General features: G+C 47.4%; 4 protein-coding genes across 4 annotated transcripts; 3 read left to right on the forward strand and 1 right to left on the reverse strand.

Moving 5' to 3' along the window:
- The first annotated feature begins 640 nt into the window (after positions 1–640).
- LOC144600957 (fibrinogen alpha chain-like) lies at positions 641–23,647 on the forward strand. Its single transcript, XM_078412864.1, has 6 exons — positions 641–788; positions 2,729–2,839; positions 3,832–4,015; positions 7,366–7,511; positions 11,922–12,936; positions 21,557–23,647. The coding sequence occupies exons 1-6, from the start codon at positions 735–737 to the stop codon at positions 22,261–22,263; spliced, it is 2,217 nt and encodes a 738-aa protein (XP_078268990.1). The 5' UTR covers positions 641–734; the 3' UTR covers positions 22,264–23,647.
- A 7,302-nt stretch (positions 23,648–30,949) lies between these two features.
- Positions 30,950–53,083, reverse strand: fgb (fibrinogen beta chain). The gene is made up of 8 exons (XM_078407418.1): positions 52,900–53,083; positions 48,090–48,278; positions 42,190–42,373; positions 40,877–41,104; positions 39,910–40,023; positions 39,678–39,800; positions 34,249–34,534; positions 30,950–31,280 (listed from the first exon to the last, which is right to left on the reverse strand). Exons 1-8 carry the CDS (start codon positions 53,017–53,019, stop codon positions 31,004–31,006), a joined length of 1,521 nt encoding a protein of 506 aa, XP_078263544.1. The 5' UTR covers positions 53,020–53,083; the 3' UTR covers positions 30,950–31,003.
- A 29,366-nt stretch (positions 53,084–82,449) lies between these two features.
- LOC144597802 (uncharacterized) lies at positions 82,450–92,454 on the forward strand. Its single transcript, XM_078407404.1, has 6 exons — positions 82,450–82,586; positions 83,212–83,322; positions 83,830–84,013; positions 85,276–85,421; positions 88,900–89,903; positions 92,332–92,454. The coding sequence occupies exons 1-5, from the start codon at positions 82,539–82,541 to the stop codon at positions 89,869–89,871; spliced, it is 1,461 nt and encodes a 486-aa protein (XP_078263530.1). The 5' UTR covers positions 82,450–82,538; the 3' UTR covers positions 89,872–89,903; positions 92,332–92,454.
- Positions 92,455–101,300: 8,846 nt separating this feature from the next.
- plrg1 (pleiotropic regulator 1) lies at positions 101,301–138,463 on the forward strand. Its single transcript, XM_078407432.1, has 15 exons — positions 101,301–101,396; positions 102,636–102,742; positions 105,785–105,918; positions 110,211–110,264; positions 116,519–116,612; positions 120,686–120,776; positions 120,887–120,988; positions 122,466–122,558; positions 125,024–125,173; positions 125,300–125,401; positions 125,553–125,655; positions 131,534–131,642; positions 132,623–132,762; positions 133,795–133,988; positions 137,644–138,463. Exons 1-15 carry the CDS (start codon positions 101,388–101,390, stop codon positions 137,701–137,703), a joined length of 1,542 nt encoding a protein of 513 aa, XP_078263558.1. The 5' UTR covers positions 101,301–101,387; the 3' UTR covers positions 137,704–138,463.
- Positions 138,464–144,179: the final 5,716 nt, after the last annotated feature.

Genomic DNA, 144,179 nt, shown 5'->3' on the forward strand with positions numbered 1-144,179 from the left:
AAGTTTGTAGGTTAATTGGCCATCTGTAAACTGATCAGTGTATATAGATACTATACAGGTAGAGATCCTTTACCTCAAAGACTTTCCACCATCTGCAAGGAACAAGTCTGAATTGTGATGGGATACCTTTCTGTCCTTTGGATGAGTGCAACTTCAATAACTGTTGAAGAGATTGTCAGTAAGATATTGAAAAAGGAACAAATAAAGAAAAAAAATGTAATGTTCAGATAATTTGTTATCATTTTTTATCAGCTGAAATACTAATAAAATGATTTCCCCTCTCCAATTAATGCCCTATTATTGTTAACATCCACTTCAGAAGACAGACAGTGCTTCAGTTATTCGACATCTAACGCAGGGATTAAACTAATGACCACGTTTCTCTAAAGTTTAAATCCTACTGCTGATGAAGAGGGATGTAAGATTGTCTTTAACGTGGCCATTTCCATCCATTTGCTTGGTATTACGGTGGGCAGCAGAACAAAAAAAACATATCAGTCGAGTCCCCAGATAAATTCCGTGCTTTATTTGCTCAAAGTGTTTGTTTGACTTTAGAAACTCTTGACCTTTGGAATTCAACAAGGCATCAGAAAAATTCAAGAATCTCGGCAGGAACAGGATGGCAAATGATCAACAGTGCCCCCGAGATAGGGTAAACAGGATTCCCAGTAGCGCCAACAAATACTGATTCTGTAAGGTTTGAAATGAAAGGGAGAGAAAACCTTTGCTGAAAGATGAGAGCTGCAAAGGCCTTTGGTTTGTTTGTATGCTTCATTTTAATTGACTGGGTAAGTTTTCCTTCTGAATAACTCATACACACAGAGGCGCATTACTGAGGAACCATCGGCTGTGATTTCGATCCTGATAGTAGGCTGAAAAATCACCTGAGTAATAAAGTTCCATGTGTATGGCAAACTGCGGCCACTGTCGAATACAAATCGAATCCCATTCATCTTCAGTCGTACTCTTATTTTTATAGCATGTTAATAATTGTCCTGATGGGAATAAGGTGAATTTATTTTAATGGGGCTGTGCTTTGCAGATCGGACGCTGTGGATCTGAGAACACTGCGATTTGGAAATTATTGTACGGTGTGAATGTGGAGCGTTTTGGGTGAATCTGTGAAGAAATAATTAATCTCGTTGTTTGAGTTTTCAAGCATCCTCATGTAAAAAGGCTTCTATCGTATAATTATCAAAGTGAGACAAGCCTGGAAACCTAGCGTTAACTGGTTGAGTCAGGATTTATATTGTTGAGAAACTTCTGCAAAAAAAGGCAGAAAAGTTTGGGATGAATTGTGGTCTGACTGTGTTAACGTGAAAGTCAGATTCCGTTTGTTAGCATATTGGGTGTGATGGCAAACTGCTGAGGTAGATTCTTAAAAGGGCTGGCAGCTGATCGAGGTCGCCATCCCGGTTTGCTGCCAAAATTGTAGATGGAAACTGTGCCAGTCCAATAACAATAGGTTCATTTCTTACCCACTGCGTTGCAATTTGTATTCCAGAGTGAACCTGGTCCTTTTTCATTTCTCAGAGTATAATTGACCAAAACACCCTTCAATTTGTTCTCAAAATGTCTGTGTTTAGTAGATACTCTAATATTTCCATTTCGTTCTATATATTTGAAGTAGAATATTTTCATAATCGAAAACAAATAATATTTATTATTATTTTATAATAAAAATATTATTTTTCTATATTTCCATTATAGAAATATTATAGAATATTTCAGAATATTATAGAATATTATAGAATATTTCTATAATATTTAAATTATAGAATTCTATAATTTAAATATCAACAAATAATATTTATTATTATTTTATAATAAAAATATTATTTTTCTATAATATTTTCATTATAGAAATATTCTATAATATTTCTATAATTGAAATATTATAGAAAAATAATATTTTAATTATAAAATAATAATAAATATTATTTGTTTATATTTAAATGAATAAAATGTATTTATTTTATATGAATAACATATATAAATAAATAAAGAAGCACGTTCCTCTACAACATGCTGCGATCTGATCTGTCAAATTGCCACCTGGCTGCTTAAGATCGAAGGCTATTCCATTTATACAATATCAATATCTCAAGGTATTGACTTCTCCAACTGACACTGCCAGACTTGGTGTGTACCAGAGGAATCATTTATTTTAACTCAAATTTGCTTGTTTCATGATAACAACTATGAAAATGTGAAGGGTCACATATTTCAAGAACGCTGTGTATTTTATTAATGCCTAAATGGATTGATCTATTTAGTATTAGGTATTTATTCACAAAATGCTGGAGTAACTCAGCAGGTCAGGCAGCATCTCAGGAGAGAAGGAATGGGTGACGTTTCGGGTCGAGACCCTTCTTCAGACGGGTCTGAAGAAGGGTCTCGACCCGAAGGGTCTCGACCCGAAACGTCACCCATTCCTTCTCTCCCGAGATGCTGCCTGACCTGCTGAGTTACTCCAGCATTTTGTGAATAAATACCTTCGATTTGTACCAGCATCTGCAGTTATTTTCTTATACTAGTATTAGGTATTGATCTATTAGGTATCTATTTAGTCCTGATGGGCCGGTATCAGTGGGATAAATGGCGAAAGAATGTCCTAGCTGAGTTACTCCGGCATTTTGTGTCTACCTTCAGCTAGGTTAAATGCTTGTGTGCCAACTCTCCACTTGTGAGACGATTGCCCATTTCTTTGATTTCTATTCAATTGAAGATTTGGTCTGAGGCCAGCCTGGCACCCCACGGTCCACAACCTGTGAAGGTGGTTGACCCACGATCGGCATGTATGGAGAAGGAATGGCCAAGTTGCACAGCGGATCATTGGGTAGGTGGTACAGTCATTGACTGGTTTTTGGTGAAGATTTGTTATATTTTAGAGAGGTAAAATAACATACGCTGATCAGCCAAAACATTGTGACCTGATGAGCCAAAACATTCTGACCACCTGCCTAATATGCTGTTGGTCCTCCGTGTGCAGCCCCATACGCAGCAGGGTGCGATGCACTGTGTATTGTGACACATTCCTCCCGTGACCACCATTAACATTTTCTGTGACTTGTGCCACAGTAGACCTTCTGTCGGTTCGGACCAGGCGGGATAGCCTTCGTTGCCCTCGCGCATCGATTAGCCTTGGGCGCCCAACACTCTGTGGTTTGTGGTTTGTCCCTCCTCGGACTACTGTTGGTAGGTACTCACCACTGCTGACCGGGAGCACCCCACAAGCCTTGCCATTTCAGAGATGCTCTGACCCTGTCGTCTGGCCATAACAATTTGGCCCTTGTCAAAGTCGCTCAGGTCTTTACTCCTGCCCATTTCTCCTGCATCCAACACATCAACTTCAAGAACTGGCTGTTCACTTGCAGCCTAATATATCCCACCCCTTGACAGGTGCCATTGTCACAGAATAATCAATGTTGTTCAGTGAATCAGTGGTCATAATGTTTTGGCTGATCGGTGTATTTGTGCATTACTATTATAGAAACATCGATGTTTGGTGGAGCGGGTGCACGTGGCCGCTGGCTGGGTGAGGTCACGTGGGGCGGTGACGTCACCCTTTGTCCCTTATTGTGGAGTGTAGGAAGTTGGCAACCCTGTACTAATATGGGGCAAGGGCGGTCCCGTACGGGACAAACTAATTCAACCGAAAATATGGGATGTCCCGACTAATACGGGACAGTTGTTCAAACCAGCACCACCATTCAATATGATCACGGCTGATCATCCACAATCAGTACCACGTTCCTGCTATTTCCCCCATACCCCTTGATTCGGTTAGCCCTAAGAGCACTATCTAACTCTCTCTTGAATATATCATAGGGCGCTAAGTGTCCATCTGGGTGCAGGATGCAAGGATTAATACAAGCTCAGCATCAGCAAAGCGATGAACGAGTGCAAGTGATCCAACAGATGCTGGAGAACTATTCCAAAATGTCAGGGAATACTCACGTTACTGTCAACGAAGCAGTCAACAGAATCAGACAGTCTCTCAACGGACTTGGAAGTGAGTGCTTATTTTGTTTTTACAGTTTATTAAGTTCAATTTTCGTCAACATACAGGTGCTCCTCGACTTACGATGTTACGTTCCGATAGCAAAGGGGATTACAGAGGCATGAGGCAGGAGCTGGCCAAAATTGACTGGAAGGAGGCCCTAGCAGGGAAGACGGTAGAACAGCAATGGCAGGTACTCCTGGGAATAATGCAGAGGTTGCAGGATCAATTTATCCCAAAGAGGCGGAAAGACTCTAAGGGGAGTAAGAGACACCTGTGGCTGACAAGGGAAGTCAAGGACAGCATAAAAATTAAGGAGAGGAAGTATAACATAGCAAAGAAGAGTGGGAAGACAGAGGATTGGGACTCTTTTAAAGAGCAACAAAAGTTAACTAAAAAGGCAATATGGGGAGAAAAGATGAGGTACGAGGGTAAACTAGCCAATAATATAAAGGAGGATAGCAAAAGTTTTTTTAGGTACGTGAAGAGGAAAAAAATAGTCAAGGCAAATGTTGGTCCCTTGAAGACAGAAGCAGGGGAATTTATTATGGGGAACAAAGAAATGGCAGACGAGTTAAACCGTTACTTTGGATCTGTCTTCACTGAGGAAGATACACACAATCTCCCAAATGTTCTAGGGGCCGGAGAACCTAGGGTGATGGAGGAACTGAAGGAAATCCACATTAGGCAGGAAATGATTTCGGGTAGACTGATGGGACTGAAGGCTGATAAATTCCCAGGGCCTGATGGTCTGCATCCCAGGGTACTTAAGGAGGTGGCTCTAGAAATAGTGGAAGCATTGGAGATCATTTTTCAATGTTCTATAGATTCAGGATCAGTTCCTGTGGATTGGAGGATAGCAAATGTTATCCCACTTTTTAAGAAAGGAGGGAGAGAGAAAACGGGTAATTATAGACCAGTTAGTCTGACATCAGTGGTGGGGAAGATGCTGGAGTCAATTATAAAAGACGAAATTGCTGAGCATTTGGATAGCAGTAACAGGATCATTCCGAGTCAGCATGGATTTACGAAGGGGAAATCATGCTTGACAAATCTACTGGGATTTTTTGAGGATGTAACTAGGAAAATTGACAGGGGAGAGTCAGTGGATGTGGTGTACCTCGACTTTCAGAAAGCCTTCGACAAGGTCCCACATAGGAGATTTGTGGGCAAAATTAGAGCACATGGTATTGGGGGTAGGGTACTGACATGGATAGAAAATTGGTTGACAGACAGAAAGCAAAGAGTGGGGATAAATGGGTCCCTTTCGGAATGGCAGGCAGTGACCAGTGGGGTACCGCAAGGTTCGGTGCTGGGACCCCAGCTATTTACGATATACATTAATGACTTAGATGAAGGGATTAAAAGTACCATTAGCAAATTTGCAGATGATACTAAGCTGGGGGGTAGTGTGAATTGTGAGGAAGATGCAATAAGGCTGCAGGGTGACTTGGACAGGTTGTGTGAGTGGGCGGATACATGGCAGATGCAGTTTAATGTAGATAAGTGTGAGGTTATTCACTTTGGAAGTAAGAATAGAAAGGCAGATTGTTATCTGAATGGTGTCAAGTTAGGAAGAGGGGATGTTCAACGAGATCTGGGTGTCCTAGTGCATCAGTCACTGAAAGGAAGCATGCAGGTACAGCAGGCAGTGAAGAAAGCCAATGGAATGTTGGCCTTCATAACAAGAGGAGTTGAGTAGAGGAGCAAAGAGGTCCTTCTACAGTTGTACCGGGCCCTGGTGAGACCGCACCTGGAGTACTGTGTGCAGTTTTGGTCTCCAAATTTGAGGAAGGATATTCTTGCTATTGAGGGCGTGCAGCATAGGTTCACTAGGTTAATTCCCGGAATGGCGGGACTGTCGTATGTTGAAAGGCTGGAGCAATTAGGCTGGTATACACTGGAATTTAGAAGGATGAGGGGGGATCTTATTGAAACATATAAGATGATTAGGGGATTGGACACATTAGAGGCAGGAAACATGTTCCCAATGTTGGGGGAGTCCAGAACAAGGGGCCACAGTTTAAGAATAAGGGGTAGGCCATTTAGAACGGAGATGAGGAAGAACTTTTTCAGTCAGAGAGTGGTGAAGGTGTGGAATTCTCTGCCTCAGAAGGCAGCGGAGGCCAGTTCGTTGGATGCTTTCAAGAGAGAGCTGGATAGAGCTCTTAAGGATAGCGGAGTGAGGGGGTATGGGGAGAAGGCAGGAACGGGGTACTGATTGAGAGTGATCAGCCATGATCGCATTGAATGGCGGTGCTGGCTTGAAGGGCTGAATGGCCTACTCCTGCACCTATTGTCTATTGTCTATTGATAAACCCATCGTAAATCGAAAATATCGTAAGTCGAAAAAGCATTTAATACACCTAACCTACCCAACACTCCAAAGACGTATAGGTATGTAGGTTAATTGACTGGGTAAAATGTAAAAATTGTCCCTAGTGTGTGTAGGATAGTGTTAATGTGCGGGGATCGCTGGGCGGCGCGGACTCGGTGGGCCGAAGGGCCTGTTTCCGCGCTGTATCTCTAAATCTAAAAAAAAATCTAAACATCATAGCCACCTAACCTACCCAACATCATAGCCACCTAACCTACCCAACATCATAGCCACCTAACCTACCCAACATCATAGCCACCTAACCTACCCAACACCATAGCCACCTAACCTACCAACATCATAGCCACCTAACCTACCCAACATCATAGCCACCTAACCAACCAAACATCATAGCCACCTGAACATCATAGGCACCTAACCTACCCAACATCATAGCCACCTAACCAACCAAACATCATAGCCACCTGAACATCATAGGCACCTAACCTACCCAACATCATAGCCACCTAACCTACCCAACATCACAGCCACCTAACCTACCCAACATCAGAGCCACCTAACCAACCAAACATCATAGCCACCTGAACATCATAGCCACCTAACCTACTGAACATCATAGCCACCTAACCTACCCAACATCGTAGCGGCTCGCTGCCGTTGCCCGGCATCACGAGAGAGTATCGTACCGCATATGGCCAGCCCAGGAAAAGATCAAAATTCACAATTCAAAGTACGGTTTCTACTGAATGTGTATCTCTTTTGCACTATTGTAAAGTCAAAGCATCGTAAGTCAAGGAGCAACTGTATTCACGTAAATTTAGTCTGTTTGGATAGAATCTTTTTGTTACCATCTCACATCATTTTGAAGCATTGTTTGTTGTGACAATTTCATAATATATTCACCAAAGAGTGCAGTACAATGCCTAACATTCAGTTTTTCTTTCAGTTCTTTACCTCTGTATTATGTATCGCTGAGAATTTGCGTTTGCACCAATTTCCACCACGATTTTTATGTCTTTTCCAGAATTTGGAGACACTTACTTTCAGCTGGTGGATCACGTGAATTCCAGATTTACCAACTTGCAAAACAGAATTAATGATCAAATTGTCAAATTAAGGCTCTTACAGAAGAGTATACTCGAGCAATTTAGAAGCATCACAAGACTTGAGGTAAAGACAACTATTTTGAAATTGCAGTTTTTTTCATTAGAGGCATCAGGCATCAAAGATAGAGAACATACAATGATCAGCCAAAACATTATGACTGGATGAGCCAAAACATTATGACCACCTGCCTAATATGCTGTTGGTCCTCCGTGTGCAGCCCCATACGCAGCAGGGTGCGATGCACTGTGTATTGTGACACATTCTTCCCGTGACCACCATTAAAATTTTCTGTGACTTGTGCCACAGTAGACCTTCTGTCAGTTCGGACCAGACGGGATAGCCTTCGTTGCCCTCGCGCATCGATGAGCCTTGGGCGCCCAACACCCTGTCTGTCGCTGGTTTGTGGTTTGTCCCTCCAAGGACCATTGTCGGTAGGTACTCACCACTGCTGACCAGGAGCACCCCACAAGCCTTGCCGTTTCAGAGATGCTCTGACCCAGTCGTCTGGCCATAACAAGTTGGCCCTTGTCAAAGTCGCTCAGGTCTTTACTCCTGCCCATTTCTCCTGCATCCAACACATCAACTTCAAGAACTGACTGTTCACTTGCTGCCTAATATATCCCACCCCTTGACAGGTGCCATTGTAACAAGATCATCAATGTTATTCACTTCGGTCATAATGTTTTGGCTGATCAGTGTAGAGCATAACACAGGAACAAGCCCTTCGGACCACCATGTCTGTGTCAACCACAACGCCAATCTAAACAAACTCTGAAATTTCTGGGCGCCAGCTGGCTTGTCGCCAGGTACGGTAGCTTATTGCGGGCGCTGTCTGTCGCACGCTGTCCCCGGGTTTGCTAGGTTGTCGCAGATGCGTTTAGAAGCACGTAATATTAAATTAAGAAAAGGCATTTGAAGATACCGGAAGATAGTTTTGTTTAACCAATTTATTTACCGTCAGGACATTTGACAGGTAGATTGGAGGCAACAGTTTGACGGTCAGGTAAGCGTGGGAATTTCGTGATGTTTCCGAAGACGGTGTAATCTCTTAGCCAGGTGCTAGTTTCACAAAAAAAGTGACTTGTATCGACCTGACTCGGCATTGTCGTGGTCATTGTCGTGGTCATTGTCGTGGTCATTGTCGTGGTCATTGTCGTGGTCATTGTCGTGGTCATTGTCGTGGTCATTGTCGTGGTCATTGTCGTGGTCATTGTCGTGGTGTAAAAGAAAATGTCGGCGATCTGCTACGACTTTGACAGTCGCCGGCAGTCGCCTTAAAAATCGCGTAACTGGGACAGGCCCTTAAGGGACTGGAGAGATGCCACTAACACGGCCTCCACAGAATCCTCCAAATCCACTGGTTGGATCAATCCTTCATCAATGTAGTCTCCCAGGAGAACATCTCCAGCTTTGGCACCTAACCAAAACAAATAGGCGGGCTACATATTTTGCTTCCATGATACCAGACTCCAAAACAAATATTATGCTTGACAAGAACCATACGATAACTCTATCACAACAAGAGATCTCCTCGAGCAGAGAGGAAACGCATCAAGAATCCTCTCCAATGCCCTTGAACAAAATGTGACATTTTTTGGGCGTCACGGTGGCGCAGAGGTAGAGTTGTCGCCTTACAGCGGGGCCACAGTCTAAGAATAAAGGGGTAGGCCATTTAAAACTGAGATGAAAAAAGGCTTTTTCTCCCAGACAATAGACAATAGACAATAGGTGCTTCGGCCCTTCGAGCCAGCACCACCATTCAATGTGATCATGGCTGATCATTCTCAATCAGTACCCCGTTCCTGCCTTCTCCCCATACCCCCTGACTCCGCTATCCTTAAGAGCTCTATCTAGCTCTCTCTTGAATACAGAGAGTTGTGAATTTGTGGAATTCTCTGCCGCAGAAGGCAGTGAAGGCCAATTTAAAGAGAGTTAGATAGACCTCTAGGGGAATCAAGGGGTACGGGGAGAAGGCAGGCACGGGTTACTGATTGTGGATGATCAGCCATGATCACAATGAATGGCGGTGCTGGCTGGAAGGGCCAAATGGCCTCCTCCTGCACCTATTTTCTATATTTGCACTAATCCCACCTGCCCTTGTTTGGGCCCATATCCTTCTCAACCTTTCCTATCCATGTACCTGCCAAATGACTTTGAACTGTTGTTTCAAATGTGGCTATGTTAGAAGTTTGCACGGCATTGTTTCGATGGGGAATAATCAAAGACAGCCACAGAGTGATGAAACGAGAAAAACAAATTGCTGGAGGAACTCAGCTGGTCAGGCAGAAGCTCTGGGGCATGGAGACGGTGGGCATTTTGGGTCAAGACCCTGCATCAGGACTGACCTGCAGCAATCTGGTTTTTTTCTTGTTCCAGATTCCAACAGCTGTACTCTATTGAATCTCCGCAGTCATGGATAAAAGCCTTTGGGTCCATGCTGATCAGGATATCTTTCTAAGCTACTCCAATTTGCCTGCGTTTAGCCCCTATCCTTCGAAATCTTTCCTATCATGTGCTTAGAGTCATTGTTGGAGTCATAGATACATACAGCATGGAAACAGGCCCTCAGCCCAGCTTGCCAATGTCGACCAGGATGTCCCATCTGCACTAATCCCACCTGCCCGCACTATCGAAACGTATAAGATTATTAAGGGGTTGGACACGTTAGAGGCAGGAAACATGTTCCCAATGTTGGGGGAGTCCAGAACAAGGGGCCACAGTTTAAGAATAAGGGGTAGGCCATTTACAACTGAGATGAGGAAAAACCTTTTCAGTCAGAGAGTTGTGAATCTGTGGAATTCTCTGCCTCAGAAGGCAGTGGAGGCCAATTCTCTGAATGCATTCAAGAGAGAGCTAGATAGAGCTCTTAAGGATAGCGGAGTCAGGGGGTCTGGGGAGAAGGCAGGAACGGGGTACTGATTGAGAATGATCAGCCATGATCACATTGAATGGCGGTGCTGGCTCAAAGGGCCGAATGGCCTCCTCCTGCACCTATTGTCCATTGACCCTAATCACTCCAAACCTTTCCTATCAATGTACCTGCCCGAATGTCCTCAAGTACCTCCTCAGAGAGATCATTCCATGTACCCACCACCCTGTGTGTGAAAAAGTTGCCCCTCAGATTCCAGTTTTGTGCTTCATTCAAATGGCATTGGGGAGGGGGGAGAGTCCCAATGATTTCACCAGAACCCAAGTTGTATAACATAATGGCACGGGGACGCAGCGGTAGAGTTGCTGCCTTACAGCGAATGCAGCGCCGGAGACTCAGGTTCGATCCCGACTACGGGCGCCGTCTGTACGGAGTTTGTACGTTCTCCCCGTGACCTGCGTGGGTTTTCTTTGAGATCTTCGGTTTCCTCCCACACAGAGAGTGGTGAATCTGTGGAATTCTCTGCCACAGAAGGTAGTTGAGGCCAGTTCATTGGCTATATTTAAGAGGGAGTTAGATGTGGCCCTTGTGGCTAAAGGGATCAGGGGGTATGGAGAGAAGGCAGGTACAGGATACTGAGTTGGATGATCAGCCATGATCATATTGAATGGCGGTGCAGGCTCGAAGGGCCGAATGGCCTCCTCCTGCACCTATTTTCTATGTTTCTATGTTTCTACTCCAAAGACGTACAGGTATGTAGGTTAATTGACTGGGTAAATGTAAAACTTGTCCCTAGTGTGTGTGTAGGATAGTGTTAATGTGCGGGGATCGCTGGGCGGCGCGGACTTGGTGGGCCGAAAGGCCTGTTTCCGCGCTGTATCTCTAAATGGAAAGGTAACTTTTGCAATTCCGGTTCATTGCCTACCTCCAAAAAAACAAAACTTGTGCCCACAGTTTCTCTGGGTAAATTTCCCATTGGGAATTTAACGGAAGCTCTGAGCTCCCACTGTGAGTTCCGAGATTTTCCCTCCAGTCCACAAATGGTTCCAAGCACTTCTCTTAAAGGCTTTTAAATGATTTTATTCCAGCAGGAGGTGCAAACGCCATGGACCCATTGAATGTTTAACGTCACAACTTTCCAGTTCGATCGAAGCCACTTCTCACAGTATTCTTGAGAATCATTTGCTTTGAAGATATTCATAATTGTGCAATTTATCACAGCGTATATAAATAAATCATCAGTCTAAAGAAGGTTCTCGACCCAAAACGTCACCCATTCTTTCTCTCCAGAGATGCTGCCTGACCTGCTGAGTTACTCCAGCATTTTGTGATATCTTCGATTTGTACCAGCATCTGCAGTTATTATCCTATAAATAAATGTATATATATGTTTGGAAAAATATAATCGTTTGATAATACCTTCAGTTTAAGGATTATATTCTCAATCTAAAATTCTTTTTGGTGCAAAAATAGGAGGCAGCAAAGTTTTTTTTTTCAAAAAAGGGCTTGGGTTGGCGTATTCGAGTGGATAATTGTCAACATTTATTTTCCCAATTATGATTGGCGTTTATGATCATTGTTGTTATTTCCCCCCCCCCTTTTAGGTTGACATTGGTATCAAGCTCCAGTCTTGCAAAGGATCTTGCGCTGAATCAGTTGTTTACAAAATCAACAATGAGCACAATGCGCAAATGGAGAAATCTCTCAATTCAATGACCCGCTTAAGGCTCGAACAGATCGTTTCTGACAAGCCAGTACGTAAGCTGAGTTTCGTGAAGAAAGCTGATGCGGCAACTGGCTTCAAGTCCACCTCCGACATCGGTCTGAAACATCCAAAATTCTGGGAAGAGATCCACATGGGGTTATTTGGTTTAGATAATAATGATATCCCCGAAGAAGGTTCGTCCAACTTCTTGGCTGCAGAAACTGTATCTACAAGCAAAGGTAACGTGACGGGTGGTGATATATCCAGCGCTCCTGGTGGAAGGAATAGCTCGGGAAGGGAAGACACACTCTTAAGCCATGGAATAAATAGTACAAGAAACCCTGATACGTCCTTGACTCACGTTAAGGCTGAAACCAGCGACGCGGCATTAAATATGACAAAATCCTCAGTCAAAGGAACTTTCTCAGATAGCTCCCGCTACGAAAGAGTATCGCCTTCCACAAGCGGTTCTCAATCAGTTATGAAACCGAACTTCAGCAAAAATGCCAACTTTGAAACAGTTAACACTGTTACGGATCCATTCCTCAGTTTAGAACTAATAGGCCGTAAGGCAATAACATTGCCACGAGCCAGGAAAGGTTTTCCTGATAACTCAACGTCCACAGAGACTGGTAGCTCTGAGGATTTTAGTGACTATTCAAATTTAGGGAACGTTGGCAACTCTAATGTAATCATCCCCTCAACCAAAGAGGCAACAGGATTCAGAGACAATGCATCGTACATAGAATCCCATAACAGTATCCACCAGTACTCAGAAGATTCTAACACCATCCACCCTTCTGTCAATGAAAGCTTATTCTCCAACGACGATATCACAGAGTATGTTCCTGGTGAACATATTCACAATCTTAACATGGAAAAAGTGCATAAGATTAAGAACTACATTGGAAAAGGTAGGTACAATGATCATTTAGGTTAAACAACTATCTTTTTTTTTAAAGATAAGGTATTGAATTGCGTGAATGTGGTATTGTCCATTATTCTTTAAGTATGTGCTTCTTTCGGCTGAATATGGTTCGCAACCTGAAATGGCGGCTATCCAGAAGTAGACACACAATGCTGGAGTAAGTCAGCGGGTCAGGCAGCATCTCTGGAGAACACGGACACAGAGTGCTGGAGTAACTGAGCGGGTCAGGCAGCATCTCTGGAGAACATGGACACAGAGTGCTGGAGTAACTCAGCGGGTCAGGCAGCATCTCTGGAGAACATGGACACAGAGTGCTGGAGTAAGTCAGCGGGTCAGGCAGCATCTCTGGAGAACATGGACACAGAGTGCTGGAGTAACTGAGCGGGTCAGGCAGCATCTCTGGAGAACATGGACACAGAGTGCTGGAGTAACTCAGCGGGTCAGGCAGCATCTCTGGAGAACACGGACACAGAGTGCTGGAGTAACTCAGCGGGTCAGGCAGCATCTCTGGAGAACATGGACACAGAGTGCTGGAGTAACTCAGCGGGACAGGCAGCATCTCTGGAGAACGTGGACACAGAGTGCTGGAGTAACTCAGTGGGTCAGGCAGCATCTCTGGAGAACATGGACACAGAGTGCTGGAGTAACTCAGCGGGACAGGCAGCATCTCTGGAGAACGTGGACACAGAGTGCTGGAGTAACTCAGCGGGTCAGGCAGCATCTCTGGAGAACATGGACACAGAGTGCTGGAGTAACTCAGCGGGACAGGCAGCTTCTCTGGAGAACGTGGACACAGAGTGCTGGAGTAACTCAGCGGGTCAGGCAGCATCTCTGGAGAGAAGGAATGGGTGACTTTTCGGGTCGAGACCCTTCTTCAGACCCGAAATGTCACCCACTCCTTCTCTCCAGAGACGCTGCCTGACCCGCTGGGTTACTCCGGATTTTTGTGTCCAACTTTGGTTTGAACCAGCATCTGCAGTTCCTTCCTGCACATGTCACCTATCCATGTTCTCCAGAAGTGCTGCCTGACCCGCCCAGTTACTGCAGCACTCTGTGTCCTGAGGTATTTAAGATGGAAGCAAAGGTGTAAAAAGAATTGGAAGAGTTAAGTAGTAGTAGAAGTAGAACAAGAAATGAAACGTTTTAGGCAGGACCAGATTATGAAAAAGTACACGAATATCAACAGATAGGTTTATAGCGCATGTATGTAAAAACAAGGTTGTTGTGGCAAGGCACAATAGCCTGGCAATATCAGAGATGCTGAGAAATGTGACTGCAATATTTCGTTAGGAGGGGAAGAAGCATATGAGATGGCATCGTTCTAAATCAAGCAATCTAAACTAGAAGGCAATAATTCTAAATAAAGCAATATTGAGTCATAGAGTAACATTAAAGGATTGGACAGGCTAGATGCAGGGAAAATATTCCCTATGTTGGGGGAGTCCAGAACCAGGGGTCGCAGTTTAAGAATAAAGGGGAGGCCATTTAGGACTGAGATGAGGAAAAACTTCTTCGCCCAGAGAGTTGTGAATGTGTGGAATTCTCTGCCACAGAAGGCAGTGGAGGCCAATTCACTGAATGTTTTCAAGAGAGAGTTAGATTTAGCTCTTCGGGCTAAAGGAATCAAGGGATATGGGGAGAAAGCATGATTTTAGATGATCAGCCATGATCATATTGAATGGCTCGACGGGCCGAATGGCCTACTCCTGCACCTATTTTTCTATGTTTCGATGTTTCTATGACACATACACAGTTTCTTCTGCTCACCATGTCTTGCCAACCACTAGGTCCATCTACGTTAATGTATTCTAGCCTGGCATGCATCTACTTATCCAGATGCTTCAAACACAGTGTGAGAGTACCTGCCTCTATCTATTCTCAGGCAGTGTGTTCCATTTTCAAGATGATCAAATTGGTTCTCTAATCTCCTCTTAATAGTTTAGTTTAGTTTAGTTAAGTTTAGTGATACAGCGTGGAAACAGGCCCCTTCGGCCCACCGGGTCCGCGCCGACCAGCGATCCCCGCACACTAACACTATCCTACACCCACTAGGGACAATTTTTACATTTACCAAGCCAATTAACCTACAAACCTGTACGTCTTTGGAGTGTGGGATGAAACCGAAGATCTCGGAGAAAACCCACGCAGGTCACGGGGAGAACGTACAAACTCCATACAGACGGCGCCCGTAGTTGGGATGGAACCCAGGTCTCCGGCGATGCATTCGCTATAAGGCAGCAACTCTACCGCTGCGCCACCGCGCCGCACAAATCTAATCTAAGTCCTTTCATCTTACACACCATTTCATGGGGAAAATCAACCCTCCCTATTACCTGTCATAATTTTGTACATCTTTATCAAGTTCCCCCCCCCTCAGCTTCGTCTCCTCCAAGGCAATCAAATCAAACCAATTCAAGTCCTTCTTCATAACTGAAGCATAGTATCTCAGGCAAGATCCTGGTGAGTCTCTTCTGCATCCTCTCTCATGCACCTTCCTAAAGTGTGGTGACCAGAACTTTGAATAGCGGAGTTAGGGGGTATGGGGAGAGGGCAGGAATGAGGTACTGATTGTGGATGATCAGCCGTGATCGCATTGAATGGCGGTGCTGGCTCGAAGGGCTGAATGGCCTCCTCCTGCACCTATTGTCTATTGTCTATTGTCTATTCAGACAGTATTCCAGCCAATGTTTAGTAAAGTTCTGCCAAGACCTCCCTGCTCTTACATCCTACGCTCCAGGTATCCTAGGCCAGAATCCTATCTACCTTTGACACCACCCTGTCTACTTATGCTGCTACCTTCAGGGAGTTTTGAAACAAGGTCCCTTCAGTTTTTCAAGGCCCTACAGTTCATGCTATGACTTCCCCTGGTTAAGCCTCCCTAAAATGCACCATCTCAATAGACAATAGACAATAGGTGCAGGAGGAGGCCATTCAGCCCTTCGAGCCAGCACCGCCATTCAATGTGATCATGGCTGATCACTCTCAATCAGTACCCCGTTCCTGCCTTCTCCCCATACCCCCTCACTCCGCTATCCTTAAGAGCTCTATCCAGCTCTCTCTTGAAAGCATCCAACGAACTGGCCTCCACTGCCTTCTGAGGCAGAGAATTCCACACCTTCACCACTCTCTGACTGAAAAAGTTCTCACACTTATTACGATTAAATTGCCTGGCATTGTCCTTCCCAATTTACCAGCTGATCTGTATAATTCTGTAGCCTACTGTATAGTTCTGTAGCCGCGGTGGCTCAGCGGTAGAGTTGCTGCCTTACAGCGAATGCAGCGCCGGAGACCCGGGTTCCATCCCGACTACAGGCGCTGTCTGTACGGAGTTTGTACGTTCTACCACGTGGGTTTTCTCTGAGATCTTCGGTTTCCTCTTCACACTCCAAAGACGTGCAGGTTTGTAGGTTAATTGGCTCGGTGTATGTGTAAATTATCCCCAGTGTGTGTAGGATAGTGTTGGTGTGCGGGGATCGCTGGTCGGCGCGGACTCGGTGGGATGTTTCCACGCTGTACCTCTAAACTAAACTAAACTAAACTAAGCTCTCCCCTATTCACGATTAAAATCACCAACTTTCATGAGTCGGTATTGAGTCTGAAAAGTCCCCAGCTGTAACATCACAATAGACAATAGGTGCAGGAGGAGGCCATTCGGCCCTTCGAGCCAGCACCATCATTTAATGCGATCATGGCTGATCATTCCCAATCAATACTCCGTTCCTGCCTTCTCCCCATACCCCCTGACTCCGCTATCCTTAAGAGCTCTATCTAGCTCTCTCTTGAATGCATTCAGAGATTTGGCTTCCACTGCCTTCTGAGGCAGTGAATTCCACAGATTCACAACTCTCTGAGTGAAAAAGTGTTTCCTCATCTCCGTTCGAAATGGCCTACCCCTTATTCTTAAACTGTGGCCCCTGGTTCTGGACTCCCCCAACTTTGGGAACATGTTTCCTGCCTCTAACGTGTCCAACCCCTTAATAATCTTATATGTTTCGATAAGATCCCCTCTCATCCTTCTAAATTCCAGTGTATACAAGCCTAGTCGCTCCAGTCTTTCAACATATGACAGTTCCGCCATTCCGGGAATTAACCTAGTAAACCTACGCTGCACGCCCTCAATGGCAAGAATATCCTTCCTCAAATTTGGAGACCAAAACTGCACACAGTATTCCAGGTGCGGTCTCACTAGGGCCCTGTACAACTGCAGAAGGACCTCTTTGCTCCTATACTCAACTCCTCTTGTTATGAAGGCCAACATTCCATTGGCTTTCTTCACTGCCTGCTGTACCTGCATGCTTCCTTGCAGTGACTGATGCACTAGGACACCCAGATCTCGTTGTACGTCCCCTTTTCCTAACTTGACACCATTCAGATAATAATCTGCCTTCTTATTCTGACCACCAAAGTGGATAACCTCACACTTATCCGCATTAAACTGCATCTGCCATGCACCCGCCCACTCACACAACCTGTCCAAATCACCCTGCAACCTCATAGCATCTTCCTCACAGTTCACACTACCACCCAGCTTTGTGTCACCTGTCTATGTCCTCCAGAGTTGCTGCCTGACCCGGTTGTTATTCCAGCACTTTGTGTTCTATGCAAGATGCCGACATCAACAGTTCCTTGTGTCACCAACTTGAATGTCATCTGTAGACTTACGAATCATGCTCACATTAGTTCACATTTGGCCCATATCCCTCTAATCCACCTATCCATCCATAACCATATATCTGGTCAGATGTCTTCACATTTAAGATGTTAATATTTCCAACAAACATTGATGGTCCCAGTTCTAATCCGTAAGGAACACCAACGGTTAGAGGATTCCAGTCACAATAACTGCCCTCCATCACGATCCTCTCCCTCCTATCAGCAAAACAATTTTGGGTCTCTTTTGCCAATTTTCCCTTGAATCCAGTAGCTTCTAGGTTTTGGACCAGCCTTCATGTGATTAGTTCATGTGATTAGTACGGGTGTCAGGGGTTACGGGGAGAAGGCTGGAGAATGGGGTCAGGAGGGAGAGATAGATCAGCCGTGTCTGAATGGCAGAGTAGACTTGATGGGCTGAATGGCCCAATTCTGGTCCGATCACGAGAGGATCTTATGATCTTATGATGTGAGACCTTTTGCAAAGTTCTTACTAAAGTCCATTGAAAACACATCAACTGCATGATGCTCGTCAATATATTTAGTCAGCTCACAAAAAGAAATTATGAATTTAGTCGAACAGAATCTCACACAAACAAATCTGACTTTCCAGATGCAGATTCATCCTGTCCCTCAGAATACTTCCCAATAATGTCCTGATTACTGAGACTGATTGGCACATAAATACCTGGGTTAGCCCTGTTGCCAGTCTGAACAAAGGAAAGATTGGAAAGACTGGGCTTGTATTCACTGGAGTTTAGAAGGATGGGAGGGGATCTCATAGAGACGTATAAAATTTATAAAAGGTCTGGACAAGTTAGATGCAGGAAAAATGTTCCCAATGTTGGGCGAGTCCAGAACCAGGGGCCAAAGTCTTAGAATAAAGGGGAGGGCATTTAAAACTGAGGTGAGAAGAAACTCTTTCACCCAGAGAGTTGTGAATTTGTGGAATTCTCTGCCGCAGAGGGCAGTGGAGGCCAAATCACTGGATGGATTTAAGAGAGAGTTAGATAGAGCTCTGGGGGCTAGTGGAATCAAGGGATATGGGGAGAAGGCAGGCACGGGTTATTGATTGGGGACGATCAGCCATGATCACAATGAATGGCGGTGCTGGCTCGAAGGGCCGAATGGCCTCCTCCTTCTATGTTTCTATGTTTCTATGTAAAGGTATCACATCTTAGATCTTCCAGTCAAGGTCTCGATCCGAAACCTCACCCATTCCTTCTCTCCAGAGATGCTGCCTGACCCGCTGAGTTACTCCAGCTTTTTGTGTCTACCTTCGATTTAAACCAGCATCTGCAGGTATTTTTTCATAGACATTGCAGGTGATTGGGCAAAAGAACTAAGGGTGACAGGATAATTTTGGTTAGGGTCAGCAATGCGTAACCAGGGATAACGGTGGAGGCAGATTGAATCATAAAATTCAAAAGGAAGCTGGATAAAAATCCAAAATGAGGAAAGACTACAGTTAATGACGACACCCTCAACTTCATTGATGTACAGGGAGATCATTGGGTCCAAGTTCAAAGCATCCTGAAAGTGGCAACACAAATGGATAGAGTGGTAAAGAAGTGGTATATTATGTAGGAAAAAACTGCAGATGCTGGTTAAAATCGAAGGTAGACACACACACTGCTGGAGTAACTCAGCGGGTCAGGCAGCATCTCGGGAGAGAAGGAATGGTGACGTTTCGGGTCAGAACCCTTCTTCAGACTGTTTTCGGGGGGGGGGGGGGTCAGGACAAAGATAGGATGTAGTCAGAGACAGGAAGACTAGTGGAAGAACTGGGAAGGGGGAGGGGGTGGAGACGGAAAGCGGGGACTATCTGAAGATAGAGAAGTCAATGTTCATGCCGCTGGGGTGTAAACTACCCAAGCGAAATATGAGATGCCTTCATCAGTCAGGGCACTGAGTGTAAGAGTCAGGAATTCATGCTGGCAGTGTTATAGGGCTTAGGTCAGGCTTGCCTTTGGAGTATTGCATGTAGTTCTTGTTGCTCCAGTGCCGACAGTGTCCGGGTCTACAGTGTCCGGGCCTACAGTGTCCGGGCCTACAGTGTCCAGGCCTACAGTGTCCGGGCCTACAGTGTCCGGGCCTACGGTGTCCGGGCCTATAGTGTCCGGGCCTACAGTGTCCGGGCCTACGGTGTCCGGGCCTACAGTGTCCGGGCCTACGGTGTCCGGGCCTATGGTGTCCGGGCCTATAGTGTCCGGGCCAACAGTGTCCAGGCCTATAGTGTCCGGGCCGACAGTGTCCGGACCTACAGTGTCCGGGCCTACAGTGTCCGGGCCTACAGTGTCCGGGCCTACAGTGTCCGGGCCTACGGTGTCCGGGCCTACGGTGTCCGGGCCTACGGTGTCCGGGCCTGCGGTGTCCGGGCCTACGGTGTCCGGGCCTACACTGTCCGGGCCTACGGTGTCCGGGCCTACAGTGTCCGGGCCTACAGTGTCCGGTCCTGCAGTGTCTGGGCCTACAGTGTCCGGGCCTGCAGTGTCTGGGCCTACAGCGCCTCCCCAGGCCTAATACGGGACAAGGGCTGTCCCGTACGGGACAAACCAATTTAGCACAATATACGGGATGTCCTCTGGCTAATACGGGACAGTTGCCAACCATGGCCCTGTCTGATGCCATCTTCTTAACTCTGACACTTGCGTCCTTTTCCTTCCTGACCACGTTTGCAACCTCCTTGGTCATCTACAGTTCCCGTATGTTGCTGTCCTTACCCACCCGCCCCATTCTCACTCCATCCCTATCAACACCCCTTATCCTCTCCCCCTCCCTCCACCACCCTCCCTCCCCTTCCCCTCCCCCTCCCCCTACCCCCACCCCCTCCCTCCATTCCCCTCCCCTCCCCTCCCCTCCTTTCCCTTTCCCCCTCACTCCATCCCCCTCAACACCCCTTATCTTCCCCCCTCCCTCCACCCCCTCTCCTCTCCCTCCCCTCCCCTCCCCCTCCCCATACCCACTCCCTCCATTCCCCTCCCTCCCTCCCTCCCTCCCTCCCTCCCTCCCTCCCTCCCTCCCTCCCTCCCTCCCTCCCTCCCTCCCTCCCTCCCTCCCTCCCTAGGAGATAGATTTAAACTTTAAGATGTGAAAAACTTTAAAAATATAACACTGATTTCAATGAAACTTCTTCCATTAGCACCAAAGGGACGACGGTGAGTAAGGTGGGCCTAAAATTGTCGCGCTATCGTGTACCGTTTGGCTGTAGTCTCCCCTTCCCCCTCGCCTCCCCTCTCCCCCACCCCCTCCCTCCCTCCCCTCCACTCTCCTCTCCCCTCCCTCCCCCTCCATCCCCCTCTCCCCTCCCCTCCCCTCATCCCCTCTCCCCTCCCTCCCCCTCCCCCTCTCCCCCCCTTCCCACTCCCCAACCCCCCTCCCCTTCCCTCCCTTCCCCTTGCCCCTCACCCCATCCCCCTCAACACCCCTTATCCTCCCCTCCCTCTACCTCCCTCTCCCCTCCCTCCCCCTCCCCTCCCCTTCCCCCACCCACTCTCTCCATTCCCCTCCCTCCCCCTCCCCTCCTCTTCCCTCCTCTCTTCCCTCCTCCCTTCCCCTCCCCCGCACTCCATCCCCCTCAACCCCCCTTATCCTCCTCCCTCCCTCCCTCCCTCCCTCCCTCCCTCCCTCCCTCCCTCCCTCCCTCCCTCCCTCCCTCCCTCCCTCCCTCCCTCCCTCCCTCCCTCCCTCCCTCCCTCCCTCCCTCCCTCCTCCCCCCCTCCCTCCCTAGGAGATAGATGTAAACTTTAAAATGTGAATAACTTAAAAAATATAACACCGATTTCAATGAAACCTCTTCCATTAGCACAAAGGGACGACGGTGAGTAAGGTGGGCCTAAAATTGTCGCACTATCGTGTACCGTTTTGGCTGTAGTTCCGGAACAAACGAACAGACAAACGAGAGTTTTAGTGCATAGATTTCTAATTTGAAAAGCATCTGGTATTTCTTCTTGCAGATTGTAATGACATCATGCAGAAGCATGCAGAGGGCGGTGAAGACGGTTTGTTCAAGATAACGCCCGTTGGCAGTGTGGATGTAATAACAGTATACTGCGATCAGACCACTGATGCAGGTGGCTGGATGTTGGTTCAGCAGCGCATGGACGGATCAGTGAACTTCAACCAGTCGTGGGACGCGTACAAGAGGGGATTCGGCAGCCTGGATGATGAGGGCCGCGGGAATATCTGGCTGGGAAATGACGCCCTTCACCTATTCACGGCGAGGGAAACCTCCCTTCGGATTGAGCTGGAGGACTGGTCTGGAAATCGGACGTACGCGGAGTACATCGTCAACGTGGGCTCTGTAGCGGTGAACTACACGCTGAGTGTCACGGGTTACACTGGCAATGCTGGGGACGCCTTAATAACAGGTCTGGTCATGGAGAGGGTGTACACCTCCCATGCAAACATGAAATTCAGTACCTTTGACAGGGACAACGATAACTGGGAGGAGAACTGTGCACAGTTTTACGGTGGGGGTTGGTGGTATAATAACTGCCAGGCCGCTAATCTAAATGGGATTTATTACCAAGGTGGGCCATATGATCCTCGCGATAACGTGCCCTACGAGATAGAAAATGGCGTCATCTGGGATCCTTTCAAGGGCATGGACTACTCCCTTAAAGTGGTAAAGATGAAAATCCGACCAATTACTTCAGTTTAAGCAGAGTTTCTGTCCATATGTCGGTACAAATGTCGTGACAAATATCACGCTTCAACATAAATCTACCTCTTTGGATAATTATTTTTTATTGTAATGCCTCAACCCTCGAAGAAAAAATTTGTCGGAAGATTTCCAAAAATATTGAAGATGGTCATGTTTCATCTAATCGGTATGTAGGTTAATTGACAGGGTAAATGTAAAAAATTGTCCCTAGTGTGTGTAGGATAGTGTTAATGTGCGGGGATCGCTGGGCGGCGCGGACTCGGTGGGCTGAAGGGCCTGTTTCCGCGCTGTATCTGAAATATGAAAAAATATCAGTTGTTTGTCATTTACATTAATGATCTGGATGATGGTGTGGCAAATTGGATTAGTAAATATGCAGATGATACTAAGATAGGTGGAGTAGTTGATAGTGAGGTAGATTTTCAAAGTCTACAGAGAGACTTGGGCCTTTTGGAAGGGTGGGCTGAAAGATGGCAGATGGAGTTTAATGCTGATAAGTGTGAGGTGCTGCATTTTGGTAGGACAAATCAAAATAGGACGTACAGGGTAAATGGTAGGGAATTGAGGAATGCAGTGGAACAGAGGGATCTGGGAATAACTGTGCATTGTTCCCTGAAGGTGGAATCTCATGTGGATAGGGTGGTGAAGAAGGCGTTTGGTATGCTTGCCTTTATAAATCAGAGCATCGAGTATAGAAGTTGGGATGTAATGTTGAAATTGTACAGGGCATTGGTGAGGCCGAATCTGGAGTATGGTGTGCAGTTCTAGTCGCCAAATTATAGGAAGGATGTCGACAAAATGGAGAGGGTACAGAGGAGATTTACTAGAATGTTGCCTGGGTTTCAGCACTTAGGCTACAGAGAGAGGTTGAACAGGTTGGGTCTTTATTCTTTGGAGCGTAGAAGGTTGAGGGGGGACTTGATAGAGGTTTTTAAAATTTTGAGAGGGACGGACAGAGTTGACGTGGGTAGGCTTTTCCCTTTGAGAGTGGGGAAGATTCTAACAAGGGGACATAGCTTCAGAATTGAGGGACAAAGGTTTAGGGGTAACATGAGGGGGAACTTCTTTACTCAGAGGGTTGTGGCTGTATGGAATGGGCTTCCGGTGGAAGTGGTGGAGGCTGGCTCGATTTTATTATTTAAGAGTAAATTGGATAGGTATATGGATAGGAGGGGATTGGAGGGTTATGGTCTGAGTGCAGGTAGATGAGACTAGGTCAGGGAGAATGGTCGGCGTGGACTGGTAGGGCCGGACAGGCCTGTTTCCATGCTGTAGTTGTTATATGTTATATGTTATATGTTATATGAGTGGAAAATCATCCTCGTGTATTCATTTTTCATTCAATTGTATATATATATATATATAACTAAATAAAAAATGAAAGTGAACTTATGCATCGTGTTACATCATGTGTTTTATACCGAACGATTCAGGCTGGTGACATATTTTGAGTTAATCCATGGTTGCTGAATGTGGAACATAGAAGATAGTGCAGCAGTAAGCCTCTTGGTTGGAAGGATGAGTTGGGCTGAAGGTTCTGTATAACTATGACTCTAGAAACAAAGAAAAATAGAAGGTAGGTGCAGGAGGAGGCCATTCGGCCCTTCGAGCCAGCACTGCCATTCACTGTGATCATGGCTGATCGTCCACGATCAGCAACCCGTGCCTGCCTTCTCCCCATATCCCTTGATTCCACTAGCCCCTAGAGCTCTATCTAACTCTCTCTTAAATCCATCCAGTGATTTGGCCTCCACTTCCCTCTGTGGCAGAGAATTCCACAAATGCACAACTCTCTGGGTGAAAAAGTTCAGTTTTAAATGGCCTCCCCTTTATTCTATGACTGGCCCCTGGTTCTGGGAACATTGGGAACATTTTTCCTGCATATAGCTTGTCCAGTCCTTTTATACCATATAACCATATAACCATATAACAATTACTGCACGGAAACAGGCCAGTTTGGCCCTTCTAGTCCATGCCGAACACTTTCTCCGACCTAGTCCCATCTACCTGCTCTCAGACCATAACCCTCCAATCCCTTCCCATCCATATACCTATCTAATTTACTCTTAAATAATAAAATCGAGCCTGCCTCCACCACTTCCACCGGAAGCCCATTCCATACAGCCACCACCCTCTGAGTAAAAAAGTTACCCCTCATGTTACCCCTAAACTTTTGTCCCTTAATTCTGAAGTTATGTCCCCTTGTTGGAATCTTCCCCACTCTCAAAGGGAAAAGCTTACCCACGTCAACTCTGTCCGTCCCCCTTAAAATTAAAAAAACCTCTATCAAGTCCCCCCTTAACCTTCTGCGCTCCAAAGAATAAAGACCCAACCTGTTCAACCTCTCTCTGTAGCTTAAGTGCTGAAACCCAGGCAACATTCTAGTAAATCTCCTCTGTACTCTCTCTATTTTGTTGACATCCTTCCTATAATTTGGCGACCAGAACTGCACACCATACTCCAGATTCGGCCTCACCAATGCCTTGTACAATTTTAACATTACGTCCCAACTTCTATATTCGATGCTCTGATTTATAAAGGCAAGCATACCAAAAGCCTTCTTCACCACCCTATCCACATGAGATTCCACCTTCAGGGAACAATGCACAGTTATTCCCAGATCCCTCTGTTCCACTGCATTCCTCAATTCCCTACCATTTACCCTGTACGTCCTATTTTGATTTGTCCTACCAAAATGCAGCACCTCACACTTATCAGCATTAAACTCCATCTGCCATCTTTCAGCCCACCCTTCCAAAAGGCCCAAATCTCTCTGTAGACTTTGAAAATCTACTTCATTATTAACTACACCACCTATCTTAGTATCATCTGCATACTTACTAATCCAATTTGCCACACCATCATCCAGATTATTGATGTAAATGACAAACAACAGCGGACCCAACACAGATCCTTGGGGCACTCCACTAGACACTGGCCTCCAACCTGACATACAGTTGTCAACCGTTACCCTCTGGTATCTCCCATTCAGCCATTGTTGAATCCATCTTGCAACCTCACTATTAATACCCAACGATTTAACCTTCTTAATCAACCTTCCATGTGGAACTTTGTCAAATGCCTTACTGAAGTCCATATAGACAACATCCACAGCCTTGCCCTCATCAATTTTATATGTTTCTATAAGATCCCCTCTCATCCTTATAAACTCCAGTGAATCCAAGCCTAATACATAATACAGTGTGGCTCGATCTGGAATACAGGGTGCAAGTAAAAATAGGGTTAGGTTCCTTACAAAACTTCAGAAGATTAGTGATGTATTTATTTGTCTTCCACAATAGGTGCAGGAGGAGGCCATTTGGCCCTTCGAGCCAACACCGCCATTCAATGTGATCATGGCTGACCATTCTCAATCAGTATCCCGTTCCTGCCTTCTCCCCATACCCCCTGACTCCGCTATCCTTAGGAGCTCTATCTAGCTCTCTCTTGAATGTATTCAGAGAATTGGCCTCCACTGCCCTCTGAGGCAGAGAATTCCACAGATTCACAACTCTCTGACTGAAAAAGTTTTTCCTCACCTCTGTTCTAAATGGCCTACCCCTTATTCTTAAACTGTGGCCCCTGGTTCTGGACTCCCCCAACATTGGGAACATGTTTCCTGCCTCTAATGTGTCCAACCCCTTAATAATCTTATACGTTTCGATAAGATCCCCTCTCATCCATCTAAACTCCAGTGTATACAAACCTAGTCGCTCCAGTCTTTCAACATATGACAGTCCCGCCATTCCGGGAATTAACCTAGTAAACCTACGCTGTACGCCCTCAATAGCAAGAATATCCTTCCTCAAATTTGGAGACCAAAACTGCACACAGTACTCCAGGTGTGGTCTCACTAGGGCCCTGTACAACTGCAGAAGGACCTCTTTGCTCCTATACTCAACTCCTCTTGTTATGAAGGCCAACATTCCATTGGCTTTCTTCACTGCCTGCTGTACCTGCATGCTTCCTTTCAGTGACTGATGCACTAGGACACCCAGATCTCGTTGTACGTTCCCTCTGGAGATGTACACACTATTAATACGGGAACCACCCCCATCAGGTCCCTAGCCAAGTGGATGTTATCTTGGATGGACTGACCAGGGACTGTATAGGACTGGTCCGGGTGGATCAGTTGGGACAGCACGGAGCCCAGACGATTTGCTATCGCCTGTGCAAAGACTTTGTACTCTGTACAGAGGAGACAGACTGGGCACCAGTTCTTCAACAGGTGGAGTTCGCCCTTCTTCGGCAGCAGGACAACGACTGCCCTGCGCCACGAGAGGGGCATCTCCCCGGTCGCCAGGCTCTCCCCCCAGAACCTTCATGTAGTCGCCCCCCAGGACATCCCAGAAGGCTCTAACAAACTCAACCGTCAGCCCATCCAGCCCAGGGGACTTGGCCCTCCTGAGCTGGTGCAGGGCACCAGTCAACTCCTCGAATGATAAGGGGTCATCAAGCTGTTCAAACACCCCTCTATCTATAGTCGGTAGCCCCTCCCACAGAACCCGCTGAGCCTCCCCGCTGAAACCATCTGCAGAGAACAGCGTTCCAAATCTGACGGAGTGGGGGTAAGCTCAGTCAGAACCACTCTAGGCGCACGCCTCTCCTCGACACCCGCCATGACAGGGTGAGGACCGGCCACATCCACAGCAACAACACCCCCCCCTCCCCTTGTGGAGCAACATGTTGGCAGAAAGCAACCAAATTCCTCACTCTAAGCACGTCACGATAGAAACTAGGCAGACCCCGTAAGGCGGGTCGACTGATGCCCGCGAAACCGGGAGCCACGAAACCCACCGTAGGCAACAACCCTGACGGAAAAAATACGTGGCCAGAGCGTGCCACCTGGGGGGGTTCTCCGTATACATGTACCTCCACAGAGTCCTGAGACGGAGAGCCGCCACCTGGGTACACACGCATTCCAAGGACTGGCCGCCCTCCTCTAACGGGAGACTCAGGACCGCTGTGGAAACCCAATGCTTCCTATTTCCCCAGAAGAAGTCCACCAGCTTCTTCTGTAAAGTAGTTGCAAAGATGGAGGGCGGGGCAAGAGTAGCCAGCCGGTACCACAACATGGAGGCCACCAGCTGGTTTATGACCAGCACCCTCCCCTGAAAAGAAAGGACTCCAAGCAGGCCTGACCAGCGCCCCAGCCGGGCCACGACTTTCATCTCCATCTCCTGCCAGTTCGCCGGCCAAGCATCCTCAGTGGGACTCAGGTACACCCCCAGATAGAGGAGGTGCGTGGTGCTCCACGCATACAACGCCATCTCCTCCGGCGGGGAGTCTACCTGCCACTGACCCACTAATAGTCCAGAGCATTTACTCCAGTTAATCCTGGCGGATGATGCAGCCGAGAAAATCCTCTGGCAGTCACGCATCCTCCGCAGGTCACCAGGGTCAGTGAACGTAAGGAGCACATCATCGGCATAAGCTGAAAGAACCACCTCCACCCCCGGACCTGGTAGAGCCAGGCCTGTCAACCGCCTCCGAAGAAGACACAGGAATGGCTCAACACAGACCGAGTACAACTGCCCAGACATGGGGCACCCCTGGCGAACCCCCCTCCCAAAATGAATGGGAGCCAACAATGCACCATTAATCTTCACGAGACACTCTGCTGCGGAGTACAAAAGCCGGACCCGGGCTACAAAATGCGGTCCAAATCCGAACGCTTGCAGCATTCGAGGTAGTCATGATCCACCCTGTCAAAAGCCTTCTCCTGATCAAGAGACAGAAAGGCAGCTGACTGACCAGTGCCCTGAGATAGATGGATCAGGTCCCTAACCAAGTGGATGTTATCTTGGATGGACCGGCCAGGGACTGTATAGGACTGGTCCGGGTGGATCAGTTGAGACAGCATGGAGCCCAGGCGATTTGCCATCGCCCGTGCAAAGACTTTGTACTCTGTACAGAGGAGAGAGACCGGGCGCCAGTTCTTCAACAGGCGGAGTTCGCCCTTCTTGGGCAGCAGGACAACGACTGTCCTCCGCCACGAGAGGGGCATCTCCCCGGTCGCCAGGCTCTCCCCCAGAACCTTCATGTAATCACCCCCCAGGACATCCCAGAAGGCTCTAACAAATTCTACCATCAACCCATCCAGCCCAGGGGCCTTGCCCCTCCTGAGCTGGTGCAGGACACCAGTTACCTCCTCCAATGATAAGGAGTCATCCAGAAGATCGGACACTTCCCTATCTACAGTCGGTAGACCCTCCCACAGGACCCGCTGAGCCTCCCCGCTGCATCCATCTGTGGAGAACAGGGTCCCATAAAAGGACCGGACTAAAGCACTGATCCTCTCTGGATCTGTGACAGAGGAGCCATCGTCCGCGAGCAGCTCGACGAGCTGTTTGCGGGCTCCTCGCCCTTTCTCCAGAGAGAAAAAGAAAGATGACGCTCGATCCAAATCTTGCAACATCTGGACCCGTGACCTCACGTAAGCACCTCGGGACCGCTCAAGCAGCAGGCTCCTCAAGGCTTCCTTCTTCCCCTGAAACTCTCCCCATTCACAGGAGTCCTCACCAATCCGACCCAGGCCAGACTCCGCCTCTAGTAGCTCCCTCTCGAGCCTCTCAACCGCTGAGTCCCGCCTTCCGGTCGACCCCCACGTATATTCCTTGCAAAAGAGACGGATGTGAGCTTTCCCCACATCCCACCACTGCCTAAGTGAGGAAAAGCTCCCCTGCCTCTCTCTCCACTTCACCCAACCCCATCTGAATGACTCCCGGAAACACCGATCCTCCAGCAGCTTGTTATTGAAATGCCAGTAAGCAGACCCAGCCCGTGTGGGCCTCGGATTAAAGTCCACACGCACCAGACAGTGGTCCGAGCACGGCACCAGCCGCATTGAGGCCGCTGAGACACGGGAGACAAACGCACCGGAGATGTACATACGATCAATGCGGGAACCGCCCCCCTCAGACCTCCGCGAGAATGCGTTTGGGTCAGGGTGAAGGTTCCGCCATGCATCCACTAGCTCAAAGGAATCAATCAAGCCTCTCAGTTTCTTTGCTACAGCAGGGGCACACTGAATACCAGAACGATCTCGCACCTCAAGTGTGCAGTTGAAATCTCCCCCCAGAAAGACACACTCTCCGCTATCAATAGTGCTCAACAGAGCAGTCACCTCCTGAAGTAGGCAGGCCTGCATCGTGCCACTGCTGGGGGCATACACGTTAATAAAATGCAACGGCATGCCATCCAGACTCATGGCCAGATAGAGCAAACGACCTGGCACCACTTCCTGCACCTTCAGGATCTCTGGCTGAAAAGTCGGGGCCAACAGAAAAGCCACCCCACTCGAATTTGTGCTGAGGTGGCTCATGTAAACCCCCCCTTCCCACTCCAGTCGCCAGGTGGGTTCGTCACTGACAACAGTGTGCGTCTCTTGCAGAAAGCACACTGCATATTTCCCGTCTCTAAGGACTGATAAGTGCTGAAATCTACGAAAGCTCGCTCTACTACCATTTAAATTTAATGTGGCTACTGTGAATGTGCAAACACACTAGAATTGTTTCCTCACATTCCTCGTGGACTCAGAAACTTTCCCCCTGAGGAACCTCAAGAAATCCCCAAACTGAAGCCTCTCGGACCCAGGAAGATCACTACCCTTGCTGCCAAGGATACTATCAAGATCCTTAATAAATCCTGGCAGGTCTGCCCACCGCCTCTGTGCCGCATCAATTTTAGTCCTGGGAGTCCTGGTTGTTTTTAGAAAGTCCCGAATCTCACAGATAATGGCTACTCTAGACACAGCCCTGGAGTCTGGGCGCTCCGCCAACCCACTCACACCTGGAGCAGCAGCCTCCTCTGCACATCGCTCAAGGCCAGTGTCAGAGTTCGAGGGACTACAGCTTGCTGAAAGCTCACTCACCCCACTGCACAGGCCGAGCCCATCACTCTCCCCCTCCTCCGGCATGACACCACCCCCAGGATCAATGCCGAGGGAGGGTCCCGATGCCTCTGACAGCAACAAGCTGTCCGGTGAAAGGCCAGGCTCCTGCACTCTCCCATAACCCCCCATGTCTGGGCCTGGGGAAGACAAGACAAGAGGCACCCCCAGGCACCCACAAGATCCAAAGGAGGGTCACCACCCATAACCGCCCCGCCCCCCACAGCACCCAGAGTACCCGCACCACTGGCAGCACCCAGAGAGTCTCCACCCTCCACCACCAGGGGAGCACCTTCACCAACACCCACTGAAAGAGCTGGTGTTTTTGGAGTCACCCCTACTACCTTAACCGGTGAGGCAGCACACCCCACATCACCTCCACTGGCTCTAATAAGGAGCACAGAGTGGAACATTGGACCTCCCGAGCCTCCCCCCTCAGGCTGACTCTGCTCATCCCCCATCCCAGGGGACACATTTCCAGGGGAGCCAGTCCCATCAACTGGCGTGCCAACACCCTCAGAAGGCCTCTGAAACGAGGGGACCTTGCCAAGAGGTGTATCCATGTACTCTTGCCTTAAAGCCCCCCAAAATGTCAGCGCATTTAGATTTCTTAGAATCTCCATCATTTAATCAAAGCGGGTTGTTTCAAAGTGCAGCATATTGACTACATTTTACTCTTTCATTTACACTTTTAATATTTTGGTCAATTCACAAAAATGTCTCTTTGAATCAATTCTCCATTAATGATTCATAAATAAATTAAATCTAAAAAAATAGAAATAAACACCAACGTGAAATACATGCAATATTTATTTTTGCTTCCACATTCTTTAAAAATGTTTGAGTTTACGCTCCATCCAGGAGCGATTGAGGTATTTGTTCGTGTTGCGGGCTTGAGGATGAGAACTGTGGCCGCGTTTTCATGCTCATCTTTTTCAATGAATACCACGATCCTTTCCAGTCCATCCACACTACCCCATCATCGGTGCCATGCTTTGTGATATCTTTGCTGTACTGACCATTCCAATAATATATACCATTGGGGTTTGCAGAATGGCAGCTGTTGTACCACCATCCACCACCATCTTCTCTTGCGCAATGCTTACTGGGGTTTTCAGGTAACCTGCCAATGTCAAAACAATTTAAATGGCCGGCTTTGCTGAAAGACCTTTAAATGTTACTGTTTTCAATCACGTTACAACAAAGATGAGTTTAGTTTGGGGCGGTCACGGTGGCGCAGCGGTAGAGTTGCTGCCTTACAGCGAATGCAGCGCCGGAGACCCGGGTTCGATCCCGACCACGGGCGCTGTCTGTACGGAGTTTGTACGTTCTCCCCTTGACCTGCGTGGGTTTTCTCCGAGATCTTCAGTCTCCAAAGACGTACAGGATTTTAGGTTAATTGGCTTGGTGAATGTAAAAATTGTCCCTAGTGGGTGTAGGATAGTGTTAGTGTGCGGGGATCGCTGGTCGGCGCGGACCCGGTGGGCCGAAGGGGCCTGTTTCCGCGCTGTATCTCTAAACTAAACTAAACTGGAGATGCAATGTTTACTCGATGGACGATGTATACATACAGAAAATATATTATCTTTTGGAAGTAGCTTGAACTTTAGCTTTTATGCTGTAACATAATTTAATTGTCAATAAAATGTAACCTTGAAAATAGATCAAATATTAGACGTAATTCCCCAAGAGATTTTTTGGTTTAGTTTAGTTTAGAGATACAGCGCGGGAACAGGCCCTTCGGCCCACCGGGTCTACACCGACCAGCGATCCCCGCACATTAACACTATCCTACACACTGGGGACAATTTACACTTCCCCCAAGCCAATTAACCTACAAACCTGCACGTCTTTGGAGTGTGGGAGGAAACCGAAGATCTCAGGGAAAACCCACGCAGGTCACGGGGAGAACGTACAAACTCCGTACAGACAGCGCCCGTAGTCGGGATGGAACCTGGGTCTCCGGCGCTGCATTCGCTGTAAGGCAGCAACTCTACCGCTGCGCCACCGTGACCGCCCCAATATATCTTCATCTCCCCTCATCTTCACTCTTCCTTTAAATTTATGTCAAGGCTGTGACAATTCTGCTGTTCTGCTGAGTTACTCCAGCATACTGTGTCCTTTAGTCAGATATAGCCTTTCCTTAACAAATCCTGGTGTCAGCTCTCTGGGTAGCCTGTGATCCTCTAAAGTAAGTTCACTCATGACACGAAGGTCAGTAGAATTATTGATCGCTTGAAAGGTGGTCTTTGGCTGTAGAGAGATATCAAGGGGGTGGTGAAATGAGCTGCAAAGTGGCAGATGGAGTTTAATCCAGACGAAAGTGAGTGATGATTTATTTTGGTGGTATTAATGAGGTTAAGATATCCACCATGAATGGTAGGGGATTATCAGAGTATTGATGAACAGAGCGACTTCAGAGTTTAAATCCACAGGTACTTGCAGGTGGCAATACCGGTAGATAGTGGGCGGTCACGGTGGCGCAGCGGTAGAGTTGCTGCCTTACAGCGAATGCAGCGCCGGAGACCCAGGTTCCATCCCGACTACGGGCGCTGTCTGTATGGGGTTTGTACGTTCTCCCCGTGACCTGCGCGGGTTTTCTCCGAGATCTTCGGTTCCCTCCCAAATTCCAAAGACGTACAGGTTTGTAGGTTAATTGGCTTGGTAAATGTAAAAATTGTCCCTGGTGGGTGTAGGATAGTGTTAATGTGCGGGGATCGCTGGTCGGCGTGGACCCGGTGGCCTGAGGGGATTTTTTTCCGCGCTGTATCTCTAAACTGTATCTCTAAACTCAGAAGATGGGGTTGGCCAGCAATCAAATGATGCCATGAATCATCAATATATGGGCAGCTGTAGCTGGGACAGTGAAAACGGAATCAAAGCCTGGCGACTCTTGCACGTGGACTCAGTGGGCTGTTTCTATACATTCCGTACCCCATCGGGGATTGGATTTATGTATCGCCATAATCTTACTGATCTGTATGCAAAGAAAGAATCCTAATGTGCCTCAGCACACATGATAATAAAGAACCATTGAAGCTTGCAGGCTGGAAATCCAAGTCACCTGAATCCCACTGCGACTTCTGTAGGTGTGTGGTGGAACAGTACACCTGAATTTCATCATTCGCTGGAGTTTCGAAGGATGAGAGGGGATCTTATAGAAACGCATAACATTGAAAAAGCCAGATTGGAAAAGATGGAGAATTTAGATCTCGATCAGAAATTCTAGATTTCTGAAAATCTAGAAACCTAGATTACCAAGCTAGATGCAGGAAAATTAGGTTCCCAATGTCGGGGGAATCCAGAACCAGGGGCCACAGTCTTAGAATAAAGGGGAGGCCATTTAAAAATGAGGTGAGAAAAAACTTTTTCACCCAGAGAGTTGTGAATTTGTGGAATTTTCTGCCACAGAGGGCAGTGGAGGCCGATTCACTGAATGAATTTAAAGGAGAGTTAGATGGAGCTCGAGGGGCTAGTGGAATCAAGGGATATGGGGAGAAGGCAGGCACGGGTTACTGATTGTGGATGATCAGCCATGATCACAATGAATGGCGGTGCTGGCTCGAAGGGCCAAATGGCCTCCTCCTGCACCTATTTTCCATGTTTCTATAAATCCTTCAACTTTGCTTTCTTCATTGAAATGTCAATGGAAGAATCCTGAATTTTAAAACTATTTAAAAACAATTTTTACTTAGTTTAGTTTAGAGATACAGCTCTAAAAGAAACAGGCTCTTTGGCCCACCGAGTCCACACCGAGTCCACACCGACCAGTGATCCCCACACATTAACACTATCCTACACACATACACACACTAGGGACAATTTACAATTATACCAAGCCAATTAACCTACAAACCTGTACGTCTTTGGAGTGTGGGAGGAAACCCAAAGATCTCGGAGAAAACCCACGCAGGTCACGGGGAGAACGTACAAACTCCGTACAGACAGCACCTGTAGTGGGGATTGAACCCGGGTCTCCGGCGCTGAAAGGCAGTAACTCTACCGCAACGCCACTGTGCCACAATTATTAAGTATAAATACTTCAATATTTCACATAACAAAATAGGGACATGCTGTTCTCTCGGACTTACCATCCATCATTGTCTCGGTCATATGTACTGAACATCATACCATGATGAATAGTCATAGATCGGTTTTTGCCAGAGAGCAATTTGGTCCCATCCATAAGTGTGTTGCCAGCCACTCCTGAATAGCCATTGACTGAAAGCCGATATTTGCTGATTTCAGACTGTACCACAAATGAATTATAGTGGGCATGCACACGGTTATCCGACCAGTCTTGCATTTCAAAGAGGAGTTCAGTCGTCCTCAGTTTTGTCAATTCACTGATGCGATCATTTCCCAGCCAATATTCACCTGGAAGAAACGTTATAAAAAGTGCAATTACAAAGCCGGTTTGTCAGCGATGTGAATCATCAGTACACAATAGACAATAGGTGCAGGAGGAGGCCATTCAGCCCTTCGAGGCAACACCGCCATTCACCGTGATCATGGCTGATCATCCGCAATCAATACCCCGTTCCTGCCTTCTCCTTGACTCCGCTATCCCTAAGAGCTCTATCTAACTCTCTCTTGAAAGCATCCAGGGAATCGGCCTCCACTGCCTTCTGAGGCAGAGAGTTCCACATCTCTGTTCTAAATGGCCTACCCCTTATTCTTAAACTGTGTGGCCCCTGGTTCTGGACTCCCCCAACATTGGGAACATGTTTCCTGCCTCTCGCATGTCCAATCCCTTAATAATCTTATATGTTTCAATAAGATCCCCTCTCATCCATCTAAATTGCAGTGTATACAAGCCCAGTCGCTCCAGTCTTTCAACATATAACAGTCCCGCCATCCCAGGGATTAACCTCGTGAACCAACGCTGCACGCCCTCAATAGTAAGAATGTACTTCCTCAAATTTGGAGACCAAAACTGCACACAGTACTCCAGGTGCGGTCTCACTAGGGCCCTGTACAACTGCAGAAGGACCATTACAAAGAAGAAGTGCTCTCTCTTCTTTTCAATTACTGATACTCATTTTTAATTATAGACAATAGACAATAGAAAATAGGTGCAGGAGAAGGCCATTCGGCCCTTCGAGCCAGCACCGCCATTCAATGTGATCATGGCTGATCATTCTCAATCAGTACCCCGTTCCTGCCTTCTCCCCATACCCCCTGACTCCGCTATCCTTAAGAGGTCTATCTAGCTCTCTCTTGAATGTATTCAGAGAATTGGCCTCCACTGCCCTCTGAGGCAGAGAATTCCACAGATTCACAACTCTCTGACTAAAAAAGTTTTTCCTCATCTCTGTTCTAAATGGCCTACCCCTTATTCTTAAACTGTGGCCCCTGGTTCTGGACTCCCGCAACATTGGGAACATGTTTCCTGCCCCTAACGTGTCCAACCCCTTAATAATTTTATACGTTTCGATAAGATCCCCTCTCATCCTTCTCAATTCCAGTGTATACAAACCTAGTCGCTCCAGTCTTTCAACATATGACAGTCCCGCCATTCCGGGAATTAACCTAGTAAACCTACGCTGCACGCCCTCAATAGCAAGAATATCCTTCCTCAAATTTGGAGACCAAAACTGCACACAGTACTCCAGGTGTGGTCTCACTAGGGCCCTGTACAACTGCAGAAGGACCTCTTTGCTCCTATACTCAACTCCTCTTGTTATGAAGGCCAACATTCCATTGGCTTTCTTCACTGCCTGCTGTACCTGCATGCTTCCTTTCAGTGACTGATGCATTGACACCCAGATCACGTTGTACGTCCCCTTTTCCTAACTTGACACCATTCAGATAATAATCTGCCTTCCTATTCTTACCACCAAAGTGGATAACCTCACACTTATCTACATTAAACTGCATCTGCCATGCATCCGCCCACTCACACAACCTGTCCAAGTCACCCTGCAACCTCATAGCATCTTCCTCACAGTTCACACTGCCACCTAGCTTTGTATCATCGGCAAATTTGCTAATGGTACTTTTAATCCCTTCATCCAAGTCACTGATGTATATTGTAAATAGCTGCGGTCCCAACACCGAGCCTTGCGGTACCCCACTAGTCACTGCCTGCCATTCTGAAAGGGACCCATTTATCCCCACTCTTTGCTTTCTGTCTGTCAACCAACTTTCTATCCATGTCAGTACCCTACCTCCAATACCATGTGCTCTAATTTTGCCCACCAATCTCCTATGTGGGACCTTGTCGAAGGCTTTCTGAAAGTCGAGGTACACCACATCCACCGGCTCTCCCCTGTCAATTTTCCTAGTTACATCCTCAAAAAATTCCAGTAGATTAGTCAAGCACGATTTCCCCTTCGTAAATCCATGCTGACTCGGAACGATCCTGTTACTGCGATCCAAATGCTCCGCAATTTCGTCTTTTATAATTGACTCCAGCATCTTCCCCACCACTGATGTCAGACTAACTGGTCTATAATTTCCCGTTTTCTCTCTCCCTCCTTTCTTGAAAAGTGGGATAACATTAGCTACCCTCCAATCCACAGGAACTGACCCGGAATCTATAGAACATTGGAAAATAATCACTAAGGCGTCCACAATTTCTAGAGCCACCTCCTTAAGCACCCTGGGATGCAGACCATCAGGCCCTGGGGATTTATCAGCCTTGAGTCCCATCAGTCTACCCAAAACTTTTTCCTGCCTAATGTGGATTTCCTCCAGTTCCTCTGTCACCCTAGGATCTCTGGCCACTAGAACATCTGGGAGGTTGTGTGTATTCTCCTTAGTGAAGACAGATCCAAAGTACCGGTTCAACTCGTCTGCCATTTCCTTGTTCCCCATAATAAATTCCCCTGCTACTGTCTTCAAGGGACCCACATTTGCCTTGACTATTTTTTTCCTCTTCACATACCTAAAAAAGCTTTTACTATCCTCCTTTATATTATTGGCTAGTTTACCCTCGTACCTCATCTTTTCTCCCCGTATTGCCTTCTTAGTCATCTTCTGTTGCTCTTTAAAAGAGTCCCAATCCTCTGGCTTCCCACTCTTCTTTGCTTTGTTATACTTCTTCCCTTTTATTTTTATGCTGTCCTTGACTTCCCTTGTCAGCCACGGGTGCCTCTTACTCCCCTTAGAATCTTTCCTCCTCTTTGGGATAAATTGATCCTGCAACTTCTGCATTATTCCCAGGAATACCTGCCATTACTGTTCCACTGCCTTCCCTGCTAGGGCCTCCTTCCAGTCAATTTTGGCCAGCTCCTGCCTCATGCCTCTGTAATCCCCTTTGCTATACTGTAATACTGACACCTCCGATTTTCCCTTCTCCCTCTCAATTTGTAGAGTAAAACTTATCATATTGTGGTCACTGCCTCCTAATGGCTCTTTTACCTCAAGTCCCCTTATCAGGTCAGGTTCATTACATAACACTAAATCCAGAATTGCCTTCTCCCTGGTAGGCTCCAGTACAAGCTGTTCTAAAAATCCATCTCGGAGGCACTCCACAAACTCTCTTTCCTGGGGTCCATTACCAACCTGATTTTCCCAGTCTACCTGCATGTTGAAATCTCCCATGACCACCGTAGCATTACATTTGCGACATGCCAATTTTAGCTCCTGATTCAACTTGCACCCTAGTTAGACAACAGATCACTGCTCAGCAATCCTAGCTTAGAAAGGGGATAGTTATTCAGGATTAATGCACTTGATCAGAATCCTTCCTGATTTGTTGCAGCACGGTGGCGCAGCGGTAGAGTTGCTGCCTTACAACGCTTGCAGCGCCGGAGACCCGGGTTCCATCGCGACTATGTCTGTCTGGAGTTTGTACGTTCTCCCCGTGTCCTGCGTGGGTTTTCTCCGAGATCTTCGGTTTCCTCCCACACTCCAAAGAAGTACAGGTTTGTCGGTTAATACGCTTGGTCAATGTTTACACAAAGGCCAAACCCATTTTATTTTCCCTACATTCCCACCATCACCCTAGTACTCAACGACATATTAGTAATGTGTAGGAAGGATCTGCAGATGCTGGTTTAAATTGAAGGTAGACACAAAAAGCTGGAGTAACCCTTCTTCAGACCGGTGTCAGGGGAGTGGGGCTGGACAAAGATAGGATGTAGTAGGAGACAGGAAGACTAGTGGGAGAACTGGGAAGTGGGAGGGGAAAGAGAGGGACAGAGGAACTATCTGAAGTTAGAGAAGTCAATGTTCATACCGCTGGGGTGTAAGCTGCCCAAGCGAAATATGAAGTGCTGTTCCTCCAATTTGCGCTGGGCCTCACTCTGACAATGGAGGAGGCCCAGGACCATTATGACAATCACCCATTCCTTCTCTCCAGAGATGCTGCCTGACTCGCTGAGTTACTCCAGCATTTTGTGTCTAACGAGTTAAAAGTTATGTTAGGTTATGCAAGCAATATGATACAGGTGCTCCATGGCTTACGATGCTTACCCGTGATCGCATGTATTACAACGCATTTCGACTTACAATACTTACGGATTCCGATGGGTTTCTCGGAACGGAACCCCATCGTAAACTGAGGAGCGCCTGCAGTTAGTTGGAATTTCGAGGGATGGGAGGAATTTCATGCGTTGTTCTAAATTCCGTAACCTGTATACTAAAACTCTTGTTTGTTTGTTTGTTTGTTTGTTTGTTTGTTTGTTCCTGAACTACAGCTAAAACGGTACACGATAGCGCGACCATTTTAGGCCCAACTTACTCACCGTCGTCCCTTTGGTGCTAATGGAAGAAGTTTCATTGAAATCGGTGTTTAATTTTTAAAGTTATTCACATTTTAATGTTTAAATCTATCTCCTAGGGAGGGAGGGGGGGAAAGGAGGGAGGGAGGGGGAGTATAAGGGGGGTTGAGGGGGATGGAGTGGGGGGAGGGGAAGGGGCGGAGGGGAAGGGGAGGGGAAGGGGAGGGGAGAGGAGGGGAGGGGAAGGGGAGGGGAGAGGAGGGGAAGGGGAGGGGAGAGGAGGGGAGGGGAGGGGAGGGGAGGGGAGGGGAGGGGAGGGGAGGGGAGGGGAGGGGAGGGGAGGGGAGGGGAGGGGAGGGGAGGGGAGGGGAGGGGAGGGGAGGGGAGGGGAGGGGAGGGGAGGGGAGGGAGTGCTGCACCAATGCAGGAGAGGTTTGGGCCCAACGGGTCCACTTGGTCTAGTAATGATTGAAACCCATGGTAATCCTGGAATTACTGGAGAAGCAATCTTTGCATTTCCTGGATAGACTGAACCTATTAGGCCAGTTAGAAAGGCGAGGTCAGGGATAAAATTCCCATTTAAAATGGGGCCAGTGCTGGGAGAGTCACTGCAGAGTTCCACAAAAGTTCATTAGCTCCTCATGTGCTTGTTATATCGGTCCAGGTGACAATAAACGCGACCCTGCCTCAGAATTGCATGAGTTTTCATGGGTCTAGTTATCAAAGACCAAATGAGCCTGTGAGCCTTATTTTTTTAATGTCTCTGCCACTCAATAATGATTCAATCTTTACTGTTAATACCCCATGCAAGAGCAACTAAATGTTTTAAATGTTTTTTTTTACAGTCTCACCTGGATGATCACAGTAACCTTTTCCTGAACTGAATGCTATGTTCCCAAAGCCCCTTTTGTAGGCATCCCAGGATCTGCCAAAGTCAACACTGCCATCTTGTCTATTTTGAATCAGAGTCCAGCCTGGAAAACACATACGTTATCATGAACACAACAATAAAGCGACAGGGAGTGAGATATTCAAAATGTAAATAAAATACTATTACTCGCATCCCAGCGACACCATAGTTACCTCCTTCATCTGTTGTCATGTCACAATACACTTTGTAAGGTGGCTTGAAGGAATCTGGTTGTATTAAGTAAAGCTGAGATGTTTTACCACCTTTTTCGTAAATCTCATTACATTCTGTAAAAAAAGCAGATTTATTTTTAATGGAGAAACATAGAAACATAGAAAAATAGGTGCAGGAGTAGGCCATTCGGCCTTTCGAGCCAGCACCGCAATTCAATATGATCATGACTGATCATCTAAAATCTTCCTGCTTTTTCCCCATGTCCCTTGATTCCCTTAGCCCTAAGAGCTAAATCTGACTCTTTCTTGAAAGCATCCAGTGAATTGGCCTCCACTGCCTTCTGTGGTAGAGAATTCCACAGATTCACAACTCTCTGGGCGAAAAAAATGTTTCCTCATCTCAGTCCTAAATGGCCTACCCCTTATTGTTAAATTGTGACCCCTGGTTCTGGACTCCCCCAACGTTGGGAACATTTTTTCTGCATCTAGCCTGTCCAATCCTTTAATAATTTTATATGTTTCTATAAGATCCCCTCTCATCCTTCTAAGTTCCAGTGAATACAAGCCCACTCAACCCATTCTTCCATCATCTGTCAGTCCCGCCATCCCGGTAATTAACATGGCGAGCCTACGCTGCACTCCCTCAATAGCAATAATGTCCTTCCTCAAATTAGGAGACCAAAACTGCACACAATACTCCAGGTGTGGTCTCACCAGGGCTCTGTGCAATTGCAGTAGGATCTCCATGCTCCTAAACTCAAATCCTCTCGCTGTGAAGGCCAACGTGCCATTAACTTTCTGCACTGCCTGCTGTACCTGCATGCTTACTTTCAGTGACTGATGTGCTAGGACACCCAGGTCTCGTTGCACCTCCCCTTTTCCTAATCTGACACCATTCAGATAAAACTCAAAAGATATACAATAATGAGAAACTAAAGATTATGAATGACTTTTTAATGCTACGGACCTTTGCCTGAAACGACCGGAATATTGCAGGAAACTGTGCATGGGTGTGTACAATATTCTTTCTGTGTCAATAGTGCCCGTTGCAGATTTTGCAGCTTCTCTTTCAGACTGTCCACCAGGGAACGCAGTTGGCGAATGGAAGAAGGAAGTATTGTTGAGACCTTGTCTTTGACCAAAATAAAACGTTCCTCAAGTTCTGTGTTGTATGAACTTACGATGTCATTGTTACCTGTGAAGAATGCAAGTGTTACAGCAGAACATATAGAATAAATGAGTTGACAGGTTGATAAGGACAGAACATAATACATAGGTTGTGCTGTAGCCCCTTGCTTTCCCTCTCTCTCCATCTCTCCCCCTTCCCAGTTCTCCATCCCTGATTACATTTTATCACTGTTTCGAAGGCATCACAAAATGCTGGAGTAACTCAGCAGGTCAGGCAGCATCTCAGGAGAGAAGGAATGGGTGACGTTTTGGGTCGAGACCCTTCTTCAGACTGAAGACCCGAAAAATCACCCATTCCTTCTCTCCTGAGATGCCGCCTGACCCGCTGAGTTACTCCAGCATTTTGTGATACCTTCGATTTATACCAGCATCAGCAGTTATTTTCCTATACATTTTATCACTGTTTGCTTTGTCACCTTCTCCTAGCTAACAACGATCTATTCCACATTTTCCTTGATCTGCATCTCCCTTTGATGTCTCATTTCCACACCTTACCCTTCCTTATCTCTATCTCCCTCTCCCCTGACTCTCAGTCTGAAGAAACGTCACCCATTCCGCCTCTCCAGAGAAGCTGCCTGTCATTGAATATTGACTTCTCTGACTTCAGATAGCCCTTGCTTTCCCTTTCTCTCCATCCCCTCCCCCTTTCCAGTTCTCCCACCAGTCTTCCTGTCTCCGACTACATTCTATCTTTGTCCCGCCCCCTCCCCTGACATCAGTCTGAAGAAGGGTCTCGACCCGAAACGTCACGCTTTCCTTCTCTCCAGAGATGCTGCCTGACCCGCTGAGTTACTCCAGCATTTTGTGTCTACCTTCGATTTAAACCAGCGTCTGCAGTTCTTTCCTCCACATGCTGCTTACTGAGTTACTGATTTGCTGAGTTACTCTGAGTTACTCTGAGTTACTCTGAGTTGCTGAGTTACTCCAGCTTTTTTTGTCCATAATAAATGAGTTGGTTTCTAAAGAGCAAGAAAATCTTAAATTTAAAATTAAAATGGCCTAGCAGGTCATTAACTGCTGGGCGTTTTCCAATATTTTCAGTTTCTCTGTCAAATTTTCAACTTCTGCAGTTTATGGATCGTCAATTCTTACCTATGTGTCGTGATTCACGCCGGTTCATTTCGTATTCCACAGTTTCCACATAAATATTAATTCTATTTGTGGACAGGGAAAGATTTGAAACTTGCACTTTTAAATCTTCTACGACTGGTACCATATTGCTTTGCTCCTTTAAAAGGGCTGTCCTCAGCACACATCCATTTGGGCAAAGTACTCCCTTTCAAAAAGAAATGAATGTTCAATCAACGAGAAATCAATAAGGAGAAATCAGGGGCGGCACGATGGCGCAGCGGTAGAGTTGCTGCCTTACAGCGAATGCAGCGCCGGAGACTCAGGTCCGGTCCTGGCTACGGGTGCTGTCTGTACGGAGTTTGTACGTTCTCCCCGTGACCTGCGTGGGTTTTCTCCGAGATCTTCGGTTTCCTCCCACACTCCAAAGACATGCAGGTTTGTAGGTTAATTGGCTGGGTAAATGTAAAAATTGTCCCTAGTGTGTGTAGGATAGTGTTAATGTGCGGGGATCGCTGGGCGGCGCGGACTCGGTGGGCCGAAGAGCCTGTTTCCACGCTGTATCTCTAAATCTGAATAACACCAGCAAAGCTTGATTCACGATGCTTCAGAAACAAAATTGAATATCATAGTTTAAATGAAATCCCGACTTATTTTCTAACGCTTCTCTTTCTTATTTCTGTCAAGTTAACTTCTGATGTAAGGCGATCAATTTTATTGGCCTTAATTAAACGCGGTAGGCACTTGGTGATTTAAATATTCTGAAGCTGGTTTCATTGTTCCTTCCCGGTAGGATGCCACTAAGACAATGTTCATCCAAGGTATTCTATCCCAATAAATTATGATTCCTGAACTCACCTCCATTAAGGGATCTCGGCATTATCAGATAGCCAACCAGGACTAGATATTTGACTGACAAATGCTGGCACTTAGTATCAGGTTCGTCCACTTCAGATCCTTCAGGCAATTATCCAAAAATGTAACTGCAAAGGCCTCAATTGGTGAAATTCTTTGATGTTTCTATGAAATAAAGGATACTAACAATTCCCAAGCCCACACCATCCTACTGTGTACAGCTCTCAGAGCCAACAGCCTGAATATTTGATTTCAAATGCTTTTGGTCTTCACTTTGAAAATCCCCGCGTAATCCAAAGATGACTGAGATCCCTTCTCTTATATTTTTGTAATAAAGAGCCATAAGATGGAGCTAAACCATAGATCCCAATCAGTAAGGATAGGCCTCCACAATACCAGTACCTAGGGTTGCCAACCATCCTGTATTTGCTGGGACATCCCGTATTTTGGGCTAAATTGCTTTGGCCCGTACGGGACCGCCCTTGTCCCGTATTAGGCCCGGGGGACGCTGTAGGCCCGGACGCTGTAGGCCCGGACACTGTAGGCCAGGATGCTGTAGGCCCGGACACTGTAGGCCCGGACACTGTAGGCCAGGACGTTGTAGGTCTGGACGCTGTAGGCCCGGACACTGTAGGCCCGGACGCTGTAGGCCCGGACACTCTAGGCCCGGACACTGTAGGCCCGGATGCTGTTGGCCTGGTCTCTGTAGGCCCGGACACTATAGTTCTGGACAGTGTAGGTCCGGATGCCCGGGCGCCGCCTGACTAGGAGGTTGCCTAGCAACCTGCCTCCCGACCGGGGCGGCCACCATTGGTGGAGCGGGAACACGTGGCCGCTGGCTGGGTGAGGTCACGTGGGGCGCGGGGCGGTGACGTCACCTTGTCCCTTATTTGGGAGTGAGATAGTTGGCACCCCTACCAGTACCCCACAAGAATGCGTTCTCATTCTCGTGCTGCACTCCCTATACATTCATGACTGTGTGGCCAAATATGTGTTCTAATGCCTTCAACGAGTTTTCAGATGACACCACTGTGGTGAGCCGGGTCACAAATAATTATGAGACCAAGTACAGGGAGGAGGTAGAGAACTTGGTAACATGATGTCAGGACAAAATATCCCTCCCTCAACATTCAGCAAGACAAAGAAGGTAGTTATTAACTTCAGGAAGACTGGGCACTTCAACTCCCCCTCCCACTCCCAGTCTGACCTTTCTGTCATGGGCCTCCTCCAGTGTCATAGTGAGGCCCACCGCAAATTGGAGGAACAGCACCTCATATTTCACTTGGGCAGCTTGCAGCCCAGTGGTATGAACATCGACTTCTCCAACTTTAGATAGTTCCTCTGTCCCTCTCTTCCCCTCCCCTTCCCAGTTCTCCCACTGTCTTCCTGTCTCCACCTATATCCTTTTTTTGTCCCGCCCCCTCCCCTGACATCAGTCTGAAGAAGGGTCTCGACCCGACACCACAGTGGTGTCATCTGAAAACTCCCTCACCCATTCTTTCTCTCCGGAGATGCTGCCTGACCCGCTGAGTTACTCCAGCATTTTGTGATACCTTCGATTTGTACCAGCATCTGCAGTTATTTTCCTGCCCCAATCAGCATCATTGGTGCCGAATGGCTGAGGGATTCAAGTTTCTTGGCGTATGTATTGCCATCAATCTGTTGTGGACCAACCATATTCGTGCGAGGGCCAAGAAGGGGCACTCCAACACCTCGACTTCCTCAGGGAATTGGGGAAATCCGGCAGCTCTTGCAAATCTTGTACAGATGCACCATAGAAAGCATACTGGCAGGTTGCATTACAGTCTGGTTTAGGGATCAGCTCTGCCCAAGACCGTAAGAATGTGTAGCGTACTCCATCACCCAAACCAGACTTCCCATCGTATCATTGATGGCCGCTGGAAGAGAATTAGTCGTGAATGTACAGGGAGTATCGCAGTAGAGTCCGTCTACACTACGCTGCCTCAGGAAACCAGTCCAAACCTAACCAAAGACCTTTCCCACCCCAGTCATCCCCTCTTCTCCCTGCTCCCGTTTTGGGCCGATCCAGAAGATCCTGACGCTTGAAAGCGTGCATCACCAGACTCAGTACTAGCTTCTTCCCCACAGTTAACAGGCTTTTGCACAGCCCTTCCATAAGCATGGGTGCAGTCCCGATTCTCCATCCTACCTCATTGTGGACATTGGACATTTTCTCTGCAACTGTTACACTGCAATGCTGAGAATTGCATTCTGCATTCTGTATCTTTCGCTTCACTCTACCTAGGTATCACAAAATGCTGGAGTAACTAAGCAGGTCAGGCAGCATCTAGGAGAGAGGGAATGGGTGACGTTTCGGATCGAGACCCTTCTTCAGACCCTTCTTCACTCTACCTGTTAGATAGAGTCGTAGAGTGATACAGCGTGGAAACTGGCCCTCTCACCCAACTCGCCCACACCGGCCAACATGTCCCAGTTTCACTAGTCCCACCTGCCTGCATTTGGTCCATATCCCTCCAAACCTGTCCTATCCATGTACCTGTCTAACTGTTTCTTAAAGTTGGGATAGTCCCAGCCTCAACTACCTCCTCTGGCAGCATGTTCCATACACCCACCACCCTCTGTGTGAAAGAGTTACCCCTCAGATTCCCACTAAATCTTTTCCTCTCACCTTGAACCTATGTCCTCTGGTCCTCGATTCCCCTACTCTGGGCAAGTGATTCTGTGCAATTACCCGATCTACTCCTCCCATGATCTTATACACCTCTGTAAGATCAACCCTGATCTTCCTGTGCTCCAAGGAATAGGGTCCCAGCCTACTCAACCTCTCCTTATAGCTCACACCCTCTAGTCCTGGCAACATCCTCGTAATTCTTCTCTGAACACTTTCCAGCTTGACAACATCTTTCCTATAACATTGTGCCCAGGACTGAGCACAATGCTCTAAATGCGGTCTCGCCAACGTCTTATACAACTGCAACATGACCTCCCAACTTCTATACTATTGCACTTGAGTTTGGCATGATTGTATAGAGTATTATCTGATTTGGTTGGTTATAATGCAAACAATGCTTTCTACTGCCCCTTTTTGCACGTGGCAATAACAAACCTAAACCTGAATAAACGTGGATAGGAAAAGTTTATAGGGAAACGAGCCAGGAAGATTAGCCTGATGAGGAGGGGGCATTTTGGTGGCATGGACAAGTTGTGATGAGGGGCCTGTTTCCATGCCATGACCTTTTATCACTCCCCATCATTCTGAGGAATCTCCTGGCTGCTGCACTCTGCAGCAAAAGCAAAAAGTCTTCGCGGGAGTGAAATTAATATAACAAACTGATGCTGAACAAATAAATTAGCCCGACAAGGTGACTGCAGAGCAGTGCCTTTCCGTTCCTTCCCCGACACATCATTGCTCTTGCTTCTCTTTATGTTCCACCCATTCACACTTTGATCAAGGAGAATGACACAGATGGGGTGAAGATGTCTCTGTTCAGAGCATACTGTACGCCACTCTACACTGCACACTTGTGGTCAAACTATAAAAAAGCTAGCTTACAGTCTTCAGGTAGCTTTTAATGATGCCATGAGGATATTAATTAAGAGACCTAGATAGTGTAGTGCAAGTGGAATGTTTGTGGCTGCAGGAGTTAATACCCTACAAGCCGTGCTAAGAAATTTAATGTATAAATTTATTTGCCGAATTAATGACTCTCAAAATGAGATCATCTTGGCATTATCACTAATAAGGTTTAGTACTACACGCTACCAATCACAGTTGTGGAGACATTGGTATAGTTGTCTCGTTGTTGATCACTGATGGCTGATGCTTTAAACCATGCATTGTGCTTGTATGTAATTTATTGTGCTTCTGTATGTTTATTATATGTAGTGTCTTGTAGTGGGAGGAGTTGGCTGCGTCTAACGGCTGCGGCTCTCTGGCAGTCTGTTTGTCTTTTTTTCTTTTTTTTTGTTTGTGTCGGTGTTGGGATGGTTTTTGTTTCTGTTTTTGGCTGTGTATGTGTGGTGGGGGGGTGGGGTGTGGGTGTGGGGTGTGGGGGTGGGGTGGGGCGGGGGAAACCTTTCTTTTATTAGGTCTCTTCCCCGGGGCGCAGCTCGCCCGCGGGGCCTTCCATCGCCGGCGCGGCTCGGCTGCGGGACTTAACATCGCCAGCGCGGCTCGGCCGCGGGACGTTTCAGTGCCCGGTGCGGCTCGGCCGCTGGACTTAACATCGCCAGCGCGGCTCGGCCGCGGGACGTTTCGGTGCCCGGCGCGGCTTAGCCGCTGGACTTAACATCGCCAGCGCGGCTCGGCCGCGGGACGTTTCAGTGCCCGGTGCGGCTCGGCCGCGGGACGTTTCAGTGCCTGGTGCGGCTCGGCTGCGGGACGTTTCAGTGCCCGGCGCGGCTTGGCCGCTGGACTTAACATCGCCCGGTGCGGCTCGGCCGCGGGACGTTTCGGTGCCCGGTGCGGCTCGGCCGCTGGACTTAACATCGCCCGGTGCGGTCGCGGGACGTTTCGGTGCCCAGGGCGGCTCGGCCGCGGGGCCTTTCATCCCCTTGCGGGGGCTGTGCGTGTCGTTTGCCTCGGTAGGGGTCGAGCTGCCTGTCCGTGGGTGCGGGGGGAAGAGAGGGGAAGTTTTGTTGCCTCCATCACAGTGAGTGGGTGTTTGGAGTCACTGTGATGGATGTTTGTGTTGGGGTCGGGTGTCCTGTGTTCTTTTCTTTTTTGCTGTGTTTTGTGTGACTGCTGAAATTTCGTTCGGTGTAAAAAGCCGAGTGACAATAAAGTGTTGTTATGTTATGTTATGTTATGTTATGTTATGTTATGTTAATGTCTGAACCTTGAGTCTGTAACAAAGTATTGATTGGTTGGTTGATTGATTGATTGATTGATTGATCGATCGGTCGATTGATTGATTGATCGGTCGGTTGGCTGATTGATCGATCGATCGATCGATCGATCGATTGATCGATTGATCGATCGATTGATTGATTGATTGATTGATTGATTGATTTCTGCCCTTTGAGCCAGCACCGTCATTCAATGTGATCATGGCTGATCATTCTCAATCAGTACCCCGTTGCCTTACCAGCCCCTCGACGAAAGAGGTGCAGCCTCCTTTGTCGTCGACAACCTTTGTCTGGCGCGATGTTTGTGCCTGTGTTGTGGTAGTAGTCTGATACCTTGATCTTCTGTTGCCACTAGTAGTTGATGGATATCTGTGAACTTCTTGATATTGTCCATCAGATCTGTGACCTCGAGGGTCTTTCAATGCCCCCTATGTGGAAAAATAATCAAAACACTGAATGACAGCTTGATGCTTTTCTCTTTTCAGACTTCCTTTCCCGCGTTAACTTATGTTTTAGTTCAATGACTTCAATTCGAAAATACAGTAAATATTATTCTAGTACATCAGTCTATCCCATTAAGAAAATTTGCCTCTTATAGCGACGTATAAAATTATAAAAGGACTGGACCAGCTAGATGCAGGAAAAATGTTCCCAATGTTGGGGGGAGTCCAGAACCAGGGGCACACACAGTCTAAGGATAAAAGGGAGGGCCATTTAAAACTGAGGTGAGAAGAAACCTTTTCACCCAGAGAGTTGTGAATTTGTGGAATTCTCTGCCACAGAGGGCAGTGGAGGCCAAATCACTGGATAAATTTAAAAGAGAGTTAGATAGAGCTCTAGGGGCTAGTGGAATCAAGGGATATGCAGAGAAGGCAGGCATGGGTTACTGATTGTGGATGATCAGCCGTGATCACAGTGAATGGCAGTGCTGGCTCGAAGGGCCAAATGGCCTCCTCCTGCACCTATTTTCTATGTTTCTATGGACGACATTTGTTTCTAAATCCACCTATTGAGAATTTTAAGTTCCAATGCAACGAATACATTCTATCTTGCTGATCTATAATTTAGAAGACATCCAATAGTGGGTATTATAAAAGCAAAGTTTGATTTCCTCAACTAAATTTATGCATTTTTATAAATATAAATAAAACCAAGACGCTATAAATATATGTGCAGGGAAAAAAACTGCAGATGATAGTTTAAACCGAAGGTGCTATAAATATAATTAAGGACAAAGAAGGGAAGAGATTGAACTTTTTTCCTCCTTCCATCACAGTGAGGAATGTGGAGGAGTCACTGTGGGGGATGTTCATGTTAAAATGTATTGTGTGTCCTGTTGCTTTTTATTGTTATGACTGTACGGCAAATGACATTCCTCGTATGTTGCAAAACATACTTGGCTAATAAGGTATGATTGTGAATTAGCCTTGAAATTATATTACACAAAGCAATGTTTCCCTGTGTTATACAATGAATGTAGAACATAGAACGCAATGCCAAGTTAAACTGGCCTCACCTGTCTACATGATCCATATCCCTCTATTCCCTGCACTTACACGTGCCTATATAAAAGCCTCTTAAACAGTGCTATCATATCTCCCTCCACCACCACCTGGCAATGCTTTCCCGGCCCCCACCACTCTCTGTGTAAAAGGACTTGCCCCGCACATCTATATACTAAAACTCTCGTTTGTTTGTTTGTTTGTTCCTGAACTACAGCCAAAACGGTACACGATAGCGCGACAATTTTAGGCCCACCTTACTCACCGTCGTCCCTTTGGTGCTAATGGAACAAGTTTCATTGAAATCGGTGTTATGCTTTTAAAGTTATTCACATTTTAAAGTTTAAATCTATCTCCTAGGGAGGGAGGGGGGAGGAAGGGGGTGGAGGGAGGTGGGTGGGAGGGAGGGAGGGTTGGGAGGGGGGGAGGATAAGGGGAGTTGAGGGGGATGGAGTGGGGGGGAGGGGAGGGGGGAGGGGGAGGTGAAGGGAAGGGGGGAGGGAGGAGGGGGGAGGGGGGAAGGGATGGGGGAGGGGGGGAGAGGATGCTGCACCAATGCAGGAGAGGTTTGGATCCAACAGGTCCACTTGGTCTAGTCTCCATTAAACTTTTCCCCTCTCACCTTATAGCTATGCCCTTTAGTGTTGGGCATTTCCACCCTGGGGATAAAAGGTTCTGACTGTCTACCCTCTCTATGCCTCTCATAATTTTCATATGCTTCTATCAAGTCTCCCCTCAACCTTCGATCTTCGAGAGAAATCAATCTAAGTCTATCCAAATGCTCCCTCTAATCTGAAACCCTCTAATCCTGGCAGTCAAGTCAAATCAAGTCAAGTCAATTGTATTTGTATAGCACATTTAAAAACAACCCACATTGACCAAAGTGCTGTACATCAGTTCAGGTTCAAAGAACGAACATACAATGGCACACAGACATAACAGCACATACATAAACAGTTCACAGCGCCCCCTCAGAGGGCCTCAAACGCTAGGGAGTAGAAATAGGTTTTGAGCCTGGACTTAAAGGAGTGGATGGAGGGGGCAGTTCTGATATTTATTCAAATATTAAAATAATATATACAATACAATAAAACCAAAACAGAACTCACCACCCGAATACTATACAAACAAATATACCAATTGAAACTATTATACAACTATATTACAATCCCCATCCAGGATATATCCAATCCCCCGCGGTGCCCAGCGGTCCCGGATACCCCCCAGGGTGCCCGTGGACAGCGCGCGGTCCCTCTCCAACACCACCCGGGCACGGACGTAACCCCGGAAAAGGGGTAGGCAGCAAGCTTGGGCAGAGCCCTCTTCAGCCTGGCGCCGTGACTCGTGGATGGCCAGTTTGGCCAGGCCCAGGGGCAACCCAACCAGGACATCCTCGCCCCTCCCCCCCACCCTGTCCCCTACGCACAGGGGGGTCCAGAGATGAGGATGGTGGGTGAGAAGTGCAGCCAGAAGGCGAGGAGCAGCCCCTTTAGATATTGGAACAGGGGCTGCAACCTCACACACTCCATGTACACGTGGTACACAGACTCTTCCAACCCGCAAAAGTGGCAGGCGAATTTGAGACTTGATGGCTGGAATTTCAGCAGCCTGACCGCGGGAGAAGACGGCAGGGAAGAGGGAAGACATTCTGGCCTTCCATCGCAGTGAGGAGGTGACTGGAGGATACTCACTGTGATGGATGTTTTTTGCTTTATGTTGGTTTTTGTGATTGTGTGTTTCATTGCTTTCTTTTTTTAATTGCCTCTCATTGTTGACTGTTGGTAACGGAATTTCATCCAAAAACATGTTTTTGGACGGCAATAAAGGTATTTTATACTTTATACTTTATGTGATCAGGTTCTTTGTACATATATATTTCTAAAGCTCACTATGTGCAATTTCGACTCACACGGAAAACTGATGACAATTTATGTATCTTTTATTTATAATGAATAAATCTCTCGCTCTCTTGCTATCCACTGTGCTGCTGTAACACCTATGTCCTCTGGTCCTCCATTCCCCTACTCTGGGTAAAATACTCTGTGTACCTCCTCGATCTATTCCTCTCATGATTTTGTACACCTTTATAAGATCTCTCCTCTTGACAGTCATTTCCAACCTAACTCTCTATAACAAAAGCTTTTCACTGTACAAATGACACTAAACTAAACTAAACTAAACTAAACTAACCCCCCCCCCCCTACCATGCTGGGACATTACAAAGGAAATATCTGTTTATTACTGAGCCAATGATTTGTCTGCACTTGTACACGTAATGCAGAGAATTGTCACACATGTGAACAAACAATGAAAAACCTATTCACGCTCTACAATGAAGACAAGCACAACTAAAATTAATTATACTGCGATTTTTGCCACCCCTTCCCACCCCAAACCTTTCCAACCTCTTCCAGATATATCATGAATGAAGTTGCCTGTAAACCTTCCAGGATTATTCCAGAAATTCCCCCAACCTTGAGACCAAAAAACCCATTCCCCTCGGGTAAGATCAAGACTTCTGAATCTTCCTGCTCGGCCTGTTGTTGACCTTTCCTTCACATAAATTCTAAAATGCACATGGTTACTTTCCGCTAAGCTTTGAAGTTAACATCCTCTCTCCGACTTTGATACCTGGTGAAGCCTTGGGGATTTATCTATCATAATGCACCTCACGACCATCAACACCTCTTCTTTCCTGAGGTCAATCTGTTTCAGGACTGCGCTGTGCCCTTTCCTGAACACCCTTAGCTGTCATGACCTTCTCCATGATAAAGACAGATGAGAAGTATTCATTTAAGACCTCTTCATTTGAGGGCAGCGCGGTGGCGCAGCGGTAGAGTTGCTGCCTTACAGCCAATGCAGCGCCGGAGACCTGGGTTCCATCCCGACTACGGGGCGCTGTCTGCACGGAGTTTGTACGTTCTCCCCGTGACCTGCGTGGGTTTTCTCCGAGATCTTCGGTTTCATCCCACACTCCAAAGACATGCAGGTTTGGAGGTTAATTGGCTTGGTAAATGTAAAAATTGTGGGTATAGGATACAGACGCTCCCCGACTTACGATGCTTCGACTTATGATATTTCGTCTTTGCGATGGTGCACACGTGATCAGGTGTATTAAACGCATTTCGACTTTACGATATTTTCGCTTTTGCGACGGGTTTCTCAGGACGTGACCCCATCGTAAGTTGAGGAGCACCTGTAGTGTTAATGTGCAGGGATCGCTGGTCAGCGCAGACCCGCGGATAAATCCCCAGGGCCTGACCAGGTAGGTTAATTGGCTGGTTTGTGTAAATTGTAAATTATCCCCAGTGTGTGTGTGTGTGTGTGTGTGTGTGTGTGTGTGTGTGTGTGTGTGTGTGTGTGTGTGTGTGTGTGTGTGCAGGGTGGTGTTAATGTGCGGGGATCACTGGTCGGTGCGGACTCAGTGGTCTGAAGGGCCTGTTTCCGCGCTGTATCTCCACGCTAAACTAAACTAACACTCTGGTATTTGTTACAATAAACTCGCTACACGCACCACGCACGACACAATGCAAGTTAAATTTCTTACTGTTTCATTATTGGCTTGAGGAGCATTTGTGACTTCTGCATCAGCGTAGTCATCATCATATTCAGGGATTATATCTTCGGCTGCCGCGACGCAGAAAAGAAACACCAAGATTAATTTCATGGTGATGATTCTTTGTTGTTTACTCACTGCAACGCTGCCCGTTTGGTCTGAAGCCTTCTCCCTTTCGTTTTATATGTTCCTCCACTGACCACAGGGGGAAAAGGGCAGAGATTGGTGTAATTGTTTGCTGCCCTATCAATCTTTATCAATGAGTTAATATTTAAACCGTACCACATTTACCATTATCAGGAGGTGCAGAGAGCAGTTCATTCTTCCCATTTGTGAAACATCACTGAAGCAAAACAAACCATTGTTTCGAGCTTGTCCAGTCCTTTTTACAGTTTTATACGTTTCTTATAGAGACGTATAAAATTATAAAAGGGCTGGACAAGCTAGATGCAGGAAAAGTGTTTCCAATGTTGGGGGAGTCCAGAACCAGGGCCCACACGGTCTAAGAATAATGGGGAGGACATTTGAAACTGAGGTGAGAAGAAACTTTTTCAACCAGTGAGTTGGGAACTTGTGGAATTCTCTGCCGCAGAAGGTAGCGGAGGCCAATTCACTGGATGAATTTAAAAGAGAGTTAGATAGAGCTCTAGGGGCTAGTGGAATCAAGGGATATGGGGAGAAGGCAGGCACGGGTTAGCGGCATACATAGTAAACATGGTCCCAATGTTTGGGGGAGTCCAGAACAAGGGGCCACAGTTTAAGAATAAGGGGTAGGCCATTTAGAATGGAGATGAGGAAAAACTTTTTCAGTCAGAGAGTTGTGAATCTGTGGAATTCTCTGCCTCAGAAAGCAGTGGAGGCCAATTCTCTGAATGCATTCAACAGAGAGCTCGATAGAGCTCTTAAGGATAGCGGAGTCAGGGGGTATGGGGAGAAGGCAGGAATGGGGTACTGATTGAGAATGATCAGCCATGATCACATTGAATGGCGGTGCTGGCTCGAAGGGCTGAATGGCCTCCTCCTGTACCTATTGTCTATTGTCTATTGTCTATTGTCTACATTCATACAAGGCAGCGGTATACATAGTATACATTCATACATAGTATACATACTGTAATTTAGAAGGATGAGAGAGGATCTTATCGAAACATATAAGATTATTAAGGGCTTGGACATGTTAGAGGCAGGAAACATGTTCCCAATGTTGGGGGAGTCCAGAACCAGGGGCCACAGTTTAAGAATAAGGGGTAGGCCATTTAGAACGCAGATGAGGAAAAAAAAATTCAGTCAGAGAGTTGTAAATCTGTGGAATTCACCGCCTCAGAAAGCAGTGGAGGCCAAGTCTCTGAATGCATTCAAGAGAGAACTAGATAGAGCTCTTAAGGATAGTGGAGTCAGGGGGTATGGGGAGAAGGCAGGAACGGGGTACTAATTGAGAATAATCAGCCATGATCACATTGAATGGCGGTACTGGCTCGAAGGGCCGAATGGCCTACTCATGCACCTATTGTCTATTGTCTATTGTCTAAGAGCTGAGATATTTGTTGGGAGTAATCAAGTGACATTGTCATTATCGCTACCCTTGCCCATTGAACAAACCTTGAGATTTCGAAGCTGAAGCTCTCTGTAAATTAGATAGCCATATTAGCATGGGACCATTTACCGGTACAAGGAATTGGACTTGTGTGATGGCCCCATAGCAGAAGCGTCCACGTCGCGGGGCTGGAAACTGGAAGTGTCCTGAGCTAATTCTGCTCCCACCATCATCTATTGTACAAGTGATGGCTCCCACTGATTGTCGCCGGAAGCTTGCGCCCTTTTTAGGACGGACGATGACAGTGATGTAATATTTGAAACATGGATGATGGAAGAAGAAGAAGAAGAAGAAGAAGAAGGAGGAGAAGAAGAAGAAGAAGAAGAAGAAGAAGAAGAAGAAGAAGAAGAAGAAGAAGAAGAAGAAGAAGAAGAAGAAGAAGAAGAAGAGGAAGAGGAAGAGGAAGAGGAAGAGGAAGAGGAAGAGGAAGAGGAAGAGGAAGAGGAAGAGGAAGAGGAGGAAGAGGAGGAAGAAGAAGAAGAAGAAGAAGAAGAAGAAGAAGAAGAAGAAGAAGAAGAAGAAGAAGAAGAAGAAGAAGAAGAAGAAGAAGAAGAAGAAGAAGAAGAAGAAGAAGAAGAAGAAGAAGAAGAAGAAGAAGAAGAAGAAGAAGAAGAAGAAGAAGAAGAAGAAGAAGAAGAAGAAGAAGAAGAAGAAGAAGAAGAAGAAGAAGAAGAAGAAGAAGAAGAAGAAGAAGAAGAAGAAGAAGAAGAAGAAGAAGAAGAAGAAGAAGAAGAAGAAGAAGAAGAAGAAGAAGAAGAAGAAGAAGAAGAAGAAGAAGAAGAAGAAGAAGAAGAAGAAGAAGAAGAAGAAGAAGACGACGATGACTTGTGTGTCGAGGGCAAATAACTATTCACTCTTTTATCACAGAGCAAAATTTTTTTTTCATAGACACAAAAATGCTATCCAATAATTCAGCAGGACAGGCAGCATCTCCAGAGAGAAGGAATGGGTGGCTTTTGTGGTCGAGACCCTTTCTTCAGACTGAAACATTATTTGTATGACAAGCAGAGTGGAGAGTAAAGGGGAGAGTGATCGGGGTCAATCGACAACCACAAGGATCGGCGGAGGTTAAGTCGGGAGAGCAGAAATTATCTTTCGGTGTAGGAAGCAACTGCAGACCAATGAGACACAAAAACGCTGGAGTAACTCAGCGGGTCAGGCAGCATCTCTGGAGAGAAGGAATGGGTGACGTTTCGGGTCGAGACCCTTCTTCAGACTGAGAGTCAGGGGAAAGGGACTATGGGGCCATCACACAAGAGAGAGCTGGATAGAGCTCTTAAGGATAGCGGAGTCAGGGGGTATGGGGAGAAGGCAGGAACGGGGTACTGATTGAGAGTGATCAGCCATGATCGCATTGAATGGCGGTGCTGGCTCGAAGGGCTGAATGGCCCCCTCCTGCACCTATTGTCTATTGTCTATTGTCTATTGAGAGCGATAGATGGCGATATAGAGAGACGCAGAACAAAGAAACGAAAGACGTGCAAAAAAAAGTAACGGTGGTCAAGGAAGCTAGCTGTGGGCTAGGTGGGAATGAGTTAGTGCAACTGGTGCAACAAGATGAATTGGAAAGGATGTGCTGGGTGAAATGCGAAATGCTAACAGGGTACAGGGAGCAGGAGACCAACATTGTGTTTGGTGGGGGAACTGAGAATGACAACATATTTAGTCATATTAGTCATGGCAGTTGTCTACCGCCCTCCCAAACCACACCCATCATTCCTTTCTGACTTCTCTGACTTTCTGACCCAGCTCTGTTCTCTCTCCCCCTCAATCCTCCTCCTCGGTGATTTCAACATCCACATGGACTCCACTGACTCCACAATAACCGCTGACTTCACTGAAATACTCAACTGCTTTAACCTCACTCAACACGTCAAATTTCCCACCCATAACCGTGGGCACATTCTGGACCTTGTCTGCTCCACTGGACTAAATCTACATCACCTCTCTGGCTCCGACCCCACCCTCTCTGATCACTTAGCCATCACCATGTCCATCAACATTCCCACCCCAGCTCCAAGGCAAAAACGCAAAATCAACTTCCGTAAGCTGAACTCTGTTTCACCTACCTCGCTCTCATCCTCCCTCTCTGAAATAATGTCCGCCTCTCCCTTCGTTGACCTCCACAGCCCCTCTGACCTCACTGACTGCTACAACCACACTCTCTCCTCCTGCCTCGACCAGCTTCACCCACTCTGCTCCCTGGTTTACCCCCGAACTCCGCATCATGAAAACCCATGCCCGCCAACTTGAAAGACTCCGCAACAAAACAGGTCTCACAATTCACTCCCATGCCTACAAAGACCACCTGCAGCACTACAAAGATGCCCTCTCCCGCGCCCACTCCACCTACTACTCTCAAATAATTCACTCTGGCACCGGAAACCCAAAAGCACTCTTCTCTACAATAAACAAACTCCTCAGCCCCCTGGACACCATCTCCCAATCATTCACAGTTGACAAATGCACCACTTTCCTTTCATTCTTCCAAAGCAAAATAGACAGCAACTATAGCACCTTAACCACCAACGCACCTGCTCCCCCTCAAACCACCTGCCCCCCCTTATCCTGTCAACCCCTGCCTCAGTTCTCCCCAGTCTCCACCACCGACCTCTCTGACCTCTTCACAGGAATAAAAACTGCCACCTGCTCTCTGGACCCCATCCCCTCCAGCTTTGTCAAGGCCTGCCTTCCTGCTCTCTCTCCACTTATCACTGCAACAATAAACTCCTCCCTGTCCACTGGCATCGTCCCGCCATCCCTCAAAATCGCTGCTGTCACCCCCATTCTGAAAAAACCTGGTCTCAACCCTGACACCCCAAACAACTTCAGACCAATCTCCAACCTACCATTTCTGTCCAAAGTTTTGGAACGTGCTGTAGCTTCCCAACTCAAATACCACCTCTCTACCAATAACCAGTATGAAACTTTCCAATCCGGATTCCGCTCCAACCACTGTACTGAAACTGCGCTCCTCAAAATCACAAACGACCTTTTCCTCTCCTCCGACGCTGGCAACCTCAACATCCTCATCCTACTTGACCTCAGCGCCGCCTTTGACACCATAAATCACTCCATTCTCCTCACCCGACTTGAAACCTCCTTTAACATCACCGGCACAGCCCTATCCTGGTTCAAATCTTACCTCTCTGACAGGCACCAGTTCATCTCCATTAACAACTGTAAATCCCCTACCGCTGCCCTCCCCCAAGGTGTCCCCCAAGGCTCAGTCCTTGGCCCCCTCCTCTTCATCCTCTACCTGTTCCCCCTTGGTCAATTAATCCGCCGTCATGGTCTCAACTTCCACTGCTTCGCCGATGATATCCAGCTCCTCATCTCCACCAAGTCAATCTCCACCACCACACCTCCTCCACACACTCTACACTGACAAACTGCATCTCTGAAATAAAATCTTGGCTTCAATCAAATTTCCTCAAACTCAACTGCAACAAATCTGAAATCATCATCATTGGTCCAAAAACGCTCACCAAATCCACCCAAAACTTCATCCTCAATATTGATGGTCTCCCAGTATCCACCTCCCCTCACATCCGGAATCTTGGAATCATCTTTGATCAAACCCTCTCCTTCGACAAACACATCAAACACATCACAAAGACAGCCTTCTTCCACCTCAAAAACATTGCCCGTCTCCATCCATCGCTCTCCTTCACAGCTGCAGAAACCCTCATCCACGCCTTCATCACCTCCCGTCTGGACTACTGCAACAGCCTCCTCTATGGTTCACCCTCAAAAATCATCAGTAAACTTCAATACATTCAAAACTCCGCTGCCCGTCTACTCACCCACACCCCGATCCGTGACCATATCACCCTCGTCCTTTACAAACTCCACTGGCTCCCCATCCCCCAGAGAACAAGGGGCCACACAGTCGAAGAATAAATCAAAAACTGAGGTGAGAAAAATCTTTTTCACCCAAAGAGTTGTGAATTTGTGGAATTCTCTGCCACAGAAGGCAGTGGAGGCCAATTCACTGGATGAATTTAAAAGAGAGTTAGATAGAGCTCTAGGGGCTAGCGGAATCAAGGGATATGGGGAGAAGGCAGGCACGGGGTGCTGATTGTGGATGATCAGCCATGATCACAATGAATGGCGGTGCTGACTCGAAGGGCCGAATGGCCTCCCCCTGCACCTATTGTCTATGTTTCCATGTAATCACAGCAACACATCGTCATTCTTGCATTAAAAACTTCTTGCAACAAAGGCCAACTTATCATTTGCCCATCACTTGCAGCATCTGCTGTATTTGCTTTTGAGACAAGGACACGTAAATCCCTTTGAATATCAGTATTTCCCAATTTCTCAGTTGCTTAATGCTGTGAAATAGTCATTTGCAATTGGATCTCCAGGCAGGTACTTTTGTACTTCTCTGTAGGATCCTGTTTACCTACTTTATCACTCCTCTCATGTTTAAACAGACCAACATGTTGACCTCCAAATACTCAATGCAGGAGGCCTGGGACAGAAAAGTCAGTATGGGAATGGGAAGGGGAGTGAAAATGGTCTTGACAGACCGAGTACGGTTAGTTTAGTTTAGTTCAGACTTACAGCATGGAAACAGGCTCTTCGGCCCACCGGGTCCACGCCGACCAGCGATCCCTGCACAGTAACACTACCCTACCGCCTTCTGAGGCAGAGAATTCCACAGATTCACAACTCTCTGACTGAAAACATTTTTCCTCATCTCAGTTCTAAATGGCCTACCCCTTATTCTTAAACTGTGGCCCCTGGTTCTGGACTCCCCCAACATTGGGAACATGTTTCCTGCCTCTAACGTGTCCAACCCCTTAATAATCTTATACGTTTCGATAAGATCCCCTCTAATCCTTCTAAATTCCAGTGTATACAAGCCTAGTCGTGAACCTTTGTCTCACCTGGCAAGACTGGTGGGGTCCCTAAATGGGTGTGAGAGAGGAGATATAAGAACAGGCCACCGTCATTCTGATGCCACCACCAGTCGCATCTTCCCATCTCCACCTCTCTCTGCGTTCTGCAGAGGCCATTTCCACCGCAAGTCCTTGGTTCACTCATCGCTTCTCGCCCTACCTACTCCCTCCCAGGTACCTAGCCCTGGAGATGTAACCCCTGTCCCTATCTCCCCTCTCACATCCATCCAGGGACCCCAGCAATTGAGGGCAAATTGGGAGTGGTCGTTCGTGGGGTGGTCCACACCTGACATGTGAGAGTCTTTTAAAGGCCACCCAGTCAGGAAGGTGAGGCTGGGAATGTAAGGAACCTTGGATGACTAAAGAAGTTGTAAATTTGGTCAAAAAAAGATAAAGGAAGCGTACGTAACGTTGAGAAAGATGAAATTAGACGGGGCCTTTGAGGAATGTAAATGAGAAGTTAGAAGGGCCAAAGAGGGCCATGAAATGTCATTGGCAAGTTGGACCAAAGAAAATCCTGAGACTTTTTACGTACATTAAAAACAAGAGGGAAGCCAATGGGATACCAATGGGAAGGCTCAAGGATAAAGGACGAATTTACGCTTGGAGACAGAAGATCATCATCATCGGCGGTCACTGGAAGCGAGTGTGACTGTCCTCTCCATAGGGTGGGACGCCTGTGCGTGACTTTGTTTAACGTGGGGAGACTGGTGCACAGACAGCCACCACACGGTCCTTGACAGATCTGGGTCAGGATCCAGTGGCGTGGAGTCCAAGACGACCGGGGACCCTTTTCTGCAGCAGCCTTCATCCATCCGCCTTCCCAGCCGTTGTGACGCTCCACTAAAGTCAGCCGTCATCCTCCCTCCGCCTGTTCCACCGTTGAGGTCTTGGTTGGATTGCTCTTTGTCAGGGACCTCCCCCTCGACCTTACCGCCATGGGTAACCCTACCAGGAGCGTGGCTCCAGACGGCATCGCTCTCAGGATCTCAGGACCACACGAGCTTCTCCACCACCACAAGGTGACAATCCGCGGAGAAGGTAAATACAATCAACCCATACACAAGTACACCAGAAAGAGTGATGAGAAAAGAACAACAATGCAGGAATTAGTTTATCAGTCGTGCAGCAGAACAATTCCAGAGAAAAAGTCCAATGTCCACATTAGGTAGGTTGGAATATTGGGACTGTAGTTAGATAATAGACAATAGACAATAGACAATAGGTGCAGGAGGAGGCCATTCGGCCCTTCGAGCCAGCACCGCCATTCAATGGGATCATGGCTGATCATTCTCAATCACTACCCCGTTCCTGCCTTCTCCCCATACCCCCTGACTCCGCTATCCTTAAGAGCTCTATCTAGCTCTCTCTTGAATGCATTCAGAGAATTGGCCTCCACTGCCTTCTGAGGCAGAGAATTGCACAGATTTACAACTCTGACTGAAAAAGTTTTTCCTCATCTCAGTTCTAAATGGCCTACCCCTTATTCTTAAACTGTGGCCCCTGGTTCTGGACTCCCCCAACATTGGGAACATGTTTCCTGCCTCTAACGTGTCCAACCCCTTAATAATCTTATACGTTTCGATAAGATTATGGAAGGACTGTTCAGAAGTCTGATAACAGAGGGGGAGAAGCTGTTCCTGGGTCTGGTAGTGTGTGCTTTCAAGCTTTTGAATCCTTCGCCCAAGGGGAGTAGGGAGAAGAACTGGGATGGAAAAGGTCCTTGATTACATGAGCCGTTTTCCCGAGGCATTGCTCTTTGTCAGGGACCTCCCCCTGGACCTTACCGCCATGGGTGACCCTACCAGGAGCGTGGCTCCAGACGGCATCGCTCTCAGGATCTCAGGACCACACGAGCTTCTCCACCGTGACAAGGTGACAATCCATGGAGAAGAGACAGAAAATATCGGTGAGGTACTAACCTGCTAAGGCAGTTTGAGATCAAAAAGGAAGTGGTGCTCAGACTCTTGGAAGACTATTAAAGGTGGATGAATCCCCAGGGCCTGGTGGAATCGACCACAGGTTATTGAGAGAGACATTAGAGGAGATCGCAGGGACATTGACTCAGGTGAGGTGCCAGTGGACTGGAGAGAAGCCAATCTTGGTCCTTTGTTTAAGAAGGCCAATGAAGATAATCCGGGGAATTATAGACCAGTGAGTCTCACATCAGTGGCTTCAGTCTGAAGAAGGGTCTCGACCCGAAACGTCACCCATTCCTTCTCTCCCGAGATGCTGCCTGACCCGCTGAGTTACTCCGGCATTTTGTGTCTACCTGCACTGTTCGAGGTTCTGTTTTTGCAATCAATTTGCATCTCCATAAATGACAATATACTGTTCGCTTTCCTAACCAGTCTCTGTACCTGGTGTGAATCATGCCTTTTTGTGAATCTACATCAAATCTAGATATCGGGGCAAAGTTTAAAGGAGATATGCGGGCAGGTTTTTTACCAAGTGGGCAGGAAGTGCCTGGAACGCTCTTTGTTTTTTGTTTTTGTTTTTTTAAATATAAAAGTTTTATTCCAAAGAAAAACATACAAACATACTAAGCAAATGTGATCAAACAAAAGCCGCCTGTATCGGCAGTTTACAAAATAAACAATTATCACATTAAAATCCCGCCATCTCTGTCAACAATACATTCGACCCCCCGCGGCGACCAGCGTTCCCGGAAGGCCTCCAGAGTCCCCGTGGACACCGCGTGTTCCCTCTCCAGGGACACGCGCGCACGGACATAAGCCCGGAACAGGGGCAGGCAGCCGACCTCTGTGAGGCCATCGACTACCCGCTGCCTGGACCCGCGGATGGGCCTGGAACGCTCTGGGGGTGGTGGTTGAGTCGGGTTGCCAACTGTCCCGTATTAGCCGGGACATCCCGTATTTTAGGCTACATGGGTTTGTCCCATACGGGTCCGCCCTTGTCCCGTATTGGGCCCGGACGGCGCTGTAGGCCCGGACACTGTAGGCTCGGACACTGTAGGCCCAGTCACTGTCGCCCAGGGGCCGCTGTAGTCCCGGACACTGTAGGCCCGGATACTGTAGGCCCGGACACTGTAGGCCCGGACACTGTAGTCCGGACAGTGTAGGCCCGGAGGCCCGGGCGCCGCCTGATGGAGGTTGCCTAGCAACCCGCCTCCCGGCCCGGGCAGCCGCAATTGTTGGAGTGGGAGCACGTGGCCGCTGGCTGGGTGAGGTCAGCGCCCAGCGGGGGCTGTGACGTCAACCTCTGTCCATTGTTTGGGAGTGAGGAAGTTGGCAACCCTATGGCTGAGGCGAGTGCGATAGTGGTGTTTCAGAGACTTTTGGTGGGCATGTGGAGAATAGAGGGATATGGATTATGTGCAGGCAGATAAGCATTGGTCATGGCATCATGCTCAGCACAGGCATCGTGGGCTGAAGGGCCTGTTCTTGTGCTCTACTCTTCTACGTTCTGTATTTGATCCCTGTCATCTCAACAATCTTTGCCAGTTAATCATGTGTCCCTTCCAAAGTAGTCTTCGCAACTGACCAGCCAAAGGACGGTGGCACAGCGGTAGAGTTGCCGCCTTACAGCGAATGCAGCGCCGGAGACCCGGGTTCCATCCCGACTACGGGTGCTGTCTGTACGGAGTTTGTACATTCTCCCCGTGACCTGCGTGGGTTTCCTCCGAGATCTTCGCTTTCCTCCCACACTCCAAAGACGTACAGGTGTGTAGGTTAATAATCGGCTTGGTAAATGTAAAAATTGTCTCTAGTGGGTGTAGGATAGTGTTAATGTGCGGGGATCGCTGGGCGTAGCGGAACCGGTGGGCCGAAGGGCGCGTTTCCGTGCTGTATCTCTAAACTAAACTAAACTAATTACCCCTGAGATACAAGTTAAGGGATATGTGCGATTAATACATGGAGCTTTCACATATTTTCCAACTGAACGTTTATAATAAGGTCACAAGGAATTGGAGTAGAATTAGGCCATTCGGCCCATCAAGTCTACTCCGCCATTCATTCATGGCTGATCTATCTCTCCCTCCTAATCCCTGTTAAAAAGCAGAGCATCAGATATACAGTAGATGGGAACGTTGAACAGAACAAATGTTTTTCAAAGCACAAGTAAAGCAAGTGTGGAAATTATATTATGTATGTTTCTTATATTTCTTGAAAACTACTGATTTTGTTTGCAGTCTTTGTTCTTTTTACTATCTTGCAGACTGTATGTATAATTTTTTCATAATTGTTTTAATATATTTTCAGAGCCTATGTGCCAATGATGTTGCTACAAGCAAAATCTTTACTGCATTTATGCATAATATCATAAACTCAACTCATTGTGAGCATTTTAAAACAAAACTTGACCTTCCCATTCCCATTGCATTATCTCCCAAATATTGTTTTACTAATCAATAAAGGTCAATTGGTCAGTGGAAACCAAGTCACTGTTTGCTTGGTCTGTCAACATCCTGAGTTAAATATTAAATCTTTGGGTTTTAATCAATATAATTTCACATGATGTTTATAGTCATAGAGTCTATAAACAGGCCCTTCGGCCCAGCCTGCCCACGCTGAGCATGGTGACCCATCTATGCTAGACCCACTTTCCCGCGTTCGGCCTCTACCCCACTGAACCTTTCCTATCCATTCCACCCATGTAGCATCATGTATGAACCATCAGTAATGCCATCTCGACGACTGCCTTAATATTCTCCTTGATCAATAAAGCAACACTCCCACCTCTCTCTCTCTCCTGCAGCATCTGTGCCCTGGAACATTAAGATGCCACCTCTGACCCCAATGTTCCAGAATCAGGGGCCACACAGTTTAAGAATAAAGGGGAGGCCATTTAAAACTGAGGTGAGAAAAAAACTTTTTCACCCAGAGAGTTGTAAATTTGTGGAATTCTCTGCCACAGAAGGAGCAGGGAGGTTCTGCTGCAGTTGTACAGGGCCTTGGTGAGACCGCACCTGGACTATTGCGTACAGTTTTGGTCTCCTAATCTGAGGAAAGACATTCTAGCCTTAGAGGGAGTACAGAGAAGGTTCACCAGATTGATCCCTGGGATGGCGGGACTTTCATATGAAGAAAGACTGGATAGACTAGGCTTATACTCGCTGGAATTTAGAAGACTGAGGGGGGATCTTATTGAAACATATAAAATTCTTAAGGGGTTGGAGAGGCTAGATGCGGGAAGATTGTTCCCGATGTTGGGGAAGTCCAGAACCAGCGGTCACAGCTTAAGGATAAGGGGGAAGTCTTTTAGGACCGAGATGAGAAAACATTTCTTCACACAGAGAGTGGTGGAATTCTCTGCCACAGAAGGTAGTTGAAGAGAGGAGGGTCGGCGGTGGCGGCCCCGGGGAGGTGGTGGAGGTCGGCGGCGGCAGCCTCAGGTAGGCCTCGGTAGTTGAGGCCAGTTCATTGGCTATATTTAAGAGGGAGTTAGATGTGGCCCTTGTGGCTAAAGGGATCAGGGGGTATGGAGAGAAGGCAGGTACAGGTTACTGAGCTGGATGATCAGCTATGATCATATTGAATGGCGGTGCAGGCTTGAAGGGCCGAATGGCCTACTCCTGCACCTATTTTCTACGTTTCTATGTTTCTATGGAGGCCAATTCACTAGATGAATTTAAAAGAGAGTTAGATAGAGCTCTAGGGGCTAGCGGAATCAAGGGATATGGGGAGAAGGCAGGCACGGGTTACTGATTGTGGACGATCAGCCATGATCACAATGAATGGCGATGCTGGCTCGCAGGGCCGAATGGTCTCCTCCTGCATCTATTTTCTATGTTTCTATGTTCCAGAAATCTGAATCCCTGCCCCCTGCACCAACTCGTCAGCCACACATTCATCTCCTCTATCTGCCTGTTCCTGCCCTCACCTGCATGTGGCATTAAAAGTAAACTGAGATCACTGCGCTGGAGGTCCTACTTTTTAGCCTTTTGTCGAGCTCCTTGTGCTCGTTTTGCAGAACCCCATTCCTTTTGCTGCCTATGTCATTTGTGCCAACGTGCACAACGATTTCCAGCTGCTTCCCCTGTCCCCTGAGGATGCCATGGGGCCACTGCGAGATGCCCTGGACCTGGGACCCAGGGAGGCAACACTCTCTGCTTCCCTCTCTGCCTCCGTGCAGCTGAGATACCACACAGGGATGCCATGTGTTAGGATGCTCATAGGATACTACAGAACCTCCCTTCTAACCTCCCAACTAAAGAGTCACCCACCACCATGACTCTGCCTGATGTTACTCTTCCCTGGTGGGCCTTAGAACCAGGCTTGGTGCCACGGCCCTGCCTGATTCTGCTGCTCAGCCCTGACATATCATCCCCCCCCCCCGACAGCACCCAACAGGTGGGCGGCACGGTGACGCAGCGGGAGAGTTGCTGCCTTACAGCGCCGGAGACCCGGGTTCCATCCCGACTACGGGCGCCGTCTGTACGGAGTTTGTACGTTCTCCCCGTGACCTGCGTGGGTTTTCTCCGAGATCTCCGGTTTTCGCCCACACTCCAAAGACGTGCAGGTTTGTAGGTTAATTGGCTTGGTATAAATGTAAATTGTCCCTAGTGTGTGTGTCGGATAGTGTTAGTGTGCGGGGATCGCTGGTCGGTGCGGACTCGGTGGGCCGAAGGGCCTGATTCCGAGCTGTATCTCTAAACCAAACCTGTTCTGAAGAGGGGTTGCCATAATGGTCACATGGGTATTTCCCTTCCCCATGGACATCCGCCTTCTCTCTCCCTGGACCTCAGGTGTAACCACCTCACCATACGGGTGGGGGCGTGGCTGCGTTCTGCAGCTGTGGCTCACCGGCAGTCTCTCTGTCTTTTTTTTTGTTTTTGTCTATTGTTATCGTTTAAATGTTTCTTTTGATTTATTTTTAACTCTGTATATGTGGGGGGTGGTGGGGGAAACCTTTTTTTCTAATCTCCTCCTCAACGGAGATGCAACCTTTATCGTGTCGTATCTCCGTTCGCGCTACGGCCTAACACCGTGGAGTCGGCGGCCTCCAGCTGGGATCGACCTTGAAGACTCCGGTCGCAGGGCCTGGACTTACTATCTCGGAGGCTTCGGCCGTGGGCCCTGCAGACCGCAACATCGGGAGTTCGCAGGTCCCTGGCTGGCGACCGGCTTTCGGGAGCTCCAGCCGTAGCAGCTTCGACCGCCCCGAAGCGCGAGGTTTGATCGACCCGCTCGCAGGACCTTCATCGCCCTGCGTGGCTCGGCCACGGCACTTTCCATCGCCCGGTGGGGGCTCAGGACCTTCATCGGCCTGCTCGTCTCGGCCCTGGGACTTTCCATCGCCCGGTGGGGGCTTCAAAAGTCGGGAGCCTCGATCGCCTCGTGGCACCACGGGAGAAGAATGAGGAGGAGATAAGACTTTTCTTTGCCTTCCATCACAGTGAGGGTGTGCCTGGAGCAATCACTGTGATGGCTGTTTGTGTTAAATTGTAATTGTGTGTCTTGTGTTCTTTATTGTCTACTGCCGGACCCTGACGTGAGATGACGCTGGCGCTATTTGTTCGCCGCTTCTCCGTCAGGATAGTTTGTCTGTTTGTTTTTATGTTTTGACTGTTTTGTAAAGCGTCTTTGAGCATTTGGAAAAGCGCTATATAAAATAAATGTTTATTATTATTATTATTATTATTATACGTCTTATCCAAGAGGCCTCATTAATACCCTTGTGTCTTATTCCTTTCTCAATAATTGTATTTAGTCATTAATAGGAGGAGATGAGTATAGAAGCCAAGAGGTCCTTCAGCAGTTGTACAGGGCCCTAGTGAGACCGCACCTGGAGTACTGTGTGCAGTTTTAGCCTCCAAATTTGAGGAAGGATATTCTTGCTATTGAGGGCGTGCAGTGTAGGTTTACTAGGTTAATTCCCGAAATGGCGGGACTGTCATATGTTGAAAGACTGGAACGACTGGGCTTGTATACACTGGAATTTAGAATGATAGACAATAGACAATAGACAATAGGTGCAGGAGGAGGCCATTCGGCCCTTCGAGCCAGCACCGCCATTCAATGTGATCATGGCTGATCATTCTCAATCAGTACCCCGTTCCTGCCATCTCCCCATACCCCCTGACTCCGCTATCCTTAAGAGCTCTATCCAGCTCTCTCTTGAATGCATTCAGAGAATTGGCCTCCACTGCCTTCTGAGGTAGAGAATTCCAAAGATTCACAACTCTCTGACTGAAAAGGTTTTTCCTCATCTCAGTTCTAAATGGCCTACCCCTTATTCTTAAACTGTGGCCCCTTGTTCTGGACTCCCCCAACATTGGGAACATGTTTCCTGCCTCTAACGTGTCCAACCCCTTAATAATCTTATACGTTTCGATAAGATCTCCTCTCATCCTTCTAAATTCCAGTGTATACAAGCCTAGTCGCTCCAGTCTTTCAACATATGTCAGTCCCGCCATTCCGGGAATTAACCTAGTAAACCTACACTGCACGCCCTCAATAGCAAGAATATCCTTCTTCAAATTTGGAGACCAAAACTGCACACAGTACTCCAGGTGCGGTCTCACTAGGGCCCTGTACAACTGCAGAAGGACCTCTTTGCTCCTATACTCAACTCCTCTTGTTATGAAGGCCAACATTCCATTGGCTTTCTTCACTGCCTGCTGTACCAGCATGCTTCCTTTCAGTGACTGATGCACTAGGACACCCAGATCTCGTTGTACGTCCCCTGTTCCTAACTTGACACCATTCAGATAATACTCTGCCTTCCTATTCTTACCACCAAAGTGGATAACGTAATGATGAGAGGGGGTCTTCTTGAAACATATAAGATTATTAAGGGATTGGACACGCTGTGGGCAGGAAATATGTTCCCAATGTTGGGGGAGTCCAGAACCAGGGACTACACTTTAAGAATAAGGAGTAGGCCATCTAGAACAGAGATGAGGAAAAACTTTTTCAGTCAGAGAGTTGTGAATCAGTGGAATTCTGTGCCTCAGAAGACAGTGGAGGCCAATTCTCTGAATGCATTCAAGAGAGAGCTAGATAGAGCTCTTAAGGATAGAGGAGTCAGGGGGTATGGGGAGAAGGCAGGAACGGGGTACTGATTGAGAATGATCAGCCATGATCACATTGAATGGCGGTGCTGGCTCGAAGGGCTGAATGGACTACTCCTGCACCTATTGTCTATTTTCTATAATAAACAATAGAAATAGAAATAGCTGAAAGACGTTAGTGCGTGTATTTGCATGCAGTAAATATAAGCATTCAGTGTAAAATGCAAAGTGCACAGGCATAAGTGAATGTCGGTTGGAAAGGGTGGTGTTTCGGGTCGAGACCCTTCTTCAGGATCTCGACCCGAAACGTCACCCATTCCTTCTCTCCAGAGATGCTGTCTCTCCCGCAGAGTTAATCTAGCACTTTGTGTCTATCTTCGGTTTAAACCAGCATCTGCAGTTCCTTCCTTCCTACACAGTGAATGTAAGTTCATCAGCATTTGGCAATGGCAGCTCACAGCAAATATTTTCTCCCTACCACAAGGACGAATTTTGCAATTGGTGTACTGATGTGGCATCAATGATCAAGCACACTTGGAAATGTTTTCCACATTCTGTCAGAACCATATTATGCAAGATTGATAATTTTCGGGAAAAAATCCACTTTATTTGCTTAGACTTTGTCAATTTTAAACCAGACTGGTTGATCTGTAATGAATTTATCGACCAAAAAGGCTTGACCTTCATGTTGCAATACATTCTTCTGCTTGAAACATCAAATATTGATTTGCTAATCAATAAATGTCAATTGGTCAGTGGAAGTTGGGTTATTGTATTCTCGTTTGTCAATACAGAGTCCTAACCTTTTAAAAAAATCACAGGTTACAAGAGTGACCACAATTATTATTGTACAATATTAAGGAATAAATATTTTTACAACGCAGTACATTTTTCTGCTTGAAACAACAAATATTGATTTGCTAATCAATAAATGTCAATTGGTCAGTGGAAGGTGGGTTATTGTTTTCTCGTTTGTCAACACAGTCCTAAGCTTTTTAAAAAATCACAGGTTACAAGAGTGGCCACAATTATTATTGTACAATATTAAGGAATAAATATTTTTACAACAGCATAATAACATTCCATTGCCGAATTATCACCTGTGCAAAGATCTAACAATGTGCGCATCAAAGTCAAGTTGTTTTCAATATTCTAACCTCATGAAATTATGAAAGACCCCACAGGATCTGCAGGTGCTGGAATTTTGAGAAAAGCACAGAGTGCTGGAGTAACTCAGCATTTGTGGAAGGAATGGGTAAGTGATGTTTTGAGTCGGGACACTTCAGACTGATTTGAGGAGAAAGCTGGAAAGGAGGGTTTCAGCCGCAGGGAGAGGTTGGATAGACTTGGATTGTTTTCTCTGGAACATCAGAGGTTGAGGGGAGCAACAGAAGTGTATAAGATTATGAGAGGCATATGAGATAGAAATGTCTAGGAGTGGGAAAATCAGGTTGGCACTGGATCCCAAGAGAAGGAATTTGTAGAGTGCCGATGAGATAACAGGTATAACAGGTATAACAGAGCTTTATTTGTCGTTCGGTACCAAAGTACCGAACGAAACTACATAGCAGTCATAGAAAAAAAAAAGAACACAAGACACATGACCCCAACACAAACGTCCATCACAGTGACTCCAAACACCCCCTCACTGTGATGGAGGCAACAAAACTTCCACTCTCTTCCCCACGCCCACGGACAGACAGCTCGTCCCCGACCGACCCGCACAGTCCCCGCACCGGGCGCTGAAACGTCTCGCGGCCGAACCGGGTGATGAAAGGCCCGCGACCAAGCCTTGCGCAGCTAAGTCCCGTGGTCGAGCCGCACCGGACGATGTCAAGTCCGCAGCCGAGCCGCACCAGCGGTGAAAAGTCCCGCAGCCGAGCTGCACCGGGCGATGTTAAGCCCCGCAGCCGAGCTGCACCGGGCGATGTTAAGCCCCGCAGCCGAGCTGCACCGGGCGATGTTAAGCCCCGCAGCCGAGCTGCACCGGGCACTGTTAAGTCCAGCGGCCAAGCCGCACCGGGATGTAAAGTCCAGCGGCCACGCCGCACCGGGATGTAAAGTCCAGCGGCCAAGCCGCACCGGGATGTAAAGTCCAGCGGCCAAGCCGCACCGGGATGTAAAGTCCAGCGGCCAAGCCGCACCGGGTGATGTAAAGTCCAGTGGCCGAGCCGCAGCGGGCGATGTTAGGCCCCGCAGCCGAGCCGCACCCCGCGCCGTGAGGAAGAGAAAAGTTCCCCACACCCACCCACCCACACCACCACCACCCCCTCCCACACATACACAACCAAAAAAATATATATAAAAACCATCCCAACACCGACACACAACAAAAAAAAAGGGAAAAAAAAGACGGACAGACTGCTAGTCAGCCGCTTGGGGTCGAGTCTACTAGGAAAAAGGCCTTTCTGGATTTGGTGTTGTGGTAATGAACTGGATTTGATTTGGAAGCTTGAGGTAAAGGAACCCCTAGGAGAGTTAATGATAAATTTCAACCTGCAGTTTAAGAGGGAGAAGATGAAAACAGATGTGTCGGTATTACTATTGAGTAAGGGTAACTAGAGGAGCATGAGGGAGGAGCTGGCTAAAGTTGATAGGAAAGGGACCTTCGGAGAAGTGATGGTGGAGCTGCAATGGCAGGTATTTCTCGGAGTAATTCGGAAGAAACAGGATCTTTTCGATTCTAAGGGGAGAATGGGGCAACCATGGCTGACAACGGAGACCAAAGACAGCATAAAAAGTAAAAGAGAACGCATATAATATTGCAAAGATTAGTGGGAAGCTAGAGGATTGGGAAGCTTTTAAAAACCAACAGAAGGCAATTAAAAAATTCAATAAGGGGGGAGAAGATGAAATATGAAGGTAAGCTAGCCAATAATATAAAAGGGGGTACCAAAGGTTTCTCCAGATATATAAAGTGTAATAGAGAGGCACGAGTGGACGCTGAACTGGTCGAAAATGATGATGGAGAAATAGTGACGGGAAATAAAGAAATGGCAGATAAATTGAATACGTTTTTTTGCATCAGCCTTCACAGTGGAAGACACCAGCAACGTGGCAGTAATTCAAGAGAGTCAGGGGGTGGAAGTTAGTGAAGTGACTATTATCAGGGATTTCAGTATAGGAGCAGGGAGGTTCTGCTGCAGTTGTACAGGGCCCTGGTGAGACCGCACCTGGAGTATTGTGTACAGTTTTGGTCTCCTAATCTGAGGAAAGACATTCTTGCCATAGAGGGAGTACAGAGAAGGTTCACCAGATTGATTCCTGGGATGGCAGGACTTTCATATGAAGAAAGACTGGATAGACTCGGCTTGTACTCGCTGGAATTTAGAAGATTGAGGGGGGAACTTATGGAAACTTACAAAATTCTTAAGGGGTTGAACAGGCTAGATGCAGGAAGATTGTTCCCGATGTTGGGGAAGTCCAGAACAAGGGGTCACAGTTTAAGGATAAGGGGGAAGTCTTTTAGGACCGAGATGAGAAAGTTTTTTTTTCACACAGAGAGTGGTGAATCTGTGGAATTCTCTGCCACAGAAGGTAGTTGAGGCCAGTTCATTGGCTATATTTAAGAGGGAGTTAGATGTGGCCCTTGTGGCTAAAGGGATCAGGGGGTATGGAGAGAAGGCAGGTACAGGATACTGAGTTGGATGATCAGCCATGATCATATTGAATGGCGGTGCAGGCTCGAAGGGCCGAATGGCCTACTCCTGCACCTATTTTCTATGTTTCTAAGGTGCTTGGGAAGCTGAAAGGGCTGAAGGTGGATAACTCACCTGGACCGGATGGACCGCACCCCAGGGTTATGAAAGAGGTGGCTTTGGAGATTGTAGTGATCTTTCAAGAATCACTAGAGTCGAGAGTGGTTCCAGAAGACTGAAAAAGTACAAATCGCAAATGCTACTCCTCTGTTGAAGATGGGAGTGAGGCAAAGGAGGGCAAACTATCGGCTGGTTAGCCTGACTTCAGTGGTTGGTAAGATTTTATAAAGGACTAGACCAAGTGGACCTGTTGGGCCCAAACCTCTCCTGCACCCTCTCCTACCCTCCCTCCCTCCCCTCCTCCTCCCCCCTCCCCTCCCCACTTCCCCTTCCCCCTCAACCCCCCTTATCCACCCTCCAAGTCACTGGATGAATATAAGAGATAGTTAGATGGAGCTCTCGGGGCTAGTGGAATCAAGGGATATGGGGAAAAGGCAGGCACGGGTTACTGATTGTGGATGATCAGCCATGATCACAATGAATCACATTGAATGTCAGTGCAGGCTCGAAGGGCCGAATGGCCTCCTCCTGCACCTATTTTCTATGTTTCTATGAACAAAAATTGAGGTGCAGGATTAATCTGCAATTGGAATGATAGGAGACAATAAGGGAGGATGCAAGGCGAGTAGATAAACTGGATCCAAATCTGGTTTGGTAATGGGATGATTGTGGAGGGTTGTATAGTGTTGGGAAGCGTAAGGCCAGTAGTTTGCCACTGTTATCGGTGTTGATGGGCACTTGCCTGTTGTTATATGCATTAGCTCCATGAATATAGGAGTTATGACACAAAGATTGGCGGTGTTGTTGACAGCAGAGAAAGGAGTCTTGTCTGTGGAATAGCGTTGATTGGCTCCGGGGAGGGGAGGGGGGGGGGGGGGGGTAGAACAAGGACAAATGGAATTTGTCTGAAGAAGGGTCTCGACCCGAAACGTCACCCGTTCCTTTTCTCCAGAGATGCTGCCTGAGCCGCTGAGTTACTCCAGCATTTTGTGTCTATCAAGGGCGCAGCGGTAGAGTTGCTGCCTTACAGCGAATGCAGCGCTGGAGACCCGGGTTCCATCCCGTCTACGGGTGCTGTCTGTAAGGAGTTTGTACGTTCTCCCCGTGACCTGCGTGGGGTTTCTCCGAGATCTTCGGTTTCCTCCCACACTCCAAAAACGTACAGGTTTGTAGGTTAATTGGCTTGGTAAATGTAAAAATTGTCCCTAGTGTGTGTAGGATAGTGTTAATGTGCGGGGATCGCTGGTCGGCGCGGACCCGGTGGGCCGAAAGGGCCTGTTTCTGTGTTGTATCTCTAAACTAAACTAAACTAAACTAAACTAAACTAAACGGTATTTGATCCCGGTGGGGGTTGTGAGGTAGGGCATTTGGGTGTGTGTGTGTATGTGCGTGTGCATGTGCGTTGGTTGGGGAGGGGGGGTTGGTGAGGGGGGATGGAACGTGTGCTATGAGTGGTGAGGCACTGTGGATTGTTGATTGGTGGGAGCACCTTGGTGTGTGGGTGCAGGAATCTCTCAAGGTGGCAGGGACGGTGATCAAGGTGGCAGGGAGGGTGGTCAAGGTGGCAGCGAGGGTGGTCAAGGTGGCAGGGAGGGTGGTCAAGGTGGCAGCGATGGTGGTCAAGGTTGGTGCGAGGGTGGTCAAGGTGGCAGGGAGGGTGGTCAAGGTTGGTGCGAGGGTGGTCAAGGTTGGTGTGAGGGTGGTCAAGGTGGCAGGGAGGGTGGTCAAGGTGGCAGCGAGGGTGTTCAAGGTGGCAGGGAGGGTGGTCAAGGTTGGTGCGAGGGTGGTCAAGGTTGGTGCGAGGGTGGTCAAGGTGGCAGCAAGGGTGGTCAAGGTGGCAGGGAGGGTGGTCAAGGTTGGTGCAAGGGTGGTCAAGGTGGCAGGGAGGGTGGTCAAGGTTGGTGTGAGGGTGGTCAAGGTGGCAGGGAGGGTGGTCAAGGTGGCAGGGAGGGTGGTCAAGGTGGCAGGGAGGGTGGTCAAGGTTGGTGCAAGGGTGGTCAAGGTGGCAGCGAGGATGGTCAAGGTTCGGGCGAGGGTGGTCAAGGTGGCAGGGAGGGTGGTCAAGGTTGGTGCGAGGATGGTCAAGGTTGGTGCGAGGGTGGTCAAGGTGGCAGGGAGGGTGGTCAAGGTTGGTGCGAGGGTGGTCAAGGTTGGTGTGAGGGTGGTCAAGGTGGCAGGGAGGGTGGTCAAGGTGGCAGGGAGGGTGTTCAAGGTGGCAGGGAGGGTGGTCAAGGTGGCAGGGAGGGTGGTCAAGGTTGGTATGAGGGTGGTCAAGGTGGCAGGGAGGGTGGTCAAGGTTGGTGCGAGGGTGGTCAAGACTGGAGCGACTAGGCTTGTATACACTGGAATTTAGAAGGATGAGCGGAGATCTTATCGAAACGTATAAGATTATTAAGGGGTTGGACACGTTAGAGGCAGGAAACATGTTCCCAATGTTGGGGGAGTCCAGAACCAGGGGCCACAGTTTAAGAATAAGGGGTAGGCCATTTAGAACGGAGATGAGGAAAAAAAAATTCAGTCAGAGAGTTGTGAATCTGTGGAATTCTCTGCCTCAGAAGGCAGTGGAGGCCAATTCTCTGAATGCATTCAAGAGAGAGCTAGATAGAGCTCTTAAGGATAGCGGAGTCAGGGGGTATGGGGAGAAGGCAGGAACGGGGCACTGATAGGGAATGATCAACGATGATCACTTTGAATGGCGGTGCTGGCTCGAAGGGCCGAATGGCCTCCTCCTGCACCTATTGTCTATTGTCTATTGTCAAGGTTGGTGCGAGGGTGGTCAAGGAGGAGGGAGAGCACGTCTGATCCTTATGTTAGAAACATAGAAACATAGACAACAGGTGCAGGAGGAGGCCACTCGGCCCTTCGAGCCAGCACCGCCATTCACTGTGATCACGGCTGATCATGGCTGTTACTTGGCTGGACTACAAAATAAGGGGATAGGTGGATCTAAGGTACTGATTTGAAGCACTTTCCTAAGGAAGTCGACTCCAGACTGTCAAAGCAGCCACAGCCAGACATAAAAATAGCTTTATTCCCACGAACAGTAGCTCTACTCAACAACCAAAAGTCTGTAGCCTCCTTTTGCTCTGCTATATTATTTCATTCACATATTTAAACTTTAATGTTTTATTCTTAATGTTTTATTGTTTTATGTTTAATTTGTAATTGTTTACCGTATGTTCGTGTTGTTACTTGTGAGCGGAGCACCAAGGCACATTCCTTGTATGTGTACATACTTGGCCAATAAACTTATTCAATTCAATTCAATCCAATTCCATTTTTTTTAAACAAAAAATTGATTCAATTATTTAAAAACAATATTTACAACGCAATAAAACAAAACCGAACCCACCACCAGAATACAATACAAACAAATATACCAAATGAAACTATTGTACAACTCTATTACACTCCCTATCCTGGATGCATTCTACCCCCCGCGGTGCCCAGCGGTCCCGGAAACCCCCCAGGGTGCCCGTGGACAGCGCGTAATCCCTCTCCAACATCACCCGGGCGCGGACGTAACCCCGGAAAAGGGGTAGGCAGCAAGCACGGGCAGAGCCCTCTTCAGCCTGGCGCCGTGACTCACGGATGGCCAGCTTGGCCAGGCCCAGGAGCAACCCAACCAGGACATCCTCGCCCCTCCCACCCTCTCCCCTACGCACAGGGGGTCCAAAGATGAGGATGGTGGGTGAAAAGTGCAGCCAAAAAGCAAGGAGCAGCCCCTTTAGATATTGGAACAGGGGCTGCAACCTCACACACTCCATGTACACGTGGTACACAGACTCACACACACCATGTACACGTGGTACACAGACTCACACACACCATGTACACGTGGTACACAGACTCACACACACCGTACACGTGGTACACAGACTCACACACTCCATGTACACGTGGTACACAGACTCACACACTCCATGTACACGTGGTACACAGACTCACACACTCCATGTACACGTGGTACACAGACTCACACACACCATGTACACGTGGTACACAGACTCACACACTCCATGTGCACGTGGTACACAGACACACACACCATGTACACGTGGTACACAGACTCACACACTCCATGTACACGTGGTACACAGACTCACACACTCCATGTACACGTGGTACACAGACTCACACACTCCATGTACACGTGGTACACACTCACACACTCCATGTACACGTGGTACACAGACTCACACACACCATGTACACGTGGTACACAGACTCACACACTCCATGTACACGTGGTACACAGACTCACACACACCATGTACACGTGGTACACAGACTCACACACACCATGTACACGTGGTACACAGACTCACACACTCCATGTACACGTGGTACACAGACACACACACCATGTACACGTGGTACACAGACTCACACACACCATGTACACGTGGTACACAGACTCACACACACCGTACACGTGGTACACAGACTCACACACTCCATGTACACGTGGTACACAGACTCACACACTCCATGTACACGTGGTACACAGACTCACACACTCCATGTACACGTGGTACACAGACTCACACACACCATGTACACGTGGTACACAGACTCACACACTCCATGTGCACGTGGTACACAGACACACACACACCATGTACACGTGGTACACAGACTCACACACTCCATGTACACGTGGTACACAGACTCACACACTCCATGTACACGTGGTACACAGACAGGTTCGATATATCATATATCATATCATATATATACAGCCGGAAACAGGCCTTTTCGGCCCACCAAGTCCGTGCCGCCCTGTGATCCCCGTACATTAACACTATCCTACACCCACAAGGGACAATTTTTACATTTACCCAGCCAATTAACCTACATACCTGTACGTCTTTGGAGTGTGGGAGGAAACCGAAGATCTCGGAGAAAACCCACGCAGCTCACGGGGAGAACGTACAAACTCCTTACAGTGCAGCACCCGTAGTCAAGATCGAACCTGAGTCTCCGGCGCTGCATTCGCTGTAAAGCAGCAACTCTACCGCTGCGTTTGCGAGAAAACTATTTCGGTTGTGACGGGGAGACTGAATGAACTGGGTTTAGACAATAGGTGCAGGAGTATGCCATTCGGCCCTTCGAGCCAGCACCGCCATTCACCGTGATCATGGCTGATCATCCACAATCAGTACCCCGTTCCTGCCTTCTCCCCATACCCCATACCATCTTTATCTAGCTCTCTCTTGAAAGCATCCAGAGAATTGGCCTCCACTGCCTTCTGAGGCAGAGAATTCCACAGATTTACAACGCTCTGACTGAAAATGTTTTTCCTCATCTCCGTTCTAAATGGCCTACCCCTTATTCTTAAACTGTGGCCCCTGGTTCTGGACTCCCCCAACATTGGGAACACCCTTCTTCAGACTGAAGAAGGATCTCGACCCGAAAGGTCACCCGTTCCCTCTCTCCCGAGATGCTGCCTGACCCGCTGAGTTACTCCAGCATTTTGTGTCTACCTTCGATTTAAACCAGCATCTGCAGTTTTTTTCCCCCTACGAATCTGGGGCGAGACCTGATAAAGGTATACAAAATTCGGAGCATCAATGGGATGGAGAGTAATAATCTTTTCCTTTATAGCTCAGGCTTCACTGTGCCTTAACTGGGTACATGTGACAATAAACTGACCTTGAAGCCTTGACCTTGAAACCTTGATGTCCCGGAGGGCAGAGGAAAGGTGAGGAGTAAGAGGTTAGAAGGAATCTTTTTTTCCACCCAGAGGGTTGTACGTCCTTCAACACACTGCTCAAGAAACATAGAAACATAGAAAATAGAAACATAGAAAATAGGTGCAGGAGTAGGCCATTCGGCCCTTCGAGCCTGCACCGCCATTCAATATGATCATGGCTGATCATCCAACTCAGTATCCCATACCTGCCTTCTCTCCATACCCCCTGATCCCTTTAGCCACAAGGGCCACATCTAACTCCCTCTTAAATATAGCCAATGAACTGGCCTCAACTACCTTCTGTGGCAGAGAATTCCACAGATTCACCACTCTGTGTGAAAAAAAACGTTCTCATCTCGGTCCTAAAAGACTTCCCCCTTATCCTTAAACTGTGACCCCTTGTTCTGGACTTCCCCAACATCGGGAACAATCTTCCTGCATCTAGCCTGTCCAACCCCTTAAGAATTTTGTAAGTTTCTATAAGATCCCCCTTCAATCTTCTAAAGTCCAGCGAGTACAAGCCGAGTCTATCCAGTCTTTCTTCATATGAAAGTCCTGCCATCCCAGGAATCAATCTGGTGAACCTTCTCTGTACTCCCTCTATGGCAAGAATGTCTTTCCTCAGATTAGGAGACCAAAACTGTACGCAATACTCCAGGTGTGGTCTCACCAATGCCCTGTACAACTGCAGAAGAACCTCCCTGCTCCTATACTCAAATCCCCTCGCTATGAATGGCAACATACCATTCGCTTTCTTCACTGCCTGCTGCACCTGCATGCCTACTTTCAATGACTGGTGCACCACGACACCCAGGTCTCGTTGCATCTCCCCTTCTCCTAATCGGCCACCATTCAGATAATAGTCTGCTTTCCTGTTCTTGCCACCAAAGTGGATAACCTCACATTTATCCACATTATACTGCATCTGCCATGCAGATGGTGGACATAGGTACGCTCACAGAATTTAACAAACATCTGGGCAGACCATTTGAATTAGTAAAGTATAGTAGGCTACAGCCCAAATGCTGGTAAATGTGGCGGAATTTCTTTAGTCAGAGGGTGGTGAACCCGTGGAATTCTTTGCCACAGAAGCCTGTGGAGGCAAAGTCATTGGATATACTTAAGATTTTTAGATTTAGATTTAGATTTAGAGATACAGCGCGGAAACAGGCCCTTCGGCCCACCGAGTCCGCGCCGCCCAGCGAGAGATAGGAATCTAGATTGGTGCGGGTGTCAGAGGCTATGGGGAGAAGGCAGGAGAATGGGGTTAGGAGGGAGAGATAGATCAGCCATGATTGTATGGTGGAGTAGGCACGATGGGCTGAATGGCCTAATTCTACTCCTATCACTTATGATCTTGTGATCTTGTGAAATGTGATTAGAATAGATAGGCACTTCATGGTCAGTGTGGACATAGTGGGCTGAAGGCTCCGTTTATTTGATGTATGACTCTGGAGGGCTATTTTGCAACACAGTTTACTGCACAACTGAGGCTGAAGCTAAATTTGTCAATATTTGTAAGTTACATCAGGTGCATTTTTCTATTCCAAACCCTCCTCTCTGATTTGATTAGCAACGGTCGATGTTGCCGACAAGAAAATAAAAGTTTTTAATTCAACGTGTGACAGTGGAGTTAGAAAGGAAAATGGCAACAAAATATATCAATGACTGTGAATCTCGATCATGGCATTAAAATTACCTTTTGACAAAAGCAAATGGCGATCTGTATGTTACCGTGACTAATTATGAATTCAGATGAAATGCCTTTGAAGCCACAAATCCTTGAGATTTACTGGATGGGCCATTAATTGGCCTCCACTGCCTTCTGAGGCAGAGAATTCCACAGATTTACAACTCTCTGACTGAAAAAGTTTTTCCTCATCTCCGTTCTAAATGGCCTACCCCTTATTCTTAAACTGTAGCCCCTGGTTCTGGACTCCCCAACATTGGGAACATGTTTCCTGCCTCTAGCATGTCCAATCCCCTAATAATCTTATATGTTTCAATAAGACCCCCTCTCATCTTTCAAAATTCCAATGTATACAAGCCTAGTCGCTCCAGTCTTTCAACATAGGTCCCGCCATTCCAGGATTTAACCTAGTGAACCTACGCTGCACGTCCTCAATAGCAACAATGTCCTTCCTCAAATTTGGAGACCAAAACTGCACATAGTACTCTAGGTGTGGTCTCACTAGAGCCCTGTACAACTGCAGAAGGACCTCTTTGCTTCTATATTCAACTCCTCTTGTCATAAAGGCCAACATGCCATTAGCTTTCTTCACTGCCTGCTGTACCTGCATGCTTACTTTAAGTGATTGATGAACAAGGACACCCAGATCTCTTCATACTTCCCCATTTCCTAACTTGACACCATTCAGATAATAATCTGCCTTCCTGTTCTTACCACCAAAGTGGATAACCTCACATTTATCCACATTAAACTGTATCTGCCATGCATCCGCCCACTCACACAACCTATCCAAGTCACCCAGCATCCTCATAGCATCTTCCTCACAGTTCACACTGCCACCCAGCTTTGTATCATCTGCAAATTTGCTAATGTTACTTTTAATCCCTTCATCTAAATCATTAATGTATATTGTAAATAGCTGCGGCCCCAGCACCGAGTCTTGCGGTACCCCACTAGTCACTGCCTGCCATTCTGAAAGGGACCTGTTAATCCCTACTCTTTGTTTCCTGTCTGCCAACCAATTTTCTATCCATGTCAGTACCCTACCACCAATACCATGTGCTCTAATCTTGTCCACTAATCTCCTATGTGGCACCTTATCAAAGGCTTTCTGAAAGTCCAGGTACACAACATCCACTGGCTCTCCCTTGTCCATTTTCCTAGTAACATCCAGAAGATTAGTCAAGCATGATTTCCCCTTCATAAATCCATGCTGACCTGGAACGATCCTGTTACTGCTATCCTAATGTTCCGCAATTTCTTCTTTTATAATTGACTCCAGCATCTTCCCCACCACTGATGTCAGACTAACTGGTCTATAATTTCCCGTTTTCTCTCTCTCTCTCCTTTCTTAAAAAGTGGGATAACATTAGCTACCCTCCAATCCACAGGAACTGATCCTGAATCTATAGAACATTGGAAAATGATCTCCTAGGCGTCCACAATTTCTAGAGCCACTTCCTTAAGTACCCTGGGATTCAGACACTGGGAGAGGGAGAGGAGGGGAGGAGGAAGGGAGGGGAGGGGAGAGAGAAGGCGGATGGAGGATAAGGGGGGTTGAGGGGTATGGAGTGGATGGGAAGGGGGGAGAGGAGAGGGGGGAAGGGGGGGAGAGGGGAGGTGGAGGGGTGAGGAGAGGGTGCTGCACCAGTGCAGGAGAGGTTTGAGCCCAGTGGGTCCACTTGGTCTAGTTTAATTTAAAAGCCATGGTGGGGAGGAGAACCTCTGTAAATGCTTAAAATTCTAAGCTTGAGCAATTCTTCCCCAAAGTATTCTTACTGAGGTAATAAATTTGAATCGAATTGAATAGAATACTTTATTGTCACATGTGACAATTCACAGTGAAATTCTTTGCTTGCACACTGCTCCAAGGTATGCAAATAGTCACCCATAAAGGGCGCTTATAGAGTTACAAATTCCACCCCCCCGCCAGTTCCCCCATTGCTCTCCCCCCCCTCCCCCTCTCCCTCACGCTGGTCCCCTCAAGCCGGGTCCACCCTTTGTTCCGTCCCTCGGCAGCGGCGTCCTCACTTCCACGTGTTCCGTCCACGTCCAACGGCCGGCGCCATCATCGGCCGCCACACCGACCACTCCGCTAACGCCGCTGGGTCAACACCATCATCGACCACCGCGCCGACCTCTCCGCTAACGCCGCCGGGTCAATGCCATCATCGGCCACCGCGCCGACCACTCCGCTAACGTCGCCGGGTCAACGCCATCATCGGCCACCGCACTGACCACTCCGCTAACGCCGCCGGGTCAATGCCATCATCGGCCACCGCACAGACCTCTCCGCTAACGCCGCCGGGTCCTCTCCAGGTGCCTCCGTGGTGCCAACCCCGGCCCCAAAATGAATAGATTTTATTAGTGAGGTGTGATTGGGGGGGGGTCTTTATTAATTTATTTTCTTGACGAGATGCTGTTAAAATACAGTATTACTCCAATTCTGAGAAATTTGTCATGAGTAAAGAAACGGTGGCGCAGCGGTAGAGTTGATGCCTCGCGGCGAACGCAGCGCCGGAGACCCGGGTTCCATCCCGACTACGGGCGGCGTCTGCACGGAGTTTGTACGTTCTCCCCGTGACCTGCGTGGGTTTCCTCCGAGATCTTCGGTTTCCTCCCACACTCCAAAGACGTGCAGGTTTGTAGGTTAATTGGCTTGGTAAATGTAAAAGTTGTCCCTAGTGTGTGTAGGATAGTGTTAATGTGCGGGGATCGCTGGTCGGCGCGGACCCGGTGGGCCGAAAGGGCCTGTTTCCATGTTGTATCTCTAAACTCTAAACTAAATACATGCTTTAGACTTGATTTTTGGCATACCACTGGACTTTTGAGCAGTCAAAGACATGTGCTGATGTGCAGTGCATTGTGAAATGCAAGAACAGTAAATATTTGCCAGACCTTCCCCTTTCTTGATAAACAGGATGTCGAAACATCGACTGTCGATTTTAGGATCAAAACTTGACAGAAGGGGCAAAGGCGAGCCATCGTGGATGCTCCCGAGCTGGTACAATGAAGGGCGCATTTGTCTTAAGTTTGTTAATATGCATCGTTAATTCGGTAAGTTTGCTTTTATTACCCTGCAAGGGCAAGCAGTTTTATCTCGTTGAAGCTTCTTATTTTAATTACCACAGACTCTCTATGCAGAAGCAAAAGAGAATTTGGCACTTTCATTTCAATTAATTTAAAACAGCCTCCACATTTCCATCGTTTGTTGTCATGGGGCCATAGGGTGACACGGCGTGAAAACAGGCCCTTCGGCCCAACTTTCCCACACCGACCAGCTACACTAGCCCCATCTGCCCGCGTTTGGTCCATATCCATCCAAACCTGTCCCATCCACGTACCTGCCCTATCCTTAAGACAGTTCGGATCCTAACGTTGGGATAGTCCCTGCCTCAACTACCTCCTCTGGCAGCTTGTTCCATACACCCACTACCCTTTGTGTGAAAAAGTTACCCCTCAGATTTCTATTCAATCTTTTCCCCTTCACCTTAAACCTATGTCCTCTGCTCCTCGATTTACCCACTCTGGGCAAGAGACTCTGTGCATCTACCCGATCTATTCCTCTCACGATTTTATACGCCTCTGGATCCCAGTTGAATGAAAGAAAGGTTTGTAACAAACTATTGCCTGTGTAAAATTAATGCCCGTTTTCTTTGATTTTTTCTTTTTAACCATCAAGTTGGAACATAGTTTGCTTGGGCCCCGTGGCCCACGGCCTGTGAATCAGGCAACTTCAAGATCTTCATGCTCACAAGAGAAGAAATGGGCAATCTGTACTGACGAAGACATGGTAGGTGGAACTGTTGGCACCTCACTCTGTGTGAAGATTTATTATATTGTGTAAGGTGTATGGCTTGTATACACTGGAATTTAGAAGGATGAGAGGAGATCTTATCGAAACGTATAAGATTATTAAGGGGTTGGACACGTTAGAGGCAGGAAACATGTTCCCAATGTTGGGGGAGTCCAGAACCAGGGGTCACAGTTTAAGAATAAGGGGTAGGCCATTTAGAACGGAGATGAGGAAAAACCTTTTCAGTCAGAGAGTTGTGAATCTGTGGAATTCTCTGCCTCAGAAGGCAGTGGAGGCCAATTCTCTGAATGCATTCAAGAGAGAGCTAGATAGAGCTCTTAAGGATGGCAGAGTCAGGGGGTATGGGGAGAAGGCAGGAACGGGGTACTGATTGAGAATGATCAGCCATGCTGGCTCGAAGGGCCGAATGGCCTCCTCCTGCACCTATTGTCTATTGTCTATTGTAAGGCAATGAAATAATGTAATTGTGCATCGTTACTGCAGGGGACCAAATGTCCATCTGGATGCAGAACGCAAGGATTAATAGACGTTCAAAATCACCAAAACGATGACCGGGTTCAAGGTATCCGAGAGAGGTTGGAGAGCTATTCCAAATCGTTTCGGAATACTCACACCACTGTGACTGAGGCTGTCAACAGAATGAGGCAATCTCTGGAAGGAGACGGAAGTGAGTACCTGCAGTGTTTTGTATTTATTTCAGAAAATGTCGCCTTTTGTGTTCGCCTACACGTAAAGAGTTTAAAGTTGCGCACATTTACCATAAATTGTGTTTTTTCCCCTCTTGACATGTCACTAATTCACTGGGACTTTCACGTTCCGATGTTTACAAGACGTCAGATCACCTTTCTATAGGTCTGCAGTTACCATTATGTTTATGTGTAGGAAAATAACTGCAGACGCTGGTACAAATCGAAGGTAGACACAAAATGCTGGAGTGACTCAGTGGGTCAGGCAGCATCTCTGGAGAGAAGGAATGGGCGACGTTTCGGGGTCGAGACCCTTCTTCAGACTGATGTCAGGGGGGGGGCAGCTGCCCCAGTCTGAAGAAGGGTCTCGACCGCGAAACGTCGCCCATTCCTTCTCTCCAGAGATGCTGCCTGACCTGTTGAGTCACTCCAGCATTTTGTGATACATTATTTTTATGTGTTATTTCCCCCCAACCTGCTAAGAATATAAATATGCTGTGAAGGTCAAGTAAAGCAAAGCTACTAATAGTATTGACAACATTGGCTAATAGGAACGATTTGGGCCTATATTTTATGGCATCTTTAAAGTCCTCCCACGAGCTCAATCATGTCTATATACTAAAACTCCCGTTTGTTTTTTTCCTGAACTGCAGCCAAAACGGTGCACGATAGCGCGATAATTTTAGGCCCACCTTTAGGCTCACCGTCACCCCTTTGGTGCTAATGGAAGAAGTTTCATTGAAATCGGTGTTATATTTTTAAAGTTATTCACATTTTAAAGTTTAAATCTATCTCCTAGGGAGGGAGGGGGGAGGGAGAGAGGGGGATGGAGTGGGGGGAGGGGAAGGGAGGTTGGGGGAGGGGAGGAGAGGGAGGGGGTGGGAGGAGGGAGGGGAAGGGAGGGAGGGGGAAGGGAGGGGGAGGGGGGAAGATAAGGGGGGTTGAGGGGGAAGGGGTGGGAGGGGGAGGAGGGAGGGAGGGGGGAAGAGGGTTGAGGGGGATGGAGTGGGGGGGAGGAGGGAGGGAGGGGAGAGGGGGACGGGAGGGGGAGGGGGGGAGCGAGGAGGGGGAGAGGAGAGGGTGCTGCACCAATACAGGAGAGATTTGGGCCCAACGGATCCACTTGGTTTAACTGTAACTGTTAAATATTACTCGGGATTTAAAAATAAATGAAGGTTTTTATTTCCAGCTTATTCCCCTCAATAATGTCTAAAGGGGCATTGTATTTTTACTTTCTCTTTAGGATTCGGTGATACCTACTATCAGCAAGTAGATCATCTGAATACCAGACTTATAATTTTGCAGAATAGAATCAATGAACAAATCCATAGAATAAACCTACTACGAGACAGCATTTTGAAACAATACAAGGACATTACAAGACTAGAGGTAACAAATTCATAGAATCGTAGAATTGTGCAGCAGAAAAACTGGCCCGTAATGGCGACATCATCCATGTCATTCGTAATACCTATCTACATCAATCCCTCTGGCCTATGTCAGGCCCGTAACCCTCTCAGCCTTTTAATCAAATTTCCTGTGCACATTGTTATTGTATCTTTAGAGATACAGCGCGGAAAGAGGCCCTTTCGGCCCACTGGGTCCGCGCCGACCAGCGATCCCCGCACATTAACACTATCCTACGCCCATTAGGGACGATTTTTACATTTACCAAGCCAATCAACCTACAAACCTGCACGTCTTTGGAGTGTGGGAGGAAACCGAAGATCTCGGAGAAAACCCACGCAGGACACGGGGAAAATGTACAAACTCCGTACAGACAGCACCTGTAGTCGGGATGGAACCCGGGTCTCTGGCGTTGCATTCGCTGTAAGGCAGCAACTCTACCGCTGTGCCACCGTGTCTGTTTCAACAGCTCCTATGGCAGCTCATTCCAGATTTGTAAAAACATTACAATTTAAACTTAACCCTCATTACAATTCTCTCCCTTTCACCTTAAAACTGTGCTGTCTAATGCTCGACTCCCCTGCCCTGGGATAAAATCCATGACTATTTACGCTCATCATCTATATACTAAAACTCTTGTTTGTTTGTTTGTTTGTTCCTGAACTACAGCCAAAATGGTACACGAAAGCACGACAATTTTAGGCCGACCTTACTCACCGTCGTCCCTTTGGTGCTAATGGAAGAGGTTTCATTGAAATCGGTGTTATATTTTTTAAGTTATTCACATTTTAAAGTTTAAAAAAACGTACATGCGCAGTTGGGAGGAGGGAGGGAGGAGAGGGAGGGAGGGGGGGGAGGGAGAGGGGGGAGAGGGGGAGGGAGGGGGGAGGAAGAAGGGAGGGATGGAGGGGGAGGGGAGAGGGAGGGGGAGAGAGGGAGGGGTAGGTGGAGTGAGGAGAGGGAGGGGGGAGAGAGTGGGGAGGAGGAGGGAGGGGGAGAGGGGAAGGGGAGGGGGGAGATGGAGGGGGAGGCGGGGAGGAGGGAAGGGGTGGGGGAGGGAGGGAGGGGGGAAGGGGGAGGGGAGAGTGCTGCACCAATGCAGGAGAGGTTTGGGCCCAAAGGGTCCACTTGGTCTAGTAACTTCTCCAAGGTCAATCCTCAGTCTCCTGCATTCCAGTGAGAATAAAACCAGTCCTTCCGATCTTTCCTCATCCCAATACTTGGACTCATGTGTAGGAAGGAACTGCAGATGCTGGTTTAAACAGACACAAGAGGCTGGAGTAACCCAGCGGGGGATAGGCAGCATCTCTGGAGAGAAGGAATGGGTGACGCTTTGGTTCAAGACCGTTCTTCAGACAGAGAGAGAGAGAGAGAGAGAGAGAGAGAGAGAGAGAGAGAGAGAGAGAGAGAGAGAGGGAGGGAGGAGAGGGAGGGGAGGGAGGGAGGGAGGGAGGGAGGGAGAGAGAGAGAGAGAGAGAGAGAGAGAGAGAGAGAGAGAGAGAGAGAGAGAGAGAGAGAGGAGAGAGAGAGAGAGAGAGAGAGAGAGAGAGAGAGAGAGAGAGATAAGGAGGTGTGAAAACAGGACAAGGGGAATGGAGATCAAGGAAAATGTAGAATAGATCATCGTTAGCTGGGAGAAGGGTAACAACAAAGCAAACGGAGATAAAATGTAGTCGGAGACACTCAGACTGGTCAGAGAACTGGGAAGGTGATGGAGAGGGAGGGAAAGCATGGGTTACCTGAGGATAGAGAAGTCAATGTTCATACAGCTGGGGTGTAAGCTACCCAAGCAAAATATGAGGTGCTATTCTTCCAATTTGCACTGGGCCTCACTCTGACAATGGAGGAGGCCCAGGACAGAAAGGTCAGTGCGGGAATGGGAGGGGGAGTTAAAGTGTTCAGTCTACACTTGTACTCATTACCTTGGCCTATGAAGCCTTGCACACGCTCTTCACTACCCTATCCCTCTGTGTCTTTGTACATCAAAGTCTCTTTGTGCATCAAAACTTTCCATTTACTCTGCAAGTCCCACCAAAATGCATCACCTCACACTTGCATGGATTCTCCACCAAATGCCTGATCACAACCTTCTTCACTGCCTATGACTCCACCAATCGTTGTGTCATCTGTAGCCAACCTATATTCTTATCCAAGTATTTCATAAATGCAACAAACAACAGTTTTTTGCAGTACCAATTCATCTCAACACCATTTGTTGTAGACTTCCAGTCCGAAAAACACCCGTCCCCCGCTCCCCTCTGCCTTCTATCACCAAGCTAATTTTGGGTCTAATTTTCCAACATGTGTCAGATCCGTCATGCTTTAACCGTCTGGATCAGCCTACCATGCTGGTGGAACTCAGCGGGCCAGGCTGAATCTGTGGAGGGAAATGGACAGACCCTGTTTTGGGTCCAGACCCTTTTTCAGACAGGCTGGTAAACTGTACCTACCATTCTGCCATCATTAACATTCATCGTTATTCAAAACTCCATTGGATTTGTTAGGGATTAAGGTGGCACGGTGGCGCAACGGTAGAGTTGTTGCCTTACAGCTCTTTGAGCGACAGAGACCGATCCTGTCTGTACAGAGTTTGTACCTTCTCCCCATGACCACGTGGGTTTTCTCCGAGATCTTTGGTCCCCCCCCACACTCCAAAGATGCACAGGTTTGTAGGTTAATTGAGGGTATAAGTGTAACTGTCCCCAGTGTGTGTGTAGGATAGTGTTAATGTGCGGGGATCGCTGGTCGGTCGGTGCGGACTCGGCGGGCTGAAGGGCCTCCAAATTATTCTTATTTGTTAGGTTGACATTGATATCAAGTTTCCGCGCTGTGTCCCTAAACCAAACTAAACTAAACATGATATCTCATGTTCTGAAGATCATGCTGATTCCCACTAATCACCCTCCGCCATTCCAAATGCCTTTTCATTCATTTAAAACTTCACTTTTTTATTATATTCTCCTATTTTTGCAGAGGGAAATTTAGTTCATATTTCAAATTCTTTCAGTTATGAGGAGGCCTTAGGTATTGCTATAGGTTTTGCAGCAAAGGTGATTCACAGCCAAAGTGGTAGTAGCTCGGGTCTTATCAGCTCAATAGTTTTATTTAGAAACATAGGAGCAGGCCATTCGGCCCTTCGAGCCAGCACCGCCATTCAATATGATCATGGCTGATCATCCACAATCAGCACCCCGTTCCTGATTTCTCCCTATATCCCTTGATTCCGTTAGCCCCAAGACCTATATCTAACTCTCTCATTTGTACCTACTACCTGGCAGATAGGTCAGTCTTTTTTAATACCTGGACCTCCTGAGCTTTAGGGCACACCTCGTTGAATTTAGTTAACGAGACCGCATAAGGAAAACAGAAAGAAAATGGTTTCAATTTGAATTGCTTTTAAAATATATTTTGCATTGTTCAATACGTTTTTAAAATCCTCCAAATTATTCTTATTTGTTAGGTTGACATTGATATCAAGATACGAGCTTGCAAAGGATCTTGTAAAAAATCGTTCGTTTACCACATTGATGGAGAACATAATGCACGCCTGGAGAAACATTTTCAATCTCTGACTTCACTCACAATTGAAAGGATTCAATACAGAAAACCATCACACACATTCAAAGTGACAGAGTTAAGCACCTCTGGAACCAGGCGGCATTTTAAAAGTGGGTTAGATGAAGAAACATATCCTTCTTTCTGGGATGAAGTGAAACCAAAGGAATATGCCCTAGAACGGCTTACTGAAGGTGCAAGTGGTAGTGGAAGTTTATATCATAGTGACACCGATAGTGTAGCTCCACACTCAAATGGAAAAATAGCAACTGATGCAAGTGGTGAAAGGGGCATATCTCGGGGTGACAGTGTAAGTTTAAATGGACGTCATCATTCAGTAGGCGAGTGGGTGCCCTTTCTCTCAAAGAATGGTTCCTCCCTAACAACACACACTTCACATGGGTCTGTAACGACCATAACAACCATTTCAAACGATGGCAAAGCTACCAAAACAGTTACACCAGGTGCAGTTGACGACTTCCCTTTCCAAAGTGAACATTTTTCGGGGATAAAAGGTGAGGTTAAGGGGTCTGGATCAAGCTCACTTTACAATCCTGATTTTGACAGGCTTCAGATTTCAGGCACGTCTAAGACCGGTAGTAAAACAGTTCATTCGAGGACAATCACAGTCACTGGTAACTTAGATGACAATTCGGACCGCGACGACTTCAGTGATTTTAGCAATTTTGAGGACAACCCGGCAACAGATGGGATTAGTGGGTCAACAAAGACATTTACAGTTTTTCACACAACTAAATCACACCACTGGTCCAGTAGCGATAATGCAAAGGGATTCACAGATCCCCAGGTAGCTGATGAGCCCAGTGTTCAAGCTGATGAAACCAGTGACGATGAGCAACCAATCGCTTCGAAATGAACAATAATGACATGAAGTCAGCATGATAAAAGGTATGTTCAATAACTATACCTTCTTTAATTATACGTTATGAGCTGCTCACATAGAAATCCGAACAGTACAGCATAAGAACAAGTGCGTTCTGAAGGAACTGCAGGTGCTGGTTTAAACCGAAGGTAGACACAAAGTGCTGGAGTAACTCAGCGGGGACAGGCAGCATCTCGGAAGAGAAGGAATGGGTGGCGTTTCAGGTCGAGGCCCTTCATCAGCCCGAAGAAGGGTCTCGACCCGTTCTCTCCAGAGATGCTGCCTGTCCCCGCTGAGTTACTCCAGCATTTTTCGTCTGTCTTCAGCATAAGAACAAGCCCTTCGCCACACAATGTTTATGCCGATCATGGCGCCAAGATCAACTCTTATCTGCCTGTACATAACCCATTTCCCTCCATATCCATATATCTATCCAAATGTCTCTTAAATGCCACTATCGTATCTGTATCAACCACCACTCCCAGATTGGTGGCACAGTTCCTGCCTTACACCGCTCATAGCACCGGATTCCCGGGTTCAACCCCGACTACAGCTGCTGTCTGTACGGAGTTTGTACGTTCTCCCCGTGACCTGCGTGGGTTTTCTCTGGGATCTTCGGTTTCCTCCCCCACACTCCAAACACATACAGGTTTGCAGGTTAACTGGCTTGGTATCAATGTAAATTGTCCCTAGTGTGTGTAGGACAGCATTAATGTGCAGGGTCGCTGGCTGGTGCGGACTCGGTGGGCCGATGGGCCTGTTTCCACGCTGTATCACTGAACTAAACTAAAGTTAAAAAATCAGTCCATTCCAGTCACATACCAACCCTCTGTAAAAAATAAACTTAGCCAAGGTATCTACTTTGCCCCTCTCAGCTTCAAGCTATGTCCTCTAGTATCTGATTTACTTTTGGTAATGTTCAAAATCAGAGATATAGTAGGTAATTTCAATGGAAGTAGAATATATATAGTTTTCTCCTATAGAAACCTTTACTCATGTCTGAGAAGATAATAATGGGAGACAAAGAACATTGATATTTTCCCAGAATCACTTTTCTTTTTCTTTTTTTTTGTCCAAACTGGTCATTTGAAATGCATACATGCAGCCTACATACATACCTTGGGATCAAAATATGCAATACATACATTAGACATCCTGGTCAATATCAGTCCTAATTTTTCGACTTTTTTTGCCAGGATTTACTGTCTCAACGCAATGATTGTACCACCTGTGGGTTAACATGAGAAAAGTCTTTCTCAATGGTCATCATAGCAGCTTGTATTCTCTAACTTCTTTGATCAATTTGAGAAACCAAGGCATGTTTTTTGGCCAACATTTGGCAACGTTTGACACTGACAAGGAAATAAATGGATTAGGGGGGGAGGGGAGTGCATGGTCAGATGTGTTCATTGTAAAGGGTGATCCAAATGGAAGGAAGATTTATCAAGGGGCAGTAAAGTTTTGGCTTTAAATTCCTGCATCTGGAAGTTAGATCTGATAGTGTAGCTGTGATTAGGGGCAAAGGAAGTGGAAGTGCAAAAGGCAACGTGACATTAAAAACTGAAATTTCTTCGAGAATTTTAAGTGGATGGGAATGGTGAAACCATAGTAGTATTCGTTGACAATTGCAAGAATTCTTGCTATTGAGGGAGTGCCGCGTAGGTTCACTAGGTTAATTCCCGGAATGGCGGGACTGTCGTATGTTGAAAGACTGGAGCGACTCGGCTTGTACACACTGGAATTTAGAAGGATGAGAGGGGATCTTATCGAAACGTATAAGATTATTAAGGGGTTGGATACGTTAGAGGCAGGAATCATGTTCCCGATGTTGGGGAAGTCCAGAACCAGGGGCCCCAGTTTAAGAATAAGGGGTAGGCCATTTAGAACGGAGATGAGGAAAAACTTTTTCAGTCAGAGAGTTGTAAATCTGTGGAATTCTCTGCCTCAGAAGGCAGTGGAGGCCAATTCTCTGGATGCTTTCAAGAGAGAGTTAGATAGAGCTCTTAAAGATAGCAGAATCAAGGGATATGGGGAGAAGGTAGGAACGGGGTACTGATTGTGGATGATCAGCCATGATCACATTGAATGGCGGTACTGGCTCGAAGGGCCGAATGGCCTACTCCTGCACCTATTGTCTATTTAAAGCTAAAACATAAGACGCTGGTAACACTCAACATGATAGGATCGGTGAGTTACCATTTCAAATGGGGTGGGGTGGGGGTGGGGAGTCAGTCTACCCCATGACAGAAGGGGGAGGAGTTGTACAGTTTGATAGCCAGGGGGTAAACAGGAACCCAACTATTAGTACGTTTTTTTAATGCTGGCTGAAAGACACTGACCAGAAATTCTGAGAATTCACCTGTTCATCTTCAAATATTGCAGTGTGATCTTTTTGATGGGTGTGTGCTGTGAAATTTGAAGGTTATCTAAAGGTGCACCTGGTTTATTTTGCAGCAAACCGAGAGAATGGAAAACTTCTCAAAAGGCTTTCGGGCCTTATCAACTGCTTGCTGGTTACTGGTTAAAGAAGAAAGTCTTTCTTCCCTCATTTCAATAAAGATATGTGACAGTGGACAAGAGCTGGGTGTTTGTTTGTTCCCTTACCGGTAATACCAAAATAAGAGCTTGCTTCTTATTGATCAAAGAGTCAAGTCAAGTTTATTTGTCACATACACATACAAGATGTCCAGTGAAATGAAAGATTACCCACAGTCCAGCAATAGAGCAATAAAAATAAGCAATTTCACACACAATCACAAACCAACACAAAACAAAAAAAAGAAACATCCATCACAGTGAGCCTCCTCCAGTCCCCTCCTCACTGTGATGGAAGGCCAGAATGTCTTTTCTCTTCCCCTGCCGTCTTCTCCCGCGGTCAGGCTGTTGAAGTTGCCACGTTCCAGGCCGTGCCGGACGGTGAAAGGTCCTCAGCGGGCCGACCCAAGCCCCGCGATCCGGGGCGGGCGAGGACGCTGCCGCTGCACGTCGGGGCGGTCGTGTCTCCCGACATTGAAGCCCCCGCCGGGCAGAGAAAATCCCGCGGCCTATTTCAGGCCGCGCCGTACGGTGAAAGGTCTGCGGCGGGCCGACCCAACCCCCGCGATCCGGGGCGGGCGAAGACGCTGCCGCTGCCGGAGCTCCCGATGTCGGCCCCCATCCAGGGCAGGGCCTGCGAGCTTCCGAAATCCACGCGGCCCGCGGCAAAGCCCCCGGAGCCTCCGAAGGCAAGTCGCAGCCGCTCCCGCAGCACCACCGCAGCCTCCGAAGGCAGCCAGCTCCGCAGATGGTAAGTCCGGTCCGCGGGCTCTGCGAACCAGAGCCCAGGTGGTCCCAGGTGGAGGCCGCCAGGCCGATGGTAGGCCGCAGCGGGAACGGAGACACGACCCAGAAAAAAGGTCGCAACTCCGTTCGGAAGAGACAATTTTACAGTCCCCCCCGTCCCACACATAGTACACAACCACAAAAAACTACATCACATCTAAACACTACGATCAAAACAAAAAACAACAAAAAACACAAAAGACAAACGGACTGCAGGTGAGCCGCAGCTACACTACACTACTGGAAGGCGGGTCAGATAGCATCGCTGGAGAAAATGTATCGGTGAGGTTTCGGGTTTAGACCCTTCGTCAGACTGAAGGGTGTCGACCTGAAACGTCGCCTATTCCTTTTCTCCAGAGACGCTGTGTGACCCGATGAGTTACTCCAGATTTTTGGATCTAGCTACGGTTTAAACCAGCATCTGCAGTTCCATCCCACACTACGGGAAGGGGCTGTTGTACCTGATTCTGGTTCAAACTCAAAATCTGCGCAGATCAAATTAAGGATCAACAGATCAATGAGCTGTTTTTGCTATTTCATCATAATCATGATCATACTTTATTAGCCGAGTATGTTTTGCAACATACGAGGAACTTCATTTGCCACAGTCATAACAATAAAAAGCAACAGGACACACAAAATACATTTTAACATGAACATCCACCACAGTGACTCCTCCACATTCCTCACTGTGATGGAAGGCGAAAAAAAAGTTCAATCTCTGGGATCCAGGGCACCTTGGCAAAATGGATAAAAAACTGGCTTAGTGACAGAAGGCAGAGGGTGATGGTAGAAGGGTGCTTCTGTGACTGGAGGCCGGTGTCCAGTGGGGTGCCGCAGGGATCGGTGTTGGGTCCCTTACTGTTTGTAATCTACATAAATGATCTGGATGTCAACGTACAGGGCATGATCAGCAAGTTTGCAGATGACACAAAGGTAGGGGGGTGGTGAATAGCGAAGAAGGGATCTGCAAGCTGCAGGAAGATATAGATGAGATGGTCAGATGGGCGGAGCAGTGGCAGATGGAATTTAATCCTGAAAAGTGCGAGGTGATGCACTTTGGCAGAAATAACTTGGAGAGGGAGTACACCATGAATGGAAGGACCCTAGGGAAGACAGGGGTACAGAGGGACCTTGGAGTACAGGTACACAAGTCCTTGAAGGCAGCAGGACAGGTGGACAGGGTGGTTAAAAAGGCATATGGGTTACTGGCCTTCATTAGCCGGGGCATCGAATATAAAAGTAGGGGGGTGATGATGGAATTGTACAGAACACTGGTGAGGCCACAGCTGGAGTATTGTGTACAGTTCTGGTCACCACATTATAGAAAGGATGTGATAGCTTTGGAGAGGGTGCAGAGGAGATTCACCAGGATGCTGCCAGGGATGAAGGGCCTCGGCTATGAGGAGAGACTGAGCAGACTGGGGTTGTTTTCCCTGGAGCAGAGAAGGCTGAGAGGTGACATGATCGAGGTGTACAAGATCATGAGGGGCATGGATAAGGTAGATGGCGGGGAACTTCTTCCACTGGTGGAAGGTTCAACAACGAGGGGACATAGATACAGGGTAAGGGGAGGGAGGTTTCGGGGGGATGTGAGAAATAACTTTTTCACCCAGAGGGTGGTTGGAGTCTGGAACTCACTGCCTGGGGTGGTGGTGGAGGCGGGAACACTCACAACGTTTAAGAGGCATTTGGATGGGCACTTGAAATGCTACAACATTCAGGGCTACGGTCCAAATGCGGGAAAATGGGATTAAAATTAGACTGTGTTTGGTAACGGGCGGCGCGGACACGATGGGCCGAAGGGCCTCTTTCTGTGCTGTAGGACTCTATGACTCTATGACTCTTCCCTTCTTTGTTCTCGCACAGTCGGGGGCCTCGAGCCTTCCGTTGACGGGACGATCTTGACTCCCGTAGCCGGTGGTCGGGCCTTCCTCGTCGGGGCGATCAAGCTCCTGCATCGGGGGGAATCTCAGCTTCCCCGCGCCGGGCGATCGGATCCCAGGTCAGGGCTGGTCGAAAACCTTCTGCGGCTGGTGCTTCCCGACATCGGTCTCTACCCGAGACTGCGAGCTCCTCGGTGTTAAAGTCCGCAGGCAAGGGATCGCACGCTCCGATGGTAAGTCCAAGGTCCCGCGGTGGGGCTCAGAGTCAGTACCAAGCAAGGCCGCCAGCTCCACGACGTTGGGCCGCAGAGCGACCGGAGATACGATCCGGAAAACAATCGCATCTCCGGCAAGGTAAGAGATTGAAAAAAGGTTTCCCCCGACCCCTCACCCCCCCCCCCCGCACATAAAACAAACCAGAGAACATTAACACAAACTTTTTAAAACACACTAAAAATAACAAAAAGAGACGAAAAGCACAGACAGACTGCAGGCATGGCTGCCATCGCTGACGGCGCCATCCGGTGGTGTACTTTAGACCAATAAATACTGGGAAGGATGTCGACAAACGCATTTTCATGCACATTGCCGAAATGCATGATAACATTGAAAGATAGACACAAGATGCTGGAGCAACTCAGCGGGATAGGAGGTATCTCTGGTGAGAAGGAATGGGTGACGTTTTGGGTTGAGACCTTTCTTCAGACTGAGAGTCAGGGGAGAGGGAGCCTAGAGATATGGAGGGGTAAGGCGTTGAAACGACAGATCATAGCATAAGGAAATATAGGTCCACCACTGGTTTTCGGCCATTTGAAACTGAGGTGAGAAGAAAGGTTTTCACCCAGAGAGTTGTGAATTTGTGGAATTCTCTGCCACATAAGGCAGTGGAGGCCAATTCACTGGATGAATTTAAAAGAGAGTTAGATAGCGCTCTAGGGGCTGGCACAGGTTACTGATTGTGGATTGTGGCAAGGGATATGGGGAGAAAGCAGGCACAGGTTACTGATTGTGGACGATCAGCCATGATCACAATTAATGGCGGTGCTGGCTCGAAGGGCCAAATGGCCTCCTACTGCACCTATTTTCTTTGTAACAATGATACAACAGTTCAGACTTTATTGCCTTCCATCACGGTGAGGAATGTGGGGAACCCGCTGTCGTGGATGTTTATGTTAACTTTTATGTAGTTATGTGTCTTGCTGCTTTTTTTTAGTATGGCTGTATGGTAATTCAAGTTTCACTGTACCTTAATTGGTACACGTGACAATAAACGGACCTTTGAACCTTTGAAAAATACACCTCTGGCCCACTCATTATACCCTAAAGCACCATAGACTAGAAATTTAATGAAACACATATATTAAATGTAAAGTAAATTACGGCAGGGGAAGAGAAGACATTCTGGCCTTCTATCACAGTGAGGTGACTGGAGGAGACTCACTGTGATGGATGTTTCTTTTTGTTTGGTGTTGGTTTATGATTGTGTGTGTAATTGCTTATTTTTATTGGTCTTATTGTTGGACTGTGGGTAATCTTTCATTTCACTGCACATTTATGTGTATGTGATAAATAAATTGACTATTGACGAAAGTTGTAACAAAACTTGCATTTGATTCATGGATAACCTGAGTGCTGGTTCGTGAGTTGTTCTCGGAAGTCCTGAGGAGGGTCAGATCAGATCAAGGGCGGCACGGTGGCGCAGCGGTAGAGTTGCTGCCTTACAGCGAATGCAGCGCCGGAGACCCGGGTTCCATCCCAACTACGGGCGCTGCCTGTACGGAGTTTGTACGTTCTCCCCGTGACCTGCGGTGGTTTTCTCCGAGATCTTCGGTTTCCTCCCACACTCCAAAGACGTGCAGGTTTGTAGGTTAATTGGCTTGGTAAAAGGTAAAAAAATAGTCCCTAGTGGGTGTAGGATAGTGTTAGTGTGCAGGGATCGCTAGTCGGCACGGACCCGGTGGGCCGAAAGAGCCTGTTTCTGCGCTGTATCTCTAAACTACACTAAACTAAAGATACACTAAAATATACTAGTAAAAACAGACTAAAAAGAACAAAAGTTGAAATGAAGAGACCGGCTGTTGGCGAGGCTGCCATGTATGGCGCCACCCGGTGGAAGTGGAATATCAAAGTTATATTTTGAAATTATGGGATATGGAGATCAAGCTGAAATGTAGGTTGAATTAGAAGATTAACTACAATGATTTTGAATAGAAATAGCAAGTTCATTTGCTCTTGTTATACTTCTTTTTCTAAGGTATTTACTGCCATCTTTTGCCTGCCCGCATCTCTTTTTCAGCTTTCTACCCCCCCCCCCCCTCCCCTCTACAATCAGTCTGTTGAAAAGTCGTAACCAAAATGTCGCCTACCAATTCCCTGCACAGACGCTGTCTGACCCGTTGAGTTCCTCCGGCACTTGGTGTTTTACGCAAGATTCCAACATCTGCAGTTCCTTGTGTCTCCTACTTACAGTAGGGTTCAGTTTCAGCGTATTAATGGAGAGGACAAAGGCAAATCTTTGATTACAATTCATTTCAGTGCCTGAAGGGTTTTCTGGAGCCCTGTAGACTCCCAGAAGACTTCCCGACGGGCAGTGTGGATTGGGAACGCGGCCGGAGGCCTTTATCGAGGCGCCGCGGTCTCGGTGCCTCCCGGATCGCCGCGTGGAAGCCCGGGTCGAGGCCCAGCCGGGGCCTCCCGGGACGGACGGAGGAGCCGAGGCCTCGCGGGTCGGAGTCCAGGTCGGCGGACCAGCTGACGGAGCCTGCAGCTGGGGCCCGGATCGGCACCACGGAGGCGTGAAGCGGGGCGTCGACTGCGGTGAAGCCTCAGCGGCGGTGAAGCGGCGGCAGTGGTGAAGCCTCGCGACGATGGTGCCTCGGCGGTGGTGAAGCCTGGTGACGGCGGCGATGCTTCGATGGCCGACGGTTGACGAGGGCATGGAGGACCACCGTGAGGTTGGCGAAGAACAATGGAGGCGTGGAGGGAACGCCATGAGGGGGGGGATGAACAATGGAGGACCCGGCGTGGAGGGAACGCTATGAGGGGGGGGGGGATGAACAATGAAGGACCCAGCGTGGAGGGAACGCTATGTGGGGGGATGAACAATGGAGGATCCGGCGTGGAGGGAACGCCATGAGGGGGGGAGAAGAACAATGGAGGACCCGGCGTGGAGGGAATGCTCTGGGGAGGGTGGGGTGAACAAATGGGGGAGCCGGCGTGCTTTGTAACTTTGTCAGCGCCGTAGGTGGCTGCTATTTGTATACATTGGGTATGCAAGCAAAGAATCTCACTGTGCCTCGTCACAAGGGCAGCACGGTGGCGCAGCGGTAGAGATGCTGCCTTACAGCGAATGCAGCGCCGGAGACTCAGGTTCGATCCTGACTATGGGCGCCGTCTGTGACGGAGTTTGTACGTTCTCCCCGTGACCTGCGTGGGTTTTCTCCGAGATCTTCGGTTTCCTCCCACACTCCAAAGACGTACAGGTTTGTAGGTTAATTGACTGGGTAAATGTAAAAATTGTCCCTAGTGTGTGTAGGATAGTATTAATGTGCGGGGATCGCTGGGCGGCACGGACTCGGTGGGCCGAAGGGCCTGTTTCCGTGCTGTATCTCTACATCTAAATCATGTGACAATAAAGTATTCCTATTCCTATTCAAAGTTTGGCTGATTGTCAGTAAATGAGTAAAGGGGAGCTTTCAAAGAGCAGATGGTTTCATGACAGATTGGATATATTGGATGGGAGCTGCAGAGATTTTTTTAATCTAATGTCCTAAACGTCTGATGGATTAATGAATGCATGCTGATCTTTTCTTCTGGGATTTGATTCTATTAACTTCAGTATTTGGAGGTTTTGATTGGAAGTGCTTTGAAAAGTGCATAGGTCCTTCTCCGTGGATTGTCACCGTGTCGTGGTGGAGAAGCTCGTGTGGTCCTGAGATCCTGAGAGCGATGCCGTTTGGAGCTACGCTCCTAGTAGGGTCACCCATGGCAGTAAGGTCGAGGGGGAGGTTGCTGACAAAGAGCAATCCAACCAAGACCTCAACGGTGTAACTGGCAGAGGATGACGGCTGACTTTAGTGGAGCGTCACAACGGCTGGGAAGGCGGATGAAGGCTGCAGTGGGCAGGTGCTATAGACGCTCACGCCACCACGGGTCTCGGGCAGATGAGGCTCGTCAGCCTGTGAAGGCAGTCCATCTAGGAGAGGGAAAACTCTGATCTAAAACCTCCACTGCCTTGTGGCCGTATCCAGTCATGGAAAAGACTCCAGGAGTAAACCTCAAGAAAAATCCCGAGTTGGAGTCCCTAAGGCAGTTCGTCGTTGTCTACAACCTCGTTCTGGCAGCTCCAGGATGCATCACCCATGGTCAGCCATGACCGAGGGAGGCCTTAGCCTTAACCTAGCTTTGAAAATAAATCAGAGGGATGTGAAAAGAAATTTATGCTGCCATTTACTGTGATTGGAACAGTTCTGCTTTTAAAGCAAATAAAGTGCATTCAATAATACATTTCAAAAAGCTATTGGATAAATACTTACATTGGAGCATTTGTCGGACTATGGTGAACAAGTGAAATTGAGTAATTGGATAGCTTCTTTAAAGAGCTGGCACAGGGAGAAAGGGCTGAATGGCCTTCTCTGACCTCCGTCATTCTATGATTTTATGCTGGAGCCCAAAACTGCCTGCATAAAAAATAATTATAAAATATAAACCTGGTTACATTTAAATAACCATTTTGCAAATAATTTTGTAATCCTGCTAAATGATAAATTCATAATTCACATTAAAAAAAAGACACAAAGTGCTGGAGTAACTCAGCTGATCAGGCAGCATATCTGGAGATTTGGATAGCCTACTGCCATGATATTCCCCTTAATCATTAAACTCCCCGTTGTCTTTTACCCCCGCCTGTCTCACCTGCAACATCTACACTGCCACATAAAAGGAGCTCTACTAATGCACTCTTGTTGTTGTTGTTGCTACTTTGCAATTTTGATTTGCCATTTTCTCATTCACTTCCAAAATGCCGGTTTTATGTGGTCATTCTGTTTCCAGTGTCAGCTTGCTAGATAGAGCTCTTAAGGATAGCGGAGTCAGGGGGTATGGGGAGAAGGCAGGAACAGGGTACTGATTGAGAATGATCAGCCATGATCACATTGAATGGTGGTGCTGGCTCGAAGGGCCGAATGGCCTACTCCTGCACCTATTGTCTTTTGTCTATTGTTCTGACATCGTGACTGAGACCAAGGCTGGCGTTACCATGTGTAGGAAGGAACTCCAGATGCTGATTAAACCGAAGAGAAACAATGGAAATTGGACGAACAGCACCTCACATTTCACTTGGGCAGCCTACTACCCAGAGGTATGAATATTGATTTCCTCTAACTTCAAGTAACTCTTGCTTTCCCATTCTCTCCGTCTATCTCCACCTTGGCTCTCCGACTAGTTACACTGTCCTCCTCATTAATTTTACTGTTTGAATGCCTCATTGTCATCTTCCCATCAGCCATCAATGAACTATTCTACATTGAAGATAGACACAAACACACACATATATATGAATGCATGCAAGATCAGCATGCAAGATTCATTAATCCATCACACATTTAGGACATTAGATTTAAAAAATCTCTGCAGCTCCCATATATATATATATATATATATATATATAAAATAAGATAAATTTGTGCAGAGTGCGTGTTTGAGCAATACAAGGGAATCTGCACAAAAGAGGGAGGATGGGAGGGAAATAAGAAAAAATAAAATCAGAGAAATTAAGCAGAGGGGAAAAACATTTAAAAATAGAAATATACAAACATGTGTGAGTTGATAGATGAGATATAGTCTGCATGTTAATGGTATCATCACACATACTGTTCCCCTACAACACTGATTACACTGCGAGAGGCAGGGCGGACGGCGGGGAGTTTGCTTACTAAAATGGCGGAGTGGTTCATCTTGCTCCTCTGGTATCTTTGGGTGTGAGTGCGGCGGAGGCCGCTGTGGGCGAGTGTCGCTGTCGCCGGCGGCCGGGCCGGGCCGGGCGGTGGAGGGGGAGGCCAGGCAGGGCCCAGCGTTGCCGCGGTGACCGCAGGCCTGAGGCCGGGGACTCACTAACTCACTCGCTCCGCGCTGGGGACTCGCTCCGCGCCGGGGACTAGTTCGCTCCGTGCTGGGGACTCGCCGCTCCGCGCCGGGGACTAGTTCGCTCCGCGCCAAGGGACTCGCTCCGCGCCGGGGACTAGTTCGCTCCGCACCGGGGACAAAAGCGGCTGCAGCAGCGCCGCCGACAGCTGGACCGCAGTCATGGTGGAAGTGGGTTCACAGTGAAACAAAACACCCACCCCCGGCTTCTGTGGGCCCGGGGGGTGCGGGGAGAGGAGGGGGAGGAGGGGGAGAGGAGGGAGGGAGGAGGAGGGAGGGAGAGAGGAGGGAGGGAGAGAGGAGGGAGGGAGGGGGGGAGGGAGGGAGGGGGGGGGGGAGGGAGGGAGGGAGGGAGGGGGAGAGGAGGGAGGGGGAGAGGAAGGAGGGGGAGAGGAGGGAGGGAGGGAGGAGGGAGGGAGAGAGGAGGGAGGGAGAGGGGGAGGGAGGGAGGGGGGGAGGGAGGGAGGGGGGAGGGAGGGAGGGAGGGGGAGAGGAGGGAGGGGGAGAGGAGGGGGAGAGGAGGGAGGGAGGGAGGGAGGGAGGAGGAGGGAGGGGGGGAGGAGAAAGTGGAGGGTGAAGAGGAGGGGAGAAGGAAGCTGAGGGAGAGGGGAGGAGAGAGGTTGGGGAAGGGAGAGGAGAGGGGGAGGTGAGAGGAGAGGGGGGAGAGAAGAGGGGAGGCGAGGGTGAAGGGGAGAGGAGGGAGGTGTGAGGGAAGGAGGGAGAGGAGGAGGAGGGGGGAGAGGGGTTTGGAGGGAGAAGAGGAGGGTAGGGAGAGAGGGGGGTAGGGAGTTGGGTAGGGAGTGAGAGAGGGGGAGAGGAGAGGGGGAGGGAGAGAAAGGAGAGGGGGAAGGGAGAGAAAGGAGAGGGAGGAGAGAGAAAGGAGGGGAGGGGGGTGAAGAGGAGGGTAGGGAGAGAGGAGAAGGTAGGGGAGGGAGTGAGAGGAGGAGAGGGGGAGGGAGAGAAATGAGAGGGGGAGGGAGAGATGAGGGGGGTGAAGAGGGTAGGGAATTGGGGAGGGGGAGGGAGAAGGAAGCGGAGAGGAGGGAGGGGGAGAGGAGAAGGAAGAGGTGGGTAGGGAGTTGGGGAGGGAGAGAGGGGAGAGGAAGGAGAGGGGGGGTGTTAGAAAGGAGAGGAGAGAGGGGGGGAGAAAGTAGGGAGGAAGAGAGGAGAGAGTTGAGGATGATCGGGGAGGAGAGGGGAGGGGAGAGAGGAGAGATGGGGAGAGAGGGAGGGGAGTGGAGAGAGAGGAGTGGAGAGAGAGGGAGGGGAGTGGAGAGGGAGAGAGGAGAGGCGGGTTTTAATCATGTCTTTTTTGTTCAAGAATCTCACAACTTTAACTTTTCGTAAGCATTTAGTCATGCTTTAATTTTTATTCTAAAACCTGAGTTAAATATTTTTGCTATTTATCAGGAGGTGCAGAAACACTCGGTACACACGCTGGTATTCAGATCTCTAAAAAGAACTCATGATATGTTTGTCAGTGATCATGCCAAGCCTATTTCAGCAGATGAAAAAAGGTAAGTGCTTGCAATCTTTACTTTCAGGATCGCAGTGTAATCTCTTTGGATCTTAATAATAATAATAATAATGCATTACATTTATATAGCGCTTTTCATATACTCAAAGACGCTTTACAGGGATTTAGAGAACATAGGGAGGTGAATAAATAGATAAATAAGTAAACGAACAGAGAAAGGAGACAGAAGGTGAGGTGACCTTCAGTGGTTGAAGGCAGTACTGAACAGGTGAGACTTCAGTGATGTTTTGAATGTGGTGAGTGTGGAGGAGTCTCTGACGGTTTGGGGTAGTGAGTTCCATAGGGTGGGAGCAGCGATGGAGAAAGCCCTGTCCCCCCAGGATCTGAGTTTGGTCCGGATGTGGGGGGATAGGAGATTGGCAGCAGCAGAGCGGAGGGTGCAGGTGGGAGTGTGCCTGTGGAGAAGGTCGGTCAGGTAGGATGGGGCCAGGTTATGGAGGGCTTTGTAGGTCATGAGGAGGATTTTGTACTGGATTCTCTGGGGGATGGGGAGCCAGTGGAGTTTGTAAAGGACGAGGGTGATATGGTCACGGATCGGGGTGTGGGTGAGTAGACGGGCAGCGGAGTTTTGAATGTATTGAAGTTTACTGATGATTTTTGAGGGTGCGCCATAGAGGAGGCTGTTGCAGTAGTCCAGACGGGAGGTGATGAAGGCGTGGATGAGGGTTTCTGCCGCTGTGGAGGAGAGGCATGGACGGAGACGGGCAATGTTTTGGGGTGGAAGAAGGCTGTCTTTGTGATGTGTTTGATGTGTTTGTCGAAGGAGAGGGTTTGATCAAAGATGATTCCAAGATTCCGGATGTGAGGGGAGGTGGATACTGGGAGACCATCAATATTGAGGATGAAGTTTTGGGTGGATTTGGTGAGCGTTTTTGGACCAATGATGATGATTTCAGGTTTGTTGCAGTTGAGTTTGAGGAAATTTGATTGAAGCCAAGATTTTATTTCAGTGATGCAGTTTGTCAGTGTAGAGTGTGTGGTGGTGGAGATTGACTTGGTGGAGATGAGGATCTGGATATCATCGGCGAAGCAGTGGAAGTTGAGACCATGACGGCGGATTAATTGACCAAGGGGGAACAGGTAGAGGATGAAGAGGAGGGGGCCAAGGACTGAGCCTTGGGGGACACCTTGGGGGAGGGGAGCGGTGGGGGATTTACAGTTGTTAATGGAGATGAACTGGTGCCTGTCAGAGAGGTAAGATTTGAACCAGGATAGGGCTGTGCCGGTGATGTTAAAGGAGGTTTCAAGTCGGGTGAGGAGAATGGAGTGATTTATGGTGTCAAAGGCGGCGCTGAGGTCAAGTAGGATGAGGATGTTGAGGTTGCCAGCGTCGGAGGAGAGGAAAAGGTCGTTTGTGCTTTTGAGGAGCGCAGTTTCAGTACAGTGGTTGGAGCGGAATCCGGATTGGAAAGTTTCATACAGGTTATTGGTAGAGAGGTGGTATTTGAATTGGGAAGCTACAGCACGTTCCAAAACTTTGGACAGAAATGGTAGGTTGGAGATTGGTCTGAAGTTGTTTGGGGTGTCGGGGTTGAGACCAGGTTTTTTCAGAATGGGGGTGACAGCAGCGATTTTGAGGGATGGCGGGACGATGCCAGTGGACAGGGAGGAGTTTATTGTTGCAGTGATAAGTGGAGAAAGAGCAGGAAGGCAGGCCTTGACAAAGCTGGAGGGGATGGGGTAGGTGGGGTTTAAGGAGTTGTCTGACAGGGGAAAAGGTTCCCTTTATGTACCTGGAAAACATCTAGTTATTTATTTAACACTGTTTAGATGAGAATTCATGTCAATTAGGTATAAAATAACTTTAGTGTCGTGAAAGAAATTGGGAGGGTTATTTTTGTATTTTGTAGTTGTAAACAAATCAAATCAAAATAGGACGTACAGGGTAAATGGTAGGGAATTGAGGAATGCAGTGGAACAGAGGGATCTGGGAATAACTATGCATTGTTTCCTGAAGGTGGAATCTCATGTGGATAGGGTGGTGAAGAAGGCGTTTGGTATGCTTGCCTTTATAAATCAGAGCATCGAATATAGAAGTTGGGATATAATGTTAAAATTGTACAGGGCATTGGTGAGGCCGAATCTGGAGTATGGTGCGCAGTTCTGGTCGCCAAATTATAGGAAGGATGTCGACAAAATGGAGAGGGTACAGAGGAGATTTACTAGAATGTTGCCTGGGTTTCAGCACTTAAGCTACAGAGAGAGGTTGAACAGGTTGGGTCTTTATTCTTTGGAGCGTAGAAGGTTGAGGGGGGACTTGATAGATGTTTTTAAAATTTTAAGAGGGACGGACAGAGTTGACGTGGGTAGGCTTTTCCCCTTGAGAGTGGGGAAGATTCCAACAAGGGGACATAACTTTAGAATTGAGGGACAAAAGTTTAGGGGTAACATGAGTGGTAATTTCTTTACTCAGAGGGTGGTGGCTGTATGGAATGGGCTTCCGGTGGAAGTGGTGGAGGCAGGCTCGATTTTATTATTTAAGAGTAAATTGGATAGGTATATGGATGAGAGGGGATTGGAGGGTTATGGTCTGAGAGCAGGTAGATGAGACTAGGTCAGAGAGAGTGGTCGGCGTGGACTGGTAGGGCCGAACGGGCCTGTTTCCGTGCTGTAGTTGTTATATGGTTATATGGTTAAACAGCGCGAAAACAGGCCCTTCGGCCCACCGGGTCCGCGCCACCCCGCAATCCCCCGCACATTAACACTATCCTACACACACTAGGGACAATTTTTACATTTGCCCAGCCAATTAACCTACATACCTGTACGTTTTTGGAGTGTGGGAGGTAACCGAAGATCTCGGAGAAAACCCATGCAGGTCACGGGGAGAACGTACAAACTCCGTACAGACGGCACCCGTAGTCAGGATCGAACCTGAGTCTCCGGCACTGCATTCGCTGTAAGGCAGCAACTCTACCGCTGCGCCACCGTGCCGTCCTTCAAAGCTCTTGTGTAAAAACTGTAGAGACACTGATCATATTTTCATGAAATCACTGTTTTACCTCATTTTGTAATTGATCAGTTACAAGCTCAAGATGAATGTGAAGCTGCAAACGGAATACAGTCCTGTACTTCACATGCCGATACTTAAAGAAATCAAAGAAAAATGCTCTCAGTCTGATTCCTATAACCATGGACATTATGCCATCAATCAAGGTAAGTGTTCACACCCCAAAAGTTCTATGTTCCTTTACTCTTGTGTTTATGATATTAAATTATCCAAGCCTCGACATCTGTAAAATCTGTGTTTTATGCGATATTTAAGATTCCATGTTATTGATTTCAGAAACGACTTAAATTTCACAATACTTTTGATGGGGTTCCTGACAGTGGCAGTGCAAGTAGTTAGAGTGGTAAAGAAGGCATAATGTATGCTTCATTGGTCGAGACATTGGGTTGTGTGAGTGGGCGGATGCATGGCAGATGCAGTTTAATGTGGATAAGTGTGAGGTTATCCACTTTGGTGGTAAGAATAGGAAGGCAGATTATTATCTGAATGGTGTCAAGTTAGGAAAAGGGGACGTACAACGATATCTGGGTGTCCTAGTGCATCAGTCACTGAAAGAATGCATGCAGGTACAGCAGGCAGTGAAGAAAGCCAATGGAATGTTGGCCTTCATAACAAGAGGAGTTGAGTATAGGAGCAGAGGTCCTTCTGCAGTTGTACAGGGCCCTAGTGAAACTGCACCTGTCTATCTGATTGCATGAAGAGAAAGGAAGCCTATTCAGATCTAGCCCAGGTTTATTGAGGAAGGCAAGAGAGGAGATTGACAAGGGCCTGGCAGGAATCTTTGTATTTTCGCAAGCCACAGGTGAGGTCCTGCAGGACAGCAGAGTGGCTAATGTTGTTCCTTTGTTTCAGAAGGGAAGCAGAGAGAATCCAGGACACTCTAGGCTGGTGAGCCTCGTATCAGTGCTCGGGGAGCTATTGGAGAGAATTCTTCGAGATAGAATTTATTCCCATTTGAAAGAGAATGAGCTAATTAGGGATAGCCAGCACGGCTTTGCACATGGCAGGTTCGTGTTTTACTAACCTGATTGAGTTTTTGGAGGTGGTGACGAAGGAGGTTGATGAAGTCAAGGTGGTGGATGTTCTATAAGTGGATTTTTGTAAGGCTTTCAATTAGGTCCCTCATCCCTGATCAAGAAGTTTAGGATGTACGGGATTCATGATGACTTGATCGTATAGTTTTAGAACTAGCTGGTGGAGGTAGATATGATAGTGGCGTTTAAGAGGCTTTTTTTAGATAGGCATATAGAAGTGCAGGGAATAGAGGGATATGGATCATGTACGGGCAGATGGGATCCGTTTAACTTGGCATCATGTGCTGTCCTGTTCAATATTATGTCATGATAGAGCTTAATAGGACTTTGGTTAGTCCATGTTTGGAGTATGTCAGGGCCCTAGTGAGACCGCACCTGTGTGCAGTTTTGGTCTCCAAATTTGAGGAAGGATATTCTTGCTATTGCGGGCGTGCAGCGTAGGTTTACTAGGTTAATTCCCGGAATGGCGGGACTGTCATATGTTGAAAGACTGGAGCGACTAGGCTTGTATACAGTGGAATTTAGAAGGATGAGAGGGGATCTTATCGAATCGTATAAGATTATTAAGGGGTTGGACACGTTAGAGGCAGGAAACATGTTCCCAATGTTGGGGGAGTCCAGAACAAGGGGCCACAGTTTAAGAATAAGGGGTAGGCCATTTAGAACGGAGATGAGGAAAAACATTTTCAGTCAGAGAGTTGTAAATCTGTGGAATTCTCTGCCTCAGAAGGCAGTGGAGGCCAATTCTCTGAATGCATTCAAGAGAGAGCTAGATGGAGCTCTTAAGGATAGCGGTGTCAGGGGGTATGGGGAGAAGGCAGGAACGGGGTACTGATTGAGAATGATCAGCCATGATCACATTGAATGGTGGTGCTGGCTCGAAGGGCCAAATGGCCTCCTCCTGCACCTATTGCCTATTGTGCGCAGTTTTGGTCTCTTCGTTGCCGGAAGGATGTGGAGAGATTGGAGAAGAATCAGGTGACGTTTACCAGAAGTCTGAAGTTAAAATTCTAAATTGGGACAAGGCCAACTTTGATGGTATTAGACAGGAGCTCGCTCATTTTGATTGGAGCAGGTTGTTTGCAGGAAAAGGAACGTCAGGAATGTGGGATGCGTTTAAAGGTGTTCTGAGGAGTTTAGGGCATGCACGTCCCTGTAAGTGTGAAGAGCAAGGCAGGTGAGTGTAAGGAAGCTCGGGGGACGAGATAAATTGAGGCTCTGGTCAAGAATAAGGAGGAGGCATGGGACAGATATAGAACATACAACAGTTTGGCACAAAAACATCATGTCTGGCAATGTTTGTGCCGAACATGATGCTTAGCTGAACAGATCTCGTATGCCTGCATATGATCCATATCCCCCTATTCCCTCCCTTTTGGTGTCACTATCCACAAGCCTCTTAAATGCTGCTATCATATTTGCCTCCACCATCACCCCTGCCAATGCGTTCCAGGCCCCCAAACACCCTCTGAGTAAAAACAAATTGCCCCGTTAATTTTCATTAAACTTTTCCCCTCTCACCTTATAGCTATGCACTTTAGTGTTAGATATTACCACTTTGGGGAAAAAGGTTCTGACTGTCTACCCTATCTATGCTCCTCCTAATTTTATATATTTCTATCAAGTCTTCCCTCCACCTCCGACATTCCAGAGAAAACAACCCAAGTTTGTCCACCCTCTTCCCGGAGCTGAAACCCTCCAATCCAAGCAGCATTCCGGTAAACCTCTGCACTCCCTCCAGTTTCCACATCGTTCCTGTAATGGCACGCAATACTCCAAATGTGGCCTAACCAAAGTCCTATAGCGCTGCATCAAAGACAGCTGGGATCAAGTGTATACCCAGAGGAGTTTCACCAGAGGAACTGAGGAGCGCACTTAAAAGGAAATAAAGAGAGCAGAAAGGGGGCAAGATAGCTCTGGCAGATAATATTGAGGATAATCCAAAGAAATTTAGGGGGAAAAAGTACAGGTGCTCCTCGGCCTCCGATGGGGTTCCGTTCCAAGAAACCCATCGGAAACCAAAGGTATTGTAAGTCGAAATGCATTGTAATACACACGATCGTGTGGCCGGATGCGAGCGGAGGCTCACTACAGGTCGCTGCCGTTTGCAACTTCACAAAGTCGAACTAACGCAAGTCGAAACATCGTAAGCCGGGGAGCACCTGTAACCAGAGAGAGAATACGGCCCTTTCAGGAATCAAAGCCGACGGCTTTGTTTCAAGCCACAGGAGATGGGCAAGGTCCTCAATGAATATTTCTCCTCTGTTTTTACTGGGCAGATGCAGTTTACTGTTTTTACTGGCAGATGCAGTTTAATGTGGATAAGTGTGAGGTTATCCACTTTGGTGGTAAGAATAGAAAGGCAGAGTATTATCTGAATGGTGTTAAGTTAGGAAAAGGGGACGTACAACAAGATCTGGGTGTCCTAGTGCATCAGTCACTGAAAGGGAGCATGCAGGTACAGCAGGCAGTGAAGAAAGCCAATGGAATGTTGGCCTTGATATCAAGAGGAGTTTATAGGAGCAAAGAGGTCCTTCTGCAGTTGTACAGGGCCTTAGTGAGACCGCACCTGGAGTACTGTGTGCAGTTTTGGTCTCCAAATTTGAGGAAGGATATTCTTGCTATTGAGGGCGTGAAGCGTAGGTTTACTAGGTTAATTCCCGGAATGGCGGGACTATCATAAGTTGAAAGACTGGAGTGACTAGGCTTGTATACACTGGAATTTAGAAGGATGAGAGGAGATCTTATCGAAACGTATAAGATTATTAAGGGGTTGGACACGTTAGAGGCAGGAAACATGTTCCCAATGTTGGGGGAGTCCAGAACAAGGGGCCACAGTTTAAGAATAAGGGGTAGGCCATTTAGAACTAAGATGAGGAAAAACGTTCGAGTGGTGTGGCAAATTGGAGCGTACCCTTCAAGACACTGTCTCTGTGATGCTTTGCAATTACTTCAGTTCCACTGAATCTTGGCAACTGAACCGGTATGCTCGTACAACCGGGACACGTGGAATGATCTGAAATTGCCACTTGACTCGGGAGTTGCGAACACCAGGTCTCGGCTGTTCATCCATGACCTTGGGGGGGAAGACTCTCCTCTCTTTAGTATCTTGTATAAACTATGAATTTTAATATGCCGTCACTGTAATTAAGTCTGACATGCCAGGTAGTTACCTAACCCCTTCTGTGTTCGACTGAAAAATTAAATACTGGATTCCCCACGTCTTTAAACATTGTATTTTAGAAAATTGTATGAAATTTTGCTTTGACATTTGAAAGACGTTTTTCTCTAGAAAGGCAGGTGTTGTTTTCATTCTTGAACACCAGTTACTGGTTTTTTAATGTCATAAAATTTACGTTGAGGTCTCACTTAAAAAGTTGTGTTTTGATTCCATTGTACTTTAGGTCAGGAACCCGAATACGTTATAACTGGCACTCATCCGTACCCATCAGGTCCAGGTCAGCAATGTTCCTGAAAATATATTTTTGTTTGAAACTTTCTGACGTGCAGTTAACTTTCTAAGCTTTCAGACTGGGGGGTTGGTTCATAAGGAATTATTTGGAGTTTTGAGCAAAACAAATTGTTTGTAAAGATGAGCATTGGGTTTGGTTTATATTTTCCGTAGAAGTTTTATTCATCTGGCGTTTGCAAGCAGAATTAATGCAGGTTTTCTAGTATCTAGTATCTTGTACAAACTATGAATTTTAATATGCCTTCACTGTAATTAGGTCTGACATGCCAGGTAGTTACCTAACCCCTTCTGTGTTCGACTGAAAAATTAAATACTGGATTCCCCACTTCTTTAAACATTGCATTTTAGTGGATGCAATTTTGCTTTGACATTTGAAAGATGTTTTTTCAAGGTTGAGGAGGCCTGACTGACAAAAACATAGTAAATATGAATGAGTATTTGGGAGACTAGCAGAATGGATAGAGATGGATTTGCTGGCAGCGGTAGGCATCTTCTGCCTGGTGGGAACTGGACATGTCCACATGCCTATCTCCCCCTTCTATCTCTCTCCCACACCCATGTCCCTCAACAGTTGGCGGCTGGATCAAGCCGGGTATAGAAAATAGGTGCAGGAGGAGGCCATTTGGCCCTTCGAGCCAGCGCCGCCATTCATTGTGATCATGGCTGATCATCCACAATCAGTAACCCGTGCCTGCCTTCTCCTCATATCCCTTGGTTCCACTAGCCCCTATCTTACTCTCTTTTAAATTCATCCAGTGAATTGCCCTCCACTGCCTTCTGTGGCAGAGAATTCCACAAATTCACAACTCCCCGGGTGAAAGTTTTTTCTCATCAGATCTGGGAGTGCTGAGCACATTCACTCGCACGCTCACTGAGTCAGTGAGGCTGCTCGTTGGCAGCTCTTCCCTCCTCTGCTTGCTCTCTCTTTCCGTAATTTCTTACCTGTAAAAGGACGTCCCTCGTACGCAGAGTCTTTTACTGAATATCTTTATTAATTGCACTACACACATTACGCCCTAGCTGTCCGTGGTCATCACCGGAACTAGAGAGCGAGCTGGAGGTGGGGAAGCTACAATTATACAAGAGACCATGGGGAGTGGTTAGTAGTGGTGAGGTCACTATGTTAAAGGAACATGCACTGATCTACATCCTTCCTCTTGGAAACAAGAGCGACCACGGCTCATATGCTAGACTTAAACTATAAGCAGGGAGCAGATAGAATGCAGCACAACACAGACTACTCGTACCCACCGTACCGGACAGGCGGCTTGACCAGTCGCCCAGAGCGGGTGCGCAACCCCCCATCCCCTTCGGCCGAAGGAAGAGCAGGGACGGGTGCGGGTACCGAGGCAGGGGAACCAGGGGAAGGAGGAGAACGGGGCGGCGATACCCGCAAACGCGCAGGCGAAGGAGGTGAAGGGGGCTGGGGCGTGCCGGGCACAGACAGCCGAGACGGCGAAGGTTGGGGCACGCGAGGATGGACGGGAGCAGGAGGCACATCAGGCACCGGGGACTGGACGGGAGGTGAATACGGGACCGCGGGAGGCGGTGCAGGCTCGTTGACCAGCATCAGGTGCTGGCGGGTACGACGGTACACGGTGCCCTCGTAATTAACCAGGTACGACCGTGGAGAGTCAGCATTGCCGACGACCACGGCCAGCCGGTGGTGACCCGAGGCGGACTCCATCTGGACAACCTGGCCAGCGAACAGAGGGGGAAGGGGACGGGACGATTTGTCAAAGGAGCGCTTCTGAATGACTTGCTTTTCGATGATGCGCTCCTTGACAGCGGCAGGGCTGCGAGCCGTTGGTTTCAGGGATTGCTGGGAGACGGGGATGGGGGGTCTAGTGGTGCGGGACATGAGGCGCTGGGCAGGGGAACCGAGCGCGGGGTCCCGGGAGATGTTGCGGAGGTTGAGGAGGGCAAGGTACAAATCAGAACTGGCAAGCCGACAACGTTCCATCAGTTCCTTCGCGCTGCGGACAGCGCGCTCTGCAAGTCCATTGCTTTGCGGGTACTCGGGGCTGCTGGTGATGTGGCGAAAGTTCCACAGGGTGGCGAAAGCGGCAAACTCCGCGCTGGTAAACTGGCTCCCGTTGTCGGACTGGAGAGATACCGGGGAACCAAAGGTAGAGAAGTGGCGGCGAAGCTTCCCGATGACGGCAGCAGACGTGAGGGACGGCAGCAGGTCCACCTCGAACCAGCTGGAGTAGGAGTCCACCAGGACCAGGTAGTGTTTGCCACGCCACTCGAAAATGTCGGCGGCAACAGCCATCCACGGCAACTCGGGAGCCGGCTGCTGCAGGAGAGGCTGGCGCTGCTGATGAGGTAGTAGGCGGTTGCAGGCAGCGCAGGCGGATACCCTGTCCCGGATGTCCTGAACCATGCCAGGCCAGTAAAATTGTGCTTGGGCCTGGGATAAAGTGGCCTCCACCCCGGGGTGTCCGTTGTGGGCAGTCTGAAAGTAGTGATCTCGCAGCGCGGCCGGCACCACGACCTTGTGACCCTTCACCACCACGCCCGCGTGCAGCACCAGTTCATCCCGAACCAGGAAGTAGGGCACGGCACCAGCCGGCAGGGAAGACCGTCGGTCAGGCCAGCCACGGCGGATGACGCTCTCAAGCTGTTGCAGGGCAGGATCAGCGGCAGTGTGTGTGACCAGGGACTGCATCTGCCAAGATGGAACGATGTTGACGTTCAACACCATCAGGTCAGCCGATTCGTACGGATGGCGGGAAATGGAAGGTAGTGGGGCACGGGACAATGTGTCTGCCACGAACATCTCCTTGCCCTTGCGGTACACGATATCGAAGGTAAAGCGCTGAAGCTGCAGCATCATTCGCTGCAAACGGGACGAGGCTGCGTGGATGGGCTTTTTCAAAATAGAGACCAGCGGTTGGTGGTCAGTTTCGATGGTGAAGGTGTTGCCCAGAACGTAGTCTTTGAATTTGGAGCACGCGAATACCATGGCAAGGAGCTCTTTTTCAATCTGGGCGTAGCCCTGTTCAGCAGGGGTCATTGTGCGAGAGGCATAGGAGACGGGCAGCTGCCGGTCGTCATAGAGCTGCAGGCAGGCAGCACCAAGGCCGAACCGAGATGCATCGCAGGTGAGGACGATTGGCCTGTTCAGGTCGAAAAACTGCAAAGTGGGGGTCCGTGCGAGTCTGGACTTCAGGGCCACGAAGGTCGACTGGTGGTGCGGGAGCCAGACCCAGGCATTGTCCTTCTTGATCAGCTCCCTCAGGGGGGCACTCAGTTCGCTGAGGTCGGGTATGAACTTGCCTAAGTAGTTGACCATGCCCAGAAAGCGCTGCAGGCCGGGCACGTCAGTGGGGGCGGGCATTTCGGTGATCGCCGCCGTCTTCTCGGGGTCTGGTTTCAGGCCCCCCGCCGTGAAAACATGGCCAACGTAGGTGACTTCCTCAACGCGGAATCGACACTTCCGTTGATTAAGTTTGAGATTGATCTCACGAGCCCTGTCCAGGACTTGGCGGAGGTGTCGGTTGTGCTCAGCGACGTCCCTCCCGTACACCAGGATGTCATCCACAATGATGGCGCACGGCAACCCGGCAAACAGCTGCTCCATTGTACGCTGGAAAACCTCGCTTGCTGAGTTGATCCCAAAAGGCATGCGGAGGAAACGGAACCTGCCAAAAGGTGTGCTGAAGGTGGTCAGGAAGGAGGACCGTGCATCCAAAGGGATCTGCCAAAAGGAGCTCTTGGCATCTAGGACCGAGAAAACTGTGGCTGGACCGACCTGTGCCGCGACGTCCTCCACCGTCCGCATGGGGTAGTGCGGGCGCTTGATAGCCAGGTTCAGGTCTTTTGGGTTGATGCAGATCCTGATCTCGCTCGCATCTTTCTTGGCAGCGACCACCATGGTGGAGACCCACTGGGTGGGGGCACTCACCTCCTTGAGGATGCCCATGTCCACCATGCCACGTAGTGTGGACTCCACGCGGCCCTTCATGGCAAAAGACACACGGTGGGCCGGTCTAACCACCGGGTTGACTCCCGGGTCAACAACGATCTTGTAGGCACAGGGCAGCTTCCCCAGGACGTCATCAAATCGGTCGGGATACTCGATCAGGGGGTCCATGGGGGCCTGCACCAGGTGGATGTCGCGGTGGAATGAAACCAAGCCAAAGTCCTGGCATGCACGGGCGCCCAGCAGGGTGACGTTGTCAGATGCTAGCAGGAGGAACGTGAGGGGCCGAGAGGTCTCCAGAACAGTACAGATAACCGTTGCCTTCCCCACGGCAACCAGAACACCTCCCCCATAGGCATGAAGGCGGGAGTTGTCAGGAGTAATCCTCTCCCCCGAGCTTATCTGCTCGAAGAGGCCAACAGACATAACATTTGCAAAAGCACCAGTATCGACCTTCGCAGGGAAGGAGTGTCCATTGACAGTAACATGCACGGAAGGATCCGTTATCAACGCAGGTGCACCCAAAAGCGAAAACACTGTATCTGGATCGGGGAGTTCCTCGTGTTGGTACAGGGAACCGGTTGCGCTATCACTGTTCGCAAGGTTGTTTAGACTCCTTCTAGGAGCAGGGACAGGTCTCCCACGAGAACGACAAGCTGCAGAAAAGTGGTTCAGTTTCCCACAGGAATTACAAGTTTTGCCCTGCGCTGGGCAAACGTTATACTGGTGTGACGAGAAGTTGCAGTTTGGGCATCGGCGAGGGGTGACCGTAGTGGGCGCGGAGGGGGCGTCCCTGGCCTGCGGGGCATTTAGCCGCCGGTGGCCGGCGAAATTTATGTCATGGGACGCCGGCCGAGATACTGAGGCAACAGCAGAGGCCATGCGTGCGGCATGCACGGCATCCTTTAGCGACAGGTCAGGCTTCATCAGGAGCTCGTCACGCAGCTTTGAGTTTAGGAGGCCGTTGACCAGGACGTCCCTGATCATCTCGTCGGGTGTGATCGCTTCAAGGCGGCACCGCCGAGCCATATGCCTCAAAGAAGCAATGAAGGCGTCAACGTGCTCCCCCGGAGTCTGACGACGCGTGAAAAAGTTAAAACGCTCAAGAATGTTATTGGTGGGTATATCACACAGGGCAGTGAACTTGGCCATGAGACATACCGGGTCGTTGCGGTCCTCCGGAGGGACGAAATCGAACGAAGCATAGCGTTCCATTGCCTCCGGACCAGCCAGGTTGAGGAGCAGGTGAGCCCGTACTGCAGAAGTTGCATCAGGATGGGCAATCGCGATATAGTGTTCGTAGTCCCGCTGGAAGACAGTCCAGCGGTGCACTATGTCCCCATCAAAAACGAGCGTGTCCGGACGACGACACGAGGGAGCCATGGCAAAGTGGAAGGAGGGGACACAACTGGGAGGAACAAATAATAAAATAAAAACCGATAAACAGGAGACGCAAGTCTACCGCTCTGACACCATGTAAAAGGACGTCCCTCGTACGCAGAGTCTTTTACTGAATATCTTTATTAATTGCACTACACACATTACGCCCTAGCTGTCCGTGGTCATCACCGGAACTAGAGAGCGAGCTGGAGGTGGGGAAGCTACAATTATACAAGAGACCATGGGGAGTGGTTAGTAGTGGTGAGGTCACTATGTTAAAGGAACATGCACTGATCTACATTACCCACACACGTTTTTGTTCTTTTCTGGTTAGCAAACAGATTGGTTTGGTTTAATTCATCTGTACAGCGTGGAAACAGGACCTTCGGCCCACTGAGTCCCTGCCAACCCGCAATCCCCGCACACTAACACTCTCCTCCACGCACCAGGGACTATTTACAATGTTACCAACCCAATTAACATACAAACCTGTACGTCTTTGGAGCGTGGGAGGAAACCAGAGCACCTGGAGAAAATCCACGCAGGTCACGGTTGGCGGGAACGTGCAAACTCCGTACAGGCAGCACCCGCAGTCAGGATTGAACCCGGGTCTCTGGCGCAGTGAGGCAGCAACTCTACCGCTGTGCCACCGTGCCGCCCACTGCTGTGTGGACATTTCTCTGGAACAAAACCCTATCATAACAGGGGCCACTACCCGTACATAATTATCAAATCAAATTAGGATAATTAAATATTGACAGAAATGTTTGGATTGCAAACAATGCATCGTGTTAAAGTGATAAGTAACATGTTCATTCAGAAATAAAGTTCAGATTGAGAAATTAAAATGCTGCATTAATGCTCAATGTCTTTGAAATTTACAAACTTTCTTTTGCTTAAAGTAAAATACTTATTGCCAATTTAAATTGTAGGAGTGGCCCTGACAGCAGATACACAGGTGCAGAAAATGCCAAGTGAAGCCAGCACACGTGCATTGGCTCTGATAGTTCCACCTTCGAAAGCCAGGTACGTTTTTCGTTGAAGAAATCTGAGGACTTTAAATGGCTTTTCTTCAGTAATGCAATGGTGGCATGAAAATGTTTTACATATTTTGCGTTTAAATTAAGAAGGGTCATCGATGCATTTTAAAATTGATTCCTGGAGATATGCTTCCCACGTCCCCTTAAACCTGCGTCCTCTGGTTTTTAATATCCCCTACTCTGAGCAGGTGAATGGTGAGTACCGTGGGCCTAAAACTGTTGCACTATCGTGTACCGTTTTGGCTGTATTTCGGGAACATACATACATTAAGGAACCATGAAAAAATGCATGCATACACATTGCAATGCTTAATTAAATTATATTCAGTTTTTACATGCTTTTCCCCAGGAGGTAATTTTTCCCCATTAGATTTTAATTGACGTCGTTGTTCTGCCAGCTTGTCCTGGCATGGGTTCAACAGACTTATTTCTCAGCCTGACAGCAAGGAAATACATGGAGGTTCTCACTGCCCTGTTCTTGATTTTTTTTACCCTCTGCTCGGGAATTTGTAGATTTCTTGCTAATCCATCACAAGATACGCCTCAGTTTCACTGGGGCCTCTTGCATGGGGGACTTGGTGGAGGGAAAAAACTTTAATTAAATCGATATTCTCATGCGATAGGTTATGTGAAAACATGGGTCCTCTCATGTGGTTAGGATATACAGTTATTTACAGCCTGCTGAATCTAGGATGAAGGTTGTGAATTATTTTTAATGAAGCTTTTTTTAACTTTTACGGTCACTATTGTCACACAATTAAACGTTAATTTTTCTTTGCGTCAATAAACTGCAATTAATCTTAAATGGTTCATTCCAACAATTGTTACTTAATAGTCACATGGAACAGTATAGCACAGGAATGGGGCCTTTGGTGCACAATGTTCCTGACTCTTGTACTGAATGCCCCGAGCAATGATGTCAAACATACCATACGCCTTCTTTGCCACTCTATCTACATGCTGACTGACACCTTCAGTGAGCTATGAACTTGGACTCCAGGATCCCTCGGCACATCAATACCGTTAAGGGTCTTGCCATTAACTGTCTACTCTACCCTTGCATTCAACCTCCCAAAGTGCAACACCTCACATTTGCTCGGATTAAACTCCATTTGCCATTTCTCTGCCCGTTGGGTTACTGATTGAGAATGATCAGCCATGATCACAGTGAATGGCGGTGCTGGCGCGAAGGGCCGAATGGCCTTCTCTTGCACCTATTTGTCTATTATCTATTTTTGCAACTGATCTATATGCAATTAAATGCAAATATTGAGCTTACAATTTTGGCAAAAACCATTGCAAACGTAATTTATTTACATTTACATTTAATATAAAATGGTTAGAGAAAGCGGCATCTTCCTTTCTCTTGAGTCCACCAATAAAATTCTGAATAATTCCAGTAACCTGAAATGGAAACGCAAAGAAATATAAATGCTGGAATCTTGAGCAATACACCTGGAGGAAGTTAGCGGGTCAGGCAGCATTTGTAGAGGGGATTGGACTGACAATGTTTCATGTCGGGACCCTTTTCCAGACTGATCGGAGTAGGGGGGATAAAGCTGGAGTAGGGAGATGGGGGTGGGACAAAGCCTGGCAAATTATAGGTGGATACAAGTGAGGGGGGGGGGGGGGTGATTAGCAGAAGGTTGGAGTAAGAGTAAGATTAGAGGTGAAAAGGAGACAACGGGTGTCAGATAGGGTGGAAGAAGAGTGATATCTAAAGCTGGAGGGAGGGATTTGGGTGGAAGAGGATAGGAAAAAGACAAAGGGGATAAATTATCTAATTGATTGGAAATTTTCTCAGTTTCTATTATCCTCAGTGGGCAGGTGCTATAGACCTGCATGGGAAGGCAGACGCCCCCGCCCCCACGAGTCTCGGGCAGATGAGGCACGTCAGCCTGGGAAGGCAGTCCATCTAGGAAAGGGAAAACTGATCTAAAACCTCCACTGCCTTGTGGCCATATCCAGTCATGGAAAAGGCTCCAGGAGTAAACCTCAAGAAAAATCCGGAGTCGGGAGTCCCTAAGGCAGTTCGTCGTTGTCTACGACCTTATTCTGACCGCTCCTGTGACGGCGCTGGTACCAAACTGTAACGGCTCTGCTGTTCGATTTATTCACAAAATGCTGGAGTAACTCAGCAGGTCAGGCAGCATCTCGGGAGAGAAGGAATGGGTGACGTTTCGGGTCGAGACCCTTCTTCAGACTGATGTCGGGGGTGGGACAAAGGAAGGATATAGGTGGAGACAGGAAGATAGAGGGAGATCTGGGAAGGAGGAGGGGAAGGGAGGGACAGAGGAGCTATCTGAAGTTGGAGAAGTCGACGTTCATACCACCGGGCTGCAAACTGCCCAGGCGAAATATGAGGTGCTGCTCCTCCAATTTCCGGCGGGCCTCACTATGGCACTGGAGGAGGCCCATGACAGAGAGGTCAGACTGGGAATGGGAGGGGGAGTTAAAGTGCTGGGCCACCGGGAGATCAGTTGCGTTAATGCGGACCGAGCGCAGGTGTTCAGCGAAGCGATCGCCGAGCCTGCGCTTGGTTTCGCCGATATAGATAAGTTGACATCTAGAGCAGCGGATGCAATAGATGAGGTTGGAGGAGGTGCAGGTGAACCTCTGTCTCACCTGGAAAGAATGTTTGGGTCCTTTGATGGAGTTGAGGGGGGAGGTAAAGGGACAGGTGTTGCATCTCGTGCGGTTGCAAGGGAAAGTGCCCGGGGTTAGGGTGGTTTGGGTAGGAAGGGACGAGTGGACCAGGGAGTTGCGGAGGGAACGGTCTCTGCGGAACGCAGAGAGGGGAGGGGATGGGATGGGAAGATATGGCCAGTGGTGGGGTCCTGTTGTAGGTGACGGAAATGTTGGTGGATAATATGTTGGATCCGCTGGCTGGTGGGGTGGAAGGTGAGAACGAGGGGGATCCTGTCCTTGTTGCGAGTGTGGGGATGGGGAGCAAGAGCGGAGCTGCGGGATGTAGAAGAGACCCTAGTGAGAGCCTCATCTATAATGGAGGAGGGGAAGCCCCGTTTTCTGAAAAACGAGGACATCTCGGAAGCCCTAGTGTGAAACACCTCATCCCGGGCGCAGATGCGGCGTAGACGGAGGAATTGGGAGTAGGGGATAGACTTTTTGCAGGGGACCGGGTGGGAAGAAGTGTAGTCCAGATAGCTGTGCGAGTCGGAGGTGGAGGTCGGCGGCAGCGGCCCAGGGGAGGCGGTGAGGTCGGCGGCAGCGGCCCAGGGGAGGCGGTGGAGGTCGTCGTCGGCGTCGGCCCCGGGGAGGCGGTTGAGGTCGGCTCTGCTGTTCCTTTGGATCGATCTGCAACGGGGAGGGGGAGACGTGCTGCACGGGCAACAGCCTGTCCTTCACATGACATCGCCCAGGCTTGCATCCGACCCACCCATGGTCAACCATGACCGAAGCGGGCCTACTATTATCCACCTAATGTGGATTCAGAGCCTTTAGTGTCGCCACTTACACGAGGTTATTGGACTTTTATACATTAAGAGATTCTTACCTATTTCAGTTAGTGTAAGAAAATAAATGCAGATGCTGGTACAAACCAAAGGTATTCACAAAATGCTGGAGTAACTCAGCAGGTCAGGCAGCATCTCAGGAGAGGGAATGGGCGACGTTTCGGGTCGAGACCCTTCTTCAGAATATTCTTCAGCCTATTAGAACGGAGATGAGGAAGAACTTTTTCAGTCAGAGTGGTGAAGGTGTGGAATTCTCTGCCTCAGAAGGCAGTGGAGGCCAGTTCGTTGGATGCTTTCAAGAGAGCTGGATAGAGCTCTTAAGGATAGCGGAGTGAGGGGGTATGGGGAGAAGGCAGGAACGGGGTACTGATTGAGAGTGATCAGCCATGATCGCATTGAATGGCGGTGCTGGCTCGAAGGGCTGAATGGCCTACTCCTGCACCTATTGTCTATTGTCTATTTCAGTGTTTGCTGCCTTAAGTAACTATTTCAGTGATGCACAAAGGAGGAAGCATTCGATAATGTAAGCTTCTTAATGGCACCTTAACCTTATGACACTTTGTTGTACTTATTATTCCACTTTAAGACAAGAAGTTAACCATACTGCTGCCAGTGTTGCTGATATCCACAGACAGGCAGGCATTCCTGAACGTTCACAGCCCCCAGTGACTTCCATGGTATGGCTTCTTTGAGTTCAATACTAAAATACGTTACTTCCGATGAAAGAACATTATTTAACTTTTTTTAAAGTCTACAACCTTATTTTTATATTTGATTCTTATTACAGAGTCTACTGGAAGCTGGAGGCACAAAGAATTCCTCACAAATAGCAAGGAAACTTCCGACAATGCCGAAACCTCAATGGCATCCACCTTGGAAACTGTACAGAGTGAGAAAATTATTGTGTGAATTTTTTTATTGAAAAAAATCCCGTTTCCACATATCCTCACAGCTGAAATCAGCTCCAGTCCTCTTTTTTTTTGGAAATTGCCTAACTATATTTCATCTAGGAAAATAATTGCGGATGCTGGTACAAATCGAAGGTATCACAAAATGCTGGAGTAACTCAGCGGGTCAGGCAGCATCTCTGGAGAGAAGAATGGGTGACGTTTTGGGTCGAGACCCTTCTTGAGCCTGAAGAAAAATGTTCACCAGTGAGTGACATTGCAGAGGGTGAAGATGGTTGTGAACGTTTGCAGCAGGATCTTGATCGGTTGGCCAGGTGGGCTGAGGAATGGTTGATGGAATTTAATACCAAGAAATGTGAGGTGTTGCATTTTGGGAAGTCTAACATGGGCAACACCTACACAGTGAATGGTAGGACTCTGGGAAGTGTTGTAGAGCAGAGGGACCTAGGAGTGCAGGTACATAGTTCCATGAAGGGGGCATCTCTGGTAGATGGGGGTGGTCAAAAAGGCTTTTGGCACATTGGCCATCAGATTATTGAGTATAGAAGTTGTGAGGGGATGTTGTAATTATATAAAACGTTGGTGAGGCTGCATTTAGAGTATTGTGTTCAGGTCTGGGTGCCATGTTATAGGAAAGTTGTTGTCAAGTTGGAAAGGGTGCAGAGAAGATTTATAAGGCTTAAGGGTCTGAGCTATAGGGTTGAGCAGGCTGGCACTCAATTCCCTGGAACACAGGAGGATGAGGGGTGATCTTGTAGAGGTGTATAAAATCATGAGAGGAATCATCATATCATATCATATCATAATATATATACAGCCGGAAACAGGCCTTTTCGGCCCACCAAGTCCGCGCCGCCCAGCGATCCCCGAACATTAACACTATCCTACACCCACTAGGGACAATTTTTACATTTACCCAGCCAATTAACCTACATACCTGTACGTCTTTGGAATAGATTGGGTAGATGCACAGAGTCTCCTGCCGAGAGTAGGGGAATCGAGAACCAGGGGGGGATAAGTTTAAGGTGAAGGGGGAAAGATTTAATAGGAGTCCGAGAGGTAACTTTTTCAGAGATAGAGTGGTAGGTGTATGGAACGATCTGCCGGGGAAGGTAGTGGAGGCAGGGACTATCACTACGTTTAAGAAGCAATTAGACAGGTACATAGAAAGGACAGGTTTAGAGGGATATGGGCCAAATGCACTCTGGTGGGACTAGTGTAGAAGGGACATGTTGGTCGGTGTGGGCAAGTTGGGCCTGTTTCGACACTGTATGACTCTGTGTCTGTAAGGGTCCCAACGCAAAACGTCACCCATCCATCTTCTCCAGGGTTACTGCCTTATCCGTCTGAGTTACCCCAGCACTTTATTTCTTCTTTGTAAACCAGCATCTGAAAAGTTCCTAGTTTCAACAAGTCTGATGTACTGTTTCTAATCTTGAGTCTTGCATTGTTCTGCAGGTCATCAGTGGCCATTTGGGCTGGGTGAGATGTCTTGCGGTGGAACCTGGAAACCAATGGTTTGTAACGGGCTCTGCTGATAGAACCATCAAGGTAATTTTGATATTGGAAATTTGATTTTTACCAAAGCTTTGAGGCAAATTTGGACTGAATTATTTCTGATTCCTTTTTTATCCTTCTTTTATACATTGAGCACACAATTTTATGTATTCACTTGTAAAATAAAATGTCTTATAACTGACCTTCAGAGTACCATGAACTAACAAGCTGGCTGATTAGCTACCATGTTGTCAGGCGCTACAGTTTCCACTACAGCATTGTCATTTGGTATTTTGATCATTCTTTATTTTGTTTCATACCATTTTAAATATTATTTGGAATAATTTCTTGATTTAATCTTTGCACTGGTACTTCACTTAGCAGTATCCCGCAGAACATTCACTTGTTACACCATTCTTACTCTGGAGTCTGAATACTTAGAGGTTTCTCTTCCACTATAGAAACTTAGAAAAATAGGTGCAGGGGTCGGCCATTTGGCCCTTCGAGCCAGCAACGCCATTCAATATGATCATGGCTGATCATCCAAAATCAGTACCTGCTTTTTCCCCATATCCGTTGATTCCCTTAGCCCCAAGAGCTAAATCTAACTCTCTCTCTTGATACTTTGAAAACAAATATTAAGACTATAAACTATAGATTTTTAGATTTTTTAGATTTAGAGATACAGCGCGGAAACAGGCCCTTCGGCCTACCGAGTCGGCGCCACCCAGCGATCCCCGCACACTAACACTATCCTACACACACTAGGGACAATTTTTACATTTTACCCAGTCAATTAACCTACATACCTGTACGTCTTTGGAGTGAGGGAGGAAACCGACGATCTCGGAGAAAACCCACGCAGGTCACGGGGAGAACGTACAAACTCCGTACAGACGGCGCCCGTAGTCAGGATCGAACCTGAGTCTCCGGCGCTGCATTCGCTGTAAGGCAGCAACTCTACCACTGCGCCACCGTGCCTATACTTTTGTAATCATTATTAAGACGGTGTGTTGTTATGCCGGGAACCTTGAGCAAATCCCTGCCTTTCCACATTCTTTTACGGTAATGAGATGGCGATTCCGTTGTCACAGTGAAGCCACAGAGACAAGTTGCAGAGGCTGTCTGTGGGGATTGGCGTTGCATGGGCTGTAAGGAGTGGCTGTTCTGTGCCAAGATGCTTGGGGCTACATCCAAACTTACTGAACTTGCTGAGGACAGAGTTTTGCATCTGATTTTGTGCTCTGTTTACATTGAAATTATTCAACATTACCCATGCAGCAGAATTAATATATGTACGTATTGCAATTAAGTTTCCAGTTTCAGAAACAATTGCAAAGGTCTGTGAAGAGACTCGAACTAAAAGAGGGCATGTCAAAGATTATGATAAGGCAAATATATAAAGCACTGCTTGGAAATGGTCCAGTGTCAGGCACTGTTGCCAGTAAATTAGCAAATGACATTAAATGAATGATGATTCAATATATCCCATCCCCGGGCACTTTCCCCTGCAACCACACGACCAACCAATTTTCCCTTTACCTCCCCCCTCAACTCCATCCAAGGACCCAAACAGTCTTTCCAGGTGAGACAGAGGTTCACCTGCACCTCCTCCAACCTCATCTATTGCATCCGCTGCTCCAGATGTCAACTTATTTACATCGGCGAAACCAAACGCGGGCTCGGCAATCGCTTCGCTCAACACCTGCGCTCGGTCCGCGTTAACCAATCTGATCTCCCGGTGGCTGAGCACTTAAACTCCCCCTCCCACTCCTAGTCTGACCTTTCTGTCATGGGCCTCCTCCAGTGCCATAGTGAGGCCCACCGGAAATTGGAGGAACAGCACCTCATATTTCGCCTGGGCAGCTTGCAGCCCAGTGGTATGAACATTGACTTCTCCAACTTTAGATAGTTCCTCTGTCCCTCTCTTCCCAGATCTCCCTCTATCTTCCTGTCTCCACGTATATCCTTCCTTTGTCCCGCCACGCTGACATCAGTCTGAAGAAGGGTCTCGACCTGAAACGTCACCCATTCCTTCTCTCCTGAGATGCTGCCTGACCTGCTGAGTTACTCCAGCATTTTGTGAACATATACCTTCGATTTGTACCAGCATCTGCAGTTATTTTCTTATGGTTCAATATATATCACAATTCTCCACTTGTATATTTGATTGTAATTTGATACCATCTACAAATGTAGAATACCAATAATATTCGCTATTTCAATAAATATTGTGGATGAAGAAAATTTGAAATCAGAAAATACAGATTTTACTAATACTAATTAATTTAATCAGCATAGGTGAAGAGAACCATCGGATGAATAGATCCGAAGGTGATACATACCTCCTTTCCACAAAGGTTGACTTACCTATGTTTCCAGCAATTTGGTTTCAGATTTTCTCCATCTACAGTATTGACTTTGTAAATTATCCTCACAACTTTTGTAGCTGACTGACTTTACAAAGTCGAATCAGTGTTTTATAGCGAGGGAAAAAATTGATTGTTTTTGCTGTCTAGATCTGGGACCTAGCCAGTGGTAAACTCAAGCTATCACTGACTGGGCACATCAGCACTGTTCGTGGGGTGGCAGTCAGTTCCCGCAGCCCGTACCTTTTTTCCTGTGGAGAGGATAAGCAGGTGAAGTGCTGGGATCTGGAATATAACAAGGTACAGACTTGTGCAACGGGCAATTCTAAAATGAATTTAAAATGCTGCGATTTTCAGCTTGAATTTTGCTGTTAATACTCGTATATTAAGTTCTGAATGTTTGAATATTTGTTGCTGTTTTTCAAGGTTATTCGTCACTATCATGGCCATTTAAGTGCAGTGTATGGGTTAGATCTACATCCGACTATCGATGTCTTGATAACTTGCGGCAGAGATTCAACAGCCAGGGTGAGTCATTTTCTACAATTCCGCACCTCAGCGCAGTACATGGACTGTTGATCGCATCGGTCCAACCTGCGTAAAGTAATTGCTTTTTAGCATTCGTCGAAGTTGGTCATCAATCCTGCGAGACATTTTCTTGTGGACATTTGTGTTGCAGGTATGGGACATACGAACAAAAGCAAATGTACACACGCTCTCAGGGCACACGAATACTGTAGCAACTGTGAAATGCCAGGCTGGAGAACCACAAATTATTACAGGTAATGACACTGGATGTGGATTTTAAACATATTCTTATAATGATACAGGGGGAGGCCAATAGGTCTTTCCTAGTTCATGCCAGCTCCTAGTAGAACAATGTAATCCCTTCCCATCCCACCTCTTTTTATTTCCCGATACATAATTTTCTCTTTCACATGCGAGTCAACTTTTCTTTCCATTGTTTTTGTTTTAACTTACACCAGTCAAGTTTAGTTTAGTGTGATATGCACAAGTATGGTGCACAGGTACAATACAAATCTTGCTCGCAGCAGCGTCACAGGCATGTAGACTCTTATACAACACGCTAAAATATAAATTATACATCAATTGCACATCAATTCTACAAGACACTGAAGTGCGACAATACACAGTTAAGTGGGGGGGGGGGTCTGTAGTGTTTAATTGCCGCGTGCAAGTGGGGGGGGGTCTGTAGTGTTTAATTGCCACGTGCAAGTGGGGGGGGGGGGTCTGTAGTGTTTAATTGCCGCATTAGGATTTGTGTTGCGCTCGGTTGAAGAAACTAATAGTTGTAGGGAAGAAGCTGTTCCTGAACCTAACGATGTGGGACTGAAGGCTTCTGTAGCTCCAGCCCAACGGTGGCAGGGTGAAGAGTACATGCTGATGGAATAGCAACAAGATGATGGGGATCCGTGATGATAGATCCTCGCTGTTCAAGTCGCCCCATTACAGGAAGGATGTGGGGCCTTTGGAAAGGGTGCGGAGGAGGTTTACCGGAATTATGCCTAGATTGGGGGATATTAGGTACAACTTTTTTCCCCACAGAATAACACGCTGTGGTTAAGAAGATATAATAGTGACTTTTGGAGACATTTAGATAGGCATGTTTACATGCAGGAAATAGACAATAGGTGCAGGAGTAGACCATTCGGCCCTTCGAGCTAGCACCACCATTCAATGTGATCATGGCTGATCTTTACCCCCTTCCTGCCTTCTCCCCATACCCCCTGACTCCGCTATCCTTAAAAGCTCTATCAAGCTCTCTCTTGAATGCATTCAGAGAATTGGCCTCCACTGCCTTCTGAGGCTGAGAATTCCACAGATTTACAACTCTCTGACTGAAAACGTTTTTCCTCATCTCTGTTCTAAATGGCCTACCCCTTACTCTTAAACTGTGGCCCATGGTTCTGGACTCCCCCAACATTGGGAACATGTTTCCTGCCTCCAACGTGTCCAATCCCTTAAAAATCTTATATGTTTCGATAAGATCCCCTCTCAAAATTTGAAATGGAGGCATATGGACTCTGTGAAGGTGGATAAGAGGTGTTCTGGGCTCATGTTCTGCACAGATATTGTGGGACGAAGGTCTGTTGTGCTGTACTGTTCTATGTTTTATAGATGCTGCCTTCCTGATGCAGAGTTTCGGGTAGATGCTTTTGAATGTGAGGCGGCCTGTACCAATGCTGGATCAGGCTGACTCCACCACTCTTTGCTGCCTCTTGCGTTCTGGGATATTGGAATTGCCACCAGTCAGGATAATCCCTACAGTATTCGGTGACATGCCAAATCTCCTTCCCTTTATCCTGTATCTGTGCACTGTGGGTGGGGCCTTTGCAATCATGTAAAGCCTTTCCGCTGGCTGGATAGAGTAACAAAAGGTTCTTCACTGTAGCTCGGTACATATAGAAACATAGAAAATAGGTGCAGGAGTAGGCCATTCGGCCCTTCGAGCCTGCACCGCCATTCAATATGATCATGGCTGATCATCCAACTCAGTATCCCGTACCTGCCTTCTCTCCATACCCCCTGATCCCTTTAGCCACAAGGGCCACATCTAACTCCCTCTTAAATATAGCCAATGAACTGGCCTCAACTACCTTCTGTGGCAGAGAATTCCACAGATTCACCACTCTCTGTGTGAAAAAAAACTTTCTCATCTCGGTCCTAAAAGACTTCCCCCTTATTCTTAAACTGTGACCCCTTGTTCTGGACTTCCCCAACATCGGGAACAATCTTCCTGCATCTAGCCTGTCCAACCCCTTAAGAATTTTGTAAGTTTCTATAAGATCCCCCCTCAATCTTCTAAATTCCAGCGAGTACAAGCCGAGTCTATCCAGTCTTTCTTCATATGATAGTCCTGCCATCCCAGGAATCAATCTGGTGAACCTTCTCTGTACTCCCTCTATGGCAGTGGGTTTGGGAGGGAGAGATAGATATGTTAATGAACTAAACTAAATCTGCCCTTTGTAATGTCGACCACTAGTTTCAGTATTTGTTGCCTTTATGCGGGTGCTTGTTGTCGGGGCACTACTCAACTAGGGGTTCTATCTCCCTTTTGTGCGCTGACTCGTCGTCTCCCTTGATTCGGCCAAAAACAATGTTGTCGGGGAATTCATAAATGGTATCGGAACTGTGTGTGGCCGCACTGTTGTGGATGTAAAGAGAGTCGAGCAGGGGGTAAATCGGACAGCCTTGAGATGCGCCGATGTTGGTGGTCAGTGAAGAGGAGATGATGTTACTCATCCCACTGATTTGGGTCTGTTGATGAGGAAGTCAATCATCCAATTGCAGAGGAAGGTACTGAGGCCGGCGAAATGCGTAGGAAGGAACTTCAGATGCTAGTTTAAACCGAAGATAGAGACAAAATGCTGGTGTAACTCAGTAGGATAGGCAGCATCTCTGGAGAGAAGGAATGGGTGACGTTTCACATCAAGACCATTCCTTCTCTCCAGAGATGCTGCCTGTCCCGCTGAGTTGCTCCAGCATTTTGTGTCTATCTAAGGTACTGATTATGTGTTTAGAAGGTATGATAGTGTTGAACGCCGAGCTCTAGTCATGTTCAAGTGATAGCAGCAGAATTAGGCCATTTGGCCCATCAAGTTACTGCGCCGTTCAATCGTGGCTGATCTATCTCTCCCTCCCAAACCCACTCTCCTGCCTTCTCCCCATAACCCCTGACACCCATACTAATCAAGAATCTATTTATCTCTGCCTTAAAAATATCCAGTGACTTGGACTCCAAGGCTTCTGTGGCAATTAAAATGAATGAATATAACTTTATTGTCATTCAAAACTATACACCAGACGAGTGCATATTTGAAGGAAATCCCGTTGCACAATTTCGACTCACAATGTAACACCGAATAATAAAAATAGATCAAAAAAATAAATAAGTAACTCGAACAAAAATAATGGCGGCGGACTATTGGGAATTCAAGAGCCTGATGGCTCGGGGGCAGAAGCTATTGCAGAACCTGGCTGTCCTGCTCCGTGTGTTGCAGTACCTTTGACCAGAGGGCAGCAGGGTGAACAGTCCATGAAGGTAATGGGTGGGGTCTTTGATAATGTTGGCCTTGGTCAAGCAGCGCTTGTGTGCAACGTCCTGGATGGAAAGAAGTGAACTCCCGATGATTTTCTCAGCCGTTCTCACCACTCTCTGCACGGACTTCCAGTCTGAGGCTTTGCAGTCCCCAGACCAGACAGAGATGCAGTTGGTCAGTGTGTTCTCTATGGTGCCCCTGTAGAAAGTGGTGAGGATGGGATGGGGGAGGTGTGCTCTTCTCATCCGGCGCAGAAAGTGCCAACGCTGCTGGGCTCTCTTGACTTGATAATCCGAGTTCTTTACCTTCAGTCTGAATAATCACACGTAATACTGGATGAGCACATCAGATTTATTCCACAGTGGGGTTCTTCCCGTGAGGATCTCCAGACACAATACTAGTGTCTGAAAAGATCTCAACTCAGGGGAGGGGAAGAACAACTTCTCCACGATTGTTTACTTTTTTATACAGAAAGGAAAAAGGGGTGTAACGGATAAAATTAAGGACCAATTACAATTCTAATACAATTCCCATGGTTACAGAGAAAACAAAATCATTAATACAGGTCACATGCTCAGAAACCACACCATTAATATAAGTCACATGTTTTCAGGGAAACGCATCAATTTACCTAGAGTGGATTCAAAACTTTTCCTACTTTCACTCGCACCCATATAAGGAGTTGCTATTAAGAAAGAAACTTTCTTTATCTCTATACACGAGCAATCTTGCAGCTGCATGACCTTGCTTTACTGTTTTAATACAAAGCACTCACAAGGTCAGACAGAGGAGTGGGGGAGTAATTTAAGAACAAGAGCCCCTACTCTCCTGTATACTCCATATCAGACTAGAGATGCTGTTGTTTAGGGACCAGGTCAGACTGTCTGTGATCTGCACCCCCAGGAACTTAGTGCTACTGATTACCTCCACTGATGTGGAGTGGTGCGTGCCTGCGCCGGTGTCTCCTGAAGTCAACGATGATCTCCTTTGTTTTGTCGACATTCAGGACCAGATTACTCGTGTTGCACCAGTCCACCAGTCGTTTCACCTCCTCCCTGTAAGCCAGTTCATTGTCGTCCCGGATGAGGCCCACCACTGTTGTGTCATCCGCATACTTCATGATGTGGTTTGTACTGAACCTGGCACAACAGTCGTGGGTCATCAGGGTAAACAGCGGTGGACTCAGGACACAGCCCCGAGGGGAACCGGTGCTCAGAGAGATGATGTTGGAGATGTTGTTTTCAACCCGCACAGACTGGGGTCTGTCAGTGAGGAAGTCCAGTCGCCAGTTACACAAGGGGGTGCTAAGGCCCAATGGACCCAATTTGCTTACCAAGTGCTGAGGGATGTAAGAAAATAACTGCAGATGCTGGTACAAATCGGAGGTATTTATTCACAAAATGCTGGAGTAACTCAGCAGGTCAGGCAGCATCTCAGGAGATGTTTCGGGTCGAGACCCTTCTTCAGACTGATGTCAGGGGGGCGGGACAAAGGAAGGATATAGGTGGAGACAGGAAGATAGAGGGAGAACTGGGAAGGGGGAGGGGAAGGGAGGGACAGAGGAACTACCTAAAGTTAGAGAAGTCAATGTTCATACCACTGTGCTGCAAACTGCCCAAGTGAAATATGAGGTACTGTTCCTCCAATTTCCGGTGGGCCTCACTATGGCACTGGAGGAGGCCCATGACAGAAAGGTCAGACTGGGAGTGGGAGGGGGAGTTGAAGTGCTCAGCCACCAGGAGATCAGGTTGGTTAAGGCGGACTGAGCGAAGGTGTTGAGCAAAACGATCGCCGAGCCTGTGTTTGCTGAGGGATGATCATGTTGAATGCTGAACTGAAGTCCAAGAACAGCATTCGCACATGTGTGTTCTTCTCCTCCAGATGTGCTGGGCTCAGGTGGAGTGCAGAGGATATGGCACAGAAAATATCACAGATTCGCCACCCTTTGACTAAAGAAATTCCTCCACCTTCCGAAAGAACGTCCTTTAATTCTGAGCCTATGACCTCTTTCTTTTTATACGATAAGATAGAACTTTATTTATCCCAGGAGGGAAATTGATCTGGGCACACGACCAGAAAGAGCGCTCGCCACTCGCAACGCCATCTGTGGCCGCTCAGCGAATTTCAACTGAGCTCTCCTAATTTTGTCCGGATTATAAGGATGTGTGGACAATCAGTTGCCGCCCCCCCCCCCCCCCCGACATGAGGCTGAAGAAGGGTCTCGACCCAAAACGACACCCATTCCTTCTCTCCAGAGATGCTGCCTGAACCGCTGAGTTACTCCAGCATTTTGTGTTACCTGGTGTTATAGGTAATTAACACATTAAAGAACTGATCATTTGATATCTGAAGGATAATAAAGTTTCTCAAGTTGTTAGTAAGATTTTGCTATGAGTTTCTTACTACTTTCATTGCTTTTAATTTGAATCTTTCCTGCATCTGTTATTCTTGTTTATGTCTTATCTTGAGCTATTCAACGCCTGTTGAAATAGTCTTACCCTCGTGATTATACATGAGTATTTTAAACTCCTTAAACATATTCCATTAATATGATAATATAAATTGAATGTTGTAATAAATGGGTTTTTTTCCCTGATAGGAAGCCATGACACAACTATCCGCCTTTGGGATTTGGTAGCAGGGAAAACTAGAGTCACGTTAACCAACCACAAGAAATCTGTTCGTTCTCTAATTCTGCATCCAAGACAGTAAGTCTAATTCTATTTTGTTTAATCGATATTCTAGTTTCTGATTGAACAATGAATGAGAAGGTAGACACAAAACGCTGGAGTATCTCAGCGGGTCAGACAGCATCTCTGGTGAAAAGGAATAGGTGGTGTTTTGGGTCGAGACCCTTCTTCAGACCAGCATCTGCAGTTCCTTCCTACACAATGAATGAGAAATGTAAGAAAATAACTGCAGATGCTGGTATAAATCAAAGGTATTTATTCACAAAATGCTGGAGTAACTCAGCAGGTCAGGCAGCATTGCAGGAGAGAAGGAATGGGTGACATTTCAGGTCGAGACCCAAAACGTCACCCATTCCTTCTCTCCTGAGATGCTGCCTGACCTGCTGATTTACTCCAGCATTTTGTGAATAAATACAATGAATGAGAAGGATTAGTTTAGTTTAGTTTAGAGATACAGCGCGGAAACAGGCCCTTTCGGCCCACCGGGTCCTCGCCGACCAGCGATCCCCGCACATTAACACCATCCTACACGCACAAGGGACAATTTTTACATTTATCAAGCCATTTAACCTACAAACCTGCACGTCTTTGGAGTGTGGTAGGAAACCGATCTCTGAGAAAACCCACGTAGGTCACGGGGAGAACGTACAAACTCCGTACAGACGGCGCCCGTAGTCGGGATGGAACCCGGGTCTCCGGCGCTGCATTCGCTGTGAGGCAGCAACTCTACCGCTGCGCCACCGTGCCGCCCTAAATTAGAATTGGGTATTGCAAATTGAAGAAGGGTCTCGACCCAAAATGTCGCCCATTCCTTCTCTCCAGAGATGCTGCCTGTCCCGCTGAGTTACTCCATCATTTTGTGTCTTCGGTTTAAACCAACATCTGCAGTTCCTTCCTACACATTGCAAATTGAGATTCTTTCTTATTTTGTTTTAGTTATTCGCGATGTTTATATTAGGCTGTGTCTAAAACATGATCAACCTGTTTATTTTTTATAGGTACACCTTTGCTTCTGGTTCTCCAGATAATCTGAAACAGTGGAAGTGTCCGGATGGAGTTTTTATTCAGAACCTACCTGGCCACAATGCTATCATCAACACACTTTCTGTCAACTCGGATGGCGTGCTAGTATCTGGAGGTAAAACACACAGGGAGAACACAAAAGAAACAAATGCAGCTGAACAAAATACGTTATTTTTCAATATTGGCATTTGCTGTGGATATTCGGTTAAATGAAAGAAGTGTAGCTAGCATCTGTAGTGCAATTAGATATGGAATTCTAGATATTCTTATCTGTGGAGAAATCAACTTACAAACTGTTCTCAGGAAAGGAATCATTTTGTAACCCTATTTGTATTGATTTATGTACAGGGGTGGTCTGTACATAGAAATTGTTTAATAACTGTGCTATAGATTTTAGATTTAGAGAAACAGCGTGGAAACAGGCCCACCGGGTCCGCGCCGCCCAGCGATCCCCGCACACTAACACCATCCTATACCCACTAGGGCCAATTTTTACATTTGCCCAGCCAATTAACCTACATACCTGTACGTCTTTGGAGTGTGGGAGGAAACCGAAGATCTCGGAGAAAACCCACGCAGATCACGGGGAGAACGTACAAACTCCGTACAGACGGCGCCCGTAATCAGGATCAAACCTGAGTCTCCGGCGCTGCATTCGCTGTAAGGCAGCAACTCTACCGCTGCGCCACCGTGCCGTCCTTAATTATAATTAATACGATCAGATTTCCATTGTCTGGTATTTTGAAATGGATAAATTCTGGATCACAATTAAGTTAAGCAACTTTAAAAAAGTAGTTGTCAAATGTTGGCATTTGCTGTATATTAGGAATGTTATCTTTAGATTTAGATTTTTTTAGATTTAGAGATACAGCGCAGAAACAGGCCCTTCAGCCCATCGGGTCCGCGCTGCCCAACGATCCCCACACACTAACACTATCCTACACCCACTGGGGACAATTTTTACATTTGCCCAGCCAATTAACCTACCTACCTGTACGTTTCTAAAAAACTTTTAAATCAAGAGTTTTATTAATTGCCTCATTGGGATTTTACAACACCAGACACAATACTGTCGTGTAAATCACAAAAAATATTATACATTCTTGCATCCTAGTGAATTGCTACTTTTAAAATTTTGTATCAACAGCGGACAATGGAACGATGCACCTTTGGGACTGGAGAACTGGATACAACTTTCAGCGAATACATGCTGCTGTGCAGCCAGGCTCCTTGGACAGCGAGTCTGGGATTTTTGCATGCACCTTTGACCAGTCAGAAAGCAGGTTACTTACAGCAGAAGCCGACAAAACAATCAAAGTCTACAAGGAAGATGACATGGCGGTATGTATTGATTTAAGTATAAGACAATAACTGCAGATGCTGGTACAAATCGAAGGTATTTATTCACAAAATGCTGGAGTAACTCAGCAGGTCAGGCAGCATCTCAGGAGAGAAGGAATGGGTGACGTTTCGGGTCGAGACCCTTCTTCAGTCTGAAGAAGGGTCTCGACACCCATTCCTTCTCTCCTGAGATGCTGCCTGACCTGCTGAGTTACTCCAGCATTTTGTGAATAAATATTGATTTAAGTATATTCTTTTGCCAGAAGGACTAGCAGTATCAGGTTTTTGTGACTGGATTTATGTTCTGTTTTTATGAATAGGTTTTAGAAAACATAGAAAATAGGTGCAGGAGGAGGCCATTCGGCCCTTCAAGCCAGCACCGCCATTCATTGTGATCATGGCTGATCGTCCACAATCAGTTACCCGTGCCTGCTTTCTCCCCATATCCCTTGATTCCACTAGCCCCTAGAGCTCTCTTAAATCCATCCAGTGATTTGGCTTCCACTGCCCTCTGTGGCAGAGAATTCCACAAATTCACAACTCTGGGTGAAAAAGTTTTTTCTCACCTCAGTTTTAAATGGCCTCCCCTTTATTCCAAGACTGTGGCCCCTGGTTTTACTGCTGTATAGCTTGTTGTCCTTGTTTAAATTAAAGCCAATCTACTTGAGTACAAACTACTACAAGCTACAAATTGGCTGGGGATATACTGTAGACCTCCCAACAATCAATGGGAAATGGAGAAGTAGACTCGTGGCTCCGTAGAGTCATACAGTGTGGAAACAGGCACTTCAGCCCAACTCGCCCACACCGACCAACATGTCCCATCTACATGAGTCACACCTGCCTGCGTTTGACCCAAATCCCCCTAAACCTGTCCTATCCATGTATCTAATCATTTCGTAAATGCTGCGATAGTCCCTGCCTCAGCCACCTCTTTCGGCAGCTCGTTCCATGCGCCCACCACCCTTTGCGGGGAAAAGGTCACCCCTCCTATAAAATCAACCATTCCTATAGAATTTTTCTCCCTTCACCTTAAACCTATGCCCTCTAGTTCTCGATTCCCCCACTCTGGGCAAGAGGCTCTGTGCATCTACCCGATCTATTCCTCATGATTTTATTTCACCTCTATAATATCATCCCCTTGTCCTCCTGCGCTCCAGGGAATAGAATCCCTGCCTGCTCAACCTCTCCCTATAACTCAGACCCTCAAGTCCTGGCAACATCCTTCTAAATCTTCTCTGCACCCTTTCCAACTTAACACCTTTCCTGTAGCATGGTGCCCAGAACTGAACACAATCCTCCAAATATGGTCTCGCCAATGTCCTATGTAACTGTAAATATGGCCTCCCAACTTCTATACTCAATACTCTAACTGACGAAGGCCAATGTGCCAAAGGCTTTTTGACCACCCCATCTACCTGTGACTCTATCTTCAAGGAACTATGTACTAGAACTCCTAGATCCGTTTGCTCCACAGCACTTCCCAGAGCCTTACCATTTAGTGTAGGTCCTGCCCATGTTAGTCTTCCCAAAATGCAAAACCTCACATTTCTCTGTGTTAAATTCCATCAACCATTCCTCAGCCCACCTGGCCAACCGATCACGATTCTGCTGAAACTTTTTGACAACCGTCTTCACTATCTGCAATTTCACCCACTTTTGTATCATTGCAAACTTGGTAATCTTGCCAGGTACATTCTAATCCAAATCATTGATATAGATGACAAACAGTATTGGGCTGAGCACCGAACCCTGAGCAAGTTGGAGAAGCAACCTTCTTCCACTATCACCCTCTGCTTCCTTCCATGGAACCAATTCTTTATCCATTCAGCTAGCTCTCCTTGGATCCAGATTCCAGCAACTGCAGTCTCTGGCCGGCTCAGGAGACAGCAGTATTACGTATGCAAGGTGTGGGGGGGTTACTTTTTCATGGACTGACATTTAATGGAGTGGGGTTTATCAGATGTTGGAATGTCAACCAGAAGGATAGTGGCTGCATTGGAAGAATGAATCGAGAACCTTTAAACCTAACTTCAGGTTAGATTGGATAGCTACACCATATGATGAAGCCTAACATGTCAACATGCAGGAATTGGTTATGAAGTAGTATGAAAAGCTTTGTTTTGATCTTCTCAGAATTTAATGTGGGAAACGTCAATATATCTAACATCAAAGAATAATGACCAGTTAGGCACTGATAGAAAGAGATGATGAGATGGCGGTGGATGTTGTCCAGAGGGCCTGTGGAATCTGATGTGTGTATGAATAATGATTGGAAATGAGACCGGTGAAATATAGACCCTTGGGGCGAATGCAGAAGTAATAAAATGAGAAGAAAAGTCATTACAGGGCAATCTCTGGCAGTCTTCAAAATGTAAATGTGAAGAGACAAATTAAGAGAGAGCTAGATAGAGCTCTTAAGGATAGCGGCGTCAGGGGGTATGGGCAGAAGGCAGGAACGGGGTACTGATTGAGAATGATCAGCCATGATCACATTGAATGGCGGTGCTGGCTCGAAGGGCTGAATGGCCTCCTCCTGCACCTATTGTCTACTCATTACTGAATCAGAGGAAAATTACATTAAAAAATATGCTGAAACAAAAATCAGCACATTTTGGCATAAGAATAATCTAACTATATAACAAGTGTGAGGTGTTATACCTTGGGAGGTCGAATGGAAGAGGAAAATATACAACTTATGGTAAGACCCTCCCCCTAATGGCATTGAGGTACAGAGAGAATCTGGTCCAAGTCCACACCTCGCTGAAAGTGACAACGCAAGTACGATAGAGTGGTAAAGAAGGCATGGGACATGCTTGTCTTCATTAGTCGAGGCATTGAGTGAGAGTCAGGAAGTCACGATTGCAGCTTTATAGGACTTTGGTTTGGCCACATTTGGAGTATTGCAGGCACTTCTGGTTGCCCCCAATGCAGAGACGGTGTGGAGGTTTACCAGAATGATTCCTGGGTTGGACAGCGTTAGCTAACACGGGAGATTGTGTAGGCTTTGATTGTTGTCTCTGGAACGCCAGAGGTTGATGGGAGACCTGATAGAAATATATAAAATCGTGAGAAGCATAAGTAGGTTGTACAGTCAGAGCCTTTTTCCGCTGAATGGAAATATCAAATACTGGAGGGCATAATTTTAAGGTGAGAGGGACAAAGTTTAAAAGAGATGTGTGGGGCAAGATTTTTTTCGACAGATGGTGGTAGGTGTCTAGAATGTGCTGCCAGAGGTGGTGGTGGAGGCAGATACCATTGTGGCATTTAAGGGACTTCTGAATGGACGCGTGGATATGCAGGGAATGGAGGGATATGGATTATGTACAGGCAGATAAGAGATCATCTTGGCCTCATGGTCAACACAGACATCGTGGGCTGAAGGGCCTGTTTCCGCGCTGCACATTTTTGTGTTCCATGTAATTTGGCAATCTAGCATAAAGTAAGCATTAAACGAAGTCGTTATTGGGGTGTGACACGAATCTTATCATTTTATTTTTCAATCGATCATTTTGTGGGTAATATTCAACTTGCATGTTCTAGTTTGGGTAGCAAACATTAAAATCTCAAATTCAGCATACTTGTAACTGGAGAAAACCTGTTCACGAATGGTAAGGCAGCAGAGTAATATTTTGTTTTGTTTTTTTAATCCTAGACTGAAGAAACGAATCCTGTCAACTGGAAACCAGATATCATCAAAAGGAAGAGATTCTAAGTGGCTTTCACTTACGATTCGTAACTGCCGGAACGCTCTATTTTAATACTTATAATTATTTTTTAACTTTAGTTATCTGCTGTACTTACCGGTCCTTCCCCACCCCTTCCTCGTGCTAAGAAGACCACATTTCTCTTGCACCCCCAGCAGTGTCACTTTGCAATTTGTTGCCTGTCGAACGGCAAGATTGTTATTTTTTATTTTTATTTTGTGATTTTCCAGCATGACGCTGTCATCAGATAACATCCTGTCAATTTGTGGTACAATATTAATTGTGGTTTCTTAAGAGTATTTTTTTTTTTAACTCTTGCAATTTTTGTTCCCAACGGATGTAGTTTATCTGGTTTTGCATTGCATTCTTACAATAAATTGTGAAAATGCCTGACAATGACACAAACCTGACATTTTTGTCGAGGAAATAGTTAAAGGAGAATGATTAGTTAGAATGTGCGCACATTTGAGACTTGCTTGGGAGCTACTTTCATTTTAAGGAGTTTACAGGTGTTCTGGGGGTTCCGTTCTGAGAAACCCATCGCAAACCGAAAGTATTGTACGTCGAAATGTATTGAATACGCGCGGTCACGTGGCCGGAAGCGAGCTACGGGTCGCTGCCGTTTGTACCATCGCATAGTCGAACTATCGCAATTCGAAGCATCGTAAAACGGGGAGCACCTGATGGAATTTCTGCTCTAAAGTATATTTTCTGGCCCATTAAATTTTGCTAATCATTTCAAAACAAAAATAAGCTCCACGATCTGTCCCTGTAAAAGCTTTTGTGAATTGATGCTTTTTAAAAAATGTCAATCTCTCAAGAAAATTACAGTACCCTGAATTATTTTAAACTTGCACAACTTACTTTACTCATGGGATAACGGAAGACACAATGTTCAGGTTTAGAGATACAGCGCGGAAACAGGCCCTTCGGCCCACCGAGTCCGCGCCGCCCAGCGATGCCGTATACAGCGATTCCGTATACAGAAAATTCTGTACGTTAACTGGCTGACTATGGTACAGACCTTAATTACCAATTTATATCTTGAGGCCCAAGATCAGAAAATTGATGAATTTGGATGGCTCTAAAACTCGTGAAATGCTCTTTATTCTGAGGTGATATTTTACAACTGCACACTGTGCATGGTTAACCATATCATCGGGGTAATAAATAACTGGATACATTTGTCCAGAGATATGTTAGAGGGGCAGATGTCAAAAATAAAAAAATGAGCCTAGATTGAGATAAAGGAACAATGTTGAATTGTAGCAAAGCGGTTTTTCTAGATCTGTAGATTGAGCTGTGAAACTTGTGCAATTCATTTTTCATTCAGTGCATTAGTAGATGTATCCTTAAAAAAATAGTCCTGACTTAATAGTCCTGGCATGTGACAAAGTTCCACATGGAAGGTTGATTAAGAAGGTTAAATCGTTGGGTATTAATAGTGAAGTTGCAAGATGGATTCAACAATGGCTGAATGGGAGATACCAGAGGGTAATGGTTGACAACTGTATGTCAGGTTGGAGGCCAGTGTCTAGTGGAGTACCCCAAGGATCTGTGTTGGGTCTGCTGTTGTTTGTCATTTACATCAATGATCTGGATGATGGTGTGGCAAATTGGATTAGTAAGTATGCAGATGATGCGAAGATAGGTGATGTAGTTAATAATGAAGTAGATTTTCAAAGTCTACAGAGAGACTTGGGCCTTTTGGAAGGGTGGGCTGAAAGATGGCAGATGGAGTTTAATGCTGATAAGTGTGAGGTGCTGCATTTTGGTAGGACAAATCAAAATAGGACTTACAGGGTAAATGGTAGGGAATTGAGGAATGCAGTGGAACAGAGGGATCTGGGAATAACTGTGCATTGTTCCCTGAAGGTGGAATCTCATGTGGATAGGGTGGTGAAGAAGGCGTTTGGTATGCTTGCCTTTATAAATCAGAGCATCGAATATAGAAGTTGGGACGTAATGTTAAAATTGTACAAGGCATTGGTGAGGCCGAATCTGGAATATGGTGTGCAGTTCTGGTCGCCAAATTATAGGAAGGATGTCAACAAAATAGAGAGAGTACAGAGGAGATTTACTAGAATGTTGCCTGGGTTTCAGCACTTAAGCTACAGAGAGAGATTGAACAGGTTGGGTCTTTATTCTTTGGAGCGTAGAAGGTTGAGGGGGGACTTGATAGAGGTTTTTTAAATTTTAAGGGGGACGGACAGAGTTGACGTGGGTAGGCTTTTCTCTTTGAGAGTGGGGAAGATTCCAACAAGGGGACATAACTTCAGAATTAAGGGACAAAAGTTTAGGGGTAACATGAGGGGTAACTTTTTTACTCAGAGGGTGGTGGCTGTATGGAATGAGCTTCCGGTGGAAGTGGTGGAGGCAGGCTCGATTTTATTATTTAAGAGTAAATTAGATAGGTATATGGATGGGAAGGGATTGGAGGGTTATGGTCTGAGAGCAGGTAGATGGGACTAGGTCGGAGAAAGTGTTCGGCATGGACTAGAAGGGCCAAACTGGCCTGTTTCCGTGCTGTAATTGTTATATGGTTATATGGTTATAACACTCTGAATATGCCCAACATCTGAGGTGAAAGTATAAAATCCTGGAAATTTTTGACATTCCAGCCATGCATCTTTTTATTTCTCAGTTTAGCAGAGATACAACACAAAAACAAGCCACCGATTCCGCACCAACCAACTATCTATCCCCCTATACCAACGCTATCCAAAACACACGAGGGACAATTTACAATTTTACCAAGCCAATTAACCTACAAACTTTCACGTCCTTGGAGTGTGGGTGGAAACGAGCTCGCGGAGAAATCCCACGTGCTCACAGGGAGAATGGACAAACTCCTGGACCAACCATTATGTCTGGAATTTAAATAGTTATTTTGTAATTTATAGGAAAAATATATTTTACTGACGATCGTCACAAACCTACAGAATTAGACAGTAGGTGCAGGAGGAGGCCATTCGGCCCTTCGAGCCAGCACCACCATTCAATGTGATCATGGCTGATCATTCTCAATCAGTACCCCGTTCCTGCCTTCTCCCCATACCCCCTGACTCCGCTATCCTTAAGAGCTCTATCTAGCTGTTGTTTAAAAACCCCATATTATTGCAACTCTGAATATTGCAACAGGAGGAATAAAACGGGATACTCTAGTTTTGTTTTTTAGTTTAGAGATACAGCGTGGAAACAGGCCCTTTGGCCCACCGAGTCTGCACCAACCAGCAATCCCCCCTGCACATTATCACTATCCTACACACACACTAGGGGACAATTTACACTTGCACCAAGCCAATTAACCTACAAACCCCCTGTACGTCTTTGGAATGTGAGAGGCAAACGAAGATCTCGGAGAAAACCCACGCAGGTCACGGGGAGAAGGTACAAACTCCGTACAGACAACCCCTGTACAGTAGTCAGAACCCAGGTCTACTGGCGCTGTAAGGCAGCAACCCAACCGCTGTGCCACCCCCTCCCTGACATTGACACTAGCATTGAATTCAGCCATGAGAGCTTTCCTCACAAACATCTAATTACTGATTACTAATTACATCAGTCTGAAGAAGGGTCTCGACCCGAAACGTCACCCATTCCTTCTCTCCTGAGATGCTGCCTGACCTGCTGAGTTACTCCAGCATTTTGTGAATAAATACCTTCTAATTACTGATGACTAAATTGAAGGAGAAAGACAATTCAAGCAACAACCTGCCTTAATCATATTCACAGAATCCATCTTGTAAACAACATCCAACTCCCCATCACCATCCCTAGGCAAGGTGGACCCACCATTTGGAGGGTTACAGTTAGAGCCTGATCTATTTCATCATTGCTTTTTAGTTTAGTTTAGAGATACAGCGCGGAAATAGGCCCTTTGGCCCACCGGGTCCGTGCCGACCAGCGATCCCCGCACATTAACACTATCCTGCACCCACTGGGGGCAATTGTTACATTCACCAAGCCAATTAACCTACAAACCTGCACGTCTTTGGAGTGTGGGAGTAAACCGAAGATCTCGGAGAAAACCCATGGGGAGAACGTACAAACTCCGTGGAGACGGCGCCCGTAGTCGGGATGGAACCCGGGTCTCCGGCGCTGCATTTGCTGTAAGGCAGCAACTCTACCGCTGCGCCACCGTGTTTTGTTTAGACTATGGTATCTGTTCTCTTCTGTGCATTATTTATGCTGAACTACATACATGTTCTGTCCCCCACACTCAGATATCAGTTGGTCTCTTATTTCTATTCCAACCCCAAAAGATTTCCTTGGTTTGGGTGCCAATATTTTGAATCCAACCTTTCACATTTTATTTTTAATCTTACTCCAGAATTTGCTAAACTGGTCCTGTTGTGGATGTACAGTACTTGAAAGGGTATTTTAGATGAAAATCGGGGGTTATATTTTTTAAGTTATTCACATTTTAAAGTTTAAATCTATCTCCTAGGGAGGGGGAGGAAGGGGGTGGAGGGAGGATAAGAGGGGTTGAGGGGGATGGAGGAGGGGAGGGGAGGAGGGTTGGGGGAAGGGGGGAGGAGGGTTGGGGGAAGGGGAGAGGAGGGAGGGAAGGGAGAGAGGGAGGGGAGGGGGAGGGGAGAGGGTGCTGCACCAATGCAGGAGAGGTTTGGGCCCACCGGTTCCACTTGGACTAGTAGATCTTAAATATACGTGAAGTTAGGCCTTATGTGATTAATAGGAAGATTGTCACAGGCTACATCAGGTGGCTCAGGGGGCAATATGGGAAACTAGCTATCGTTAATGTGGCACGGTGGCGCAGCGGTAGAGTTGCTGCCTTACAGCAAATGCAGCGCCGGAGACCCGGGTTCGATCCTGACTATGGGCGCCGTCTGTACGGAGTTTGTACGTTCTCCCCGTGACCTGCGTGGGTTTTCCCCAAGATCTTCGGTTTCCTCCCACACTCCAAAGATGTACAGGTATGTAGGTTAATTGGCTGGGTAAATGTTTTTTTTTAAATTGTCCCTAGTGGGTGTAGGACTAGTGTTGGTGTGCGGGGATCGCTGGGCGGCGCGGACCCGGTGGGCCGAAGGGCCTGTTTCTGCGCTGTATCTCTAAAAACAAATCTAAATGTGGGTATAGAAAATAAAAGCAGATTATCTGAATGTGGGAGGCATGATTTTTAAAAATATAAATATACAGAATGCACAGAAATTGATGTGCTGTGGGGAGCAAGGAAGATCATCGAAGACTACAGCACACCATGGGTCAGATAGAGAGTTGAGCAGAGCCATGACAAAAAGAACGTAATCCTAACAAATGCAAAGAGATGTGTTTTAGCAAGTGGTGTAGGAGGAGTACGGTATCGACAGTAAAAGAGAGGGCCCAAAGGAAGATAGGCACAAAAAGCTGGAGTAACTCAGCGGGACAGGCAGCATCTCTGGAGATAAGGAATGGGTGTCGTTTTGGCTCGAGACTCTTTTGACTGGGCCCTAAGGCATGTTGATCATCGGGGGTGGGGGTGGGGGGGAGGGAGGGACTATGGCGTCCAGTCCACAGTTCCCCGAAAATGCAGCATGGGTGAGTAAACAGGGTAAATCAGTCTGAAGAAGGGTCTCGACCCGAAACGTCACCCATTCCTTCTCTCCTGAGATGCTGCCTGACCTGCTGAGTTACTCCAGCATTTTGTGAATAAATACCTTCGATTTGTACCAACATCTGCAGTTATCTTCTTATACTAAGTAAACAGGGTGGTGCATAAGGCATATATGGGTTGGTCGACACAAATGGCCTCCTCCTGCACCTATTTTCCATGTTTCTATCAGCTTATGGGACACTGCAAATACCAACTAAACACTGAACTACAAACTGTCTTGTGTTGGAAGGAACTGCAGAAGCTAGATTGCACCAAAGATCGACACAAAATGCTGGAGTAACTCAGCGGCTCAGGCAGCATCTCTGGAGAGAAGGAATGGGTGGCGTTTCGGGTCGAGACCCTTCTTCAGGCTTATGGCATATGGCGTGCTTGCTTTCATTGATCAGTGTACAGAGTGTAAAGGTTGAGAATGTAAAGTTACCCATGGTGGAAATGTTAAAGACTGGATTGCACAGCTTGTAGGAGAGAGGGGCAAACTTTAAAGGAGTTGTGCGGGGGCAGGTTTGGTGGGTGCCTGGAATATGCTGCCAGTTGTGGTGGGGGAGGCAGAAATGATAGTGGCATTTAAGTAGCTTTTCAGTAAGCACATGGATATGCAGGGAATGGAGGAATATTGAGCTTCAGGCCGAGGAGATTAGTATAACTTGGCATCATGTTCGATACGGACATCGTGAAGGGTCTGATTCTGTGCTACAGTTTTTCTGTAGATTGGGGGAAATTTAGTTATAAGGAGACATTAGGATAGGGTGGCCTCGACTTCCCTGGAGCAGAGGTTGAGGGTGACTCAAGTCAGAGCTGCTGCCTCACAGCACCAGAGACCTGGGTTCGATTAGTAGGTTAATTGGCCTCTGTAAATTGTCCCTCGAATGT

Source organism: Rhinoraja longicauda, chromosome 1 (genome assembly GCF_053455715.1).
Source record: "Rhinoraja longicauda isolate Sanriku21f chromosome 1, sRhiLon1.1, whole genome shotgun sequence".
NCBI classification, from domain to species: domain Eukaryota; kingdom Metazoa; phylum Chordata; class Chondrichthyes; order Rajiformes; family Arhynchobatidae; genus Rhinoraja; species Rhinoraja longicauda.

Bases quoted from the DNA above. Each gene is read 5' to 3' on its own strand.
- LOC144600957 (XM_078412864.1), top strand. From the start codon at position 735: ATGAGAGCTGCAAAGGCCTTTGGTTTGTTTGTATGCTTCATTTTAATT. The intron at 789-2,728 runs GTAAGTTTTCCT...ATTCAATTGAAG, and splicing joins GCTTCATTTTAATTGACTGG to ATTTGGTCTGAGGCCAGCCT. The intron at 2,840-3,831 runs GTAGGTGGTACA...AATATATCATAG, and splicing joins GTTGCACAGCGGATCATTGG to GGCGCTAAGTGTCCATCTGG.
- fgb (XM_078407418.1), bottom strand. From the start codon at position 53,019: ATGAAATTAATCTTGGTGTTTCTTTTCTGCGTCGCGGCAGCCGAAGAT. The intron at 40,024-40,876 runs GTCCGTAGCATT...CTTTTTTTACAG, and splicing joins TCCGGTCGTTTCAGGCAAAG to AATGTAATGAGATTTACGAA. The intron at 31,281-34,248 runs GTAAGTCCGAGA...TGACATTGGCAG, and splicing joins GACCGAGACAATGATGGATG to GTTACCTGAAAACCCCAGTA.
- LOC144597802 (XM_078407404.1), top strand. From the start codon at position 82,539: ATGAAGGGCGCATTTGTCTTAAGTTTGTTAATATGCATCGTTAATTCG. The intron at 84,014-85,275 runs GTGAGTACCTGC...CTTTCTCTTTAG, and splicing joins ATCTCTGGAAGGAGACGGAA to GATTCGGTGATACCTACTAT. The intron at 85,422-88,899 runs GTAACAAATTCA...CTTATTTGTTAG, and splicing joins AGGACATTACAAGACTAGAG to GTTGACATTGATATCAAGAT.
- plrg1 (XM_078407432.1), top strand. The intron at 102,743-105,784 runs GTAAGTGCTTGC...GTAATTGATCAG, and splicing joins ATTTCAGCAGATGAAAAAAG to TTACAAGCTCAAGATGAATG. The intron at 133,989-137,643 runs GTATGTATTGAT...TTTTAATCCTAG, and splicing joins ACAAGGAAGATGACATGGCG to ACTGAAGAAACGAATCCTGT.